This window comes from Thamnophis elegans, chromosome 4, assembly GCF_009769535.1.
Source record: "Thamnophis elegans isolate rThaEle1 chromosome 4, rThaEle1.pri, whole genome shotgun sequence".
NCBI lineage: Eukaryota > Metazoa > Chordata > Lepidosauria > Squamata > Colubridae > Thamnophis > Thamnophis elegans.
Genome location: NC_045544.1, coordinates 117,404,544 through 117,547,643, shown reverse-complemented (window position 1 = coordinate 117,547,643; position 143,100 = coordinate 117,404,544). Strand labels below are relative to the sequence as shown.

At 43.2% G+C, this 143,100-nt stretch overlaps 5 protein-coding genes and 1 non-coding gene across 7 annotated transcripts; 4 read left to right on the top strand and 2 right to left on the bottom strand.

Moving 5' to 3' along the window:
- Positions 1-50,758: 50,758 nt before the first annotated feature.
- On the top strand, positions 50,759-82,820 carry STX1A (syntaxin 1A). 2 transcript variants are annotated; one of them, XM_032216538.1, is made up of 9 exons: positions 50,759-50,794; positions 53,106-53,205; positions 67,164-67,238; positions 69,320-69,393; positions 70,402-70,510; positions 72,646-72,719; positions 73,652-73,789; positions 80,230-80,340; positions 82,589-82,820. In XM_032216538.1, the coding sequence occupies exons 1-9, from the start codon at positions 50,774-50,776 to the stop codon at positions 82,664-82,666; spliced, it is 780 nt and encodes a 259-aa protein (XP_032072429.1). In that variant the 5' UTR covers positions 50,759-50,773; the 3' UTR covers positions 82,667-82,820. The 2 variants fall into 2 exon arrangements, with proteins under 2 accessions (XP_032072429.1, XP_032072428.1); XM_032216537.1 differs by lacking the exon at positions 82,589-82,820 and having other exon boundaries at positions 50,774-50,794; positions 73,652-73,788; positions 80,275-80,317.
- Positions 82,821-87,014: 4,194 nt separating this feature from the next.
- On the bottom strand, positions 87,015-100,579 carry BUD23 (BUD23 rRNA methyltransferase and ribosome maturation factor). The gene is made up of 12 exons (XM_032215961.1): positions 100,216-100,579; positions 97,510-97,547; positions 96,216-96,311; positions 94,815-94,897; positions 94,623-94,719; positions 94,437-94,533; positions 93,567-93,617; positions 91,687-91,772; positions 91,026-91,071; positions 90,297-90,355; positions 88,638-88,727; positions 87,015-87,386 (listed from the first exon to the last, which is right to left on the bottom strand). Exons 1-12 carry the CDS (start codon positions 100,261-100,263, stop codon positions 87,332-87,334), a joined length of 846 nt encoding a protein of 281 aa, XP_032071852.1. The 5' UTR covers positions 100,264-100,579; the 3' UTR covers positions 87,015-87,331.
- On the bottom strand, positions 89,934-90,073 carry LOC116508571. The gene has a single exon (XR_004255385.1).
- Positions 100,580-100,763: 184 nt separating the features above from the next.
- On the top strand, positions 100,764-108,118 carry TBL2 (transducin beta like 2). The gene is made up of 7 exons (XM_032215960.1): positions 100,764-101,020; positions 104,156-104,280; positions 105,147-105,331; positions 105,835-105,986; positions 106,158-106,284; positions 106,420-106,572; positions 107,568-108,118. The coding sequence occupies exons 1-7, from the start codon at positions 100,870-100,872 to the stop codon at positions 108,022-108,024; spliced, it is 1,350 nt and encodes a 449-aa protein (XP_032071851.1). The 5' UTR covers positions 100,764-100,869; the 3' UTR covers positions 108,025-108,118.
- Positions 108,119-113,290: 5,172 nt separating this feature from the next.
- BCL7B (BAF chromatin remodeling complex subunit BCL7B) lies at positions 113,291-123,053 on the top strand. The gene is made up of 6 exons (XM_032216917.1): positions 113,291-113,466; positions 116,003-116,078; positions 116,968-117,067; positions 118,906-119,076; positions 119,282-119,361; positions 122,072-123,053. The coding sequence occupies exons 1-6, from the start codon at positions 113,375-113,377 to the stop codon at positions 122,162-122,164; spliced, it is 612 nt and encodes a 203-aa protein (XP_032072808.1). The 5' UTR covers positions 113,291-113,374; the 3' UTR covers positions 122,165-123,053.
- A 2,027-nt stretch (positions 123,054-125,080) lies between these two features.
- MKS1 (MKS transition zone complex subunit 1) lies at positions 125,081-141,162 on the top strand. Its single transcript, XM_032216792.1, has 18 exons — positions 125,081-125,217; positions 127,464-127,582; positions 128,124-128,191; positions 129,984-130,139; positions 130,744-130,841; positions 130,974-131,102; positions 131,592-131,696; positions 131,814-131,922; positions 132,013-132,069; positions 133,531-133,573; positions 134,007-134,069; positions 135,059-135,129; positions 136,254-136,323; positions 137,734-137,841; positions 138,822-138,955; positions 139,091-139,173; positions 139,492-139,589; positions 140,733-141,162. Exons 1-18 carry the CDS (start codon positions 125,138-125,140, stop codon positions 140,858-140,860), a joined length of 1,719 nt encoding a protein of 572 aa, XP_032072683.1. The 5' UTR covers positions 125,081-125,137; the 3' UTR covers positions 140,861-141,162.
- The last annotated feature ends 1,938 nt before the right edge of the window (positions 141,163-143,100 follow it).

Genomic DNA, 143,100 nt, shown 5'->3' with positions numbered 1-143,100 from the left:
TCGTTGCTTCGCTGAAAATCTACTATCTTCTGTGCATCATCATCGTTATCTGGATTCCATGCAGTTACATCCGGTGGATTCTGTACAGCATCCCATAAACCTTCCCTATGCAGGAGTAGACTGCATTTCATAGACCAGGAAACATAGTTTGTTCAATCCAACCGGGTTATCATCGATAGGCTTGTTGATGGGTCGCTCGCCATCTTCTCCAGGATAGTAACAATCACTAATGAAAACAGCTGCCTGTATACGGTATTGCGTATCAACACCAACTCTCCTTTAGCTACGTCTGGCACACTCTGGGCCCCTAACCAGTGTTAGGTAAGCTCCCTGTTGGGAGAGCGAGTATGTTCAGCGAAGCGTTGTGAGAGTTGTGTTGAAGAACACACAAACCAGGATACAGAGACACTGCAGTTTAAATAGGCTTTTACTTTTATGGAAATAGAGGTATCAGAGTCCATCAAACAGTCCAAGTCATACACGGATAAGACAGTCAGTCATCAATGTCTTTCAGTTAAGGGATAATCCAAATAACATAGTCCAGTATCATATAATCAGTTCGGTACTCAAAGTTTGCTAACAGTTGCAAAACTTACAAAGCTCACGGCACTTTCTAACAGCCAACTTCCAATTCAGATCAGATCAGTCCAGCATCTAACAAAACAGAGAGCTAACAGTCCTTCTGGCTCCCTCTTATGGCCGATTGAGGAAAACAGCAACCAATCACATTTTACAGTATGATTTAAAGAAACAGGTATAGCATTGCTATATGATTTATATATTGCTAACCCAACTGTTAGAATTATATTCCTAACAGGTTGACTGGAAAATAAACAGATAAGCACTAGTTTGTTTAATGGTTAAGGCCTCAGTTAGAAACTGGAAGACCGTGAGTTCTAATCCTGCCTTAGGTACAACATGAACTGGGGGACTTTGGGCCAGTTGGTCTCTCTCAGTACTAGGAAGGAGTCAATGGGAAACCAACTTCCAAAAAGTCTTGCCAGAACACTGCATGGATTTGTCTAGGTCTAGGCTAGGGATGGCTATCCTTTTTCACATTGCGTGCCAAAATCGAGGGGAGCGCAGGAGGTTGTGCACTGGCGTGCCCACACCCATAATTCTTTTTTTTTGCCAAAAGTTTTTATATTTTTAACATACATATAATATAATCCAAAATATACCATTACATCTTAACAAACATTTTTTTTATTATTATTAATTTTTTTTTATTTTTTATTTTTTTGTTACATAAACAACACATACCCACATCAGTGTGAAAAGAAAAAATCAAAACACAAAAAAGACAAAAAACAGAAAACTAAGGCAGGGAAAACAAAAAAACAAAAGAAAAAAAGAAAAAACACAAGTATATATTATAAAAAAGTATATCAGCTGGTTACAACATGTTTTGTGCATCTCTTCCATTAATTCATATTAATTCAAATATCTTAACTCAAATGTTTACCATATTGACATCATCATACCTCCACTTTTAGTTGACTACAGTTGTTTAAACATCCTTCATCCTTAACTATGCCAAAGATCCATAACCACATGCTAGCATTTCATTTACTTGTTTATAAAATCCTCCATTAACATCAAATCCTCATATCCTATTTTAGCTAAACATCCATAATATTTAATACCAAAAATTCCATCCTCCATGTATATAGTTTACTATCATTCTCCTTTCTTTATGTGATTATATCATATATCATACCATTTTCCCCATATTAGTTAAGATTTAACTGTATATAGTTTTATTTTATTTTTTAATAGTGATAATTATTGTGATTAATAACCTTTATATATGGTCCAAAAATATTTCTAACCTTCCCTTCTCATATCCAATTATTATTTATCATATCAACTCCACATTATATACATTACTATCCTTATCAATTATTATTCAACTATGTCTATTACAAATAAAATTAATTAGGTTTAGCTAATTTTGAATTGTATTCTTCCATCTATCAGCCTGTGTCTCTCCAATAACAAAACCTCCTTAATCCTGTTGCCATTCGTGGATCAAGTTCTCCAAACGTCTTTAGGTTTAGGTTTAGGTTTATTATTTATAGGCCGCCCTTTTCCCTGAGGGGACTCAGGGCGGCTTACAATTTATAGGGAGGGGAATACAAAACATGAGCAAGTCCAAACAAGAAGATCTTTGCACCTTTTTGCTTAAGGTGCCTCTCATATAATGTTGCCGTCCTCCGCTTATTCCCCTTTTCAGCTTGTCTTTAATTCTCAGTGGTGGTATCAAAAGTTTTGCAAATGATATTTCATAAAGTATAAATTCTTTAATGCTTCTCATTCCTCCTACGCTCTGTCTTTCGAAGTAAATCTTCTGTGTGGCTGCCCCCCCTTCAAACATTCCATCTTTTTCTTCCTCAGAGGTAAACCAGATGCCCGGAATGTCAGCAAATTGAAAATCTTCATCTCTGACATCCTTCGTTTGTATTTCAGGAACATTCAAACATTCAACATTCTCATTTTTTTCTTCATATTTTGTTGTTAGAAACAGCAAATAATCCAGCTTCCTCTCAAATCTGTCGTATGTGTCAGATAACTTTTGTAGTGCGGAAAAAATCATTTGAAATGAATCATTTGAAACTTGAACAGACGCCATCTTTGTACGCAGTTAGTATTTTCCCTTTAGAAACTTTAAGGTATTTGCAAGTAAAAACAAGCTGGGAGCTGTATAATTTTATCTGATCTTAGACCAACCCAGCCAAGCAATAAAAGTGTCAAGTTGTAGGGAGCGAAATTATAGTAAATTAGTTTACAGCCCACTTACAGAGAGTCAGAGGAGATGTTGGAGTAATCTTTCCTTTGTCCATGTAAGTAGCATTTAAAACATTTAAAAAATAGAGTAACCACCGTCCATAAACCATTAAAGAGATCGAAATCGCCGCTAGATTCTTCTGTTCTTTGGTTTCAATTAGCTTAAATTTTTATGCAGACCGTCTCTGAGTAATAAAATCACCTTACCAGCTGGAAACACTCACGCCATTCTTAGGGGCAACCTGCAGTTTCGGTTAGCTTACAGCTAATCCAGAAGTCACTGCAAAGGAGGTTAAATTCCAAGCCCCCAGGGACTTTGCGAATGCCTCTGGGGTCACTGGATCTCCTCCTACCTTTCACTGTCTCTCCGGGACAGCTTGGGTCCGAAATGAACCCTCCAATTTCCTTCGGAATAGGAGAATTTCAGGAATAGCCTGAAAATCCTTCTTCTCACTGCTAAGCCCCGTCTTCTTCCAACAAACATTTTTTGAATATTCAATAATGTATCAATTCCTCTTGCCATCAAGCCTCGTCAATTTTTGTTTGTTCTTCTGCTTTCCATACACCATATTATAGTCTATTTCATCTTCAACCCTTCTCCTTCCACTCTCTCCTCCCTATTTCCTTTCTTCCCTCTGCCATCTCTCTCTTCTCTACTTCCCCTTCCTCTCTCCCTCTCCTCTCCCCTCTTTCCACACCTTCCCTCTCTTGCCCTCCCTTCTACTTCCCTCTCTCCTGTCTCCTCTCTCTCTTTTCCCTCTTTATCACCCTCCCAGTTTCAATTTTACGTGGTATATTTCTGCCTTTTAGCAAACCCCATGTAATATCAGTGGCATTAATAATTATATTAAAAAAAACTAATTTCCCTTTTAAAAGTATACCTTTATACAAATTCCATTTGTTTCCTCTCCCCCCCACCTCCCCCCCCACCTCCTCAACCTCTTTTTTGGCCGAAGTGCAAAACGGATTCAAATTTTCAGCTATCCTCATAATACTGTTACATGAGTAAGCGCCCATATTTTTGGTCTCATGTTGTAACTTTAAATATATACTGTTAGGCATATTTCCAAATTCCCCCTCCATTTTTTTCTCTCCTCTGGGTACTTTTCCAACTAATATTTTTCTTATTTGTAACCTGGTATAATCATTTCACATTCCACTACTAATACATATCAGCTGGCTTACTATCTTTATTCACCTTAATTAATTTACCTTTAATTCCTTTTTACTTGCAATTCTTTCTATACCATACATATTACATTTCAGTGTTACAGTTAATTAAAGTTCACAATAGTGTACGCCTCACAAACATTCTCCAACTCCCCCCCCCTCTAATTTTTATTATCTATGCATATTTCCCTTCTTCTCACCTACCAAATTTTTATTTTCTCTTATCCTTTCCATTTATTTTTAAAGAATCTTATATCCCAAATCTCTGAACAACTTCTTCCTTCTCTTTCTACTATTTATATATCCTTTCTCCCCTATATTTTTGTAACTTTTTGCTATACCATTCGTCGTACCCTCTTCTATGTGTATATTCTATGCATGTGACACACACCCCCGCACAGGCGCATGTGACTGCCCCGTTTTTAGCTCTTGATGGACCCGTTTTTCACCCTCCCCAGGCCACCCATAAGTTTGGGAAGTGACTCCCCCTTTGCCCGTAGGGCTGTTTTTCGCCCTCCGGAACCTTCAGGAGGGAGCCTCCGGAGGGTGAAAAACAGCTGAAGATGAAGACTGGCTAGTACATGCATGCACGCTGGAGCTGACAGGGCAACATCTTGTGTGCCCTAACAAATGGTTCCGCGTGCCACCTGTGGCACATGTGCCATAGGTTCGCCATCACGGATCTAGGCAATCAGCAGGAGTCAATGCTGACTTTAAAGCAGGGGTCACCAAACCTTTATACCTCAGGGACCACTAAATTCATAATTTTAAATCCCGCGGACCACTAATATAATCTGCCTAATGACCGGTTGGATGGGTGTGGCTAACTCGATGTCACTCATATCAAGGGGCACCTCACCAGCCTCTATCACCCCTCCCCTCCCAGCCACTCCTCGCCTGCTCGCCTGGGCTCCTTAGAGCCCCAACAGGAAGCAGTTATTGGAGCTAAGCAGCCAACAGAAGAGTTGGCAAAACACCTGGCTCAGTTCAAATTGGATCTGACCGAGAAGGAGGCTCAGCAGAAGCACCTCACTGAGGACTACGAGCATAGGCTTTCCAAGCAGAGGGAAGACCTGCAGGAGTGCAAGGCCAGGTACTGCCGCCTGGAGGCTCAGTGGCTGAGATGGTCAGCCAGTTCCAGGCCATGATGCAGTCCCACTGGAACAAGGCTCTCCGGCTCTTCGCCACCAGCGGCACTTCCCTCCAGCCTTCATCCAAAGCCCTGCATCAGGAGGCTGAAGCAGACCCCAAGTCAGAATTTCTGTCCCCCTCCGACTCGCACAAAAAGACCCCGAAAGGGGAGACTCTCTGCAGCAGCACAAGTGTTCGTTGCATGTATCCAGCCTAGGGGCCATAGTTTGAGGACCCCTGATTTAGTGCAATATAAAAAAATGCCAATATTTTTTCTGTGGACCACCAAAAATTTCTCAAGGACCACCAGTGGTCGACAGACCACCAGTTGGTGACCACTGCTTTAAAGCACCCACATATACCCACAAGAGGGCATGACAGGTTATACAAAAACTATTGGATAGTGTAAAAAATAAGAGGCAGAGTTTTTCTCCTTCCATTACAACGTTAGTACTCATTGAAGCCGTTAGAACAAGATTCTGGGAGATTGAGCACTGATTGAAAGAAAAATGTACTTACAAAATGTACATTTGCTGTAATCATCATCGAGATAGATGAGCTAATACAGGGAGTCCTCGACTTACCACCACATTTGAGCCCAAAATTTCTGTTTCTAAGTGAAACATTTAAGTGAGTTTTTGCCACATTTCATGACCTTTCTTGCCACAGTTGTTAAATGAATCACTGCAATTGTTAAGTTAGTGACACGGTTGTTTAGTGAATCTGGCTTCCCCATTGACTTTTCATGTGAGAGGGTTGCAAAAGGTGATCACATGACCTTGGGATACTGCAGCCGTCATAAATATGAGTCAGTTGCCAAGCGCCTGAATTTTGATCACGTGACTCTGGAGATGCTACAATGGTCATAAGTGTGGAAAAAAGTTCATATGTCACATTTTTCAGTGCCATTGTAATTTTGAATGGTCTTCACAACTTCAATTTAACTGTTGTAAGTCAAGGACTACCTGTAGAGCCATTCTTCACATTTTTGTTACTATCCCACCATTCTTGTAAGGTGGTTTACAGGGGTGGGGAGTCTCTTTCTATTTATTTATCAACAAAAACCCTGTGAAATAAGTTGGTTGGATGGATGGATGGATGGATGGATGGATGGATGGAGAGAGAGAGAGAGAGAGAGAGAGAGAGAGAGAGAGAGAGAGAACAGCTGATTTTCCCCAATACATTAGAGTTACTGCTTCAATCCATTTATTGGGTTAGTATAGTATCTTGAATAAAAACTGAATCATAGACACACAATTGAAACATTGTAAAACTAATTCAGGGATGGCCCCCAAGTCACTATAAATAAACTCAGGTCTCCAAGTATAAGCCCAATACCTTAAGCACTATGCTACATTGGTGGTGGGGGAAATCCTGCTTTTAATATTTATTTATTTATTTATTAGACTTATATACTGCTTCATAGGGCTTTCAGCCCTCTCTAAGCGGTTTACAAATTTTTTAGCAAATTGAGTCAGCAACTTGCCCCCACAATTTCACCCACCTCGGAAGGATGGAAGGCTGAGTCGACCTTGAGCCGGTGAGATTTGAACCGCTGAACTGCAGATCACAGTCAGCTAAAGTGGCCTGCAGTACTGCACCCTAACCACTGCGCCACCTCTTCTCTAATATGAATGCAATGCCTGCTTGTGAGATATTAAACAGTCCTACTTTTTCTACATTTTAAATTATAAATTATTCAGCGCTGAAGGATGGTAACTTTCATTTGCCTGTCTCTGTGAGGGAAGATTAAAGTATTAGTGAATTTCAGTTTATGAAAAGAAGATGACTGGGGAGGAATATAGTTGGGAAGTTCACAAATTTATGAAGTTTCTATAGAAAAAATAGAACCTGTTTTCCTTTGTGTCTTTAATGGGAAGGTCTCCAGTGCAATGTATTGATGGTAGCTTTCTCATGAAAGGCCCAGAGCTTAGAGACAACAGATTTAAATGACATATAGATGACTCCAAATTTAATCCATGTCACCTCCAATTAAAAACCAGGAATTGATTATCAGAATAGCCTGCCAATTGGAAGAAACTGTGCCTGGGTTCATAGAGTGTGATAATTTTGATTTAGTTATGATTTGTTCAATGAATCATGGTCTGGGTTACTTAGTATGGTGCTCACTCCACAATCTATGCAATTAAAGCTGTTAAAAACATAACAGCAAAGCATAAGCACAAAGGCTAGAAAGAGGAGACGGTGAGTTTCAGTGCCTCCTTAGCATGTAAGTCAACTGGGTGATGTTCCTCATAGTGGTTCCTCATGTAAGTCAACTGGGTGATGTTCCTCCTCAGTGCCTCATAGGGTTGTTGTGGGAAAATAGGAGAGGGAAGGAGTATTGTGTGTATTCTCTGCCTAGAGTTATTTGAATGAGAATATATATATATATGTTATATTTATGCTGATAAATAAATAAAGGGAGACTAGTATAGATCTATTTCAAGCTATTTAGCTCTCACCAGCTAGCCACACCCTTGTTGGGAATCGAACCTGTGCTATATATATATATATATTTAGTGTCACAACCCCCGGTATGCCCCAATTATGGGAGGAAGCTAATTGCTTCCATTATCTGTCAATCGGCTCATCACAAGAGTCTATCACGACAGAAATCCAATATTTTTACTGTTGCCTTTGTTATATTTGTGTGGTATTTGTGCTGATAAATAAATAAAGGGAGACTAGTATAGATCTATTTCAAGCTATTTAGCTCTCATCAGCTAGCCATACCCTTCCTGGGATTCGAACCTGGGCTATATTACATCTTAGGCAGACGTCTTAGCCATTAAGCCACAAATAGATACCTTCTTCCCTGGCTTCAGCTGATAATGAGGAGAGCCTGTAGCTTAATGGCTAAGACTTCTGCCTAAGATGTAATATAGCCCAGGTTCGAATCCCAGGAAGGGTATGGCTAGCTGATGAGAGCTAAATAGCTTGAAATAGATCTATACTAGTCTCCCTTTATTTATTTATCAGCACAAATACCACACACACACACACACACACACACACATATACATACATACATGCATACATACATATGAATATATACATATGAATATATCTATCTCTATCCCTATCCCTATCCCTATACATGTATATACATATGTTTGTTTTCATAGATTTTCACGGATGTAGGTATGCTAGTCTTGTTGTATTTGGGTCTTTTCCTGTGTAAGATTGAGATTGTCTTGACAACGTTTCAGTAAGGTCTCACTCGCCATCTTCAGGCTGGTGTTTTCGGCTTAAAATGTGGTCGGAGCTGTCTTCTTTCTATAAATCTTGGTGGGGGTGTGTGGAGTGCTGGCTTTGTTTCAGTAAGTGGATTGATTGGCTGTGTGGTTGTATCATGATTGGTAGATTGGTAGAACAACTCTATGAGGAAAACATCACCCAGTTGGCTTACATGGCTAAGGAGGGAGTGAAACTCACAGTCTCCTCTTTCTAGCCATTGTGCTTTATGTTATATATATATAAAAATAAGCAAGCGTCCATAGCCATAGCAATTAAAAATGTGACAGGGGTTCCGAAATCAGAATAACCTCTCATCTGGAAACAGAGCCAACTCTTAAAGCCTTCCAGAACACTTAAGAGAATGGATTCCATCCAAAGCTCCGCAATGGCCTCCCATAAAGTCTGCTTTACAAATCCCATTGATTGGGCACCCCAAGTCAGTTGTACACAACCTATAGCCCATCACAAATCATCATTTCATTAATATTTAATTCTGTATAAAAATAGATAATCTCTGTGAGCTAAAGAATTTAAACTCTGTGTATGCCATAATGTAACATCTGAATCTGTCTCCTTCAGGAAAATTAAGGGAAGGTAACTGTCTATATCATTTTGATAGATCTTTTGGGGGGTCTTTTCCCCAGAGTTTTCACATTGCTTTAATAGTGGGACTAGAATGGTTGCCTCTGGGAAGCATTTTGCTTCCATTCCATTCTTTAAGTCCTCCCCAGGGACCTAGAACAGTGATTCTCAATCTTTTCCTCACCACAGAACCCCTTTAAATACCTTTTGTGGTTAGGGAACATGGCCATGGAACCCCCAAGACTTAATTCAAGATATGCTGGACCCCCTGCAACAACATTGCACCCTCCCCCATGGGTCTGCAGCCCACAGGTTGAGAACCATTAAGCAGAAAGTCAACATTGCAGATTCTTGTACTAAACTAACCATTGATATCATGACGAAGCTAGTACTACTCAAATGTTTCAAATCAAACCTTTTTAGGTGCACATCCTCCTGCATGGATTGGGAAACAGCCACCTTGAGCAAGATATAATGGCCAGTAATCATAGATGGCCATAGATAAAGGCCAGTACCCATAAAGGCCATAGATGGAATGAGGCCCTGATTTTAGGAGAAAATGGCTACATATGAAAAAAAAGGATTTACCATATTTTTCAGAATATAAGACACACTTCCCCCCCTAAAAGAGGGTGAAAATTTGGGTGCCTCTTATACACCAAATGTAGCCCCGTCCACCTGTTCCCACCCTTTGGCCTCTGCCTCCCATAAATTTGCCTCCTTCAGCAAACAGCAAACGACCAGTTTCAGCTTCAGCACAGCCTGATTAGCACAAGCAGCTGATTGCTGGTTGGATCCATCAGCTGTTTCAGGCTGCAGGAATTGCTATGGGCTGTTTGCTGTAATGAGGCAAATTGCTGGGAGGCAGATTTTGTTTCTTTTGCTAATCAGGATAAACTAAAACTGAAACAGGCTGTTTGCTGCAAGGAGGCAAATTGCTGGGAAGCAGAGGCAGATTTTTTTCTTGTGCTAATCGGGCTAAAGTGAAACAGGTTGTTTGCTGCAAGGAGACATTGTTGGGAAGCAGAGGCATATCCCCCCCCCACGCCCTGCTCCTCCCCAAAAGCTAGGTGGGTCTTATACTTCAGAGCGTCTTATACTCCGAAAAATACAGTATTGTTTAAATGCCCCCACCCTAGGACAAAATGTCTTTAATGGAGAGAGTAGTAAGTGTTGGATAACCATTTGTCTGAAGTGGTGTAGGATTTCCTGCCTAAGGGTTGGACTAGTAGACCTCCAAGGCCCCTTCCCAATCTCTTATTCTATTCTAGGCAGATCTTTTGTCATTATTAGCTGCAGAGGATGTAGGATCAGTGGTTAGTCGGGATCTCTCTGTTAGTCAGAGAGATATGGAAAATAGGCCTCCACATCTCTCTGACTAACGGATGCTGTGGATTAAAAACACATATCATGACCTATCTGGAAACTTATGGTTGTCCACTTTTGGAAGCAGGATGCTAAATAAAATGGATAATGAAAGTTTGAAAGGAAAAACAAATATAGAAATCATTGCAGCTGGAAGGAAGTACCTCGTCTGCTTAAATTGAAGTCAGGTTTCTCTCTCAAAGAGAGAGGCCTCTTATGGCGACCTTGTTAACAAGCAAACCCTTCCAGTGCCTAACAGAAAAATGGGGAAACTGGCATCTATTTAAAATTCAGGGAAGACTGCGTATTGTCACTTCATCCTCAAAAGAAGAGGACTCTTACTCTTAATTAATATTCCACTTTTAAGAAATTAAATCTCTCAATCTCCCAGTGTGTTGAGAGCACTGAAACCTTAACAGATTGGGATTCTCTCCCTTCATTTCCAGCTCCACCCTTTCTTATATTAACTAGCTATTCCTCAAATTGACTAATTGAATACCTTCTGATTTGAGCTTAGTACTGTATTTTTCGGAGTATAAGATGCACCGGAGTATAAGATGCACCGGAGTATAAGATGCACCAAGAGGCAAATTAAAAAAAAAGGTTTTGCACTCTTCAGATCACCCCAAAATGGACCCATTTTTCGTCCAAAAAAAAAGGCATGCATAGCCTTTAGGAGGCTTGTAGAGTGCTCCTGGGGGCTGGGGGGGGGGCAAAATCGAGGAACAAATGTCAAAAAAGGGCATGCATAGCCTTTAGGATGCTTATAGAGTGCTCCTGGAGGCTGGGATGGGGGGGGGGACAAGGAAAAAAATGGCCCGTTTTTCGTTCATTTCTGCCCTTCCCAGCCCCCAGCAACACTCTTGAAGCCTCCTAAGGCTATGCACGGCCATTTTGGTGATGGGGCAGGGTTTTGGTAGGCAAAAAATGCTGCATTCAGTGTATAAGACACACCCAGATTTTCACCCTCCTTTTTGAGGGAAAAAGGTGCGTCTTATACTCTGAAAAATATGGTAGTTATTTATTTATTATTTCAATTGATGCATTCATGTAGAAATGGCTACTTAAGAGCTGGGAATCATTATTTAAGCCCTGGGTTAACACCTGTCTTGCCATGGCAGATCCTGCATTGTCATTCTTACATTGTGTTGTCTTCATCTCAGATCGCCAACTTTATTGAATGACCCATCTTTGATCAAAATGGCCCTGTAGCCATTTTCCCTTCAGTGTAGATAATTATTACTGTAATTTATTCCCCATTTCTGTTTGGAAATCACAAAATGTTTCAATTTGCAGTTGAAATTTGCAGAAAAAGAAGTACAAATAAGAGCAAGGCCTTGTGAAAGTTGTCTCTATATCCCTGTGGCAGCAAGCTTTAAATGTTCACATCACTGGTTTTATTTCTAGTGTAGTCACAAGGAGCCAAAAACAACTTGATGGCACATAATCAATATACTTTTTCTCTACATTTTATTTGCTTCCCTCCTTTTCTTTTGTTTTAATATATCAGCATTGTGTAGGATGCTTACCTTTGGATTTGCACAAAAGAATGAAGTGTATCCTTTACTCAGGCATAATTTGGAACATCTTATTTTGGGATTAATGTGTGGAAGACAAAAACACTGAAAGATGGGGGAGGGGGTAGTGACTCAGTGAGGTAAAGAATACAGGTAGTCCTCAACTTACAACAGTTCATTGAGTGACCATTAAAAATTACAACAGTACTGAAAAATGTGACTTATGACCGTTTTTCACAGTTAGGACCTTTGTAGCATGCCCATGATCATGTGATCAAAATTTAGATGCTTGAAATTGACCAAAGGTCATGTGATTACCTTTTGCGAGTTTCTGATAAGCAAGTCAATGGGGAAACCAGATTCACTTAACAACTGAGGCAAGAAAGTTCATAAAATGGGGCAAAACTCACTTAACAAATGTTTCACTTAACAAAAGAAATTTTGGGCTCCATTGTGGTTGTAAATCAAAGACTACCTGTGTAAGGCAGCGTTCTCCATATCCTCTAAAGCAGCGATGGTGAACCTTTTTTCCAGGGCGCTACTCAGGAGAGTCCAAGCAAGGGTTAAATACAGCCAAACTGCCCAGAGCTGAATTGAAACTTTAAGCCACGCCTCTGGTGTTGATTATCCTCAGATTTTTCAATTCAGCTAGCCCAGCGAACATGCTTAAAGTTTCTCTTCAGTTAATTACTAGCTTGGACTCTCTTGAGCATTTATTGTGAGTATTATTTAGTTTAGGGTGTGAACAGGGTGAGTGAGTGTATTTAAAATTCTTTAATTCGTTCCTGGCTCACTCTTCCTTCCTCCGGCTTCCTGTTTAGCTCCCAGGCGCCGCTCAGAACGCAGGCAGCTGCTGGGGCAAGCGCGTGGGTCAGAGTTCCGACCCCAGCACTGTTGCGACCCTCGCTGGGGAGGGGGAAGCCCCGCTGAGGCTCCTGTGGTTGGCGTCCATGCCTTGAGTGGCCGACATGCAGGTGCGGAGCCTCAGAGCTCCGGATTGTTTGGCGGCAACTTTTAAAGTGATTAGTTTCTTTCCGGCCGCCTGTTTATAGTTTCGGTTTCTGCTTTAAACCTCATGCCGCAGCTGCCTGCAGCCTGATTCACAGCAGGAGCCGCGAGGAGCCACTCTTTGTCTGGCCTGGCTGGCAATTTGGTTGTGTCCTTTCATCTGAACGGCTAGGATTGGGGCCGCTGGTCACAAGCCTCATTCCTGCAGCGCTGGGAGCTGTTAACGTTCGCGCTTTATTCTAACTGCTGAATATTGCTGCTGCAACCCCCCCACGTCTCTTCAGAGTGTATTTTGGTTTGCAGGGCTGTTGCAGGGTGGTGAGTGGAGGTAGCCCCTGATTATATTTGGCCCACAGTTTACTAATGGCTGAGCAGGCTCCCGAGGATTCCACCCAGGCAGGGGGTTCCTCCAGCGTTTTCTTCAAGCAGGCTGGTGTGGCTGCCAGGGGCTCCAAACCATACTCCAGGCCAGCCCCTAAGCAGGGATCAGGGCCAGACAAGGATGCATTGCGTCGCCAAAAGGCCCTTGAAAAGCAATTCTCCAAGGCCCAGCACCAAACGCAGTCCTCCCAATCTGTGTCTCCTGAGGAGCCCGCCATGGAGGTTCCTCCGGCCCAGCCAAGGCCTGTTTCAGACAGCAAGGATGAGGGCTGGGAGTTTTCCCCCACAGTTTCCATGTCTAGGGCAGTATCCCCAGGGGCCTTGATGGTAGATCAAGCTGATCTTTTCGCTTGCCCTTCAGACCTAGAAGAAGGCCCTGCCCTGGGCCCCTTGGCCCCTCAACTTCCGCCTTCAAGGCCTAAGCCCAGGGCTCGGCCCATGGAGGATCTTGGGCTGACCTTTCAGTGGAAATGTAGGAAGTTATCGGGCCATTTCCCAGGGCATCGAAACGGGCATATTGCACAAGGGCAAACGCACCCGCAAGACTAAGCACCTAGAGCCCCAGCCGGTTCCCGTGGTTGCTTCTCCTCCACATCCTTTGCATTCCCCCCATTCCTCTTCAGGTTCTGAGGCTTCGGACTGGGAGGAGGGGGATGACATTCTGCCTGTTCAGGAGGCCGAATTCTCGGGGGAGGAAGGTGCAGCATTTCAAAAGCCCTCTTCTTCGGGGCTATTTAATGATGCAAATATCAAAACCATTTTGGACAAGGCCAAGCTGGCCACCCATATGGGGTCCACTCCACCTGTTCAAGCTCCTGCTGAACTGGATGACTTGTCTGGGTATTTGTTTGAGGAACCGGTCTCGGTCCAGGAGATCATTCCTATTCCCAAGATGTTTCTTAATTTGGTTCAGAAACAATGGGCCCAGCCTGCTACCATGGCTACCCCCTCTAGCAATGATAAGAAGCTGTACACTGTGGATGCCAGCCTGGAGGATTTACTTAAACTGCCACCTTTCGATCCTCCGGTAGCGGCCCTCACCTCAACATCAGTTCTTCCGCCTGATTTGTTAGAAGGTCTTAAGGCTGAGGATAAGAAATCTGAGAATGCCTGTCATAAGACGCACCAGGCGGCCTCATGGGAAATTAAGACGCCTGCCTCGGCCTCCTTTCTTTCCAGGGCCACTCTCCTCTGGTTGAGGCGGTTAATGGCGAGGGTTCCAGTTAAGGATACCAAGTTAAGGCAGGAGATTAATAAAATCATGGCTGCCACCGAGTATACTGCTGATGCCACCCTCAGTGCGGCTAAGTTTGCTTCTCGGGCCCTGGCTTCGAATGTTACCACCAGGCGTCTCTTGTGGTTGAGGCATTGGAACGTGGACATGCGTTCCAAGTGGAAGTTAGTTTCTGCCCCTTTCAAAGGGGTCAAGCTTTTCAGGGAGATCTTGGATCCAGTCCTAGTGGAAAATAAGGACAAAAAGAAGGTGATGCCGTCGGTTTCTAAGAAATCTAAGAAGGGCTTTTACTCCTACAGGAGGCAGTCCTTTCGGAACTTGGAACCTTCTTCCAGTTCTGCTCAGTCACATCACCCATTCAATCAGCAGGTGGACAGATCCCAGGACCGTCAGTCCTTTTGGGACAGAGGTCGCCAACCGTATTACTCCAGACGACCCTTTCGGTGGGGATCTGGCTCCCGCCCTTTCAGAAAGTATACATAACTGTCGGGAGTCAGTTCCCATAGGAGGGCGGCTCCAATTGTTTCACACCCAGTGGGAGCAGGTCACGTCGGACTAATGGGTATTGCAAACGATCCAACTGGGTCTCACCCTAGAATTCCTCTCTCTTCCTCCCCGTCATTTCATCAGGTGTCCCGTTCCCTCGTGCCCAGTCAAAAGATACCTCATGGAACAGAAAATAAGGCATCTCAGGGAGATCAGGGCCTTAGAGCTAGTACCTCCTGGTCAGGAGGGGACAGGGTTCTATTCCATCCTGTTTCTGGTCCCCCAAAACTCCGGAGGGTGGAGGGGGATCCTAGATTTAAAGCGATTAAATTATCATGTCACCTATCGGAAGTTCAAGATGCAGTCCTTCCAGTCGATCCTGGGCTGCATCAGGCCAGGAGACATCTTAACCTCCATAGACCTAAAAGAGGCCTACCTCCATGTACCCATCCGCAAAGCCCACCACAGATACCTGAGGTTCACTTATGTCGTTCAGCACTACCAGTACCGGGCCATGCCGTTCGGCCTGTCATCAGTCCCCTGGACATTCACCAAGGTCCTCACAGCAGTGGTGGCGTTCCTCAGGTCGCGACCAGTAAGGCTGCACTGCTATTTAGACGATGTGCTCATCCAGTCATCATCCCCCCAGCAGGTGGTCAAGGATCTGCAGTACACCATGCAGGTTCTCCGGAGTCACGGCTTTTCCATTAACTTGGAAAAGAGCCAACGACCAGGCTTCAGCATCTAGGGACTGTCATCGACACCGTCGCCTGCCAGGTCTTCCTATCACCAGAGAGGGTGCAGGGCCTCAGGGAGATGGCCATGCAGGTATGGCGGTCTCCTTGTGCCAAGATAGTTCTGCTATCACAGCTCCTGGGCAAGATGATTTCGTGCCTATCCATCGTTCCGTGGCCACGTCTTCACTCTCGTCCCCTCCAGTGGCTCCTGCTGCCCTATCAAAGGGCCAACGAGAGCAGCTCACCGAGGCTCGTTCCGTCTCCGTGACGGTGCGTCGCTCGCTCAGATGGTGGTTGTCTCCTGCCCTGAAGAAGGGGTCTCTGATCAAGGAGCCGAGCCGGCTCACCATCACGACGGATTCCAGTCTGTACTTCCGCAACCAGATAGCTCAAGGCAGATGGTCCTCAGCCGAGGCAGCGCACAGCATCAACTGGTTGGAGCTGAGGGTGGTCCGGTTGGCCCTGCTTCGATTTCAGATGGGCATTCAGGGTCATCACATGCGGGTGCTGACAGACAATGTCGCGACGAAGGTGCACATCAACAGCCAGGGAGGCACGCGGTCCAGGTCCTTGGTGTTGGAAGCCAACGACCTAGGTCGGTGGGCGGAGCTCCCTCTGCTGTCCATACAGGTAGAGCACATCTATGGCACAGTGAACACCCAGGCGGACTGGCTGAGCAGGGCGACTGTCGATCACTCGGTGTGGTGCCTGCCCCTGCAACTGTTCCACTGCATAATTCAGAGGTTTGGTCACCCCCAGGTGGATCTGTTCGCAACAGCGGCCAACTCTCATCTTCCCAGGTTCTTCACCAGGTTCCACGACCCGAGGGCCAAGGGGGTAAACACTCTTCACTGCCCTTGGCCGAAGGAACTGCTCTACACCTTTCCCCCGTTACCTCTTCTTCCCAGAGTCATCAGGAAGATCCTGGCAGAGGCAGCGGAGATCCTTCTGGTAGCTCCCTTTTGGCCCAGGAGGACCTGGTTTGCCCAGGAGGACCTGGTGAGTCTGTCCATCCGAGACCCGTGGCGGATTCCTCCACACGAGGTTTCTCTCTGCCAGGGGGCCCTTCTTCATCCAGAGCCCCAGTGGCTACAACTAGCTGTTTGGCATTTGAGAGGGATCTCCTAAGCATGGACAACCTTTCCACTAAGTTGATCAGCACCATTCAGGCATCACATTGTCCTTCCACGACTCGGATTTATGATGCCACCTGGAGGGCTTTTGTTACCTGGTGTTCTTCCAGAGATGCTTCATCTTCTTCAGCTTCGATTCCTGTCATCCTGGACTTTCTGCAAGATGGCCTTGATAAGGGTTTGGTGCCTAACACTCTTCGTCATCAGGTAGCCGCGGTCTCCACCATCCTGGCCCCTGAGGGGCACCCCTCTCTCAGCCGTCACCCCACCATTTGCAGTTTTCTCAGGGGGGTGACTAACCTGAGTCCCCCCGATGGTTCACAGATACCTTACGTGGGACCTTAATGTGGTTTTGCGGGCTCGGGTAGAGCCGCCGTTTGAGCCTCTCCGTTCAGCCAGCTTGAAACATCTGACCTTTAAGACCGTGTTTTTCATTGCCATCACCTCAGCTAGATGTATCTCTGAGCTGGCTGCCTTGTCTGTCCGTGAGGACTTGTGCTTGATTCACCAGGACAGGGTGGTCCTTTGGCTGGACCCTTCTTTCATGCCTAAAATTAATTCCTGGCTCCACAGGGCCCAGGAGGTCATCCTTCCTGACTTCTGTCCACATCCGAGACATCCTTGCGAGGAGCGCTGGCACTAGCTGGATGTTCGCAGGACGCTATGCAGATACATCAAGCATACGGCCAGTTTTCGACGTTCTAAGTCATTGTTTGTATCCTTCCAGCCGTCGTCTCAGGGCAGGAAGATTTCCTCGTCTATCATTGGCGGATGGCTCAGGGCCTGCATCGCTCTCGCTCATGTTCTGCAGTCTCGACCAGTACCCAGTCGCATCACGGCGCATTCGACCAGAAGTTCTGCCACCACCGTGGCCTGGGCAACGCGGGCTCCTATTGAGGAGATTTGCAGAGCGGCCACATGGACTTCCTTATCTCCGTTTGTGCGGAATTACAAGTTAGACAAGTTTGCTTCAGTGGAAGGGGTCTTTGGGAGGCGTGTGCTGCAGGGTATTCATTCCAGCGGAGAGACCCTGTCTGCTTCTGCTTCCCGCGGAAGTGACATTTAGTGACATTTAGCGTGGGTATGTCCCTTGCTTGGACTCTCCTGAGCAGTGCCCTGGAAAAGGACCATTGACTTACCTGAAGGGTCGTTTTCAGGGCGCTGCGAAGAAGAGTGCACCCCGCCCTGGTGTCTGGCTCCGCTGTTATTGAGTTTGTTTCCTTGGATGTCCCAGTTTGACTTGTTCCGGTTGTGTTTCTTGTTGATCCTATGTTGGACTTCTCAGCACGCAATGGTTCCACGTCTTCATTGAAAAATCTGAGGATAATCAGTACCAGAGGCGTGGCTTAAAGTTTCAATTCATCTCTGGGCAGTTTGGCTGTATTTAACCCTTGCTTGGACTCTTCTTCGCAGCGCCCTGAAAACGACCCTTCAGGTAAGTCAATGGTCCTTTTGGCTCGCGTGCCATAAGTGGGGGAAGCGCAGGGGGGTCGTGCGCAGGCATGCTGTACACATAATGCAATGTGTGACCCCCCAGTGCGCATGCGTGCAGTACAGGCACCCCCCCATTTTTTGCATCCCTTTTTCACCCTCCCCAGACTCCAGAGGCTTTATAGGAGCCTGGGGAGGATGAAAAAAGTCTCCCCGCCCCTTCCCGAGGGCCCTGCGGAGGCTTCAGGGACCTTCAGGAGTCTTGTCTGAAGCCTTCGGAGCACTTAAAACAGCACTCCGAGCAAACTGGAAGTCCCTTCCCGAACTTCCAGTTTGCCCATAGGGCCGGTTTTTTGGGCTCCGGAAGCTTCAGGGAAGCTCATGAAGCCTCCGGAGAGTCTCCGGGGGGCGGGGCTCTTTTCGCCATTACCTGGCTCCTAGAAAGTCTCTGGAGCCTGGAGAGTGCAAAAAATTGCTTTAAAAAAGGGTGAACTCAGCTGGTCAGCGCGCACATGTGCACTGGCCAGCTGACAGGGCAGTGCCTTGCATGCCCTGATAAATGGCTCTGTGTACCACCTGTGGCACGCATGCCATAGGTTCGCCATCCTGGCCCTAAAGCATGGGTGTCAAACTTGAAGCATCATGTCATCACGTGGCATTTTGTGATGTTTTTCCCATTCGTGGAGGTGGGGTGTGTGTGGCCTGTGCATGACACATCCGGTCCTCAGGCTGCCAGTTTGACACTCCTGCCCTAAAACCTAGATATTTATCTATGCCCTCCTTGGCTAGCTTTTTCTGCAGTGACAGGCAGCTTCCCATTTTCACTTAAGTGAGACTTAAAACTTACCTTTGAAGGTATTTGGTGGACAAAGGTATATCATATTTTTTGGAGTATAAGATGCACCTTCCCCCCCCCCAAGAGCATGGAAATGTTGGTGCATTGTATACACCGAATACAGCCATTCTTAGCCTCCTGAAGCCCCCAGCAGCCCTCTGCAGGTTTCCGCAGGGCTGGGGCAAGGCAGAAATGGGGGCGTTTTTGTCTTGCCCCAGCCCTGCTGAAGCCTGCAGAAGGCTGCTGGGGGCTGAGGGAAGGCAAAAACTTTTTTTTCTTACTTACCTCTTCGAAATCTTGGTGCATCTTATACACCGATGCGTCTTATAGTCCGAAAAATACGGTAGCTAACATTTTCAGTGGTTGAATGGATTTGTGCTATGTCAAACTAGTCTTGCAATGAGTCGATTTTCTGTTGCCCTTGATGGTTTTGCCCAAGGCTGCAATAATCTAACAGTAAAATGATGAGACTAAGAAATGATCTCATTGTAATTCTTGTCTGGAACTTTTGTTTTAAACCTTCTACTCCTTTTCTGCAGCGATACTGTGATTGGCAGGTTTCTCTCCCCCACCCCTCCCCATATACAGTAAAAGTAGAGGTCTTAACTAATCATGTTGCCTATCAGATGGTTCTCATAAATAGTCAGAACAACATTATTAGCTAGTGACTTAGAACAGATTTAAAAGAAGCAGGCCAATACGTGTGTGGAGTAACAGGCTACTGACCAATATAGTATTCCTACTGAATCAATGATGGCAAATAGCATTTTAACTTAATGCTTTGGAAAGGCCCAAATATTTATTTTCATTCCATTCCATAGCTATAGTGTTTGCTTCAGTAGTGGGGTTCAAAATTTTTACTACCAGTTCTGTGGACGTGGCTTGGTGGGTGTGGCTTGGCTTGGTGGGCTTGGCAGGAGAAGGATACTGTAAAATCTCCATTCCCTCCCCACTCCAGGGGAAGGTTACTGCAAAATCCTCATTTCCTCCCAATCAGCTGGGACTCAGGAGGCAGAGAAAAAATGGGGGTGGGGCCAGTCAGGGGTGGTGTTCCCCAGTTCTCTGAACTATTCAAACTTTTCACTACCGGTTCTCCAGAACTGGTCAGAACCAGAATACCACCTCTGGTTTGCTTGCTTGGTTTTGTGATCAAGCTGTAGTTGGTAGGATGTGCACAGAGCAAAGATGCTTTTTAACTTTGGTTTTTTTAGCATGTTGCATGAGTACATTTAAATTGCATCAACAGCAGCTAAAAATCATATTATGAACATCCAATCCCTTGAGATTCCAATCTTTAAGGCAGTGGAATATAAAAGAGCTGTCAGTACTTCTGTTTCTAATAAACAGAAGATTTGGCTTTATTTTCAGGACTTCCAAGAGCCTCTTCGTTAGATGAAAGCTTTCCACCATCTCCTCTGGTCTATTACCTGTAGGGAGGATGATAGGACAATTTTGGTTCATCTCAGGGCTTCTGGGCTCTCTTTGTGCTGCGTATGAGCGTAATGGAATGCTTGAAAGGGTGGGCTGAAATCAATACCGGTCTGCGCATTCAGCTGTTTGAATTCTAGAAGTGGAGAGAAGGATTAGATAGATAGATAGATAGATAGATAGATAGATAGATAGATAGATAGATAGATAGATAGATTGATTGATTCAGGAAAAAAATGATGGCAGACTAGCCAAACAAAAGAACTTCCCATAATGTATATAATAGATTTGAGGAACCTTTGCATGTTGGGCTCTATGTGCTTTGAAAGTGATACAGAAAATATATTCCAGATGTTGCACGAGCATAGGCTCTGTGCTAGTCATTCAGGCAACCCTTCTTTTTTGCACATTTTTCTGCAAGCCTGAAAAAAGTGGGGCTACCTTAAGAGTCACATTTGACTCTTCAAACTCCACTCTTTTTAAAAGAGTAGTCAGAGCTTCCATAGCTGTTACGCACAACGGTAGAATGAAATCTCCATGTTCAGAAATAATGCTGGTGGGAATCCAAAACAGAAAAGCATTCAGTCGTATCTGTTTCTAGCTACTTAGAGACATTTATTTGGTTGGTCATGATAAGAATAGATATTAACATAAGCTTAATCCATTTTGTATGACCCAACTGCTAAGTTTTTCTATGTTAACATCAGCAGCTAGCCTATTGGCTCCAGGGAGTTCACTAAAACAGTATGCAGGTGGTCCTCAATTTGTGACCAATATTGAGCCCAAAATTTCGGTTGCTAAGCAAGGCAGTTGTTAAGTGAGCCATTTTATGACCTTTTTTGCCATGTTTATTAAACAAACCACTGCAGTTGTTAAGTGAATCGTGCAGTTAAGTGAATTTAAGAGCCGAGGTGGCGCAGTGGTTAGGGTGCAGTACTGCAGCCACTTCAGCTGACTGCTAGTTCTGCAGCTCGGCGGTTCAAATCTCACCGGCTCAGGGTTGACTCAGCTTCCATCCTTCCGTGGTGGGTAAAATGAGGACCCAGATTGTGGGGGCAATATGCCGACTCTGTAAACCGCTTAGAGAGGGCTGAAAGCCCTATGAAGCGGTATATAAGTCTAACTGCTATTGCTAATTTGGCTTCCCCCGTTGAATTTGCTTACAATCTTTGCTCCCCAGGAAGGTTGCAAATGAGAATCCCAAGACTCTGGGACAATGCAACTCTCATAAATACATGCTGGTTGCCAAGCGCCCTAATTATGATCACATACTTGGGAGATATTGCAGTGATCATAAGTGTGAGAAGTGGTCCTAAAACACTTTTTTTCAGTGCCATTTTAACTTTGAATGGTCATTAAATGAATGCCCCAAAGGTGCTTTTTCAGGAGGCAACGGGACTTCTCTGTTTTTTTCAAAATGTTTCTTCAAAAACAAAAGAAAGAAAAAGAAAAAAAAACCCAAGAAAGTCCAGCTGCCTCCTGAAAAAGCACATTTGAGACAACCATGACCTGGATGACTGAGAATCTCTACAGACCATTAAATGAATCGTTGAGAGTCAAGGACTACCTACAAAAGCAATTCTCTTATCTTCTATCCTTAGCACACATGGAATACTGCATTTGTCCAACAAAACTCTATTGTTTAATATCATGACTGCTACATATGAACTTTTGATATAAAGGCTGCTGCCCTTTAATACAATGGAATTAATACAATGGTGCGGTTGGAAGTAGTAAAGTACTTTATTTGTGGAAGGTAGTTTTGAAAATCCCATTCAAAACGATGGCATCCTATGACCTCTCACAGTACGCTCTGTGACGTGCTAACCACCTCTTGAAAAACAGATGCTTCACCTTTGTTCCATATTTAATGGGACCAGGGTGGCTTGTTTAAAAGCTGGCTAACTGGGCTAATTAGTCAGGTCTGCCTTCCCCTTTGGCGCACTATTCTTAGCCTGGCTGAGTCGCTGTTGCTGCCAAAAGAAGCAGCTGTACCTTCTTAGCTGCAAGCACAAGGTATTATATCCCCCGCCCCCCCCCCAGTTCTTCTCCCAAATCAATGCAGCTGAAGAACCTGACATGCAAATTGCATGAAAAGTGAGATAAATGAGGCACTCCTGTAGCAACCCTCTTTTCGCACCAGTTCAGGTTGGTTGCTGATAATTCCAGAAAAAATTATGACTGCTATTTGACTTGTTAAAAAGTGTGAGGTTACTTTCTATTTTTCAAAATGTGATTCCAAACCGGCACTAGTTGTTTATTCTCAAAATTCAAGTCTGTTCATTTACTTTTTACAGAACATCTGGACTGCAACATTGACATATGGTTGCACCCCTAATTTTTAATTGTTCTCCAGTATTTTTACTTAACTTTGGTTTCAGAGCTTATATACTGTAATTATACATTGACTTCATAGCATATCGCCTCTTCATAATCATCAAATCCGTAAACTTCACAATCTATAGCATCAGCCAATCTGCTAAAATATTATTATTTTAGAATCCTATATCTTTAAGTTTCCTGTTACCAAGTCTTACCCAAATTATTAATTCTCCTGTGCGCTGCTTGGAGAGTCCAAGCAAGGGTTAAATTCAGTCTATTTGCCCAAGGACTGAGTTAATTTTCTTAACCATGCCTCCTCTCCTCATTGAGGTCAGTTTAAAAACTCAGTCCAGCCCAGTTCGGACGCGTGTTTGAGGAGTTCTCAGTTCTTGTGTGAATAGACTGAAAACCCTCCTTTACTCAGAATAGATTTTTTTTTTTTGTCTTTAGTGTTTAGTCAGGTACTTATCTTTCGTTCCTTTGTTTCAAAAATTGCTGGTGAGGAAATTTAGGGGCTTTTAAGCTCCGTATCGCTCAGAGAGCTTGCGATCCCCGGGGCGCTTGTCCAGTGCTGGTTCCCCCTCTCCCCGGGGGGAAAGCAGGAGGCTTACTGCTTCCCCAACTGTCTTTTCCACCTTAATTGCCGGTTGGGGTCCTCGGCGGATGCTCCGTTTCACGCCCAACAGTTCCCTCATGACCGGAAAAGTGTGGTGGCCAATGTGGGAGGTGTTTTTTCCACGTGCCTTTTTCCCTGGCTGTTTCTATTTGCTGCGCTTTCCTCCCAGCCAGCAGATAGCCGCGAGGGAGTGCTTGGCCTTAGCTCGGGCCTCTGGCAAGGCCTCCTCCCTCCAGCGGGCGGCCTAGGAGAGCTTTACCCCTTCCCCCCAGGTCATACTCCTGTCCATCGGACCACATCTCGGGAGTGGACAACGTGACAGTGGACTGGCTGAGCCGGACGACCATCGACACTGCAGAATGGTGTCTTCATCCATCTGTAAAGTACCCTAATGATGCCTGCTTCATAATAAGCGACCTGATATTGTAATACAAAAAACAGTGATTTATTAACAGCTTCATTAGGCATTCTTCATTAGGCATTTCTTATTCACAGCCATCTTTTTGCTTTCTTTATCTGCTTTTAAACTTTGCCCGTGTTTCTTCCCTCCCTTCAGTCTTTGTCAATAAATCACATTATCCAATAGCTTCATTCATCTCAACCCAGCTACTGTAATCTGAGATCTGGCTCCGCCGACACTCTGCATTGAATGTCAACACAGAGAGTTGACATCCATCTCCCCTCACTTTTCAAAGGCAATCTGTGCAAGCAAAACCAATTTGAGTACCAGTATGGGATTCAAGGCTATGACCTCCCCCCAGGCTTGTTTGGAGTTTTTTCATGGAATCTCTCTATAAGGCGATCAGCCTGGATATTTCTACTCTTTACCCAAGATGCCTATGACAAGGGATAGCCCCTCCACTTAATTAAGTACTGGAGTTGCCTCCTGTGCCACCTCGAATCAAGGATGTGTTGCACCTCATAATGGCTTTAGCCCCCTATGACCAAAGGGCCTGGGGGCTTCCGGGGCAGTGGTCTCAGAGTGGATCCAAGCACGGGTTTTAAGAGGCTATTATGGAATACTTTCCTAGCAGTCGGGGCAATTTCAGTTGCACTGAGACTGGGTTGATGATCTTTACTATGGGGAATGGTCCCAGGTTCTTGCTAGGGAGCCTTAACCTCAAATATTTTATGGAGAGGTAAACCTTCTCTCCCACCAGGAATGGTCATTGTGGAGCTGGGTGTTTATCTGCCTGTTCCTTATAGGTTTGTGCTGCTTTAGCTAGCGCTTTTTTGACATTCTCCTAGGCTGCTTTTAGCATTGACATCCAGTCAGTCAAGCTGACTGAGGAAGGGGGTTCCCTTGGATACTCAGGCATTGGGACAGTCCGTGCCGCTCACTACTTTGAACAGTGTTAGTCCTGTGCTGCTGTGAACAGCATTATTGTATGCAACCTCAGCGAAGGTCAGAAGGTTTGCCCAATTGGACTGCTGATAGTTCACATAGCACTTCAGGTACTGCTCTACCATAGCATTCAGTCTCTCTGCCCCCTCCCATTGGTGCTCAGGTAAAAAACTGAGCTAAGGCCCTGAGATGACCCAATGGACCGCAGGAACTCCCTCCAGAACTTAGCAGTGAACTGGACCCCTCTGTCTGAGTAATTCTTCGAGGTACTCCATGCAGATGGTAGATGTGCTTCAGGAATAGTTTGGCCAGCTTGTGAGCTGAGGGTAGTCCGCTGCAGGGTATGAAGTGTGCCTGTTTGGAGAACAGGTCTATTACAGTCCAAATCACCGTGTTTTCCCCACTTTTTGGCAACTCTACTATAAAGTCCATTGCAATCTCCTTCCATGACCTCGTTGGTTCTGCTACTGGCTGCAGCAATCTGGGAGGTTTTCCTGGTCGCCTCTTCATTGTGGCGCAGCTGGTGCAACTTTTCACGTAACTGTCCACATCTTTCTTTATTTTGGGCCACCAGAACTGCCTCCGGGCTAAGTGCAATGTCTTTAGGAATCCAAAGTGGCCTGCCAGTTTGGCGTCGTGGTTCGTCTAGAGAATTAGGGTGCGTAGGGATTCTGGGACATAGAGTTTCGTTCCCTTCCATGCAAGGTCATCTCTTTTTGTCAAGATGTGTTGGTTGTTTTGGAATCAAGGGTCTGCTATCAGTTCAGTTTTGAGTCTCATGGTTAGGTCGCTTGCTGGTTGGTCGTGCCGGTCACGGCATTGTCCTCTGGTAGTCATTTGGGCAGCTATTTGGGTAGAGGGAATGATGCCACCCACCACCTGCTCCCGTTCGCATTTGTACTGGGGCATGTGGGAAAGGGCGTCAGCTAGAAAATTCCTCTGCCCTGGAATGTGCTTTAATACAAAGTTGAAGTGGTTGAAATATTGAGCCCATGGGACTTGATTGTGTGATAGTTTCTGTGGGGTCCTAAGAGCCTCCAGATTATTACGGTCAGTTCAGACTTCAAGCGGTTTCTGGCCCCCTTCCAACAGGTGTCTCCAGGTTAGCAGTGCGAAAGCCTTCTTTTCCCATGCGGCCCATCATCTCTCTATGTCTGTGAACTTGCAGGAGGTGTAGGCGCAGGGTTGTAGGTTTCCCTTGTTGTTTCTTTGGAGTAGCACTGCTCCCACTGCCATGTCGCTGGCATCTGCTTGGATCATGAAGGGTTGCTCGGGGTCAGGATGCTTCAGCACCGATTCCTTTGCAAACATTTCTTTAGTGTCATGAATGCCTTTTGGCAGGTTAGGTCCACCTGTAGAGGTTGTCTTGGGTGAGGTTTTGTTCCTGGGCTCCCTGTCTTCAGGAGGTCTGTCAGGAGTTTGGCGATCTTCACAAAGGAGGGGATGAATTGCCTATAGAAGTTTGTGAACCCTAGGAAGCTTTGTAGCTGTCTGCGGGTGCGAGGGGTTTGCCAGCTTAGGATGGCTTGCACTTTGGCTGGGTCCATCTCTATTCCCTCATTTGACACTCGGTAGTCTAGGTAGTCTAGTCGCTCATGGTGGAATTCACATTTTGATAGCTTGACCAGGGATATGTGGTTGTCCATGGTCTCAATGTAGATGAGGATGTCATTCAGGTAGACAAGGACCACCTTGTAGAGGTGCTCATGCAGCACCTCGTTTATTAACTGCATGAATACTGCTGGGGCTTCCTGTAGTCCAAAAGGCATCACTTTGTATTGGAAGCTCCCTAGGGGCAGTAAAATGCTGTTTTCCACTCATCTTCTTCCCTAATCCATATTCAGTAGTATGCCTCTCTGAGATCTAATTTGGTGAAGACTTTTTCCTTGGCCAAGTGAGATAGCATATTATTCATGAGGGGGAGGGGGTATAGGTTGTGTACGCACACGGCATTTATCCCTCAAAAGTCTACACATAGTCTCATAGTTCCGTCTTTTTTCTCTTTGAAGAGGACTGGCACTACAACCCGTGGCTTGAACCCTCGTGCTAGGTTTTTGTCTATGTATTTGTGCATTTCTTGCATTTCCTGGGGCGTCATGACATATAGCTTGGGTTTGGGTAGTTTTGCCCTGGGGATGATTTCGATGGCACAATCTGCCTCATGGGAGGGGGGGCAAAATGTTGCATTCTGTCTCGCTGAATACTTCTGCAAGGTCCTGATATTTCCCTGGGATCTATTCTGTCTCTGGGGTTTCATTGGCTGTGTCTCCCAGATGTTCTTGTGTGCTCTTTTGGGGGGGGTTCCCTGCTTGAGTGGTGTTTCTGCTTGCTGACAGAAAAGGGATTGGGGCCCCTTTTCTATCCTAAGCCTGCGGGTACCCTTTGCCACCACATGGTTGGTCTCCACTTGTCTAGCCTGGAGAGTCCCAGTATGACTGCATCTGTCATTTTGGGGGCCATTATGAATCAAATTACTTCCCAGTGATCCACTAGCTCTAGTCTCACTGGTTCGGTCAGGTGGGTGGCATAGGCTCCCCCCATTAGGGACCCATTGACCTGTTCGAACCAGATTGGGTGGGCCAGTCTTTTCTCCATAGTGAGGGGGGAGGAGTATCCAGAATGGGTTGACCTTATCCTCTCGTGATTGGTTTGAGTCAGATAAGCTCTTTGGGCTCCGCCCCCTGGAAGTGAGCCTGCCCAGTTTTCTGACTCAAAACCATCGTGAGAAGTTGCTCATTCGAGAGCTCCAGGAATTTACTAGGATCTAAAGGAAAATTCATTTGGACCCGTCGAGTTTTGCCTCCCTGCTTCACTCCTCCTGCAGAATTGGGACTGCCACTAGCCCCCCTGGGGCGGCAGGCTGCCCTGGACACTGAGGACATCCGAAGACTCTCAGTGAGGAGCTTGGCCGGGGCAGCAGAAGGAAGGGCAAAAGCCTCTAGCAGGCAGCCCTAACCAGGAGGACGGGCAGAAGCCTCTAGCAGGCAGCCCTAACCAGGAGGACGGGCAGAAGCCTCTAGCAGGCAGCCCTAACAGCTGAGGCTTGTAAGAGCTGGAGATTTGACTCACCCCAATCAAGGGAAAGGTTGCACCTCTCCAGACCTCCAGTAATTTTCAAAGGATTAAAGAAAATAAACTTGGACCCGGCGAACCCTGCCTCCCTTCATCGCACACAGCCTCCTCCTGCAACGACCGGATTGCCACAAGCCCTCTGGGGCGGCACGCTGCCCTGGCCATTGAGTGAGGTGGAGTCACTCTGTGAGGACCGTTGCCGGGCAAGCAGGAGAACCGGGCACACATGCCTCCCAGAGGCAGCCCTTGATGAGAGGCTTCTCAGGAGCAGAAGCGCTCCTCCGCTCCCCTCAGCCACGAGGGTTTTTAAAAAAGGAAAACCTGTGCTGGCAGCTATCACCAGCGGACAAGGTGAGAGCCGGAAAGGCTCTAAAACAGCTGCGGGAGATGAGCGGCAGCCGCATGGCAAGCCTGCAAAGGCAAAAGCCATTCCCATGTGCTCCAGCAAACAGGAGCCTTTTGAATTTGGAGCCGGGGGCCATCTTGAAGCCACGTGGTCCAAGATGGCGGCCCCCAGCAGCTCAGGAGGCCGGCAGGACAACAACCACCACTTGAGGAGACCTACAAAGGTGAGAGACGATCGCAGAGGCATTAGCCAAGAGCGAGGGAGGCAGCAAAGGGCCAGAAGGAGGCCTATCAAGGAGTTAAAGAGGCAGGTGGTGGATCAACCCCCCCCTCCCAAGCCTACTTCCTTGTTGAATCACAAAGGCAGCTGCACAAGGCTTGCAGGAAGAACCCCCCCCCCCCTACCTTTCTGGCTGCCAAGTAACAGGAGAAGGCTTCCTCCATAAGAACATTCTCCTTTAATGACCGGCATCCGTAGCAAGCTGTGTTTGTCATGGCTATTTCTTGATTCCCCCTTAAGAAAACTCTCCTTTAATTAGGAGACAGAGCGGGAGGGGCGAGAGGCTGACCGGCATCCGCAGCAAGCTGTGTTTGTCATGGCTATTTCTTGAGTCCCCCTTAAGAAAACTCTCCTTTAATTAGGAGACAGCGGGAGGGGCGAGAGGCTGACCGGCATCCGTAGCAAGCTGTGTTTGTCAGGGCTATTTCTTGATTCCCCCTTAAGAAAGCTCTCCTTTAATTAGGAGACAGAACGGGAGGGGCGAGAGGCCTACTGGCCCCAGTAGCAAAAACTGTGTTTTGTTTTGTTAATCCCAAGCCGGCAGCCCCCTGCAGCCTGGAAAAACGCAGGGGGGGGGGAGAATATTCAGCCCAGCTGCTAAAGTGCAGCTCCCAATGGAGCCCCCAATCAGGTTACTGAAGACCTTCCAAGGGTGGGGGTGACTAGGCAAACGGCTAATGCAATACAATACAATACTATGCAATACAATAGCAGAATGGGAAGGAACCTGCAGGCTTTCTAGCTCAATCCCCTGCCCAGGCAGGATATCCTATACCATCTCAGACAAATGGCTTCCTATGGTTGATTAGGCTGACTCTGTAAACCACCTAGAGAGGGCTGAAAGCCCTATGAAGCGGTATATAAATCTAACTGCTATTGCTATTGTCATTGCCACCCAACAGCTTCTTAAAAACTGTTGGGGCTCTCACAATGTCTGGAGGCAGGTTGTTCCACTGATTAATTGTTCTAACTGTCATGAAATTTCTCCTCAGCTCTAAGTTGCTTCTCTCCTTGTTTAGTTTCCACCCATTGCTTCTTGTTCTGCACTCAAGTGCCTTAGAGGATAGTCAAGCAGCCTCTTCTCTGTGGCAACCCCAGAGATATTGGAACACTGCTATCACGTCTCCCCTAGTCCTTCCTTCCAGTAGACTAGACCTACCCAGTTCCTGCAACCGTTCTTCATAGGCTTTAGTCTCCAGTACCCTGATCCCCTGTTGCCTTCTCTGCACTCTCCTTAAGAGTCTCCACATCTCTTTTACATCAGGGGGACCAAACTGAGTGCAGAATTCCAAGTGTGGCCTCCCAAGACCTTAAAAAGTGGGATTAACACTTCACGGGAGCTTGATTCTATTCCTCTGTTTATGATGCCAAAAACTGTGTTGCTCTTCTGGCAGCTGTTGCACACTGCTGACTCACATTAAAGGGGTTGTCCACTAGGACTCCCAAGATCCCCTTCACAGTTACTACTGTGGAGCAAGGTATCCTGTACCTGTGCACTTCACCTTCATTGCCTAAAGGTAGAACCTTACTTCCTTGAATCCCATTTTCCTAGGTAGTGCCCAATGTTCAAGGGTATCAAGATCCTTCTGTAGCTTTAGCCTGTATTCTGAAGTGTTGGCTATTCCGGCCAGCCGGGGGTCATCTGCTAACCTGATGACCCCCCCCCCCATCAGCCGTTAACAAACAGAGAGCTAACAGTCATTCCGACTCCTTCTTATGACCGCTTGAGATAACAGCAGTTCTTAAAGAAACAGTACTACTATCATGGCATATATTTTGCTATCCCAAATGTTAGCTTACACACCTAACACCCTCATTCAAATCACTGATGAAGATGTTGAAGAGTACTGGGCTCAACACTGAACCTTGGGAGACTCCCTGCACTCTTCCCTCCATGAAGAGGCAGTTCCACTGAGGAGTACAGGTGGGTGCACCAGTTACCAAGGCACCTGCGGGGACTAGGTCTAACCCACATTCTTCTACTTTATCTAATAGTAGGTTATGGTCTACCTTATCAGGACTTGCTGAAGTCCAAGTTAACTATATCAATGGCATTCCTATGGTCCACTAGGGTTGTCACCGTAATCTAATATGGCCAGTCTGGTATGAGGTGTTTTTGACAAACCCATGTTGGCCTTGGGCTCTTGAGACGGTTTTTCTTCCTTTCTGAAGGGGGGGAATCACATCAGCAATTCTATAGTGGTTCTCCAGTACTCCAGGATCTCTGATAGATATAGTTTCAGTTGTTTGGAGAATTTGTCCGCCAGCTCCTTCAGACCCCTGGGTGTAACCCACCCGGTCCTGGGAATTGGACCTTGCCTAAGATAGACAGGCTACCATTTCTTCCCTATCTCATCTTGGGTTCCTAATCTGAATTTTGGATGCTGTTCTTGATAGGTTGGATTGTTTTTCCCTTCGGGTAAAGACAGATGCCAAGCACGAGTTAAATAGTTCGGCTTACCCCTGCTGCTTGTCACCTTCGGGCCACTTCTCCCAGCAAGGGACCAATCTTTTCCTTAATCTTTCTTGGTTTTATCAGGCGGGCAGATGCCCCCTTTGGTATTTTATTCTATTTCATTATTATTATTGTGGTTGTGGTTCTTGTTGTTATTATTATCAATTTACCTTTGTGGCAGGCCTTTATTGTGAGCCTTAGCTCCCCTCACTCCATCTCTACACACACTCTAGTGGCCGCCCATTAAACTCCGTCTGTGTTTACATTCTGAATATCTCTGCGCTAATCCTAGCCATAGAATCATAGCACCCTTATGGCCGGGGGGGAAAAAAGGGTCAGACAGGCTGGTCCCCATGCCAGAACCCACCACAAACTCAGAATGGGATGCCCGACTATGAGAGATCGCAGAAGCACCTCAGATAGCCTATGAATTTAGACAACATTCGCTGAGGGCAGAACATACAGCAGGGGTGGGTTCATCAGAGCCGGCTGGCTCAACCGGACCAAGGGGACAACTTGGAGCGGAAGCTGCAGCCAGTTGACCGCTTGGCGGTGGAGCGGAGCATCCTGAGGAAAGACCTCTTCTCCCCCAGGGTGATAAGGACTATCCAGGCCGCCCACAGGCCCTCCACAGAGCGCATCTATGGCTCCACGTGGCGGGCCTTTGACTCTTGGTGCAACTCCCGGGGGTTCAACCCCATCCAGGCCACGGTGCCTCAGGTTCTGGACTTCCTCCAGGCGGGCCTGGATAGAGGGGTAGCTCCTAACACAATTAGGAGACAGGTCTCAGCCATCTCATCAGTTCTCCTGTGTGGCAGAAATCAGAGCCTGACACACCACCCCATGGTCAGGCAATTCCTTAAGGGGGCCTCCAACCTCAGACCACCCACGGTACACAGGTACCCTTCCTGGGATTTACACAGGGTATTGGACGCTCTAACGGGCGCCCCATTTGAGCCATTACAAACAGTTTCCCTTAAGTTCCTGACCCTGAAGGTGGCTTTCCTGGTGGCCATCACTTCCGCCAGGCGGATATCCGAACTGCAGGCGCTGTCCACCAGGGAGGATCTCTGTGTCTTCCACCAAGATAGGGTGGTGTTACGGCTGGATCCATCCTTCATTCCCAAGGTGTGCTCCTGCTTCCATCGAGCCCAGGAACTGATTTTGCCCATCTTCTGTCCAGACCCTTCTCACCCATTGGAGAGGAAATGGCACACTCTGGACGTTAGGAGGGCTCTGAGGGTTTACCTCAGGAGAACCAGACCAAACAGGAAATCCGAAGCCCTGTTTGTCTCCTTCCAACCAGGATCCCTGGGTAATAAGGTAACTTCCACCACTATCGGCAGGTGGCCGCGAACCTGCATTGCCACTGCTTACCAATCGCAGGGGTTACAGACACCAAATCATATCACAGCCCACTCCACACGGAGTGCAGCCACATCCATGGCCTGGGCCACACAAGCATCCCTGGCCGAAATCTGCAGGGCAGCCACGTGGGCTTCCCCCTCTCCCTTTGTTAGGAACTATAAGTTGGACTCCTTTGCCTCGGCAGAGGCCTCGTTCGGCCGCAGGGTGTTGCAGGCGGTTCACAGGGCTGGACCCGTGCCTCAACAGGCCTGAGTGGGGGACATATGGCCTCAGGGATCTCCCTCCCTAGGGACGTGCAGGCTTTGGTACGTCCCATTCTGGATACTCCTCCCCCCTCACTATGGAGAAAGGGCGTTGGTACTTACCTGATACGCCTCTTCTCATAGTGGGGGGAGGAGTATCCAGTCCCTCCCTGACTATGTTTGTACAACTAAGTGTTATGTTCTTTGTTTATATTGTTATTTAATTATTGATGTTGAAGACAATAAAAGCCAAAAAAAAAAAACCCTGAATCAAGAGTCTGGAGCGAATGAGGCAACGAGTCGGAGAGAGCTCTTCGTCATAAAACTGGGCAGGCTCACTTCCAGGGGGCGGAGCCCAAAGAGCTTATCTGACTCAAACCAATCACGAGAGGATAAGGTCAACCCATTCTGGATACTCCTCCCCCCACTATGAGAAGAGGCGTATCAGGTAAGTACCAACGCCCTTTTGCTCTGATTCCCAGTTTCAGGACTGTGGTCAGGTTGATCAAGCATCTAGTGCAGCCTGAGTCTATTAGGGCTTGAAAATCCCCCTGGCTTCCTGTCTTTGGGGCTGTGAAGCATATTGGAAAATGGAAAGGGCGAATTGGTCCTCTCACCATTGGGTTGTTTTCACCGTCGTCGTCACTGTTGTAGAATTCTGGTGACTGGTCATTGTTGCCTTGGGTCCCCCCCCCCTCATCTGGTTGGGGAGGGACCTCTGCAGCCTGGAAAGCCTTCCGGGATGCGTGGGTAGCCTGTTTGTGGCCGCGTTCTCGTCGTGCCCTGGATAGTAGCTCTGGCCTCGGCATCGGGATTGGGGTGGAGTACACGGATGCCATATGGCTCATCCCCTCACATCTGTAGCATTTCAGCGGACTTCAAGGGAGGGCTGGTCTCAGGGCCTGCTGTGGTGCAGTGGTTACCCGTCGGCTGGGTAGTTTCAGGTCAGGTTGACCTCTCTCTTTTGCGTCTGGTTGCTTTCTCATGTCATTGGCATGCAGCCCGCTGTTGACTTTTATTGCTACTTGGAACCACTCAGAGAGTCAGTTTGGAATGTTGCGGTAGGCAGTTACTTGGGCAATCTGCTGGTCCACACACTAACAGATGCTCTGGTAAAGGGGATAGCCTTCCAATGACTCTCCTAAATTCGCGGATGTGCTCTTTGATGGGGCAGCCCCTTTGCTTAATGTCACTGAGCTCATCTTCTGCATACAGGTCCTCCACCACCTACTCAAATCTGGTCTCTAGCAGTCGTAGGAAGTTATATACGCCTTACATTTGGGAGGCTCTCCTCTTATGGAGGGCTTCTAGCCATTCCCTTGCTTCCCCCTCTAGTCCCTCTGCGATAGTATTCACTATGGCTCTGTGGGATGAGTAGAGGTGTCCATAGCATTCCAAGTGGACCTCAGCTGAGTCAAGGAATAGGGCTAACTGGTCTGAGTTCCCATCAAACTTTGCTCTGAATTGGGGCAGTTCAATCAGCAGTGCCCTTCCCTTCTCCTGTCAGCCTCTGTATGCTTGTGTTTGGTATGTTTGAAGATACTCCTCAGGTCTAGTTCGGAGGGAGGATGGAGATTGTCTGCCCTGGACAGCCTGCCTGATACGTGGGAGAGGCGCTGGCTTCATCTTCCTTCTAATGGGTGGAGAAGTGGGGCTGTGTTCTCATGTGTTTCTCGTCACTTCAAGAGGATCCATTGCTCCTCCCCTCTCTTTTGGCATGCATAATGGCCTTTCTTCATGGAGGGTGACCCAGTCAAATTCCTCCCTCCATTGCTCTATGGAACTTCCCAAGGGCTCCATTGGGGACTTTGGGAGCCTGGCCTGATTCCAGTCCAGCATCCCCTCCACTCTTCCCAGCTCGCTTAGGGCCTTTCCCTTTTTCTGGGCATAGGGGTGGGGTAGGGGCTCAGCTTTAGCTGTTTTTAGGGGTTGATTACTTATCTCTTCTTGCTTCGCTCATCTCGGCTTTGATGTCTGATGTCTGCTATCCAGTTCTGTTCAGATAGCTGGCCTTTTGCGATGGTCTTCTGAATTCCCCCTTGGCACCTCCGATATTTAAAAGGAAAAGATAGCTGTCTGTAAAGTACCCTAACAATGCCTGCTTCATAATAAATGACCCGATATTGTAATACAAAAAGCAGTGATTTATTACCAGCTTCATTAGGCATTCTTCATTAGGCATTTCTTATTCTCAGCCATCTTTTTTGCTTTTTTTATCTGCTTTTAAACTTTGCCCATGTTTCTTCCCTCCTGTCAGCCTTTGTCAATAAATCACGTTATCCAATAGCTTCATTCATCTCAACCCAGCTACTGTAATCTGAGATCTGGCTCCGCCGATGCTCTCCATGGAATGTCAACACAGAGAGTTGACACTGTTGACCTTCCATCATCTGATAGTCAAGTTCGACCTACCGGTGATCAATCTGTTCACCAGTCCTGCCAACACCCAGCTCCCAAGGTTCTTCTTAAGGTATACCACTCCGCAAGCAGAAGGGATAGATGCTCTGCATTGCCAATGGCCCAAGGGTCTCCTGTATGCTTTCCCGCCACTGCCTCTCATCCTGCAGTTGGTTCGCAAGATCTTGTTGGAGGAAGCGGATGTTCTCTTGATAGCACCTCACTGGCCCAGGAAATCCTGGTATGCGGACCTGGTAGGTCTTTCCATTTGCAGACCATGGAAAATACCTCGGGAGCTTCTCTCCCTTAGCCAGGGGGCCAAAGTACATCCGGATCCCAGCTGGCTCCAGTTGGCCGCCTGGCACTTGAGGGGGAACTCCTGAGGAAAAACAATCTTTCAGACAAAGTAATCCGTACCATCCAGGCATCCTGTCATCCGTCCGCGACTCGGATTTATGATACCACTTGGGATGCCTTCACTACCTGGTGTCGGACTCATGGCTTCAACGCCGTCTCAGCGACCATTCAGCAGTTTCTGGAATTCTTGCAGGAGGGTTTAGATAAGGGATTATCTCCCAATACCCTTCGTCGCCAAGTCACAGCTCTGTCTACCATCTTAACCAGACATTCATTGGTGTCACTAGGACAGCATCCTCAGGTGCAGAGCTTTCTCAAGGGCATGGCCAATCTCCATCCACCCACAATTCACAGGTTTCCCATATGGGACTTACCGCTTGTCTTGCGGGCCCTGACCAAGACTCTGTTTGAGCCCATACGTTCCATCGGACTTTGACATCTCACTCTAAAAATGGTCTTTCTCGTAGCCATTACATTGGCTAGGAGGGTGTCAGGAGCTGACAGCTCTATGGGTCCGACAAGACCTATGTATCTTTCACGCTGACCGGCTCATCCTCTGGTTGGATCCAGCATTTTTACCTAAAATTAACTCTTTGTTTCATAGGACTCAAGAAGTGATTCTTCCCAACTTTTGTCCTCGTCCTTGTCATCCCCAGGAACGCACCTGGCACAAACTGGACGTGCGAAGGACGATTTGCAGATACATCAAGAGGATGGAGGAGTTTCATCGCTCCGAAACACTCTTTGTTTCTTTTCAGCCTGGATCCATGGGACGCAAACTGTCTCTGTCGACCATTAGCCGGTGGTTGAGGGCCTGCATCAAGCTGGCTTACCAGCACCAGGGAAGGACAATACCACCTAGATACCGCCCACTCCGCGAGGAACACCGCAACTACAGCTGTGTGCGCACCGCAGGCTCCAGGGGAGGAAATTTGTACGCTGGCCACCTGGTCGTCCCCAACTCTGTTTATTAGACACTATCGCATTGACTCTTACACTGCAGCCAAGACTTCCTTCGGGAGGAGAGTTTTGCAAGGGGTAGTTGCAGCTCCAAACACCCTGGATGATTCTTCTTCCTTCCCTGTGACTGTATAGCTTGCGTGTGTCCCTTGCTTGGACTCTCCAAGCAGCACACAGGAGAATGACCATTGGCTTAGCTGAACGGTCGTTCTCTGGGTGCTGCGGGAGAGTCCAACCCCACCCTGGGGCTCCTTCCTTTCTCTGGATCGCCTCAGGCTGTGTGGATCAATTCTTCTGTTGGCAGAACACACGACGTGGACAGGTCCAACAGACTACCGCCTTCGTTTTTAAACTGAACTCAACCAGGAGAGGAGGCGTGGTTAAAAAAATTAACTCAGTCCTTGAGCGAATAGACTGAATTTAACCCTTGCTTGAACTCTCCCGCAGTGCCCAGAGAATGACCGTTCAGGTAAGCCAACGGTAATTTATGTGGCTCACATAGGGGAGAGTGATTGATTTATAGGTTTTTTTAGTTGCCTCACTGTCACTTTTAGTGACTAATGACTTAGGGAAAAAAATAATAGAATTGGAAAGGATCTTGGAAATTTTCTAGTCCGCGGGTGTCAAACATGATCATGTCACATAATGTATCGTGATGTATCGTGACTTTTTTTGCCTTTGCGGAACTGGGGTGGGCATGGCCTGCGCGTGATGCATTCAACCTGTGGGCCGCCAGTCCTACCCACTGCTCAAGCAGGAGACCCTATAGCCATGATGGTGAATCTATGGCATATGTGCCAGAGGTGGCACGCAGAGCCCTCTCTATGGGCACATGCACCAGCACCAGCTGCTCTTCTGGTTTCCGACGGGCATGCTGATCTTTGTGTATGCTGGAAACCAGAAGAACAGCTGCACGCATGTGGTCTTTGGATTTCTGGAGCTCCGGCATGTGCAAAGACCAGCTGGCCAGCACGCATGTGAGTACCGGAAATCCAAAGACCAGGGTTTTCAAACTCAAGGCCTATGGGTTGGATTCGGCCACAGGGTGCTTAGATCTGGCCCACAGGGCTGCCCTGGAAACAGCAAAGGACCAGCCCCCCAGGGCCTCTGCCAGTGAAAATGGAGCTTAGCCCTCCCAAGCTCCATTTTCACTGGCAGAGAGTTGTTGGAGGCCGTCCCACCTGAAAATGGAGATTGGGAGCCTGTTTTCGCAGGCAGAGCACTCACCACAGGAATCCCTGATACAAGTAACTTCAAGCTGGCCATGTTCCCCTGGCCACGCCCCCCCTTCAAGATCAAACACAACTCTGATTTAGCCTTCAATGAAATTGAGTTTGACACCCCTGATATAAACTCCCAATCAGTGAAATAGGCAGCCTCGTGACATGGTGAATTCTTCTTCACTAGAGAACTTCAGACAGAGGCTGTGTATCATAAATGGTTTAATGAAGTGCTTCCCAAATTGAGTGAGTTGCCCAAAATAGGGTAAAAGTGTTTTTTTTTCCTTTGCCTATCAGCACACAAACACATTATCCATTACAAAGGGGACATTTAAATTTGTAGGTTTTCAGAAATCCATCAAGCAGTGGTGTCCAAAATGCCTGTCTGCCTTACGCAGAGTTTATTTGGCTTTTATACAGTTTTAACAAGCAGAATAGAGCACAGAAAGCAACAGTCTTGTTTTTGGTTTACTCTCTCATTTTTCCCTTGTGAATCCAGAAGGTTGAATCTCATCTAACTCCCTGATACAGCCTGTCTCTGCTCGGTGAGATCATGGGCTAAAAGATAAGTGGCTACTTGAGATCATGGCTGTAATGCACACGTCTGTACGTAACCTTTCCTCTTTTTCCACATCTGGTTCTGCTAATTAGGTGAGCTTGTAGGCATCCGAGATAACCAGCTACTGAGATCATGGTAGCTTCCTACGCATGTCTTTTACGTAGCCTTACCTCTATTCCTTCATAAATTGACTTAAAGATTGCCATGTGCACTAAATATATTCTAAAATCTCTCAAATTGTTCCTATTAAGACAAAAATCAATAAAATTACCAATGATAATTTGCTGAAATGACATAAAGATCATTCAATGCTACTGTTTTTATAATACAGGTAGTCCTTAAGTAATGATCATCTGTTCAGTGACCATTTGAAGGTGCTGAAAGGACTTAAAACTAGTCCTCAAACTTTGATAAAGACTTTCTGATAAGCAATTTTGGATAATGAAGAAAAAAGTTTGGGAAGCATTGATCTAGTTGTGGATCCTGCATTGAACAGAGAATTGCCTAAGTGTATGGCATATTCCAACTTTATGGTTCTATGATATAAATTACCAAATCACCTATTAATGATAAATTGAAATTAGATTTATATGGGTTATGAGACAGTTGGAATTCTGAAAACATCTTGTGCTCTCAGACTTGAGGATTTGCCCATGTACAAAACGACTGGCCTGATCATCCTAAAAAAATGCACACAGGGCAGAGAATTCCAGGACATATGTGCCAGCACACAGTGCAGACCCAGTTATCAGGCATAGTTGTGGAAATGACCAGGCTGAGCCTAAGGTAGGGGTCAAACATATTGTAAGTCATAAATCCTTGCGCACCTGCAAGAGATCTAAGTCCAGCCCGTCTTGAATGCCTTCTTAGTTCCCGCTCATTTCCCTTGACAGTTAGTATCTCAGATTTTTGTAGCAAGCTTAAGCTTGCAATAAATCTTTATACTCATATTAACTGCCTGACTCTCCTGATTTCCCCAGTGCTTGACAATAAATAGCATATCTGCAGAATGCCATCTTCTACAATGTCCACATAAAAATTCAAGAAACCAACTGTTTCCCACAAATGATGGATTTCTGCCTGACATATGTTGATATGATTACATTTCCCATTTATAAACTTGTAACAAGTTCACAATTAACATAGTGTAGATTTATGGACTTGCAATATATAGATGTGTACTGTAAGTTCAAAGAGCTGCATGAATTAGAAGTAATATCCCAGAAGGGGACAACACTACAGATGGTCAGTTGTCTCTGTCTTCAAGCTTTTATAGGACTTGTTCAGGTAGTTCCTTAGGAAACCTGATTGATTTCACTGCATTAACCATAGTACAGTATACACATTTTGGCAGATAACAAGCAATTATTCTGTCATATTTAACCTGACAAATGCATCACAGTGTGCTATATCAAGAGTTGCTTTATATCCCACCAGCCAGACTGCATTAAGCTTTAAATCATTTGGGGAACTCTCTGCTTGATAGCAAGGAAAAAAAAAAACATTTATATATATATGTAAAATGATTGCATACCATCTTGTTAAATGTGGGTAATGAAACGTCTGCAAGAGAATAAGCAAGCTCAGAGAGCACCAAGGACACCCCACCTCCCAACATCTTAATCAAGGAATGACTCCTTAATGGAACTGTTAGTTTCTCTGTATTACAGACTGTTTGGCTGAGTTAGAGAGGCTTTTTAAGGAAATAGATGGCTGTGTTTTTATAGGTAGTCCTTGACTTACAACAGCTCATTAGTGGCCATGCAAAGTTAACAGCAGCATGGAAAAAAGTGACTTACGATCATTTTTCATTTTTATGACCGTTGCAGCTTTCTCAGGTAGCTTGATCAAAATTCAGACAGTTGGCAACTGACTCATATTTATGGAGGTTGCAGTGTCCCTGTGGCATGGCTGTTAGGTAAGCTCCCTGTTGGGAGAGCGAGTACGTTCAGAGAAGCGTTGTGAGAGTGGTGTTGGAGAACACACAAACCAGCATACAGAGACACTGCAGTTTAAATAGGCTTTTACTTTCATGGAAATAGAGGTATCAGAGTCCATCAAACAGTCCAAGTTATACATGGATAAGACAGTCAGTCATCAATGTCTTTCAGTTAAGGGATAATCCAAGTAACATATAATCAGTTCAGAACTCAAAGTTTGCTAGCAGTTGCAAAACTTACAATAGCTCACGGCACTCAGATCAGATCAGCCCAGCATCTAACAAACAGAGAGCTAACAGTCATTCTGGCTCCCTCTTATGGCCGATTGAGGAAAATAGCAACCAATCACATTTTACAGTATGATTTAAAGAAACAGGTACAACATTGTTACATGATTTATATATTGCCAACCCAACCGTTAGATTTTATTCCTATCAATGGTGACCTTCTGATAAGCAAAGTCAACGAAGAAGCCAGATTCACTTAGCAACTGTGTTACTAATTTAACAACTGTAGTGATTCACTTAACAAAGGCGGCAAGAAAAGTGGTAAAATGGGGCAAAGTTGACTTTAACTGTCTCACTTAGCAACAGACATTTTGGATTCAATTATGGTTGTAAGTTGAGGACTACCTGCATTTATGGGCTTCTAGCATCCTGAATCTTTGGCAAATAAGATAGGATACAAGCCCTTATTTTTTTTTCAGGGTAGCCAATCTCCTCTATAACGGGTGTCAAACTCGATTTCATTGAAGGCCACATCAAGGTTGTGTTTGATCTCCTGGGGTGGGATGGGTGTGGCCAGGATGGGTGTGGCCAGCTTGACGTCACTCGGGTTGGGGTCCCCTGGTCCTTCGCTGTTTCCAGGGCAGCCCCATGGGCCAGATCTAAGCACCCCTGCTCTATAAGTATCCCCAGTCCTTAATAGAAGCAGGGCATTATTTCTGAACTGTGGCTTTGAGGGAATGCAGGCAAGGAGAAGTATTGAATTGCTTCTGTTCAAAGTCCAAGATCAGCAAAAGGAAATATCTGTAAGCTGAGGAGCCTATAATTGCCAGACTAATATGTTACTAGTTCAGGAACAAGAATTTTTTTAAAAATAAATGTTCAGATGGCAGGAATGAGTGATTGATGATCATTATAATAGTGTATAATAATAACAAACCACCCGCTATTTGCATAGTGACAGAGTTCAAAGGGTTGTGCTTTAATTGTCTTGCTGCAATCTGCACACCAATCTGGTGTGGCTATAAATATTATTTCTCATGTCTCTACTGTATGTGACAACCCAAGAGAGAGTATTCTTGATACTGGTGTCCTACCGATGGGATTCCTTCCCTGTTCAATTAAAGCTGCCGTTTAACCTTTCTGGCACTGAAGTTGAAAATGTGGTTATTTAACTCTGGTGTTTGGTCAAACTGCTACTGCTATGCATTTTTAGCCTAGTTTGTAGTGTTTTTTCAGTTGAGAGTTTCTTTGTTTTTTTTAAATCAACTTTTAAAACATAGCACTAGAGGCTTTCAAACAGTTTTAACTACATTTCTATCTGGTTATTTTAAATTAATTGTACCCTCTTTAGGGTTTGCTTTTAATGATGGTGGGAAAGTTAAGTAGAAATTTTAAATTTTGGTTGTTCATTCCTCCTTTAAGTCAGATGACCCTGTAGGTCATCTAGTCCAACCCCTCCACCCAAGCAGGAGACACTACACCATTTCTAACAGATGACTGTCCAGTCACTTCTTGAAAGCTTCCAGTGGTGAAGCTTCCACAACTTCTGAAGACAACTTGTATTGTATGTATTTGTATTTGTATTGTATTTTATTATTTGTATGCCGCCCTTCTCCGGGAGGACTCAGGGCGGTGAACAATTCAAGGGGGAAAAAAAGGGGAACATAAAAGACAAAATACAAGTAATAAAAGTAGACAACAGTCGCACAACCATACATGTCGAGAGGGGAGGGAACTCATCACCCCCAGGCCTGCCGGCAAAGCCAAGTTTTGATGGCTTTTCGGAAGGCCTGGAGAGAGGTGAGGGTCCGAATCCCTGCGGGGAGTTCATTCCAGAGGGCCGGAGCTGCCACAGAGAAGGCCCTCCCCCGGGTAATAGCCAGGTGGCATTGGCTGGTAGATGGCACCCAGAGGAGGCCAACCCTGTGAGATCTAATGGGTCTGTGGGAGGTAATTTGCAGCAGGCGGTCTCTCAAGTACTTCTGTTCTATTGGTTGATGGTTCTCATTGTCAGAAAATTTCTCCTTATTTCTGGATTGAATCTCTCCTTGATCAGTTTCCATCTTGGTGACTATGTAAACTAGCCTCTGTAGTTATGGGGAGCAGCATTTTCAGAAGGGGTTTTCAATTGCTGTCTTCCTAGGGCTGAGAGAAAATGACTGCTCCGAAATCATCCAACTGGTTTTGTGCCTAAGGCAGGACTAGAACTCATGATCTCCTAATCTAGATTGTACCAAAATGGCATGCATGAATGCATGAATGAATGCATGCACGAATGAATGAAATAATTACTTAATTGACTGGAAAGCAATAGCACTTATATACAGCTTCATGGTGCTTCACAGCCCTCTCTAAGCAGTTTACACAGTCAGCATATTGCGCCCAACAATCTGGATTCTCATTTTACCGCTCAGAAGGATAGAATGCTGCTCAGCAGCTTCTGTGCTTGATTAGCTTCCTATCTTGTCTATAGAACAGGAGAGATTCATCTTTGCAGCCCTGAGTAGTTTAATGGAAAAATAGGATGAAACTATAAAACAATGTAAGGAAAACAATGTAAGGAAAGCTCCCCGTTGGGAGAGCGAGTACGTTCAGAGAAGTGTTGTGAGAGTGTTGTTGGAGAACACACAAACCAGCATACAGAGATATTGCAGTTTAAATAGGCTTTTACTTTAGTGGAAATAGAGGTATCAGAGTCCATCAAACAGTCCAAGTCATACTCGGATAAGACAGTCAGTCATCAGTGTCTTTCAGTTAAGGGATAATCCAAATAACATAGTCCATAATCATACAAACAGCCTGGTACTCAAAGTTTGCTAACAGTTCCAAAACTTACAATAGCTCACGGCACTTTCTAACAGCCAGCTTCCAAAACACTCAGATCAGATCAGCCCAGCATCTAACAAACAGAGAGCTAACAGTCATTCTGGCCCCATCTTATGGCCGATTGAGGAAAACAGCAACCAATCACATTTTACAGTATTATTTAAAGAAACAGGTACAACATTGTTACATGATTTATATATTGCCAACCCAACCATTAGATTATATTCCTAGCATGTTGCATATAGCTCTCAAAGGGTCACCACCTCCAATATGCACTACATAAATATAAGTAAGCAAGTAAATAAATAAATAAATAAATAAATAAATAAATAAATAAATAAATACAAAATTATGCCTATACCCACATATATTATATGACACAGAGAAACAACACAGCCCAGTTTGGACATAGACATGTACTTGGCAAGAAGAACAAACCTTGCGAGTTTACCAGATGGATGGCATAGGGATCAAAGCTGTTACAGAATCTGGTAATCCTGCTAGAAAACCTGCTAGAAATACTTTGAAACCTCCTCCCAAATGGGAGAAAGAGAAACAGACCATAAAGTGGGTGTGTGGGGTCTCTGAGAATGCTTTGAGTTCTAAGCACAGAGCACTATCCTGAATATTAGGAAGCAAGGTTCCTATAATCCTCTCAGCTGTCCTTACCACTCTCTGTATGGACTTTCTATCTGAGGCACTGCTGCCATCAAACCAAATAGTGATGCACTTTGTTAAAACACTCTCAATTGTGTCTCTGTAAAAAAAATGGCCAGGATAGAAGGAGAAAGTTGTGGTCTCCTCATCTGACACAAAAAAAATGCAAATATTGGTTTGCACACCACTAAGGATGATGTGTAGAGAGACGAGTTCAGATTGTTAGTTATCTGCACCCGCAGATTCTTACTACTTAATTAACCTTAACACATATTACCTAGTTTGGATAATGAAATGTGCAAGTGAGCAACTAAGCTCAGAGCGTACCAAAACCCTCTCATTTCAACCCTGAGCTACAAATATTTTCCTCTTTTGGTAGACGTTAACATTTCTGTATGGACTATGCATTTGACCTGACATATGTTAATTCAGACAGTAAACCAGATTGGCAGTCATCCTGATACACAAATCAGCTGTGTTTTCTACTTCGAGGTAGGTGGTAGTTTGTACAGCAAGCATTTCTGATGCACATCATGCTCACCGATGGGTGATTTATTTTTGAGACAGACAGTGATATGGTCATTATCATGTTACAACAGCAGCTCTCGGGTACCTTCAAAACCATCAACAGCCTTGATCTCAGCAGCCTCCTGTGTGCAGAGATCCTAGCCTGGCCTTTGGGCTCTTTGCAGCTTGCCACAGAGGATAATTGGAAGAGTCACTGGACTAAACAAGCCCGATCTTCTTCCAGCCTCTATTGACTGGCTTTTGATTACCAGCTGGCCAGGTGCCAGAGTGGTGTTTAAATTTAAATCTTGCCCAAATAACTACAGTCTTATTGTCAAAACTCCATCATCAGAGTGAATTTGAATTTAATGTTAGAAGAATGGTTCCTTCCTTATGATTTTTTAACTAGGTCTGCAGTTCCTATTGAGTCTTTCTGCTTTGCTCCAGTTTCAAAATAAACACTAAGAACTTGTGGCTTCTAAGAATGAGCTTGTGATGATTGCCTGGAGCAAAACGATTAAAAGGGGCTTCGGTGCCAATAGACGCATATTTTAACAGGGAATCAAAATGAGATGACATGACACCTGGCTGGTACCTCTTGGCAACCAGGCTTCCCTACCCTTTGTTCCCTGGGTGTCTAATGGGAGGGACCTGTCAGCTGCGGTTTGCAAAAAGAGCCAGGGGGCTGAAACAATGGTGGGTAAAAATGGCACAATGGAGGAGGTGGAACTGAGGGGGCGGGAGTTGGGAAGAGAAGAGCTGAGCACAGGTGCATTTCCAACTCTGGTGGTGAAAAAGGGTTGGTTGATGCACAGACAAAAGCCCACAAACCTCTCTAATATACCTAATGCCAAGCCAGATTGCTTAGCTGTTGCTCCTTTTGTGTTTGGAAGCTCTCCAGAATCTAGGTGGCACTGTGTCAGATTTATTTATGTACCCTGCTTTTCATTGTATAAACCTTCAAGCACAGAAAGCCCGTAAGTTTGGCTCATTGAGCAAATGGAGGGGCCTACCAAGTCATTTGGTGGAGGGAATGTCCCTCGATCACAAAAGAGGAAGATTTCAGAACTTGGTGCACCATGAAAGGCTCGGTGGAGAAGGCCAAGTGCGGATGGCATTTGCAGAAAACACAGTTAATAGAGAAGGAAAGAGAGACTGGTTCCTAGCTTTCTGAGAGCATCATAGACATTTCTTTTTTAAAAAATTTATTTGGTTGGGGAGTGGGAGAGCAGATGGCTTATGTGGGAAATCCCATCCTTGATTATGTGCCCAACTTTTGCCTGCTTTGTTTAGACTTTAGAATGCTTGAGAAGACTTTCCTGGACTGCTGAAGTCATCATTTGTATCTTCTTTTGTAAATTTTATTCCTTTCGTGCTCATCAGATCCTACCCAGGTCAGGGCTTCCTCAACCTCGTCAACTTTAAAATGTGTGGACTTCAACTCTCAGAATGCCTCAGCAAGAAAGTTGGGTGAGAATTTTGGGAGTTAAAGTCCGTACACCTTAAAGTTCAGGTTGAGAAACACTGACCTAGAATGTGCTCAGAGGAGCAGCTGAGTGGGACTTGATGGTTTAAAGAAAATGCAAGGACAGAAACAAAAAGATTTCCCATCCTAATACAAATCACAGAATGCTTGTTTTAGAATCAGTGGTAGACATCACCTGTGGAACCCACCCCAGTTTACTATGGTCACTGACCAATGCTTGGCTTCCTATTCTCAATAAAGAACCAAAGCAACAGTATAAAATGCAAATTAAATAACCCTTAATAAGGAGGCGAATCATTACTTTGACTGCAGAAGATCGTTCTTCTTAAATGGCAACCCGGCTCTATAATCAACTGGACAGTGTGTTCTTCCCTGTGCCAAATTCCAGTCTTGTTTTCACTGATGCTGTGGGGACCCTGGAGCATTGTTCCTGAGCAAGGAAGGGCACCCTCTGCTCCCAGCTGCACCCACTCCTTCTGAGGGAGAGGTTGCCATGACGACTGTCAGCTGTGATTTGGGGCTACCAGAATGGGATGTGGCCCCGACCTGGAATGCTCCCTCCTCAAGAAGCAAGAGAGGGGAGGGCTGCAGAGGAGGACGACTCTGGAGATTTGAGGCAATGCGCCCACGCACGGTTTGCCATTTCCCTGCAAGGAATGTGATTGCTTGAGATGTAAGTGCAAACGCCCCAGCTAAGTTCCTGTGCTGCCACGCAGGGCTGTAGGAGTCTCAGGCACATGGCAGCACCTTCTCACCAGGAAGAGAGGCAGCCTACGCCATGTCCTTTCTTCCTGACTGCACTGTGCATCCTCGAAGAAAGCTTTGTTTAGAATCGTGCTTCCCGAATCTCACATTTTGAGGACTGATTTAGTCCTGGGCAGACTGTTATTCTTGACTATTACCCATTTTAAACAGAGGAGGAGACAGATGTCTGGAAATCAGAGCATTTCTCTGCCAAGACCGTTTCCATTCTCCAGCCCTCAGGTTCAGTCTTACAACAGCCCACACCTCTTCTCCTCACAGCTATTGTGAAGAGAGATAGGGCTGTTGTTCATATCCCAACATGTCAGTGGTCCATATGGCACCAAAGTAAGCGTTCCTATGTTGCTTCCAAAGGATCTTTACCTCTTTCTGGATCCAAATATGGATTGTGAGTACTCACCAGTGCTGACCACTGCTCCCTCCAGTTGGCCAATTGGATAATAATAAAATCGAATTCTTTATTGGCCAAGTGTGATTGGACACACAAGGAATTTGTCTTTGGTGCATGTGCTCTCAGTATACATAAAAGAAAAGATACATTCGTCAAGAATCATAAGGTACAACATTTAATGATAGTCATAGGGTACAAAGAAGCAATCAAATCATACAGGGCGGGGCATAACCTTTTCCTAGGGGGTCACAGCAAGATCGACAGCAGTTTACAACTTCCGCGACACCTCATTTTAAAGCCCATAAAAAACTGAATTGAATGAGCTATTAAATGTTAAATTTGCTTTAAGAATGGCTGGAAAATTCGATTCGGAAGAACAAAGGATCATTGACAGAATAAAATGCATTGCCTTTCGAGAGGCTCGCGATGCTGGAGCGACGTTTATCAATCGAAAATGGATTGCAAACAAATTGAAACGTCATCCGGATTGGGTTACTGATAATTGGAACAAAACAGCCCAAGAATGTTTCACAAAATTTGGAGAAGGGCGTCCTCTGCAACTGTCCCAAGAAAGCAAAGCCATCATTGCAACTGGCAGTCGCAAACAACGAAAAGGAAACCGAAAAGTGGCCCAAGAAATCCTTCAAATTCGTGGAAAACGAGTTGATCAAAGGACAATCGGCCGATATCGAGAACGAGAAGGTTTGAAGCCATTCCACGTCATTTGCAAACCATTGAAAACTCAAACACACGTTCAAGATCGGCTTTGGTTGTGCGATTGGTTGTCTGAATGGACCGAGGAAGATTTTCTTCATTTGGCGCCATCTGACGAATTCTTCGTTTATGCCATTCGAAAACCGAATTTCCAGAACGATCGAATTTGGGCTAAAGACGTCGACGACATCGCCAAACATGAACGATATCGACAAATCGTTCGCAATCCGACTTGCATCGGGATTTTCGTCATTTTCACAGCCAAGAAACTGCATTGGGTTTTGAAGGATAAAGGGGAATCCTGGGATGGCAGTTATTTCCGTGAGAAAATTTTATTGGAGAATGTCATTCCATTTCTCAGTGATCCAGACAATGTCTTGGTGGTTGGTGAGGCTGTCTTTCTTCATGACAAAGCTCCTTGCATGCGTGCAAATGCGACTCAGCAATTGTTAAAGGAAAACAATGTCGAATTTTGGGGCAATGACGTCTGGCCGGGAAATTCGCCAGATCTCAATCCGGCAGAGAACATTGGGGCCATAATTAAGGATGAAGTGGAAGCTCTGATGATTCAGGAGCAAGGTCAAAATCGATATTCGGTTGAAACTTTGAGAATGAATTTGGAAACTGTGTTGAAAAATCTGGAAAATCGAACGGAACTGTTTGAAGATTTGTTGTGTTCTTATCCACCTCGTTTGAATGCTGTTCGAAGGGCTAATGGTGGTCATACTGACTATTAAATCGTGTCAATAAACTCAGTTTTTGATGGGCTTTCGAATGGTGTATGAATTATTTGTGTTGTTATTACAAGTGTTGCTGTGACCCCCTAGGAAAAGGTTATGCCCCGCCCTGTACTAGGAAAGAATCAATATAAATCGTAAGGATACAAGCAACAAAGGTACAGTCATATAGTCATAAGTGGGAGGAGTTGGGTGATAGGGATGATGAGAAGATTAATAGTAATAGTAATGCAGACTTAGTAAATAGTTTGATAGTTGAGGGAATTATTTGTTTAGCAGAGTGATGGTGTTCAGGAAAAAACTGTTCTTGTGTCTAGTTGTTGTGATATGCAGTGCTCCTTAGCGTCCTTTTGAGGGTAGGAGTTGAAACCGTTTACATCCAAGATGTGAGGGGTCTGTAAATATTTTCACAGCCCTCTTTTTGTCTTGTGTAGTGTACAGGTCCTCAATGGAAGGCAGGTTGGCAGTAATTGTTTTTTCTGCAGTTCTAATTATCCGTTGAAGTCTATGTTCGTCTTGTTTGGTTCCAGAGCCAAACCAGACAGTTATGGAGGTGCAGATGACAGACTCAATAATTCCTCTGTAGAACTGAATCTGCAGCTCCTTGGGCAGTTTGAGCTTTCTGAGTTGGCACAGAAAGAACATTCTTTATTGTGATTTTTTGATGACGTTTTTAATGTTAGGTGTCTGTTGAAACCTTCTGAAATAGCTTGAAACTTTTTGTGATATATGTAAATTCAGTAGTAGTCCAGTTCAAGCTGGTTTCCCAGGGGACCAGGGGAGAGCAACAGTGGTAACTTTGAAGACAGGTTGTAAATAGCTGTTTTAAAGTCACTTCAAGGTTTACCTGTAAACATCAGATTTCATGACCAACTAGGAAAATATAATGCAGCCATGGGACAAGGGAGTCTTACTGTACTGCTGTTCCTATAGTAATTAACTTTGTTCCCCCACATTTTAACATCCTTGCTGAATAGCCAAGCACAGGTTTTCTGGTTCAACTGCCTCAAAAGTCATATTGAAAAACTTGTGCTTTGTGTTGCTGGAGCTCCTTGGAATTTGGAGGAAGCTGGTTTTTCAGGTTTAAGATCTCTTGCCAATCTCCATCACTCAGTTCTTAGGACCCTGCCACCCCACATCTGACCAGCTGCCTTAAAGCTTCGGTGCCTTCACAAGTGGGCTGCAGGGTCAGCTGACAACTTTTTATTTGTTGTCTCACAGCAAACATATGTGGTAAAAGTAAAGGCAGCGACAGCAATGGAGACTCAGGGCGAGGAAGTCAACAAGGAGCCTTTTTTTGTACTTCCTCATAGCTCAAGACCTAAAATAAACACCTGTTCTGACCCCCCTTCCGTCCTGTGATTAATGCCGACACAGGCTTACTATTAGCCACGCTTTATTCACAGCCCAGACACGACTCACAGGGAAGACGTTGGCAGCAACCCAGACTCCCACAGATAAGAGATACAATACAAACAAGAGTTTCTCCAGCTTGTTATGAACAGTTGTGTCCTGCAAAAGGTCTCCTCCCAAAGTCTCTTCTTATATACTCTCTTGGGAGGAGCCAAGTCACAACCACCTGGGCTTGATTATCTCTTATGAGTCTGTCTCCGTAACTGCTGCCTCCATTTCTCTGCCCTTCTTTGCCTGGCATCAGGGACAAACTCCCTTTGATCTTCCCCACTGCTCCATGCCTCAGGTGCCTCCTGGTGGCCAACCAGCCTCTCTGGTCCCTGCTCGGAGTCTGAACCCTGCCCAGGGTCCTCCACATCTTCCATAGCAGACTCATAGGGTCCCTCGCTATCGGAGTCCATTGGCAGCTCCAACGGCTCCTGCTGTCAGATTCTGAGAGGGCAAAGGTACTCCAGATCCAGTATGACATCCTTGCTGTGACTACTACTCCTTAAAGAAGTTTCCTGCTAACACAAGATCAGAGTTGCTTGAACCAAATGGGGCTTGGACGTCACTTGTGGCTACTGTGATGACAAAAGTATACTCTTATTACTTCTTGCTCCTGGCTGAATTAGGCCTGGTACAATTTTGATCAAAGTTAAGCAAGGAAATTTGTTCCTAATACTTTTTTCTTCTTCCCATGTTTCAGTCCTTCTCTTCATGGTTATTGCCTTAGGGGAGAATAAACACAGCCCAAGGCACAGATATAGAAAGAACATAGGGGTAGGCACTTAAGAGCTGGATGGTGTCCCCATATAGTGCAGAAATGTAATAGTACTTCTACTTTTAGCTCACTTTGAAGAAAGGATGATTTATTAGCACTAGAACAACTCAGAAATGAATGAGTTGGAAGAACAGGAATCAATGCATAGCCGGCTTTGTCCTTGAGGGAAATCAAAGGTACTATCCAACTGATGTCGGCTCCGGCCTTATGGTTCAGAATTTAGGTCTTTGCATTATTTGAGGCAGCCCTTTGAGATTCCAGATATTGAAATTATGTTTCTTACATTGCAGGCCAAGGACAGTGATGATGACGATGAAGTTGCTGTTGGCGTGGATCGGGATCGTTTTATGGATGAGTTTTTTGAGCAGGTGATAAATCCTTATTTATTATTTATTATTTAGTGTATGGCATATCATACATGGACTTGCAATACATATGAACATTTCACCTAGATTAAAACGCAATAAAACATGAGTGTTTAAAAGATCTATAAGAACAGCAGTGGTGCAGTGGTTAGAGTGCAGTACTGGAGGCTACTTCGGCACTTTGGCCGATCGAATCTCATCAGGCTCAAGGTTGACTCAGCCTTCCATCCTTCTGAGTTGGGTAAAATGAGGATCCAGATTCTTGGGGGCAATATGCTGACTCTGTAAACCACTTGGAGAGGGCTGTAAAAGCACTGTGAAGCTATATATAAGTCTAAGTGATATTGCTATATTCAGATACCAATGTCTAGGCCAGCTAACCTTTGAAGCGCAGTATTGTTTAGCAAAAGCACTTAGACTTATATACCGCTCCATAGAGCTTTACATCCCTCTCTAAGCAGAGTCAGCATATTGCCCACAACAATCTGAATCCTCATTTTACTAACCTCAGAAGGATGGATGGCTGAGTCAGGATTGAGCCCGTCAGGATTGAGCTCCTGGCTGTGGTCAGAGTCAGCCTGCAATACTGCATTCTAACCACTGTGCCACCATGGCTCTTCTATATGAAAGCTTATGTGGAAAAAAAAAATCAGATATTGGATTGGTATATGCCCTCAGCTTACAGCCAGTCACAATGTGATCTTATTTCTTATATACACATGTATAAAGATTAATAAATATAAGGATATTCTCTAGATGGAGGGCGCATAAGACTGGACACTCAACAGTTGGAAAACAATTAACCAAACAATTTTTAAGCATTTTTCTTAGAAACACTTAACAACCTATAACCCGATGAGTCATTATTTCAGAAATATTTTCTTCTCCAATTTATGGGTGCTTTAGAATAGATGGTGGCAGAGCTTCGAATGTTTTTCAAAAGCTTTTAAAAATTCAGGGAGCTAGTCAGAGATGTATCTGCCTTGAAAACAGTTCAATGAAACATCAAAAGTTGACCTCAAGAAATGTTTTAGGACATTTTGCATTATGTCACAACTTGCTTCATAAAATGTTTTGTAAGATTTACTAAATTTCAATTCTAGGAGAGTCATGAGTCCTAGATTTTGGATGCATTCTCTTAAGCCAGCTCATTTGAGATACAGTATTTTGGTTAGCAATAGCAGTTAGACTTATATACCGCTTCATAGGGCTTTCAGCCCTCTCTAAGCAGTTTACAGAGTCAGCATATCGCCCCCACAGTCTGGGTCCTCATTTCACCCACCTCGGAAGGATGAAAGGCCGAGTCAACCTTGAGCCGGTGAGATTTGAACCGCTGAACTGCAGATAACAGTCAGCTGAAGTGGCCTGCAGTACTGCATCCTAACCACTGCGCTACCTCGGCTCCTTCTGGTTGAAATAGTGTTGGCATATAGTGCATCATTTCACCCAAATGAGAGTTTTAGTAATATATAAATAGATAATGCTATTGTGAAAAATATTTTGAATGTATTTACAATAGGATGAAAAAACAATACAGCAGAGATGTACAAGACTGTATAGTTCAGTGATGGCTAACCTTTGGGTTATTGTGTGCTGAACGTGCCCATAATACAATGCATGTGCAACATCCCCTGCGCACCCTGCCCCCTTGCGCATGCACATGCAACCACCACATTCCCCTGCACATGCACACGTGACCTGTGCGCCCCCCCTCACATGCACATGTGACCCCCTTGTGCCCCGTTTTGGGCCTAGTAGGCTTCCCTGCAGCCTCCTGGGAACAAAAACAAGCCGCAGAGGGGGAGGCCTCCCACGCTCCCCTGCCCATGCGTGCATGCCCCCCCTCACCCCATGCATGTGCATCTCCTGCATGCTCCCATGCATATGTGGCAGAGACCCAAAAATCAGCTGGCTAGCAGGAGGCGCGCGCGCATGTGTGGTGGAGCTGAGCTGAGGCAACAGCTCGCATGCCCCCAGAGAGGGCTCTGCGTGCCACAGGTTCGCCATCACTCGGCTAAGGGAAAGAACAATAGGGTTAATTTAACAATGGGATTGTGATCATGTAATAGGCAGTTTGTTGATAGCATTGGTAAAATGAGGACCCAGATTGTTAGGGGCAAGATGCCAACTCTATAAACCATTTAGAGAGGGTCGTGAACCACTCTGAAGTGGTATATAAGTCTTAACTGCTGTTGCTATTTGACTGATTGATTTTTAATATGTCAATCCCAAAATGTGTAGCATTCATTATAGCCGGCTTCAGGATTCAGAGTTTTAATTCTGCAATCATACCAGGCTTTTCCCCCTCCCTCAGGTGGAAGAAATTCGTGGGTTCATAGAGAAGATCTCAGAAAATGTGGAAGAGGTGAAGAGAAAGCACAGTGCCATCCTCGCTGCCCCAAACCCTGACGAGAGTGAGTAAGATTGCCTTGCGTTTCTTTCACGACTGGACCAAGCAAAGCAGTAGGATTTTGCTAGGGACAGAGAGTTTGTCTCGTGGTTGCAGTTAGAATGAAGGCCTTCACTGCATTGTCTCATTCATGTAAACCAGATAGAAATTGGAAACTTAGGGCCAGGATGGAGCATGACCATGGGATTCCATGGGAGTTCAAGAAGAAGGGACCTGAAGCTCGTCTCAGGCTGTGCATTTCTCATCAGTGTTTATGCTTGTCAAAGACTTTGTCTTGAAATGCTTCCAGATTTGGTTTGTTTCATTATGCAGCTTCCCTGCCTCGTTAGTGGAATTTGACAGGGAGATCCAGATTATGTTACCAAACACTTTTATGCCTCTCCGCCACCTCCATCTATCTGTTTTGTACAACAGACAAATCCACCGTGGAGGGAAAGTTCCAAAGGCTGCAGGATGCCTTTCAGCTGATAGTGTTAGGTGTTAGCCATGTAGAAGCAGCTTTGCTTTTTAGATTAGCCAGCTGGAAATTCTTTGTTGTTGTTGTTTTTGTTGTTGTTGTTGTTGTTTTTGGGAGGGCTGCCCCCCACATGGATCTCTGCTACTATGCAACCCCTATTGTGGCTAGCTTCGTATTTTCCCTGCTCTGTTCCAAACAATGGAACGTTCTCTCCCGTGGAAAGTGTGAGTGCTGCGTAAATATTAATTAACTCCCTTGCCTGATTCGTGTGAGCACATTAGAACAAAGCGCTCTGTAATTAGCTATGTCTTAATTTAGACAGCAGAACCTAGCACTTGTCTGTCCATCTCACAGTGGGAAGCTTTAGGCATGACCAGAGGTGGGTGGCCTGGGTGCAAAAAAAAATATGATTGTGTGGAACCCAATAGATTGCTTCATGGCTGAACCAGCTGGTCATATGAGCTAAACATTTCAAGGGAGAATGATATGATTAAGGGACAACAGTGAAATCACATGTAGTTTAGGAGTTCCATCTCAAAATCTGTCACAAGCAGTGGTGAAATTCAATTTTTTTATTACCAGTTCTGTGGGTGTGGCTTGGTGGGCATGGCAGGGGAAGGATACTGCAAAATCTCCATTCCCACCGCACTCTGGGGCCAGCCAGAGGTGGTATTTGCCGGTTCTCTGAACTACTCAGATTTTCCGCTACCGGTTCCCCAGAAGCGGTCAGAACCTGCTGGATTTCATCCCTGGTCACAAGGCTGGAAAGTAGTGGGTCTATGCAGAATGCAGCTCAAACGTGATCAAAAAAATAAAATGAAATTGTCCTCCGGAGACTGAGCCAAATAACCTTTTTTCCCCTTCCCATCAAATTTCAAAGCTAATTGACTTCTTGGCAACTTTGGATTGTCTTGACAATTCTAGACAGCTTGCAAACAAAAAGAAAACAATACATGTAAAAAAGGTCACAGCCAACTGGAAGAACAGTTCACCAGCTATGAACCAATGGTAACTAAAGGAGGCTTGATAGTCCTTTGAGGTAGCCCAGACATGAAGCAAGCCATTCCCACATACCATTCCTGAGCTTCACTATCACTCTCTCCCAAAGCCTAGGACAGGGATGGCTTTTCCTTTTTGGTGTCGAGTGCCCAAAGTGTGTGTGCGCACGAAACCCCAAAATGCAATGTGAGCACCACCACCCTTGTGCAGGCACCCCATGCCCCCTATGCCCATGCACGGCAGAGACCCAAAAATGGCCGGAGGTGCGTGCGCATGCGTGGTGGAGCTGGGCTGGGGTGACGGCTGGCGTACCCACAGAGAGGACTCTGCGTGCCCTCTTGCCATCATGGGCCTAGGAGAACTACTGGGTCCCTAACAATGTCCTAAATGTCAGAAGAGTGGAATGAATCTCTGGGGGATATCATTCCAGAAGACAGGTCCAGCCTGGGCTTCTGTAAGATGACACTGTTTAATTAATGGGACCCAGGGCACAATCACTGCGTGATCATATCCAATTGTCATCAGAAAAGGTAGTTGCTGTTTTCCTATAATGGAGCGAGGATAACGGAGTTATAGGCAAGAATCAAGCAAGGGAGTTATAGTAAATATCTTTCTATCACTCCTTCCAGAGGGAGGGCTTAAAACTGTTGTGACACTGCTTCCTGTAGAATAGTAGGCCCTTCATTCCATGTTTTCTCAAGTCTTCTTCCATTAAGTTCCCTTCTGGCTTTTCAGTTTGACACTGGAGAAAGGGATGGTGCTATCCCCTCCCACATGAAGCAGTGTCTTCTGAGCTCCACTTTCAGAGTGAGTAGAATGGAAACACGCACTTTAGAATGCCTTCTCTCCATTCTAGAAAATGGGCATTCATGGCAAATCCAATGGATAGTTTGGAAAAAGAGGCACTGAATGTTGGCTTCCTGTTTCTATACTATTACTTCTCAACTTTGACAATTTTAAGATATGTGGACTTCAACTCTCAGGATTTTCCCAGCCACCAAGTCACAAAAGCTCTGTGTGGCTTTAGGTCAATCATTCTATCTGAACCAACATACTTCATAGGATTATGGTGGCACAGTGGTTACTGCCAGGAGTTCAATCCTGACCAGCTCAAGGTTGACTCAGCCTTCCATCCTTTGTGGATATGTCCATGATTACCTTTACAATAAAATAGAAGTTTACCACTGCTTTCTTTCACAAATTTTTCTTTCCAATTTTCTGGTCTAGCCTACAACCCCGGTCTTTCCTAGGCATCTTCTATCCATGTAGGAAACAGGTCCAATCCAGTTAAAGTTAAGGTTAAGGTTAAGTAGAGCCGGGGCGGCGCAGTGGGTAGAGTGCAGTACTACAGGCCACTTCAGCTGACTGTTATCTGCAGTTCAGTGGTTCAAATCTCACCGGCTCAGGGTTGACTCAGCCTTCCATCCTTCCGAGGTGGGTGAAATGAGGACCCAGACTGTGGAGGCAATATGCTGACTCTATAAACCGCTTAGAGAGGGCTGAAAGCCCTATGAAGCGGTATATAAGTCTAACTGCTATTGCTATTGCTATAACTGCTAAGGTCACCTAAGGTCAGCCAGCTGGGCAGATTTCTACAAAGAAAAAACAAAACCATGAATGCTAAAAACAATAGTTCGACTTCCTTAGCAGTGTCTGCGTCTGTAATAATGCTCATTAAAATTCTCTAGCAAATGTTGCAAGCCCTGTTAATTTTTAGAGTCACACTGATATGAAAAGCACTGGAAAGTGCTTTTCTGGTTAGTAGCTGGTTGACCAGACCAGCATATCTTTTTCTGCCTTGAAAGATGGCATTCATATAGTCTGTCACAGCTCACCAAGTTGTGCCATTCCTTGTTCGTTCAATTCCTTGTTTTCTTGCTTCCTCTGACAACTCTTTTCTCTTTTTGTGTCTGCTGTAGGCATTCTTTAATTAGGACTGTGTGGGACGGGCTCTCGGGATTCAGCGGGCAAGTGCTTCCAGAAAGGATAGTTGGATTTAGATAGCTTCTTCCAGGCAGAGCCCTCATTTCCTCCTACCTCAGTTGCCTACGTGCCTGTTGCATTCCCCAGACAGATGCCACCAGTCTCTCTGGGTCTGCCCACTTGGTAGCTGGATGCTTTGCTTCCCCTTCTGCCTTTCATGCTCCACTTTCAGTCAAGCCTTTTGCTACCCTCTGCCCTCACCATAAACCCAATTTTCGGCTGCTCAGTTGTTTAAATTAGATTTGCCTGGTTCTCCCCACTTTACTGTATTCGCAAGCCTGAAATTCAGGGATGGGTGATTCATCCCATTGCTACACCACTCTGCTGACAAATAATCCAAGCACAGTTTGTGCATCTGCATCTGTTGGCAATAGGAGGCTTGGATTGCTCTCATTAAAAAGGAATATGCTAAATTGCCTCCTTCCAAAAATCCCGTGGCTTGATTCAGAAGTGACAGTTGAAAAATAAATGAACAGTCCTTACTGTAGAATGACACCTGACTCCAAACTCTAAGATTGAGTATAAAGTCTCGCAAAGCCATTTTGTAGCAGGTGTGCGAATTGTGCATGTGATGTGTTTTGCAGTGCAAGTTGACTTGGGAAGCAAGTCTCATCTTTGGTGGGATTTATTCTTGGATCAATTTACTTGGGGTTGTGTGGATAAACACTGGAATGTCTAGCAGGCCAATCATCCCATTTCAGTGGAAGGCCATTCTTTTAGCAACAGGTTTTGGTGTCACCCAACCCTTCACTGAGTCAGCCAAAAGGGACCACCACAAGGACATCTAGATGGTTCTTCATAATACTCTGCTGGTGTGATGTTGAGTTTGATCAGGGTTTTTAAACTAGGGAAAATAATGGAAAGCGTTTCCTCTGATTGATTGTCTATGGAGATTCTCAAGTCATCCAGGTCATGGTTGTCCCAAAGGTGCTTTTTCAAAAGGCAACCGGATTTTGTTTTTCCTTGAAGAGGTTTCGCTTCCCATTCAAGAAACATATTCAGTTGTGACTCAGCATCACTGACTCAGTTATGACTTCAGTCAGAATTAAAGAAGCTTCTTGGATGAGAAGCGAAGTGCCTTCAAGGAAAAACGAAGTCCGGTTGACTTTTGAAAAAGCATCTTTGGGTTTCCTCTGATTCTTCGGTCCTTTGGCTTCCTATTGGTCTCCGAACGCGCTTCAAGGTGCTAGTTATTACTTTTAAAGCCCTACATGGCTTAGGACCTGGATATCTGAGAGACCACCTCCTGCCACATACCTCCCAATGGCTGATAAGAACTCACAGGTTGGGCCTTCTCCGGGTGCCGTTGACCGGACAATGCCGGCTAGCGGCCCCTCTGGGGAGGGCCTTCTCTGTAGCTGCTCCGGCCCTGTGGAACGATCTACCTGTAGAGATCCAGACCCTTCCCACTCTCTCGGCCTTCCGAAAAGCCACTAAAACCTGGCTATTCCGGCAGGCCTGGGGCTGTTGACTCCACGAACAAGGTCCAGCCCCACCTAGATGGAATGTATGATGTGTTGTTTTAAATTGTTTATCTTTCTATTTTTAACTTTTTAACTTTTATCTTGTTTCTGTAAGCCGCCCGGAGTCCTACGGGATTGGGCGGCATACAAATTTATTAAATTACTAATTACTAAATTACTTTATATCAGGGGTCTCCAACCTTGGCCACTTGAAGACTTGTGGACTTCAACTCCCAGAATTCCTCAGCCAGCTTTGCTGGCTGAGGAATTCTGAGAATTGAAGTCCACTAGTCTTCAAGTGGCTAAGGTTGGAGATCCCGGCTTCATATCATAGTGGAATACACTGGCTGTTTCAGTGTAGTCCAGGATTCTCCACTCATCACATTTAAGGAACATTTGAAAATTATTTATCGCAGCTTTCTTTTGATCTTACCCACTGTTGGTGTGAAAGAATTGCAGCTTTACAATTTTTAGGTAGCATAATCAGTGGCTGCAGAGTTCTGAAAGGAAAAGAATCAAGATGTGCCAGATTAGGAGGGAGTGGTCTAATGAACTAATTACACTATCTGCTTGCAGGATACAGTGGCAGCATCTCTACAGTCCAACCTCTTTTTCAGGGTACTGTTTGAATGAGAACCCACTGCCTGAAGTCAGTGTTTGGGCAACAGTTTTTACTTTTAAGAACATTTTCTGTTCAAGGTTTAACTGAAATCTACTTCTCTGCAACTCCTTTTTCAAAATAACTGGGCTCTACCTAATGCTTATTAGCTCAGAGTTCTCATCATTTTTGCTTCTCCTAAACATGCACAGTACTTTACAATAGAATAGAATGGAATTAAATAGAATAGAATAGAATAGAATAGAATTCTTTATTGGCCAAGTGTGATTGGACACACAGGGAATTTGTCTTTGGTGCATATGCTCTCACTGTACATAAAAAGACAAGATACATCAAGAATCATAAGGTACAACACTTAAGGATAGCCATAGAAATAAGCAATTAGGAAACAATCAATATCAATATAAATCGTAAGGATGCAAGCAACAAAGTTACAGTCCTGCAGTCATAATTGGGAGGAGATGGATGATAGGAACGATGAGAAGACTAATAATAATAGTAATGCAGCCTTAGTGAATAGTTTGACAGAGGTGAGGGAATTATTTGTTTGGAAGAGTGATGACATTGGAGGAAAGACTGTTCTTGTGTCTAGTTGTCTTGGAGTGCAGTGCTCTATAGCGTCGTTTTGAGGGTGGGAGTTGACACAATTTATGTCCAGGATGTGAGGGGTCTGTAAATATTTTCACAGCCTTCTTTTTGACTCGTGCAGTGTACAGGTCCTGAATGGAGGGTAGGTTGGCAGTAATAGGTTTTTTTGTTTTTTGTTTTTGTTTTTTGCGGTTCTAATTATCTTCTGAAGTCTGTCTCTGTCTTGTTGGGTTGCAATTCTAGTTATGGTAATAAAAAAAAGGTAAAGGAGTGTCTGCAGTTTTTACTCCTCTAGTTGTTCTTGACTCTAGGGCAGGGGTGTCAAACTCAAGGCCCGCAGGCCAGATGTGGCCTGTGGGGCGCTTATATCCGCCATCTAGGACTGCCCTGGAAACAGTGAAGGACCGGCCCGCAGTGTCTCTGCCAGCGAAAATTGAGCTCCGTTTTCAGCTGCGACAGCCTCCTGCAACCCTTTGCCAGCCAAAATGGAGCTGAGGAAGGCCACGCGGGGTCCTCCCTAGCTGCATTTTTGCTGGCAGAGCACTCGGGTCTCCACATGAGTGAAAGCGAGCTGGCTACGTCGAGCTGATCCCGGCCCCCTGAGGTCAAACATAACCCTAATGCGGACCTCAATGAAAATGAGTTTGACCCCAGCTCTAGGTGGGTTTCAAGGCCATTGAGCTAGAGCTGCCCAAAGACATTTCCTCAGTCATGTGGCTAGCAGGACATCACAGAGCACTGTTACCATCCCACCAAAGTGGTACCTGCTTGCATTTGTGTGCTTTCAATCTGATAGGTTGGCAGGAGAGGGGGAAGACAGGAGCTCACCCCTTTACTTGGCTCTCAGGTGTTGAACCTGGGCTGCTGGTTTTCCAGGTGACAAGCCCAGCATCTTAACCCCTGAGCCACCGTTCCACCCTCTTAGTTGTGGGACATGATCTAATTGCTCAGCTTTTTAAGTAAGTCTTACTTTTTAAATCTATCCCTACAGAATTTTACTAATAATGGCTAGAAAGAACCGTATCTCCTTTTCTCTCTTCCACTCCCTACCCCACCCCCCCATATCCCAAAGATTTCTCTCTATGCCAATTGCTTCATGGGCCATCTGTATTTGCACAGCTGGAGCTGGATCAGTGCTTGGAACAGGCAGGCAGCCTTCATCTTCATGTTGCTATGCCATCCACTTCCTCAAATGATATCCGGCTTCTCTGTGCCTCCAAGATGTCGCTAATGAGCTTTGGGTCACATATAAAGGATGGAAACATTGATTTCCCAGACTGAGTTGGTGTGGCTTATTAGCCATTGTAAACACCTACACTGTGCAAGACAGAAATTGCTCCCTGGGGATGTGTTTGCCTTTGAAAATCCAGAAGATTTTTATTAGATAGGAAACAGCTACTTCAAAAGCAGAATAGCAGAAGATACGGGGGGAAGGGGACGGTTGAAGAAAGCATAGAGTCTTTAATTTTACAAATAGCAAAGATTTGCTTGTGCAGAGGTAAAATATTGCATTTCTTATGCAGCTTCCTCTTTACTGCTCCCAAAATATAGACGTTTCATCATATATCGCACTGATTATTTGACTGGAAAGCAAGAGATAAATTGTAACAAAGAAGAACATATTTTAAAAGGAAATATAACAAAGGCAATGTAAGAAGGAAAAATCCATACAAGATCCTTATTAATTGTCGCCTTTTATTCTCCCAATTTATTACACAGAATTTAGATGGCACCAGCTTCCTACATTCCAGTATTTTTCTGGACTGTTCCCCCCATTTATTTATATATCTGATCTGTATTGCATAATGTATAGTGTGAATCCATATCTGCACAACATGTAGGTAGCACAGCTTTTTCTGTTTGTACCTAATGATGGATTAACATATCAAATGAAGCCTTAAGAGTCAATTAAATGTTGCTGTAGGCCACATCTGAAGCTGTGGTTTGTTATTGGCTTGTTACCCAAGTGCCAAAAAGGGTGCATGTGCACGCCAGAAAATGAACTTCCGATTTCTGTGCAACACCCAGCTAGCTAGTCTTCTGGTTACTGGTGCGCATATGTGCATGATAATCAGCTGGCCAGCAGGCATGCTCACACTAGAAAACGGAAGACCAGCTCTTCCAGTTTCCAGCACTGCCGCATGCACGAAGGCCAGTTGACCATTGTGCCAAAAACCAGGAAGAGGAATGGGTGACAATATGCGTGCCAGCCAGGCAACATGGCTCCATAGGTTCTCCATCATGGCCCTAGTATGACAGATGCATGATTTGTTTGTGGCTTCTGGTCTTATTTCTAGTTTGATTTTGTCCTATGCCCAGACTTGAAACCAATCCAGTATTGTGGGTATTGCGTGCTTGTATGAGTGGTGGGTTTCAAATTTTTTTTAGAACCTCTTCTGTAGCTGTGGCCTGCTTTGTGGGAGTGGCTTGCCGGCCATGTGACTGGGTGGGAGTAGCTTGGCAGTCATGTGACTGGGTGGGCGTGACCAACTTGTAAAATGTGGGGAAACTCACTTAACAATGCTCTTGCTTAGCAACCAAAATGTTGGCTCAGAAACTCTGGCATTTGAAGCACGCAAGTCTTAAAGCTATCAAGTTACAAGACCCTTGCACCCCTAACCCTTTAGGAAAAAAAACCCCTCAGAGGTGTTCAAACGTGACAGCTTTAAGACTTGTGGACTTCAACTCCCAGAATTCCTGCTCTAGTTATGTTGGCTCAGGAACTCTGGCATTGAAGTGTGCAAGTTTTAAAGCTGTCAAGTTACAAGACAAGTTACAAGAAAAAAACCCCCAGGGATGTTCAAACTTGACAGCTTTAAGGTTTAGATAGGACTCTTAGAGGTGGGCAGGGCAATTAATGAGCCAGCCAATCAGTGAGCGGCGAGCAGGGCAAGCATGGTGCAGACGGGCGGGGAGAGGGAGCTGGAGCCAATTCTAAACGGCATGGTAGATTTATGGAACCTCTTCTATAGAAGAGGTTAGAACTGGCAGGAACCCACCCCTGGAACTTATGCATCCATATTCTCTATATTGAAACTATCAGTTCAGAATCATCCTAAATTGCTTACAATTTTTCTTAAGGTGAAGGACAGTATGAGGATGCAACTGAGAAATAAGGCTTTTAGTTTCTTTTTTCCTTGTCCCTCTATGTTCCTACTAGGTTTGCATGGCCTCATTTGATGGAGAAACATCCCATTGAACAGCTCTTTTGCCTTATCTTTTTCATTTTACCATAATAATTCTTATATCACTTCATAATAAATAACCTTGTGAATTGTTCATTTTATTTTTAGTTATTGTCCTGGCAAAAAATAGATATATTTAGCTATTTTCCCTAAGCAGGATGAGGCAGTTTTGGTACCCAGCCTTCCATTTTTAAATAATATCAGCATTCTATTAATATTTGCTACATATTAATAAAACATTTTGTGTACTGTGAACCACATGGAAGGGAATAATGACATTTTGATCTCCATTAAATGGATAGGCGTGATTTGGGAAGAGAACTTTAAAAAGAGATTTAGGTGTGAGGGCTTCTTTCTATTTTTGCAATTTTAAGTAGTCCAAGTGGATTTTAATGAATATTTTGGTTTTGTTTCTTGTTGAAAATTGTGAACTGTTCTGTCAGTGTTTAGTAATTTGCTGCTGAATTTCAACAACATAGTTCAGGGAGTAAGAGCTTCGGGAAACTCAGAAATTAAGGATCAGGTACAGAATAACTTCCTGTATTGTAGACATAGATACCAATAAAAGAGAATATTTGTGGCTCAAGACTGAACTGTGGGATCTTTGATACTCTCTGAGCTTTGATGTTTTCTTGCCGACGTTTTGTTACTCAATTGCAAAAAAATAAAATAAAAATAAAAACACCAACCAAGCTCAGAGAGAACCAAGAACCTTCCCCCCCCCCAAAGAAATAAATGTAAGAAGCAGAAATTCAAAGCTAAGTACTGCATTTTATTACAAACTCACATGTTGTCTTAGATCAGTAATCTGGAGTACCTTTTCCAATTAAAACTATTTATTAAAATGCATAAGCTTTTGCAACTCATGAAAGCTTATGCCTTTATAGTAAAATTTAGTAAAATGGAAAAGGGGCTATCAGTCTCCCGATTTATGCCCCATAGACTAATAACACAGCTTTTCTACACGGTTCATAATTTACCAATTTTTCTGTCATTGCAAGTAAAGGCCATGAATAAGCTTAGCAAATGCATCGCCTCTTTAGAAAGCTGTTCTGGACAAGCTACAAAATCCCTGTGGATAAAGACGTTAAAAAAACTTCAAGCTTGTGGGCTTCAGCCTATCTCAGATGTTTCACTCGAGTTCTTCACATGCTGATGATGATACATCTATGCCCATGATGGCGAACCTGTGGCATGCAGAGCTATATTTGCTGACACACCAGCCGTCAGCTCCGGGGTACATGCGTGCAGTGGCCAACTGATTTTTCACCCTCCCAGAGGGCCCAGGAAGGCAGTTTTTGCCCTCCTCAGGCTTCAGGGAAGCCTCTGGAGGCTGGGGAGGGCATAAAATGTCCTCAATGGGCCAACTGGAAGTTTGGGAACAAACTTCTGGTTGGGCCATTGAGGCCGTTTTTCGCCCTCCTCAGGCTTCAGGAAAGCCTCAGGAGCCTGGGGAAGGGTCATGCGCACATGCGTGGGGTGGTGGTTGTGCATGCATCCATGGGGAGGGTCGTATGCGCAGATGAGCGGGGTGGATTTAATTGGTATAGGTGCGCGCAATTTTGGCACGCCATAAGAAAAGGGTTCGCCATCACTGATCTATGCCATGGATTGGGACTGCATTAACTAAAAAATTAGGTAGTTATTCGGTTGTCCCACCTAATCCAGAAAATGGAACGCTGGTCTGTCATGACAAATGATGCAGTACATGATTTGAGTTTGTCCGGAGAAGAGCTGTGTGATTCTGAGAGACGCTGGGCTTTCGCTGTGTTCTCTTTGCATCCTTGAGGCCAATCTCTTCTGCTCTTGCCAGTGTTGCTTGGTTACACTGGCAGCATTTAGAGCTCCAGGTGACAAAAATTATCTCATGGGGGGTGATGAGGGAAACACAGTTGCACCTGCCGCTTTCTGTGCCAAGCCGTATTAGTTGTGATCAACATGAAGGTAGCGACAATCAGCCGGGAGATTGCAGAGAAGGAGCACCAAAAGGACTGTCCGTCTTCTGCAAGGAGGCCTTGGAAGGCCATAGGACTTAGGAAAGAAATGATCTAGGATGCTTTCATAAACATGCTAAACGTTAAGCCCTTGGCAACCAATGTATTTGGTAAGGTCACAAACATTCTAAAACCAGAAGGAGAAGAAGAAATGTATTATGGTATAAAGATGATGGTTTGGTTAACACAGCAATTGAATTGAATTGAATTTATTGCACTTATATGCCGCCCTTTTCCCCAAAGGGGACTCAGGGCGGCTCACAATCCAAGTCAAGGGAAGGGGTACAGATAAGGGATAAAAAAGACGAACAAAACAATACACAATTTAAAAGCACACAACAACCATACCATTCGAGGAGGGGGGCAAAAGCTCTTTAGCCCCAGGCCTGTCGGAACAGCCAGGTTTTAAGGGCTTTGCGGAAGGCCTGGAGGGTGGTGAGGGTTCGAATCTCCACAGGGAGCTCGTTCCAGAGGGTCGGAGCAGCCACAGAGAAGGCTCTCCTCCGGGTAGTCGCCAGCCAGCATTGGCTGGCGGATGGAATTCGGAGGAGGCCTAATCTGTGGGATCTAATCGGTCTATTGGAGGTAATTGGCAGCAGGCGGTCTCTCAAGTACCCAGGTCCAATACCATGAAGGGCTTTATAAGTGACGACTAGCGCCTTGAAGCGTATCCGAAGACCAATAGGCAGCCAGTGCAGCTCGCGGAGGATAGGTGTTACGTGGGTGAACCGAGGTGCACCCACGATCGCTCGCGCGGCTGCATTCTGGACAAGCTGAAGTCTCCGAATGCTCTTCAAGGGCTGCCCCATGTAGAGCAATGGATTGATCCTCACGGCATGCTGATTCATAAACTGTCACACGGATGGTTTGATTTAATCTAATGTTAGGTGAGCCACCTTAAAAGAGAAAAGGTGAATGACAGATAGTGGAGGTTTATATAAACCTATAAAGATCTCTGTGATGAGTCTCATGTAGAAAAAGTGATTCCCCCTCCCCCGCCTCTTAGTTGGAGATGTTATGGATAAAAATGCATAATTTACAGAATTTATACTGCAGGATGTGATGGCCACTGACACTAGATGACAGGTATGTTACATTGATGGGGCTAGACAACACTTCTTTTTTAAAAATAAAGAATGTGAATGAATCTCCAGGAGCTGTGGATTTTAGGTCGTGGTGACATTTGAAGGGGGGTTGGTTGGGAACATTTCGGGAATTGAAGAATTTAGGTAACTTACAAGGGGGAAGTAAGGACACTAAATCTTGCTTAGTTTTAAGCCACCCATTTTGTAAGTTAATATCTTCTTTAGAAAGGAAAACCAGGATCGATTTTGGAGAGGTGTCTCAAAGAGAAAACGGATGCGGTTCATTTTGTCCTCTGTTTGTCTATAATAGCCAAAAAAGATTTCAAATGGAGAGGAGATAAGAAACTCAGCTTCTGCAGGATGTCGGGCCTGGAAGCCATCTTTCACATTGGGCCCTCAGGCCAGCCACATGTAATGCTGTGGGAAATTGGGAGGGCAGATTATATGGAGTGTGTGAGATGTAGTCAAAATATCATTCCTTTCTCAGAGAGTCAAGGATGTCTTGCCCTGCAGGTGAAGTGGTGTGACTGGGAGGCATCACCAGTTGGGACGGTGCCTGATTGGACCATGTGATAAACAGACATGTGGGTGCTGGGCAGGGACTTGAACTTTCTTTTGGGTGGGGAAAACCTGGAAGCTTTCAGATTTGGGTTTTCTCAGATGTGCCAATATGACATCTCTAATAAAATGGAACTTTGAGGAAACTCAGGCCTCAGAGTCTTCTTTCATTAGGGGGTGTTACTTGGAAACCTGACACAGGTTTTTTCCCAGAGCTCTTCATAAACTGTACAACAGACAACGGTAAGGCAAATGTGTTCATTAGACTGTCAGTATTTAAATTTTGATTGCAAGCTCTTTGGTATTTTCCTTGCTTATGTTGCAGTGTAAATGGTATAAACTTTGGTAATATTAGAATAATAAAATTATTTAACACACAGTATCTGTGTTACTGTCGTAGGGCGTGTCAAATTTTTCAGCTTTCTAAGCATTAGGGGTGCTCAAAAGTCTTACAAGCCTTGTGGATTGTAAAGATATTTTGGTTACTTTAATATAACTTAGATGTGCTTGGTAAGTAACTACATGAATATCATAACTTTTTAACATTTTGATTCATTTGTGCCAGGGACAATTCTGTTTATTGACAGATTACTCAAATGTATATGATGCTTACTTATACGAAGGAATCTTACAACGTACAGAGCTTAAAACAGCCATATAAATAATAGACCATTATAACAGAGTCGGTTGCTAAATGACATCTTGTCTGATTGCTCTACGGAAGATGACTCTCTTCACCAGTTCCTGAAAGACAAAAGGATAGATGCCAGTCTAACTTGTGGGGGCATCCAGAGTGAGGGGAGGGGTACCCATGGAAATGTCTGCAATGCCTTTCTTCTCTATTCCGTCGCTCTTGAACCATGTTTTGGGCCATAAGGATGGAACGGCTTGGTGACATTTATTACATTAACCAGTTACAAATAGGTTCCTTCTAAAGCCCAGCGAAATAGAAAAAGCCAAAATATATGCGTATGGATGTGTGTGCATGTGTGTTTCTGTCCATGTCACCAATTTCAGTATTTCCCTTCTAGAAACCAAGGAGGAGCTGGAGGATCTGATGTCTGATATCAAGAAAACGGCCAACAAAGTGCGCTCCAAGCTAAAGAGTTGAGTATCTGCTGTAGGTGTAAGGAGAGAGACAGGCACTCCTGGCATGACTGAAGTTGGGATCGTTTTGGGGCTTCCAAGTCTCTCCCTGATTTGATATAATGGATAATGACATGGCACACACTTGAAGAGGCACCGGCCGGCTGTGCTTGGATCTGCTCACAGAGACATTCCGCCTGAAAGTTACTTCCTTAGTGCGAAGAAATGCCAGGGTCCAAGGGGAGAAACTAAGAAAACATGGAAAGGAAAGGCTGAAATGATGGCAACAGTGGCGATAGGAACTCAGTGGTAATAGGGCAGTGATGGAGAACCTTTTAGGCACTTGAGTGCCCAAAGTAAGTGCATGCACTCAAACTGGAAGGCATGGGCGCAGGCACATGCACCCACTGATCATGCACAGCAAAGACCTGAAAATCAGCTGGCTAGTGGGGGAGGCGCATGGACATGCATGGCAGAGACCCGAAACAGAGCTGGGGCGATGCCACACATGCCCACAGAGAGGGTTCTGCGTGACACCTCTGGCACACGTGCCATAGGTTTGCCACCACTGCGATAGGGACTCAGGAACAGATTAGGGATTGCCACTCCTAAACTGGGAGGGTGGCCCCAACAGATCCCAGAGACGACATCAATGCTGTCTCTCCAGAAGAATGCAGTGCTGGGAGCAGCTAAGATACTGTGCAGAATCCTCGAACTTCCAGGCCTCTGGTAGAGGACCCACAATTGAGGAAGGTACATATCACCCATCAGTGTAAGAAGGGAGCATGTACCTCTTAAATAGATTGACGTGCCTCCTCAGTAGACGTCACAAGCTCACTTCCCAAAACAAGGAGTAATTGATCAACAGTTCATGAAGTCTCAAGTTCGAATATCTTCATTGTAGGAGCTCACTAAATGATTGTGAATTCTTTGTTCTTTGCAGAGCCAATCTATCTGAGAGCTTGACAAAGTTGTTACAGAATTGAAAGCTCTAAGCATACATTCTCTGCTTGTATCACCGCCACATGTATTTTTTGTGTGTGTTTGTGCAAGTGATCCACGAGTAATGATAAAGGATGCTAAAGGGTCCCACATGGGAAAAAAATTCTCACTTTTTTCACTCTGGAGCTTCTAATCTTTTCATGAAAAATTTTAAAGCACTTTCCATTGTACTTGGGGGAAATCTTTGAATCAAGCTGATTGCAAGGAAACTCCCTTCCCTGCAGAGATGGTATTCAGCCTGTTCTCTCCAGTTCGGGCGAACTCCACCCACCCACCCTGACATAATGCGCAAGCATTGCTTGCGCAAAAGGCAGTGTGCATGTGTGCGGACAAGGCGTGTGCACTTACATTTGCTAACCGGTAGGGAAAGTAAGTGAATCCCACCTCTGCTTCCCACCAAGCTATTAGAAGATATATTTTCTTTAAAAAACAGTTATGTATGTGAGTATTAGGGTTCACCTTTGCTGGCCGAGATTTTGATTTTTTTAAAAATAAGGTAAAGGTTCCCCTCGCACATATGTGCTAGTCCTTCCTGACTCTAAGGGGTGGTGCTCATCTCTGTTTCAAAGCCAAAGAGCCAGCGCTGTCCGAAGATGTCTTTGTGGTCATGTGGCCGGCATGACACAACGCCAAACGTGCACGGAGCGCTATTACCTTCCCACCAAAGGTGGTTCCTATTTTTCTACTTGCATTTTTACATGCTTTCGAACTGCTAGGTTGGCAGAAGCTGGGACGGGAGCTCACTCCATTAGGTGGTGCTAGGAATTCGAACCGCCAAATTGCTGACCTTTCTGATCGACAAGCTCAGTGTCTTAGCCACTGAGCCACCCCATTGCTTTTTAAAAAAAATACAAACAAATCACTGCAATCACTCCAATGAAGCCTACAGGTGATAACTTGCCAGGTGCAAGTTTTAAAAAAATGGGTCATTTATAGTTGGTTGGTTCCTTCTCTTCTGGGGAGTTATTTTTAGTCCAGTCTGAAATGGATGTTCAGCAGGCAGAGAAGGAGAGACAGAGACTGAGACCATCTGTTTACCCTGTAATGTGCTTTTTCTTCCCTCTCTCAAAATAGGTTCTACTTTTCTGCTTTTTCTTAGGTATTGAACAGAGTATTGAACAAGAGGAAGGGCTGAACAGATCATCAGCGGACTTGAGAATAAGGAAAACGCAAGTGGGTCCATTTCTAAAAAGCCATGTTGCCTATCAGTTCAGAGGTTTTCATGCACAGAATAACCAGGGTGGTCAAATGGTAGATTACTTTTAAAAATCCTATAGCTTTTGAAAATGGCTCCACCTCCTTCTCAATATCTACAGCAGTGGTTGGCATTTATTGGGGGGGGGGGGGGGCGGTATGCCATTGTATGATATTCATGTTGGCTAGAATGTCTCCCATGACACATAGTCTGTACTGATGCCCAAAACTTAAGACCTGCTGGGAAAGACAGTGTGCTTTACATTCCTATCCTCTTCTAAATGGGCTAAAGGGACTTATCTTTGCAAAGAACAAAGTCACATCCAATCCTCCAGAGATTGTCCAAGCCTGATTTACATCATCATTTGACCTTTCTGAAACCAAGCAAGTGGATGATACTCTGTGGAAGGTAAATAAGGAAATTACAGGGACACCATTGCCTGTTCCATAATCCTATGTTCCATAATCCCCAAATACAGCGTTGATGAGACAGTGAAATATGGGCTATTGAATGTTTTGGGGGATTCAGCTTTTTCTCTCTTTCTTCCATATATTCCAAGAATCTATAAAATAGACCAAGTGGGTCTTCATGTAGATTAGTATTGTCTAGCCATGTGGCTTCAAGAAGCCCATAAACAGGCAGCAGAGCTGTTTATTTGATAATATACATTTATTTGATATAAGGTATACATGAGAGGTCCACCCAGCATTCTCAGTTAGCACTGATTGGTAAGCATCTCATTTCTCACAGGTTTGTTACATCCTCTTTTCAATCCATTGGCCATGATCTCTTCGTCCATAAATTCCATGGGTTCAACATAGTATCAAAGAGCATTTTCAACATAGTATCAAAGAGCATTTTCTTTGTAAATTTATAAATGGAAGAAAATAGGATTTTTACAGAAGCTTGTGGATGTATAAGCCAGCAGCACACATATTTTTCAGAAATATTCTGTTGTAATTTTGCTTTCCCACTCCCGCCCCCAGCATTCCACTTTATCACGGAAGTTTGTGGAGGTGATGTCAGAATATAATACAACCCAGACTGATTACCGGGAGCGCTGTAAAGGGAGAATCCAAAGACAGCTGGAAATCAGTGAGTGCCTTCCTTATTAGCCCTTTTCACTGAGATTATCATGTGTTTGTTCATCCATTTCTTACAGAAAATGGTGCAGTCCTCTGTTTTTCTTGTTTGCCTATTTTCACAATTCATTTTAATTGTGATATCAGTATTTTTCTTGTGGTCAGGTTGTTGTTGAAGCATTCAGAACTACTGTACATATAGTTAAAAGCTTCCTGTTCAAGTTTGAGAAAGAGCATCTATTCAATTTATATTTTCCCATTTTCCACTAAAAGTTCTGTAAAAGCAAATTAATGAAACCCATTTGTGTTCTTTAAGGCAAAGTTCACATTCCTAATTTCTTATTAGCATTTTTTTATAGTAAAAAGCCTATTTTGTTATAAAAGAAAGATCCTAAACAATAATTAAAGGCACATTCCCATAGCCAGAGAATCAGAACAGATTAATTTAGCTGTGATGCAGTTCATACTCAGACAGGACAATATAGTGGATTTTGAACTTATTCAGATTTCTATTGTAACCATTGGCATGAAGGGAGATATTATTGAAATCTTGTCCTGGATTCCTAGTGGGATAAAAGTGGCACAGTGGTTAGAATGTGGTACTGCAGGATACTTCTGCTGACTGCCGGCAGCCAGCAGTTTGGCAGATTGAATCTCACGAGGCTGAAGGTTGACTCAGCTGTCCATCCTTCTGAGGTCGGTAAAATGAGGACCCAGATGGTTGTGGGCAATACGCTGACTCTGTAAACCACTTAGAGAGGACTGTAAAAGCACTGTGAAGTGGTATATAAGTTGTCTCTCCAGTGAATGATACTGTTCCTAAGAGAACTGGTCTATGACTTTAGGGTCCTATTGGAGTCCCAGCTGCTGCTACTTGCAGGGCATGGTTAAGAGGCCCTTGCGCAGATAAACTGGTGCCAGTCCTGATATTACCAGTAGTGAAAAGACCCAGGTCTGGTTTCAATGTACATCACCATTCCTCTACATAGGACTGCTTTGGAGATAAATGTCATCAACCTTTGTGATAATTGATTGACATTTTTTTGCTATTATGTTTTTGTAGAATGACTGTTGTTTAGAGTTATTACTGTGGGCATTTTAATTTCCTAATACATTTTTCCAGGAATCTGGAAAAAATGGGCAACATATGACCTAATAAATAAAATGCTGGATGTGATTGGGAAATACCAATTTAGATAAGTGTTTTTCCAACTTTGCCATTTTAAGATGTGTGGACTTCATTTCCTAGAATTCCTCAACCCACATGCTAAATTGGAAGCCTGATGTAGACCATACAAATCACAAGTACTCTTTGCCCTTTCTCAGTTTCCACTATGCATCCATGGAGTACCTGGGCCAATTGCAGGCTGGAGCAAGCAAAGTTCCTTTCCTTTCCTATTTATCACAACACGCCTAGTGTAAGAGATGAGAGCTGGAAAAGAGGCTATCAAGTGGCCCCCTGCCTCTTCTGTTTGGAGGCTGTCTCTGACAAAATGTACCGAGCTGCAGAAGAACATGTGGTGCCTTAAGGTCTGCTCTGTCCAGGTGGCTTTTTCAACATGAAAGGAGGAGAGAGTAGATAACTATCAAAAAGCAGAAGGGGCAGCAACGTGTATTGGGAAAAAATAGAAGTCTTGAGTGGAAGAGATTAGGAATTAGGGGGGAAAAAGCTGCTTGCAGATATAATGAGTAGGAAGGGAGGATTGTGTAATGAGTATGCTTTCATTATGCCAAGGAATGATGGGGAACAAGGAAATTTGCATCACTATGTCACATTACGGCCCTGCTTTTCTTTAAAAAAAATGAAATTTGAAATTTTGATTCTATATGCACTATCACTTCCTATTAAGGGATACGTACTGCCTAAATCTTGCCAACCAGTTTTGATCAATTTTATAGTATGTCTGTCTGAGCAAGCTGTGTTAACTGAGCTAAGGTTCATATCGATATATTGGTGTGGGCTGTTGGGCTTAGTTCTGAGTTCTCTGCTGAATGTTGGAGAGGTCGGAAAGGGTAACAGAGGCAGGTTATGAGAATCATCTGAAAGGATCCGAGGAAGAAATACGGACAAAGTTTTGGACTATTGGAGGCTGGGAAGGAAAGATAGATTCTATTGTTCAACCAGTAACTTCTTAATATCATTTGCAGCTGGCAGGACCACCACCAGTGAAGAACTGGAGGACATGCTGGAGAGTGGGAATCCAGCTATCTTCTCCTCTGGGGTAAGCAGACTCTCCCTTGGCCTTGGGATTTGGCCAGTCTTTTCTTTGTCCACACTGCTGGGAGTAGACCCAAAGGTGCCATTTCAAAAGGCAGCTGGACAACCTCACCGTTCAAGAAAGAAGAGCAGTGACATCCCTAGGAAGAGACCCAAACATCATCATCTTGCTGGCTAATAAATGAAGAGATGCACAGTTATCCTGAACACAGATGACTAAATGCTAACATAGACGCTCTTCTAAAGGGCCCTGCTACATGTGAGACTCTGAAGAGAGATCCTACTAGCAGTTATAAGAAAAAGGTCATTGATTTCCTGCAACAACTAATGCAGGACAAAGCTATTGACAAACCACAATACTACTGCCTTTACCTTAGGAAAGCTACTCTGTGCATAGGTGGACTCCCCAAAATCCACAAAGAGGGAACTCCACTTGGACTGTTTGTGAGCAGCATCAACTCCATCACCTAAAAACAAAATTCAGTTGCCTTTTGAAAAGGCACAACCATGGGATAACCATGGACCTGGATGACGGAGACTCTCCATAGACTCTACTGTCAGAGAGTTTAGCAGTGCCATGTTTGAGTCCTTACAATAGCAATAGCACTTAGACTGTTATACCACTCCATAATGCTTTATAGCAGTGGTCCCCAACAGGGGTAGTATTCACTTACTTTCCCTACCGGTTCACAAATGTGAGTGTGCATGGTTTTTTCCAAAGAAAGGTTTTTTTTTTTTTCAAAGAAAGTTTTTTTCCAAAGAAAGCCGTAATTTTTTTAGAAACTCAGTTTTTACCAATTTATAAACTTGTTCTAGCCAGCCACAGAAAATCATGAGAATGTGGTCTCCAGAAATATCTACCCAGGTTGGAAAGTCTACCTGGACCATATGCCATTAATGTTCCAATGCTGCCTTTTCGTTTCTTTTTTTTGCTAGATCATCATGGACTCCAACATTACAAAGCAGGCACTGAATGAGATTGAGACACGGCACAGTGAGATCATCAAGCTAGAAAACAGCATCCGTGAGCTTCATGATATGTTCATGGACATGGCCATGTTGGTGGAAAGCCAGGTGAGAGCTGCTGCGGAAGGATGGACTTCTTTACTTATGGCATACCAGGTGGCAACATTTAGTCCTGTGTTGATTAGTCTCCGGTCTGCACTATCCTCTGCTAGAGATACTGCAATGGTACTTTGCACTATAGTTCCTACATTAAATAGAGGGTTGGGATAAATGACTTCGTTAGTTCTATGGCCTGGATTACATAAATAAGATTTCTGTTGATCCAAACTTCCCTATACCACCTTGTTTTGAACATCTTAAGGTTTCATTTCATGACTCGCTTTGTTTACTGTGTTAACTCATTTTTGTTTTCATGTGGTGTATTAAAACATAGACTAACATAACTAAATGCCCCCCAAAAAATCAAAGTTAGAGCTAAACATCTTTTCAATGTTATGCAAAATGCAATTATTTAGCTTTTATCGGACTTGGTTAAGCATGTTGTTCCAATTATGATGGTCCAGTGAGATCAAGTCCACCACATCTGATTTGTTCAACATTTACTGCAGTTTGAGCTTAAAGATTATCCGTAAGAGGGACAAGAGAGAATCCTGACCAAGAGAGAATAAGGAAGAAGCAAAGTGTAGGAATTTGATCCTGCAATTTTTCTTCCATTATTGTGCAAAGCCCTACACAATGTGATCATGCTTTGTATATCATTGTATACTAGTGCTGATAACCCAGCATTGCCCAGGTATTTATTTATAGGAGGAAAATGTCCGGACCAAACATAATTTCTAATGCTGGATTTTCCTCCCTTACCACAGGGAGCCCCCTTGTGGAGTACTGTGAAGCTGTTACCATGGTAACTCCACTGCGCTGTACAGTAGAATCCATTTTAAGGCACAACAGGCTGTATCATAACAGAATTTGAATCCAAAATGTACACTATCACTGTCAAAAGTATTGTGACTTGACACTATGGATATAATTCAGTCCTTTTCATTTCAGAGGCCCAGGCATTCCAGAGTTATGCTGGAACACACACACACACACACACACACACACACACACAAGGGCACACACAGAACCCCCCCCTGCCCCGAGGAGTGTTAGGGGTGTCTTACCCCCACAGTATTTGTTTCCAGAGAGTAAGTCATCTGTGTACCAAGTTTGGTTGAATTTGTGTGCATAATAGCAGGAAGGAATATCTGATAGGGTCTCCTAGCCCAGATAATTCACCCCAGCTCTTCTGTTGTGTAATATCTCAAAAAAATCTCATTAAGAAGAAGCTAATCCAGGAATAGAGACAATACCAAATTGGGCCAGAGGCTCAGAGAATGGAAGACAATGAAACAAAAAACAGTTGCAAACAAGTCTTTTGAAATGTATAAAGTCCTAGGGAGGGGGTCCAAAAAAGTACAATAATGGTATTTGCGGAGGATTGTAAAATTTTCTTCATAAACTCAGAGGTTGAAAAAATGCTTTCTGAATTAGAAAATGCTAATTAAAATAGCTAAATTTAATTAGAACTTAAAATCAACAGCAGCTAAGAAAAGGTAGGAGGCCACGTGAAAAATCTTTGTTCTATACGCAGTTCCTGTGCTGTAAAATAAGTATCTATGTTTCAGACCTTTCTCCAGTTAAAGGGCTGAAACGTAGTTACTCATCTTACAACCCAAGGACTGCCTATCCAAAGACTTTTCAATACAATACAATACAATACAATACAATACAATACAATACAATACAATACAATAGCAGAGTTGGAAGGGACCTTGGAGGTCTTCTAGTCCAACCCCCTGCCTAGGCAGGAAACCCTGTACTGTTTCAGACAAATGGCTATCCAACATCTTCTTAAAGACTTCCAGTGTTGGGGCATTCACAACTTGTGGAGGCAAGTTGTTCTAACTGATTAATTGTTCTAACTATCTGGAAATTTTTCCTCAGTTCTAAGTTGCTTCTCTCCTTGATTAGTTTCACTTGGCCTCTTACCTTTTCTTAGCTGCTGTTGATTTTCTTTAAGGTCTAATTAAATTTAGCTATTTTAATTAGATAAAGTGAAAGTGGTAATCACCTTGCAAAAAGATAGGGCGGTGTCATTTATGATAAATTTGACTCTTATTATTGTGATGCTTTGACAACTTTGCTTTTCCACTTATCCTACCCGTGAGAAACTGTTGTTCTCTTATGACAGTATTGTTATTTCATTTTTCTGAACCATTCCTCCTCCTGAAGGTTTAGAGAAGAACCTAAAGCCAATTTTAGGTAACAAAAGTAGCAATTATTTTAAAAATTACATTAAAACAGGGCTAAATGAAGTTCATTAAAAAAAAAAGGCAAGATAGCCTGTTCCTGGCAGAGTTGTTGTTCTGCAAATGCCTGGGTGGATTGATGTGCTTTTATCTGACCTATACTTATTGAGGACAGAGGTCCATAATTGGGGTGTTGTCGCAGGAAATGCTTTCTCAAAGGTTGGATTGCATTGCAAATGTCTGTCTGTGTTTTTGTTTTAAACATGATCTCCTGGGAAACCTCAGTAATAGAAATGATGTGACATAGTCGATTTCCATATGCCTATCTGTGCAATCCATAGAAAATGAAGCAGAAAGGGGAACTTCGAGCATGGGGCGGTGGGCTACGTTTACAGAAATAGGCAGAGAGGAAAGTGGAGGTACCATCCTTGCCCTTTTAAGGGGTAAAATACACTTGATTCCTGATTGTTTGGCACTGCCTTTCTTCTTACCACTCCTGACCCCCCTCTTTCTATCTCCCACGCTACCATGCATACTCGGATAAAGCTGTTCAGGTATTGGCAGGTAATGCCTATTTTCCCAGAGTTGGGACCATTGCATGTCTATGCTGCATGGCTGCTTCATGATTCTGCATGCCCCTGCAGTATTGTTGGGGAAGGGGAAGGGTGATGGCCAAGTGGCTAGTTTGTCTAGAGCAGATGCTGCAGGAAGGAAGAATAGTTTTGGGTTACAGCATATGTGCTTCATGTAAAAAACTGCAAGACTTGATCTCAGGAATCTGAAAGAGGTGGGCTGGATCCAAGGCCATTGCTTTCAGCTGGACAACATCAGGTTCAAAGACCCAATCTTTCCTTGCATGATGGTCTCCCTCTGGTACTCAGTCTTGCTTGGATTTCTCTTGATAGTTAAACAAACATTGCTAGGCTCATTAAGGTGATCAAGGCCTCACCAAGTTGAGTAATCCTCATCTCCCAGAATAGTCACCCACATGGCCACGGCAGAAAATGTTGAGAATTGGTCCACACATCAGGAGTGGATGTGGGGAAGGCTGCAATTCTAGTATCTTACTCAACCTCAAAGGTTATCAAGGCAGATTGAAAAAGGATCTCAAGTCAGCCAGGCCAAAATCCTGGAAAAACAGAAAGCAGGGGGCCTCCCCTTCAAATGTACTTTTCTGAACAACACCAAAGTCCTAGATACAGTCCCTTGACTTATGGCCACAATTGAACATGGAATCTCAATCATTGAGCCAAGTGGTCATTAGGCGAGACATCACATAACTACTCATGTGACTGATTTACTCAATGACTTAACACGCCCAGATATGATCATTAAACAATTCTGGAAGTCATGAAGCAGATGGAGTCCCAGATAAGGAGTAGAAGGTCCCTGGCAGTGGAAATCCTGCAGAGGGAGGAGAGGCTGTGCTCAGGAGCTGAAAATTCTCCTTGCCAAAATCCAAGCAGGATTTTCAGCTTTTGGGGGAGACACAATCCACATAGCTTGTGCCCTGAGCCTTCCAGGGCCTACCCCACATTCCTGAGGTGCTGCTTACTTTATTGCACTGTCTCTCCATCTCTGCTTGGATTTCAGCTCCCTCTCCTTTCTGTGATCTGGCTGAAAGAGCTGCCTGCCAGAGGATGTCACCTGTGCTCCATGCGCGGGAAAGGATTGCCTTTGTCAGGGTGCAGAAATGGAGCTCAAATCATCAGGATCTGATCTTCACTTCGGCTTCCTGTGGAAGGATCTCATCTGTCCCCCATGTGCAGAAGGAAACTCCTTCCATAAGATGTAGAAATGGAGCTCAAATCACCAGAATCTGAGCGCCATTCGGCATCCCGCCAAAGGAGTTCAGCTCCCCTTGGAAGGCAGCTCATTCAGCCAGCGCCCAGAGATGAGAGGGAGTCATCTTGACATTTGGCAGCAGCTCGCTACCTTCCCTGCCAGCTTTCCCTTTGACTTTCTGGGGAAGCTGGCAGAGAAGATTGCAAGTGGTGATCAAACGATTGCTGAGCACTTGACAGCCAGTCGGAAGATTACCAAGCACCCAGATCGCAATCGCGAGACCATGGGCTGGCGGTGGACATTTTACGAAAAAACTGCTTTACGGGCCATTAAACACCTTTACTGAGGAGCATGTCTTAACTTTGAATATAGTGATTAAATGACTGCTCATGAGTTGAGAACTACTTATAAGTGTTACTTTTACAAGCCTGTCTTGTATGTTTCAATGAGTGCTGCTTTGTGATAAATGTGGGGAGACATTCTCTGCATGCACTTGTGGTTCTTTTCTTCCTGCCTCTTGGTACTGTGTGCTGCCACAGCAGCTGTGCCTTTGTGGTGCTGAGTGCCTTTTATGGAGTAGTATTTTCCTTTCTGTGTGTGTGTGTGTGTTTTATTAGACAATAGAGTAAGACTCTAGAATCTTTGTCTAGGCACTTCCACCCTATAATCATGTGCAGATGAAAACATGGGAAAAGGGAGACCTTCGCCATCCTAGCTTAGGAAAAGCATCTGGGATTCACATTGAAACTATAAATCCTGAATAAATAAAAGAGTCGGAGAGTCTCAAATTCAAATCTGTGCTTCTGCTATCCAGGCGTCTTCAAAGTGAGAACCACATACGATAAAACAACAACAAAAATTTAAAACAATAAAGCCTGAGGTGGACCAAGCAATAATGAATATTAAAATAGTTTTTTTTTTTAATGAATTATTGCTAAAGATTTTTCCTCTGCTGTTGATCCAAACATTTCTATCTTCTAAAGCAGTGATGGCTAATCTTTTTCTCCTCGCATGCCAAAATCTCACTCACGTGTGAGACAGCCTCCCCCCCCCCCCGGTGCGCACGACACCCCTGCGCCCCGTTTTGGGCCTAGTAGGCCTCCCTAAAGTCTCCTGGGACAAAAAATGGGCTACGGGGGTGGGCGCTACACTCCCCCCTGCGCTTCCCCCCTCCTCCCACACATGCATGTGCGACCCCCCCGAATACACTTGCAGCCCCCCGCCTCCCCATGCATGTGCGTGCGTCTCACGCATGCATGGCAGAAACATAAAAATCAGCTGGTCAGCGAGCTGGGCGAGAGCTCGCGTGCCCACAGAGAGGGCTGCATGCACCATAGGTTTGCCATCACGGTTCTGGAGCTTTGTGTGCACCAGCCCATGTGGCATGGCAATGAAGATGTTGGAACAGGAGCAGAGAGTTGTGGATTTGAATCTCTCCTCAAGTACAGAAGTTATCTAGAGGATTTTGGTCTGTTCACTTCTTAGCCCAAACTTTCTGATAAGAGGAGAAAATAGAATGAGGGTGTACTTTATATGACACTTTTGAGTTTCTCTACAAAAGGTGGGTCAAAAATAAAATAAATAAAAAATTTAAAATGAGATAATGATTAACCCGTTTTAAAATACATAACAGAAAAGCTGAAGGCAGAAGAGGGAAAGCAACAGCTTAATGGTCACTTCTGATGCAGTGGCAGGCTGGGTCCAAGTAGAATAACTTGATGGAGCATGTTTTTCGGCTGAATTGAAGAATAGCTCTGATGCTATTTCATTTTGCCATAACCTTTGAGGATAAAAGCTGTTGAGGAACATGTACAGGTAGTCCTCGACTTGCGACCACCGTTGAGCCTAAAATTTCTATTGTTAAGTGAGTTTTGCCCCATTTTATGACATTTCTTGCCCAGGTTGCTAAGTGAACCACTGCAATTGATAAGTTACTAACCTGGCTGTTAAGTGAATCTGGCTCCTCCACTGACTTTGCTAGTCAAAAGGTTGCAAAAGGGGACCACCTGACCCAGGGATGCTAGGTTTAGGTTTATTGGATTTATATGCTACAACGGTCACAAGTATGAACCGGTTGACAAGCATCTGAATTTTGATCACATGATCAGGAGGATCCTGCAAAGGTTGTAACTGCGAAAAATTGTCCTGAGCTACGTTTTTCAGAGCCGTTGTATCTTTGAACGGTCACTGAATGAACTGTTGTAAGTCGGGGACTACCTGTGACATCAAGTATCCCAGTGAGGCCTCAGGATCCTCCCTGCCCCACATCCAGCTCTAAACCCCCAAGTTTCAACCTTGTCATTCTGCTCTCTTTTGTTTCTTCTGTTGACAGGTCTAGCAACTGCCGGGGTGAAGGAGGCTGAAAGCGCCGTTCCCACTCCACGTGGACGTGAGGAAAGAGGTAATAGGGAGAACCTCAGCGTCCCTCAAGCCACGTTTTTTGAAATCTGTGCATCCCCCGTTGTGCAGGGCGAGATGATCGACCGCATTGAATATAATGTGGAACACTCGGTGGACTATGTGGAGAGGGCCGTGTCAGATACCAAAAAAGCTGTAAAGTACCAGAGCAAAGCCCGGAGGGTAAGCACTGGTCGGTGGTCTGTGCAGGAGGAGGGGGGGTATCTTAAGCCATCCTGTGGTGTCCCAGAGATGCAATGGCCGGTGTGGGAAAGTATGGTGGGAAATAAATTTAGACTTGGGCAGAAGCAAGCGTTCTTTTCTCCATATTGTTCAGGTGTGTCAAACTCGATTTCATTGAGGGTCTCATCGGGGTTATGTTTGACCTCAAGGGGTCAGGATGGGCGTGGCCAGCTTGACATCACTCGTGTCGGGGGTGCCTGTGGTGGCCTGAGCACTGTGCCAGCGAAAATGGGCTTCCGAGCTCCGTTTTTGGCTGTGATGGCGGAGGTTGACTGAGGAAACGGAGGTTGGGAGGGCCGCGCACGGCCCTCGTGAGCTCTGTTTCCGGTTGCGATGGCCTCATGAAACCCTCTGCCAGAAAAAACAGAGCTCAGGGGGTCTGGATTCAGCCCTCGCAAGCTGTTTCCGCCAGCAGAAGCACCGGGGGCCTGTCCTTCACTGTTTCCAGGGCAACCCTGTGGGCCAGATCTAAGCATCCTGCAGGCCGGATCTGACCCCCTTGAATTTGACACCCCCAACATTGTTGAACAGCTTTCATTTGCCTTGAAATGCATAGACATAGATTGTGAAACTCACCTGTTCTTCCCTAATCAACAAGCCTTTAGCAGAAGCTCATATGTTAATCCTCCAATTTCTCTCTTGGGTGTTTTCTATTTTATTTAACTGGTCTTAAAAGCTGTCGACCCTTCCCTTCCCATTTGTGGAGCCTTGTTCTCGGTCAACACAAGGGATTGCTGTTGGAAGTGGTCCTCCTTGTGTTGCTTTTCACACACTGCAACTTGGCACCAGCCCTTATTTTTCAACACAGGCAGTTTATTTCTTCACTTTATCATAATGTACATGCTGCCCCGTCCCAAGGACTCTGGGTGGCTCACAATAAGATCAAAAGCAGAACAGTCAGAACAATTAAAATCAATCAAATAAAACCCCATCCTTTAGCCCAGAGATGGGGTACGATGGCTCCTTTATGCCTTGTGCACTTCAACTCCCAAGGATTCCTGAGGCAGCATGGCTGGTTCAGGAATTCTGGGATTTGAAGTCCACAAATCATAAAAGGGCCATTGTTCCCCACCCCTGTTTTAGGCCATAAAACATAAGAGGCTTCCACTCGGTACCCGGCCCAAAGGCCCATTGGAATAGCATAGTCATGGCTGCTTTCTGAAAGGACAGCTGGAAAGGGCCATCCTCACCTTGGGGACTGCCACTAAGGAGTCCTGCTCCCTGTCCTCTTTCCATGGACCTGTCTGAGGAGGGACTAGCCTTGTAGGGGATGGATAGATTATTTCTGTCTCAGACAAGCCTAAAGGTAACAAAAAACTGAACCATAAACCATGAGAAGAGAGCTGCGGTGGCACAGTGGTTAGAATACAGCATTTGTAGGCTAACTCTGCCCAGAGCCAGGAGTTCGATTCCTGACCAGCTCAAGGTTGACTCAGCCTTCCATCCTTCCAGGTTGGTAAAATGAGGACCCAGATTGTTGGGGGCAATAGGCTGAATCTGTAAAGTGCTTAGAGAGGGATGTAAAGCACTTTGAGCACTAAAGTACAAATCTAATTGCTGTTGCTAAGTGCTCTAAACAGACAATAGTCATTATCTTGAACTGGATGGACCCAGAGGTTACCTGCTACAGTCCAGCTCCTGTAAGATTGCTATTCTTCTGCTGTGTCATCATTCATCATCCAGCAGGCAGGGGGCTGAATTTTGGACCAGTATAGCTTCCAAACTGCCTTTTATCTCAGGCCCCTTAGGCTAAATCATCTTAAAGCCAACGGGATTCTTACAATATATTTTAAAGACATTTTCAACGTTGTTGCCATATTCTTCAGCCTAAAGAAAGAATTAAGTCACTGCTTGCACATTTAACAATCAAAAATATATGATAGGAAAGGAAAAAAGAGATGGAGGAGAAAGAAAAAGACTCAGGCTCCATTTCTTTAAGCTAAATAAATCAAATAAAAACAATACCCACCTACCTAAATTCTGGGGTGGGGGGGGGGAAACATAAGAGAAAAGGAACAATGATGAAGGCATGCCACAGATGAGCTGTCTGGAATCAAATCACATCAGGGGGTAGAGCAGTTCCCTGAAACAGCCCTTGCTTCTCTTCTCCCTTTGCTGTAACTTTCTACGCAAGCTCAGGAGCACCTCCCAACTCTGTGTTATTGCTGTTCCTTCCTTTCTCTGGCAGAAGAAGATTATGATTATCATCTGCTGCGTCATTCTGGGAATTGTCATTGCTTCTACTATTGGCGGGATTTTTGGCTAAAAGCCTGCAACCCACCGAGAACATCGCTTATGGGAGTAAGGAGATGAATAGGAGCACCGGAGCCACCTAGCCCACCACCCACTTGGGCCCATCCAAACCCTATAGCCTGGCGGACCAGCACTCTCATCTCTAATGCATGATTATTTGTGTTAACACTATGTGTTAAGTACAGTGTACGTGTTGGGGGAGGGATGGTGCTGGGGGGTGGGTGGGATGGTGGGAAGGCAATGTATGCATGACATGCTCAAGGTTTCGGCAGTTCCACCACCTTTTGACCGCTTCCTGAGGGTCAGGTCTCCTCAAACGGAATCCCCTTCCCCTTCCAGTGAAGTCCTCTTTCTTCTCCCCAAAATAAGAATTTGCTTCGACAGCTATGCACAGTTAATCCAGTCCCTGCCCCAGCGGGGACAAGGTCTGGTCACCAGAACTGTGTCCTCTGCGCGGCTGCTTGTAAGAGGTAGGGGAGCCTCTTTGGCAATAGCTGTTAGCTCCAACCAGGCCAGTCTTCCTCTTTTTCTAGCCATGGCCAAGGACCTCCTTGTAGTGTTGCAGGCCTTTTCATCTAGAGTATTCTGTATTTGTTTTTAATTCTGCAGCTGCCCAGCCAGGAGTAAGAGATGGGTATTGGCCCACTAGGCTTAAATCTGTGTCTTCCACAGTTCTGCCCTGAGCACCATTTCTGTTCAGCGGAAACCTCACCTCTTTTCAATTTCTGAAGAACCAGCACCAGGCGTCTTTTCCCTTGCCTTCCTGTAAGCAAAATGTAATGGATTTCTTTAAAATGTCCTTCAAGGTTTGTTTACTTTTTTTTTTAAAAAAAAAAGCAGAAAGGTGACCTGCAAACATGAAATTAGGACAAAACCTCTAATAATTACTTCTAAACAACCAGCTCAATTGGAGGAGACAAAGGTGAGCTTCACCACATCCAATTAGGTCTTCTGGATGTGTTAACCAAGGGCTGGTGGATGATGAAATGGGAATTTAGCATTGCATATTTTGGAAATGTGTTCCACACAAGTTGCAGCCCCTCCATCACACAACACAACAAATCTTGAGTTTAAAATATTATGAGAAGCAGCTTTATATGGAGGGCCTATTAAAATGTTTGTGACACTAATGTGTCCAAGGCGTTCCATAGCCCTTACCAGACTTTGTGTCCCATTTTTTTAAAAAAATGTTTTATTTCAAAGTTGGCTTTTTGGTCCTTATACTGTTAGAAAATAAAATGGTGGCTGCCAAAAAGCAGGTGAAAGTTATTCAGGCTGGTAACTAAACCTTTTAACAATTGAATTGGAAAGTAAATAGAATTCCCACTCATTTGCCCTCTGGTAAATGGGTACTTTGTGACTGGGACAAGGGCACCTGTGGCATATTGAAAATCCATTTATGCCCACTGGAATAACACAGCTGAGGACCCTGCCTTCAATGAAGGTTGGAACTGCATCAACTTTGTGCCTCGTTCCAGAAGTTACAACTGTTATCATGCCTGCAATACACATGTTGGGTGCTTGAGCTATGCCAGAGCCCGAAACCTCCTTGGCCTTGAATTAGCCTCTTTGTGCTTAAGTCCAACTAGGCTAGTCCAGCTTCTGCCACTGTAAAATTTCACTCTCAGTACCTGAGTATCTGATTCTTCACCTGTCCACTGCATTGTCCAACAGCAAAAGGCTAGTTATTAATCAAGTTCCACATTATTATTTTTTTCCCTGTGGGCTAATTGAGGATTTCATCAGGTGGTTCTTGAGAGAGAAATGTAGACTGCATTTCCTCTTAGAGGAGCTGCCTGGACTTGCTTCTGAGGACAAAACCGGTGGGGTCGGCCATCTTCTCCCTCTTTATATGTCACAAGCTGCCTCCTAGGATTATTCCAAGCTACCCAGAATTTGCCAAACCTTCATCCCACCTCTCTGCTCTCTAGTCTTAACTTAGCTCTTCCAGCTGCTTCACAACACCAGCAGTATCTTTCCTACCATAATACAGTAAAATTCTGGACCAAGAACCCGCTCTCCTCTCCTCGCCCCCTAAGGGAGATTTGCTTCTCATCAGTTTGCCTTAGTCAGAAATGGCTTATTGGGGAACAAGAAAGTCCACTAAGAGTCTGCTCAAGGATAGAGAGCTTACATAATCCTCACTGCAGGACCCAAGTCAAGATGGAGTGACGTAGCACAGATGAGCTTCAAAACCCATGTGTGCAACCTTGCAATTTCAGACCTAAAACACAATTAGGCGAAGTTCACGCTTGAAAGACCAGTTGCAGATATTGGCTCCTCCCTGCCAATAGGGGGTGGTGTTTTTTTTCTTCCATGGTAGTCAGTAAATATTGAAAATAACCCCTCTGTTCGATAGTTACAATCAAGTTTCAATTTTGCTCATGGCAGTTCCCCTGTTCAGCCACTTCCTTTATTCCCCCCCCCCCTTTGGGGTGACCTTAATTAACTTTTCTATGATCAGCAGGGGGCAAAAGCTCGGCTGCAGCATTAGGGAGAGCTACTGCTCCTCCCTCTCTTCACACCTTCCTTTGTTGCATGTCAAAAATAGAGCTGTTACTAGGACGTCTGTGCTGCTTCAGGAATCTCTCCAGATATTGAGAGAACACGTGTCAATCATCTTTAATCTTTTTTTTTTTTAAATAAACCCTCTGAAGTGCCACTGTGGTCTCACCTGTTGCAGTATTCAGCATTCTTGCAGGGGAAGACATTTCATCTACGCTGTCCCAGAGGCCTCCCCAGGAGTTGTAATGTTGCTGTACAATGTGAATTAAGTGCCCTCGTCTCTTGTGGCCCTCCAGCCTCTCTTTCCAGCTTGGGGAATCTGGAACTAATCCTCTATTGCAGTGTTTCCCAACCTTGGCAACTTTACGATGTCCGGACTTCAACTCCCAGAATTCCCCAGCCAGCATTCGCTGGCTGGGGAATTCTGGGAGTTGAACTCCGGACATCGTAAAGTTGCCAAGGTTGGGAAACACTGCTGTATTGCCTCCTTCCTACATTCCAGCTTTTTTTTTTTTTTTGCTCAATTTGTCCTTCAAACGTCTTTCCTTCACCACCTCCAGACTTCAGGAGGGAAACGGCTTTCTTTTATGAATGAACTTTTATGTAGAATAAAGAATATTTATATCAAATATGTCATCCTTTTGAGTCTTCTGTGAGCCGGAACGTTGGGGGGGTGTGTGTGTTAAGCTGTACTTACACGGCTTCTGAGGTGATTTTATTGCAGTGATGGCAAACCTTTTCGGCACCGAGTGCCTAAACTTGAATGCATGTACATGTGGGTGCGCCAGAGTGTTGTAAACCCGAAGACCAGTTGGCTGTCTTCTGGTTTTCGGCATGTGCATGCATGCCAGCCAGCTGGTCTTGCGCCGGAGCACCAGAAAGCCAAAGACCAGCTGGCCAGTGCGCACATGCCTGTTTTTTGGCTGGTTTTCAGGCTGTTTTTGGCACGAATGTGGTTATAATGGTCCTGTGATGGCAAATCTATGGCACACGTAGGTGGCACGCAGTGTCTTCTCTTTGGGCACATGCGCTGTCACCAGCTGCTCTTCTGGTTTCTGGCACGCTCACTGCTCTTCACGGATGCCAGAAAATGCCCCAAAACAATGGCCCCAAATGGCTGGAAAAAAGCCTGAAAAGGCCCCAAAAATGGCCTGGGTTTTGGTCATTTTTCAGGCTGTTTTCAGGCCATTTTCCGGCACTCCAGCGCCCAAAGACCAGCTAGCACACTGTAAACCAGAATAGTTGGCGATGGCGTGCATGCCCAGAGAGAGGGCTCTGCGTGCCATCTCTGGCACACGTGTCATAAGTTCGCCATCATGGTTATATAGAATTTAATTTTAAAAGCGTACATCTCTTGAATTGGCGTATTTATTATAGCTCGTAAGTATTCAGGTTTTCCTACTCCTGGAAATAAGGTGGAAGAAGAACCCCATGTCAAATAACTAATCTACTCAAGATATTTTCTGGTTTCTGATATGGTGCACATACTTTTTTCAAATGTCACTAGCTAGAAAATCTTAAATGGTGCTTTGTTTCTTTACTGATTTGCTTCTGCTCAGCCCAGAGCTCAGATTAAGATGGGGTCCCACCAGAACCTTTTTTAAGGCATGAAAAGTAAGGTGCCTGATGATCACCTAAGCTCAGATTTTTGCTAATTTTCCTAATGTTTTGCTTGATGATGTCCTAAGCCCAGATTTTTGCCTTTGGTTGTGGTCCAGAATAGCTACACGGCACAATGTCAATTTTGTCATTCTTCCAGCTTTTAAATCAGGTATAGAAATCTCAAAATGCATCAGGGAGCTATGGGTGCTCCCCGCCACTTGCAGCGGCTTAAACCAACTAGCAATGACACAGAATCTGTTTCCAAGACCTCATTTAATTGAGAGTTGGGCGTAGTAAAACCAACACAACCTAATATGAAACCGTCAGGAACCAAAGGAGGTTCTGAGAATTGGGTAGCAAAGAAACAGTGAATTGTCTGGGTCCCATATTCTCTGTAAGATGTTCTTTTTAAAGGGGCAGGAGCAAAGAAGGGGCGGTGGCCAGCCTGGAAGTCTTCAGCAGCTTCTGTTCAATTTGCTCCCTCCTCTTCCACCCCACAACAAAACATCCCAGCTCCCCCCCCCCAAAAAAAAACCCTCCAAAGAACTACTTCAGTCCAATTAGCAGGAAGTCAGAAGTGAGGTTTCCGCTTTCGGCCTGTGTATTTTGTGTCTGCTCTCACATTCCTGCAGATGAACCATACAAGAAAACAAAGTAAGAATGGGCAAAATGCAAGGAGACATAGGATTCTTTTCTAGTTTTGCAAAATTTCAAATGCTAGGATGGGAGGGGGGGAGAATCATGTAACTGACAATTATCAACATTTTTTTGGAAAGGCAAGAAGCACAATGGGCATGGAAAGTGGTTGGGGCTATATCACACACAGGAGGAAGCCAGTTTTCCCCCCCTGGAGATTTAAGTACCCTGTTTCCCCACAAAAAAGACCTCCCTGGAGAATAAGCCCAATCGGGCTTTTGAGCTCATGCGCTAAAATAAGTTCTTCCTGAAAATATTGCAATACAGCAGCAGCTATGAGGTGACCATGCTCGCTGCCTCCTGCACCTCAAAAATAACAAGATCTCCCCAAAAATAAAGGCAAGTGCTTATTTCAGGGGTCAAAAGAAAAAAAGACCCTGTTTTATTTTCGGGGAAACACTGTAGCTTAAATCTAATTTAGTAGAATGGTATGCTCTATCCTTTTGGCATGATGTAATAGGTGTGGATTGGTGCACCATGTGAATGACTTGTTGAGGATTTAACTGTCTTTCTTCTGCCCCATGGTGAAGACAATGTCACGGATGTTGTAAAAACAAGGCCTTTGGCCTTTTGTCTCTCTGCCCATTCTGATTTTCATGAGGTAGCTGAGATCCTCATGCTTTGATCCTGATCATGCTCCAATAGATTCTCAGCCTTTTGGCTAAGACCATGTACAGTATTTTTCTTAATTTATTTACTGTTTTAAAACAATGATCAATAAATGAAAAGGAGCAATGTATTACTGCCCTTGAAAATTAAGGGCGGTATCAAGTGTAAACTGTATTTTACATTTTGATGTGGCAAAAATGGTACCTGGGGGAGAGGAAAGGGAAATGCTAACATCCTTTGCAGTAGCAGCTGCTTTTTCCAGTAAAATGGGTACAACAGCCACAGAAAGTCTGACTAAGCCATCTGCTATTAGATGTTGCCAGCACATTTGGCTGCAAAAGAGATTGCAAGGTCAGCCATGTCATGCAAACACTGCTTTCATATCTGTTTCCTGCCTAAAAACGATAGGAAACTACACCAACAATTCTCAGCTATTTTAGTTGGTGGGATCTGCAAAGCCTCCCAAAAAGAGAGGCCAGATCTTACTCTGAGGCCATAGGTTACCACCTGAGCCCATTCTATGGGACATAAAAGAATCTTGATCTGTAGGAAGATGCAGCGTTCAGACTTACCTGCCCTGTCGCCGCCGCCGTTCTTTCTTCTCCAACACCCAGTCTCTAGTCTTCTTCACTGACTTCCCTTTGGCATTTCTAAACCGGATCCTTGAGAGGAAAAAAGATCAAATCACAAATATTATCAGTTGTTACTTTAGTTCAATGCCAAGTAGCCTCAGAAAACAGCAAAACATGGAATAGAGCAAAGAAGCAATACGAAAATAATCACTTTTTCAAAAGCCCTTCAATGGACTTTAAAAGTCCCTTTAAAAGTAGAAAACTCTACAAATGGCTCAAAGTCTTTATCAATTGTCAACTGGGGCTGTAACTAAGAAGCTCCCACTTTTAAGAGAGGCTCATCTAGCCTGCTAAGGGGAAAATCAGAATAAAGCCTCCGCATAGTCCATGTAGAAAGATGTGAGTTCCCTGAAATGATTAGAATTAAAAACAAAACAAAACTTGAGGGTGGAAATGAAGAAACAGCATAGGGCCGTGATGGCGAACCTATGGCACGTGTGCCAGAGGTGGCATGCAGCGCCCTCTCGGTGAGCACGCAAGCTGTCGTCCCAGCTCAGCTCAGGTCCAATGCGCATGCACGGGACACATGCAGGGGGTTGTGCATGCATGCGTGGGGCCCAAAGGGTGTATGTCGGAGTCCGCACACACATTGCATTTTGCAGGTTTGGAGGGGCACACGCATTTGCGCACGCACATGCACTTTGGGCACTCGGTCCGGAAAAGGTTAGCCATCACTGGCATAAGGACTTATTGTATAGTATATTAAAGGTTCCCTTCGCAGGTATGTGCTAGTCGTTCCTGACTCTAGGGGGCGGTGCTCATCTCCGTTTCAAAGCCGAAGAGCCAGCGCTGTCCAAAGATAACTCCGTGGTCATGTGGCTGGCATGACTAAATGCCAAAGGTGCATGGAACGCTTCTACATTCCCACCAAAGGTGGTCCCTATTTTTCTACTTGCATTTTTTACGTGCTTCTGAACTGCTAGGTTGGCAGAAGCTGGGACAAGTAACGGGAGCGCATTCCGTTATGCGGTGCTAGGGATTCGAACTGCCAACCTTTCTTATTGACAAGCTCAGTATCTTAGCCATTGAGCCACCGCGTTCCTGTATAGTATATTACTAGAGTTTAAAAGACCAGTACAACAAATGACAGAGACTATTCCAACCTTACTCAGGAAGGATGTTGGATTTCGTTTTTCTAACTCCCAGCCAGTATTGGGAGAGAACTGGATTAGATGAGGTTGGGCTACACATCCACTAATTCATATTATTGACCAAATCAGAGCATTTCCATTAGCAGTGTGTCAGAGGCAGGAAAACATGGCAATTAGGCTGTTGATTACCATGACAATGATCCTCTTGGCTATTGCTGTTTGTCTCCCCCCACAAGCCATGAAGAGGGGGAACGTAGCCTTTCACAGCTTTCGGGAGGAGGAGACGTTGCTGATTTGCCTATCAAGCCCACATGCCATACAAGATATTCAACTGCAAACAGCACTTGCTTTACACAACTTGCTTATAGGATCTTGCTTCTCCCAGCACCCCGAAAGGCCAACCACTCTTGCTCTTATTCTGCAGTTTGAGCTCTGCGGTCAAGCGGTCAATTCAGTCTGAACCACCCTAAACCCAATGGTCTCCTGCTTCCAGTTCTGGCCTTGGTACCTTTCATTGGTGAACTTGGCCTGTGTGGTCTCTTCTTCGCTGCATTCTGTACCAAGACCCTGCCAAAGCCACAAAATAAAACAATCCACATGAATTTAAATTTAAAGAGAAGCACCAACCACGAAAACTGCAACAAGAAATCAAAGTGTGCCAGGCTTACAAGGTAGCCCAGACAAGTAGTAGCACACGCCAAAATACTAGCTCTAACTTTACTTGAAAGTTTACATTATCAGAATCTTGCAAGTCTGAAGGTATTTCTCTCCCACATCTCATCTTTACAGCCCAAGAGACTAAAGAGTTAGTTTTTCTGAGTTATTTGCCATACCCACATTCCTCCTCTGGACTCAGCTGCCCTTTGCCTGACTGTTGTCTGGCCTCAAGGTCATTCTGACAGCCCATTACACAGGGAGGTACAATTAAGGAGTCTAGGCAGTGAACCTAAAAGCCACAGACCATCTCAATTAGGAGGCCCAATGGCCATGCTTAGCAATCAGATATTGCTTAAATGTTCCAATGTGTCATTCTGGAGCAAAAAAACCATACCTTTTAGTAAACAAAATACTATTTAATTTGACAAGAATTTAAAACATGCCTTTCAAAAGACAAGAATTTGGAAGTGAGATAGTTGCCAGAGGAATTAAAGGCCATCTGTCAAGAATCTTTGTCCTTTGTTGTGGAAAAGAAGTGTTCTAGATTAAAGCAGTTCAATTTTCCCAACAATTTTATTACCTTTGGTAATACATCAGTTATGCCAGCAAAGAGACAGAGAAAGAATCTGTAAAAAGAAAAAGATAAGTAGAATATCAAATACACACACATGGAAAGAAAGGAACTTTTAAAATTACTCCTCAAAAGAGCTACTCTACATCTGTTGGTGCCATCTAGTTCTGACTCTTAGATGCAATCAAAGATCTCCAGAAGAGAAGGCTTTTTCTGCTATCTGAAAAGGATCCAGTCCCTCCTCATCAAATTATTTTCTAAATGAAGTGCCGGGAAGAGAGAAACATGAGATTTATTGCAATGGATTGAACAGCCCTGCAGAACTGCATGAGATGACTTGGAATGTTCTATGTCCTTAAATTTCCCACCAGAGCTGAGATCTGAGCATATCTGCCATGTTAGATTGAAGGATCTCTCATGAAAAGTGTCTCAAGAGGGGATCCTTGCCTAACTGTACACAACATATTAAACCATAATATTATTTGGTACAATTGAATTTTCACAAGAAGTCATCAATTACCCCCAAACTTGAAGCCACGCATGCACTGAACTGATCAGAGAGATTCATATCGGTCGTGATCCAAAAACTTCACACAGTGTGCATTGTGGAGCATCCCCATCTCCCCAAAACCTGAAGTAACAACCTTCCCCCAGATAGCAAAAGACTTACTTTTTGGCTTTGGTACTATTGGGGTAGTCTACCACCATGCCACCCGTGAAACCTGCCTTCATGGCTTGGGTGGTGATGAGCTCCAGCTGCCAAGAGAAAGAAACTCAGTGAATCTACAGACCTCCCTCTTGAGGATGGGAAGGGCTAGGCTCCCTCATCCAATAGAACTTTCTACACATTCCACACCCTCCTCTATCCTTACAAAGCAACTTGCCTTTTTTAAAAATTTGCTTCTGAACTTCTACTGGGCCTAAGCGCAGGGATTGGCAAATTTTCTGTAAAAGGTGAGATTCTACCTGTTCTACATGCTCTAGGCTTTCCAAAGCATGAAGCAAACTCCTGGTCCCCACAAAAACTCATTTTATTAATTTTCTGTGAATTCTGCTCATTTACAGATAGCAAAGTCTTTCAAGGGAGGTTTTACAGTCACAGACCTTATCTGGCGTAAAGAGCTGCCAGGCCGATATTTGCAAACCTTGGCAAGGAGTTTCGAAGAGTCACAGGCCAATTAATCGAACTAATTGTCTCCTGCAAATTTCACTCCCCTATCATTCCTCTTTTATTTCCTCTGGGAGGGGCCATTCATTGTTCACCTGTGGCCTTTCTCCCGTCAACTCCTGTTCTTTAGCTGTTCCCTTCATCTGTGCATGTGCACACTGGGAACAGGCTCCAGCTGTTCATCTGCCTCACTGATGTCTGACTCTGAAGGCAGCTGATAACTGGCATACGGCCCTGGCCCCATCTTTGCCTCCGATGCAGAGCACTCGTCAGAGCTTCCCCAGAGTCCAGGATTGGCCCATGTTCCTCCCCAAACTCCTCACTGTCCGAATCTGCTGCCAGCGCTGCTGGCCGCTGGCAGGCCACAACACTACCCTCCTGCGCTTTCATTTCAGCCCCTGGTATGGCTGGCAGATCTGCAAGCCAAGAAATGTGGCAACCATTGAAAGCCACCAGTCTATCAGCAAGGAGGCTGCCGATAGATGCTGCTGCTCAAGACACTCCACTCCCAGCCCTGCCTCCTGCCCTGGGAGCTCTTGGCTTGGGCTTGGCAACCTGCTTTCTGCCCGCCTATCCAGGGGGATCTACCCACTTTGCAAACTGCATGAAAAAAAGATAACAGATTGTAGTTTGCCAGCCCCTGGATTACAAGCTCAGTTAGAACTATAGGTAGCCCATATGAAGAAATGCCCTCTTTAAAAACTAAATGCAAACCATTTTAAAGCTAAACACAATAGGAACATCTAAAAGGTGCTTTTTTCAAGAGGCAACTGGACTTTCTGGCTTTTCTTTGAAGCTTCTTCTTGAATGAGAAGCAAAATATCTTCAAAGAAAAACCAGAAAGTCCAGTTGCCTCTTGAAAAAGCACCTTTGGGACAACCTTGGCCTGGATGACTGAGAATCTCCACAGACACAATAGGAGCATCTTTTCTTTTCTTTTCCTCTCCTTCCCTAAATTTCCTATAACATTTACAAGTATTGGCAGAATAGGACTCAAGTTTCCTTTTTCCAAGAGCACTTTAGAGATTCCCTGCTCTTTAAAATCAAAGTAATAAACAAAAACAAAAACAAGAAATGGGCCATGGCTTCCTCATGTCTCTCTAAATGCCTTCTGCCTCTTATAAGGCAGAAGCTCACATTTGCACGGTATATGCAGAATATACGTTAAAAGGTGTGAATAAAGTTGAAACAGTGTTAATTCTCTTACATTATTCCAGCAGAAATATGGAAAACACTGACTTGCCTAATTTCATCAAGCAACCAAAATCAGGCTCTTGCTGATCTACCAACACAAAACGCACACAACCTCCTACATAAAGTTACCTTCCTCTACACGCCTTTCTACTCAGTAGGTTCCTCCCACCAGCCCTCAAGGCACAAACCTGCTGAGAGTTTTCCGGGTATAACTGTAGAACAGCACGGGCTCCTCGGGCCTAGAAAACAAAATGTCAGTTATTTATGAGATCTTGCAATCTAGCCATGATCTTATTGAAGGAACTTTTGTCAAAGATTAATGGTTAATCCATATCATCTGTTTTGAATGGCAGTGGAATCAATTCCCCCTAGCTCTACTATCCCAGATCATAGTTTCCTGAAAATTCTAATATCTTCTTCATGCCAAGTTTACTCCACACTAAGCTATGGCAGAATGTTTCCCCACTTTCATCCTTAAAACTCTTTTTCATTCAGCTGTATCTACACAGCGGTGGTGGAGGAGCATTAATTCCCTACATATGGCAGAAGCTTCAGCCTAATGTTTCTCAACCTTGGCACCTTTAACATGAGTGGACTTCAACTCCCAGGTTTCCCCAGCCAGCATTGCTGACTGGAGTATTCTTTGAATTGGGAGCCCCACATTTTAAAGTTGCTGAAGTTGAGAAACATTGCTTTAGCCTCTGAATCTTCTTTTTGGGAAGCCTAACCATTAAGACAACTGCAATTCCTATTTGAATCCAAGATCAATCTTCTTATTGACCTGAACACAGAATGAAGACTAAGTTTTTTCAGAATAGCAAAAGGGAAAGGGGGAAAACAGAACCTGCCTGCTTCATCATGTTTCAAGTCACTACACATACTTCTAAATCATATTGCTCTCCCCCTCTCTTACTTTCTTCCTCTCATCTTGCTTATACTTTATATAACAGCTAATCATCAAGCTGTAAAATATAGATAGGATCTCTTACCTTCCTTGATTAGAAACCTTAAAGAGGGGGTGGGGGGGAGGTATAAATAACAGAAAAACAAAACCTTACCAGAGCAGTATATAGAGTTGAGAAGAACCGATATAGTCGCTTTGGAGGGCTGTGAGTTTTCTTATCAGCATTACAGAGCCACTGAACTGCAGAAATACTATAAGGAAATAATTCAGAGCAGTGAATATGATATTTTCCCTATCTTGTACTAACTGGTTATTGGTGATGGTTGTTACAAATTCTTACCTTATACAGCCATCAAATGTTCCAGGTCGGAAGGGAATCCCCTGGCCCATATCTGCTAGCATCAGGTCTCCCTCCACTTCTCTCTCTATGGCTACATCTAATTAAAATAAAGAAAGCAGGACATGACATTTCCCAGGCATGGAAGTTTAGCTAAGGAGAAAGAGAGAGAGAAAAAAAGAAAAATCTACTCACCAAGCATTGCTGGACTGATGTCCATACCAACCCAACTGTGTCCCTCTTCAGAGATATGATCACCACTTAAACCAGAGCCACAGCTGATGGGAAAAGCACAATTAGGACGAATAAATATCTGCTCTCTTTTACACTAAACAAGATAGAGTGAAGCATTAATTTTTTTAAAACCCTTGGAGATACAGTATATTGTGTTACTCAAAAAATCTTGCTCCGTTTTATGGATCAAAGCAAAGCTACCCCTAAATGCAGAAAGCACCTATTTTAAAATGAAGATGTGGTTAATGGGAGAGGGGAAGAACTGCTTTAATACTTCGGGAATTTACAACTGTTTGAAAGGTGGCTTAAATTTACAAACATCCCACACCCACACCCACTTATAATTCTACTGATCACACTGTTGAATGGGGTAATAGCAACCTATTTCATTGATTCTTTGTCCCAAAAATTGTCAATTTCAGGACATAATGTTAGTATAGGCAAGGCAGAAACTTGGATTTTGTTCTTGATACCACAGTGATAGCCTACTACACAATTTGCATATTTGTTTCCATCTGGAGGGACATCAGACAACATTTATTGGAAGATGAGCTGCAGCTAAGTGGCACAGCACACAGTTTGCTTGGGAGGGAGGCAACCCAACATTATACGTTTCTACTTTTAAATATGGGGAAAAAGTCAGAATGGTGGTCACATGAAAGCCAACATTCTACCTTCAACCTGGCAGAGCTGCTTTCAATGGAATGTAACAATGGACGTAATGGCCATGATTCAACACTGAGCATTTAAAGGTAATTGCTGCTCTCCTAAAGAAGGGCTTTTGATATACAGCCAGTCATGCTTCAAGGAGATTTTTAAAATTTAGATACTAAAGGAAGTCTCAGACCTTATGTCACATCACAAAGCATCCGTAGCCTGCTCTCGAGTTCCCATAGGAAAGGGGGAATGGGAACCCGATGAAACAGCACGGCAGCAAAAGACAGATGCATATTCCAGGCTTATCTCTCTCAAGGCTATATCCCAGGGTTACTTACTGTGGCTGAAGGGGAGTGATCTCTACAACCCACGCCCGTTGGCAAATGTGATTGATGGCACACCCTGGGCAGAAGGGTGAAACGGGGTCATGATTGGGGCCATAAATTACGTGGCGTAAATGTTCACTTGGGAACATGCCGACATGAAGCTCCTAATAAATGACTGGATTTCTTTTGAAGGTTGGCTTGAGGCTCATGATTTAGTCGGAACCCTGACAGAAAGCCAGCTCTCTCAAAACTAATCTAATCTTATATTGATTGTGTGGGAGGACCATTCAAACATGGTATCACTCCCCTAGGAAATAAACTTAAAAGCCCATTCCTATTCTGGTAGATCAATCCCGTGAGAACAACAAAACAAATTTACCCTACATCCAGTAAAAAACATGGCCGATCGTCTGGGAGACCCAACAATTCCACTGCCCTTTCAGACATCTGAGACTGAATCTCAATCATTCGAGAGCTAGAGGATGGAAATTGAATACATGAGTGTCATCAAGAAGCAAACATACATACTGCACTGTTTTCTCTTCGATGCTCAGAGGAAAACGTGTTTCTTTTTAAATCATTCCTGAAATCGCAAGAAGATGCCTATGCACAAACAATAAGCAATCTATTCCAGGAACTCAGGAGAAGAAATGGTGGCACAGTCGTCAGAATGAGTTATTGCAGGCTAACTCTGCCCACTGCCAGCAGTTAGATTATGACTGGCTCAAGGTTAACTCAGCCTTCCATTCTTCCGAGGTTGGTAAAATGAGGACCCACATTTTGGGGGGGCAATAGGCTGACTATAAACCACTTAGAGAGTGTTGTAATGCACTATGAAGCAGTATATACCGGTAAGTCTAAGTGCTATTGCTGCATTAAGAAAGACAAGGTGGGTCAGTCCACTATAAGGATTCTTCAAAGTAGTTTTTGTTCTTTTCCCTTTCAGGTTTCCCCCCTTAAAGAATAGAGAAAAAGAGAGGCTGCTAACAACCACATGAGGCTATCTAAGTTTCTATCCCTATGGTAACTTCCAATAAATGTGCCAGATAGACAAGTGTCTTTCCAACACTCACAATATACTTAGCATCACACTTTTCAGGGAATCATTTCCTCTCCAGCAACATTCAAGAACCTTTCATGTTGGCACTTCTGTTTCCATTCTGCAAAAAAGTCCAATTTCCCTTGACACGTTCACACCAACCTTGTAACGGCAATTTAACTGTAACAAGGGAAGACCTACCTGACTACCGTCTTTGTAATCTTCTGAAATTGTTTTAATCTATTTTGATCTATATTTCAGTAAAAAAGATTTTAAAAATCTCAAGAGCACTCTTACGTTTTAAGTACAATGTATCTAAATCTGAGGAGATCTAAATCTCTGAGAAACCTGACAATGTACTGTTTCAAAAACTCTAAATGTGTTTTGCAACTAATAACCTAATGGCTTAAATAAAATGAAGACATCCGCATATTGCTTAATATACAGCATAGCTTATACATTGTATGCATTAGATATGACGAACTGTAAAACTCAATGGATTTTATTTTAAATTAGTTATTTGGAAATTTTAACTGATGCACTATGTGCTATGCAAATCCTACGGTTGATTTGAGTTTTAAAAATATATACATTTTATAAATAGGCTGCTTCTCACAGCCCAAGATTGTCTTACTTATGTGTGTATTTCCGAGCTTCAGCTTCATCATAGAACTAGGGAGGAAAGGAAAAGAGAAATGAATAAAAGAAAATCACAAAAACAGTTTTGCTGGATTAATTCAAAAGTCTTTCATCCTTCCGCTGGAAAGGTCATTAAAGTGAGATGAAAGCAATTCATCTGTTAGATTAAGTCTTGAAAATAACAAGAAATTTTCCTTTCACTCCTGATTATCCTCCCCATCCCCATTTTTTTCCTGCCAATAACACAATTTGACAATGACAAGAGTTATTTTCTTACTGCTCCTGGGGAACAACTTGGTTTCACTTTAAATTATCAAGAGGTCATAAACAGAGATCATATTTTTCCTTCATCTACTTCCTGGTACATTACAGATGCTGCCTTGAGTCTTATAGGAGCAGAACACCAACAGCTCTATTTGTTCCTAGAAGCAGAAACTGGAAAAACAGTGTGCTTTCAAGAATGGAAAATCTCTCCAGTTATTTCGGATATGTTGCTTCTTCAACATATTTTTGTCCCCAAAAATGACAGTGCATTTCAGAGTTTAGATGAAAGGCTGGATCTGTAACCTGAGTCAAAGCAAGATGGAAATAAGGAATACTGTAACAGTATTAAGAACTCGACTGGATCCATTTTAATTCATCCCCCTTCTTTCCATGGTGACCAATCAGAAGCAGGATAAAAAATACCATAGGCCCATAGGATCTTAAACGAAGAGTTCCCTTCTTCATCAACCTGGAACTATGAAGTAGACTGAATATACAGACTCCATTCTATATTACTACATGATTAAACATAAGAACCATCCTACAGGATCACATTGAATGTCAGAATTCAAACACTGGGACACAATGAAATTATCCATTTCAGTGTTCAGGGATTTAATGTATTACATTTACTTGTTTGTTGGACTAAGAAAGTACCATTCCAGGCTTCTACCAACTGAAACAAGTGTCAGGCCTTTGGTTATGTTTCTTTTAGGATCTTTGGCCTGCCACACTTTCTATTATTTCACTATGCTGTTTCATTAGTGTAGTAATTGGCATGGGGGAATAGAAAGGAGTAGAATGGTGGAATGTGTTGTCATTCTTTCACAGAAGCCCAAGGTCTTTTTTTGTCTCCGCACCTCTGCATCTGACCGGAACTAGATGGGTGGAAATGCCAGTGTGGCTGAAGAAGATTGGACCATGTGATGGATTCATGGGTGTGGGGATAAGATCATGAACTTTCAACTGGGTGAAATCCCAGGAAGTTTTAGAATTGGGATTTCCACAGATGTACCAACATGTCTGTCTTATTAAATTGGAACTTTGATGAAAGTTTTGCCTTGGACTCTAATTTAATTCTGCATGATATTTGGAATGCTGACATTTCCAAGGTGGCGCAGTGGTTAAATGCAGCACTGCAGGCTACTGCTAGATCAGCAGTTCAGCGGTTCAAATCTCACCGGCTCAGGGTTAACTCAGCCTTCCATCCTTCCGAGGTGGGTAAAATGAGGACCCAGATTGTTGGGGGCAATATGCTGACTCTCTGTAAACCGCTTAGAGAGGGCTGAAAGCCCTATGAAGCAGTATATAAGTCTACTGCTATTGCTATTCCACCCATCTAGTTTCGGTCAGATGCAGCGTTCCAAATATCATGCCTTTGATATTAATTAAATTACCGTAGAGTCCAAGGCAAAACTTCCATCAAATTTCCAATTTAATAAGACATACATGTTGGCATACAAAATATTTGCGAGACCAATTGTCGAATACAGTTCATCTGTCTGGTACCTGCACTGCATATCGGACATTAATACAATTGATAGAGTCCAGAAATATTTCACGAGAAGAGTCCTCCACTCCTCTGCTCGCAACAGAATACCTTATGCCACCAGATTTGGGCTTGGACAACTTAGAACTACGCCACCTTCCGTCTGACCTAAGCGTAGTACATAAAATTATCTGCTACAACGTCCTACCTGTCAATGACTTCAACCACAACAATACACGAGCACACAATAAATGCAAACTCAAGGTAAACAGCTCCAAACCCGATTGCAGGAAATACGACTTCAGCAACAGAGTGGTCAACACCTGGAATGCACTACCTGGCTCTGTGGTTTGTTCCCCAAACCCCCACAACTTTAACCTTAGACCAGGAATCCCCAAACTTGGCAACTGTAAGATTTGTGGACTTCAACTCCCAGAATTCTCCAGGCTGGAGAATTTCCACAGATGTACCAACATGTCTGTCTTATTAAATTGGAACTTGGATCTCCAGGCTGGAGAATTCTGGGAGTTGAAGTCCACAGGTCTTACCAGTTGCCAAGTTTGAAGACCTCTGCCTTAGACTGTCTATGGTGGACTTCACCCCATTCCTAAGAGGTCTGTAAGGGGCGTGTAGAAGCGCACCAACGTGCCTACCGCCCCAGTCCTAATGCCCCCACTTATTCGTATCCGTTTCATGTATTCAAAATCATGTTTATATTCATATATGTTATCTAATACATGTTTGACGAAATAAATAAATATAAATAAATAAGGATCCCCAAGGAGCAGACAGTGAGCAAATCAGCAGGTTTCGAAGCAGAGTAGGTAGACTGCCTTTGGGCACTGAGGTGCCCGTGGTTAGTTTCAAAGGCTGGCGAACACGAGCATTTCCACCTCTCCCCTAGGAAACTTCCCTCTCTGCTGCTACAAGGCTTATTCCTTTTCTCACCAGCTCCGGGGGCCCGCGATGCTCAGGCCTCTTTCCGCAGGCTGCCATGCTGCCTGTCTTCGTACGTCACTCTTACGCGACACCGGCGCCGTCAGAGCCTCGGAGCTAGGAAAATTAATCCCCCACACCTTGGTTAGAGACACCAGAGTTGTACTTGAACACACGAATGACTAGCAGCGTTTCTAGTCCTCAAGACATAAGTACTGACGTAGTACTTCTCAGAGTCAGGTAGAGTCATTCTACGAATAAAATAGGAAGTTGAAAACTCATGAAAGCCTTTCCCTAACACAAGAGGTCCACAAACTTGGCAACTTTAAGACTTGTGGACTTCAAGACCCAGAATTCTCCAGCCAGTATAGCTCCAGCATAGCTGGCTGGAGTATTCTGGGAGTTGAAGTCCATAAGTCTTAAGTTGGTAAGTTTGGGGACCGAACATACTGTACATCTAGCTGGCAAAGCGACGCGCATGCGTCTTCAGTGACTCGCGGAGGGGGGCCCAGGCTCAGACGGGGACGCGCACGTAACGGAAGAGACGCTAAAATATACCCGCTGCTGCTTGCAGCGTGCGCGCTCCGGTTGGGCTCGATCCCGCCTCCGCTGAGGTGGCTGAGGGGAGCTGGAGGAGGAGGAGGCGGCTGCCGCTGCTGTTGGAGGATGGGGGAGGCGGTCGTGTCTGCGACGCTGGTGGGCCTCTCGCTGGTCCTCGGCGCCGTCGTTTTGTGGGGGCTGCTGTTCTTTCTGACGCGGTGGACGAAGGCCGCGCCGAGCAAGGAGGACGTGGCAAAACTGAGCGGGACGCCCGAGGGTGAGCGGGGACGAAGTGCTGAAGCCGCGCCGCCAGCTTTCTTCCAGGCGGGGTTTGCGGCCACGTTTCCATCTTGCGCAAGGAATGAGCCGTGGCAGCTCCCGATTTTTTTAAAAAATGCCTTTAATAAGGCGCTGCGCTTTATTGTTTTCCATGATTGGAGTCCCAGAGGTGCTTTTTTCATGAGGCAATTGGACTTTCTGTTTTTTTTTCCTTTTGAAGACCTTTCGCTTCTCATCTGAGAAGCTTCTTCAGTTCTGACAGGATGGTGGGGAATGGAAGGATTTATATTCCTTGCAGAGCGCTGGTCATTTGCCTCTTTTTAGAGGGTCGTTGAAGCACTTGGAGGTTTATCTGGGTCCTTAGGGTTACCTGAATGGCCTTCTGGTTCCTGTAGTCTGCTATTTTTCTCTGGAAATCCATTCCTACTCCCACTCTGGATTTCCAGAGGAAAAATTGCAGATTTACAGGAACCAGGATAACTACTCAGATGACCCTGAGGACTCAGATAAACCTCCAGGGGCTTCAACGACCCTCTAAAAGGATGCAGATTACCAGATGCGAAAAAGGAATATACCATAAATCCTTCCATTCCCTACTATCAGAGTGAAATCCAGAGTGGGAGTAGGAATGGATTTCCAGAGAAAAATTGCAGACTACAGGAAACCAGGAGCACTACTCAGGTAATCCTAAGGACCCAGATAAACCTTCAAGGACCGTCTAAAAGGATGCAAATGACCAGCTGTCTGCAAGGAATATAAATCCTTTCACATTCCCCACTATCCTGTCAGAGCTGAAGAAGCTTCTTGGATGAGAAGCAAAACATCTTCAAAAGAAAAAAAACAAGGAAGTCCAGTTGCCTCCTGAAAAAGCATCTTTGGGACACCCATGACCTGGATGACTGGCCTTGTGCCTAGATCACAGAAGCGTTTCTGACTGACTAGCAAAGGCATCGTTGGATCAGTCTAATAGTTGGAAGTATTCGCCTGCGAGTAGGAAACTTGCTTTCAAATCTTAAAATCAGAAGTACGTTCAGCAGAAGCCTTGGTTGGAGCCGTCATTTTTACCGGGAAAAAAAAGCAGAAATTGGTCTCAGCAGAAAGGTGAAAAAACACACCCTGAAGTATTGCCTTGGATATCAGGATTGAAATGTATATGGGTGCCACTCTCTTCATGTCGCTGTGCCTGTGGCATCACATTGAGGAAATTTCAGATTGCTTAGGTCATGGACAAGGAAACTTCGTCATAGGGTCAGGCAAACTGGTGTGGGCTTTCTGGACTTCCCAGCAGAGTTTTTTTTTTCTAGACCTATAGAATTAAATCTGGAATGTCGTTAATAGAAAAAGTATGTTCAGCAAAAAGCTACAGTCTCAATACAGGTAGTCCTTGACTTATAACAGTTTGTTTAGTGACTAATTACAGTGGCACTGAAAAAAGTGACTTATGATTATTGTTCACACTTAAAGACTGTTGCAGCATCACCAAAATCACATGATCAAAATTCAGACACTTGGCAATTGAGATTTATGACGGGTGCAATATCCCGGGGGTCCTATGATAACCTTTTGCGAACTTTTGACAAGCAAAAATAATGGGGAAGCCAGATTCACTTAATAACTGCAGTGATTCACTTAACAACTATGGCAATAACGGTTGTAAAATGGGGCAAAACTCCATTAAATGCTTCACTTCGCAAAAGAACAGTTGGGTCCAATTGTAGTCGTAAGTCGAGGACTACCTGTATTTCTCAATCTTGTCAATTTTGAGATGACTGCAATTCTAGCCTCAGTGGCCTTTATAACAAGTGCTTAACTAGGGGGAGCTCGCAGTTGCTTTTCCCAATATACTGAGCTAGCAATAAACGTGTTTTTCCTTTCTTTTGTGGCTTAATATGTTGTGTAAATCCAGCTTGTTTGGTTAATTTATGATTCAGTGTGTTGTGCGAATTGGTGGGTAATTTAGTCACCGAATTAAGAGATACTGGAAATGCAGTCATTGAGTTTTGATAATAAAATGGGAGAAGAATGAACACTGTGCCATTTTGAGCTCATTAAAAGATAGCTAGAAAAAATATTAAATGACAAAAAACTGTTCTTACATGCACTGCTGTAGTGGAATGTAGTTGGGAGTCACAGGAGGGAGGGGCTGCCTCCCAGAGAGTAAAGAGGAGGGGAGTTGGGAATGTTTGGTAGCAGGAAGAGGGCTAAGATGGTCCCTTCCTAGAAGTTCACAAAGTGCAGGCAATCCTCAGCTCAACAGCTCATTCAGTGACCATTCAAAATTACAATGGTACTGAAAAGAGACTTCTGACCGTTTTTTCACACTTACATATTGCAGCATCCCCATGGTCATATAATCAAAATTTGGATGCTTGGCAACTGATTCATATTTATGATAGTTGCAGTGCTTCGGGTCATATGAAAAGCTTTTGTGACCTTCTGACAAGCAAAGTCAATGAGGAAGCCACATTCCCTTAACAACCCACTTACTTAATAACTGGCAAGAATGGTTACAAAATTGGGTAAAATGAACTTAACAGATGTCTCACTAAGCAACATAAATTTTGGGCTTAATTGTGGTTGTGAGGACTATCTGTATTTCTATAGTTGTGTCTGGCAAGATTCTACGTATAGGCAAGTAACAATAAAAAAACTACTCAGAACTTCCTCCATGTCTGACCACTGCAACTACAAAAGTATGGGCAGCATAATAATAATGAAGCAAAGTATGATCCCTGAAAGTTTATATGTTTTATATATTAAAAAGTATTATAAGGTACTATAAGACTATACAAAAGGCTAACATGAAATTTTTAACTAAAGGTGATTATTTAGAGGTCTTCATATCACATTTCCCTCATTCCTTTCTTAGGCTTTATGCTCCAAAGACATGTGAATCTTTATGTAAGGGTATTTTTATGTCTTAAACTAAGGACACATACACACTAATTGATACAGAAATAACTTCATTTTAAAGCCTTGGCTTTTAGATTAAAGAGCATTCTGCTGCAGGCTACTTATATTTATTTTTTGTTGTGCTGATCTAATAATTGAAAAAAATGCTATTAGTGATTTAAACAATTAAAATTAATTGGTCCTTAATTTGTTACATTTTTTCTTCAACTGTATTCCTCAGATCAAAATGTAAATGGTGATGCAGCCAGCAAAACAGGCCTGAAAAAGCCCAAACAACAACGAATTCGAAAAGAGAAGCCCCAACAGCATACTTTCACACACCCACTTCTGGCTTCAGCCCTCAAGGTGAGCTCTGGTGGGTAACATATACATGCCGTTATTTCACCTTTTTTTTTCTTGAGCTGATCATAAATGTATCTGCCAACTGGCCTACTTTTATTCTCTGAATTGTTTCCAAAATTTTGGGATGTCAGAATTTGCAACTGTACTACTCAATGGTAACAATAAACATTTCTGGAAAAATTCACCAGGTTGCTTTAAAAAAGGATTGGATTCATATTGTATAGTTTTCATTTTCTAGCACCTGCCTCCTCCACACCCCACACCATGGGGTGTGCTTTGAATGTAATTACTTTATCTGGTTTTCATTTTGAAATCCTGAGCTATTGTGCAGAAATAAACAACTTTGTGATATGAAAAAGCAGTTGCATCCTGCCACAGCTTTACCATTGTATCTTCCTGTTCACTAATGAACTTACAACCATTTGGCTTTACTTGATTATATCTACTTGTCCAAGGCAATAAGTGGGAATCCAACTGTTTACTGGATGATCCATAGCAATTTGTTAAAAGATAGATAGCAGAAGAAAGCAAATAATTTTGAGATTAAAACGAAGAAAACTAAGTTTTCTTTTGCCAATTTCACTAAGTATACCTGACTCCAAAAGAATTTAATTTGACCACTATTTTACAGTTGAATTAGCCTGTTCTGAAGTTGGAATGTTTGTGGTAAAATTGGAAAAGGTGTGTAAAGGTCATAAGGTTTCCTTGACTGGATAGTTATACTCCTCTTTCTTATATCCACAATTTTCAAATAAATCCTGTTTTTAGCATTTTTAACAGCGTTTCACTCCTTAGATAACAGATATCCAGTATACAAGACACCTGGATTTATTAATAGGCCAAAGGATAATTTTCTTTTTATTCTGCAGGGGCACAGTGGAAATGTCACTTGCCTGGACTTTAGCAATAATGGGAAGTATTTGGCATCCTGTTCTGATGACCGTACAGTGCGTATATGGAGTACCAAAGACATTTTGGAGAGAGAGCATCGCTGCATGCGGGTTAATGTGGAACTGGACCATGCTACCCTGGTCCGCTTCTTCCCGGACTCCAGGTAGGATGGAGGTTTGGATAATACCCTTTGCATTACCTGCTTACTTGTAAACTGCCCTAATCCTGAAGGAAAACAGGCAGTGCATTACATTATAGCTAGCTAGCTAGCTAGCTAGCTAGCTAGCTAGCTAGATAGATAGATAGATAGATAGATAGATAGATAGATAGATAGATAGATAGATAGATAGATAGATAGATAGATAGATAAACTGAAAAAGGTTTTGTAGGAAACTTTGTAGGAAGAGCATTGTGGAAAGGACAGGCCGAGGAGTTGTTTCAGTTGCATGATGTAGTGAAAGAGTCTGAAGATTTTGTTACTGTGATTCCTTTTGACAAAAGCAGCAGGAGCAGCAGTAAAATGAAGCTAGTCTGAAGTTGCAAATGTGGAAGCATTTTCACACGCTTCACAAAACATGGTGGGCTTATGTTATATGACTACAAAGCGGAGCAGCTTCCTCCTTGTGATCCTTGTGTTGCTTATATGCCTTTCTTTCCTTCACTCAGAGCTTTCATTGTTTGGTTGGCATATGGAGACACCCTCAGAGTTTTTAAAATGATAAAGAAAGAGGATGGCACTTTTACATACATTGCAATCCCAGAAGAATTTCCAAAGCAGCACAAGGCTCCTATTATCAATATTGGGGTTGCTGATACAGGTATGAAAGCTGGTCTTTTGAACAACCTAGCTTACAACTACAGGGAACAGTTCAGCTTTATTTCCTGAAAAGCAAATTAATTTGCTTGGTTTCCTGAATGATATAAATATATATCTATAGCTGCATCAGCCTGTCAGAATTGTAGCCTTACTGTTTCCCTTTATTCCCCAGGGAAGTATATCATGAGTGCCTCCAGTGATACCACCATCCTGATCTGGGACATGAAGGGGGAAATTCTGGATAGCATCAATACCAACCAGATGAACAACACCTTTGCAACTGTGTCACCATGTGGGAGGTAAGGAAGGGCAGTCACTTGTTTATGTTCTATTATGTCAGAGATGTCTTCTTTGTACTCTAAATAATATTGAAGAATAGAAAAGTGGCAGCTCACAAAGTGGTTCAATTCATTTTGACATTTTCTTTCCTATAGGTTTGTTGGTTCATGTGGATTCACTCCTGATGTAAAGGTGTGGGAAGTGTGTTTCAACAAGAGTGGAGATTTCCGGGAAGTGATCAGAGCCTTTGAACTGAAGGGGCATAAAGCTGGCGTGTATTCCTTCGCTTTTTCCAATGACTCTCGGCGGTGAGAAGCTATCCCTTATTTTTATGGAATAGTAACATTTTTATAATAACTGGTTCACATCTTCCCTTTGAGGCCCTCTGTCTAGTTTTCCTGATACCCTTGGTGTGAGGAAGAGAAGGCCCTTTGGAGTTGCTTCCTTCCTCCTTATAAACCAATGGAGGAATGACCTTTGAAGATTAAGTGGCTATGTTCCCACAACATATTTAGCCAGCTCAAATCAGAGCTCACCAATGGATTCAGACAACTTGCTAAGTTTGATTAATTTGGGGCCAAATTTTTTTGTGGGGGGCTTAAGTTGTTCCAACCCAAGCCATTTAATTCACAATTTTGTATATTCTGTAGACTTAAAAAAAGTTAAATTATGAATTAATGATGTTAAGTACAATTAATGTGGGCCATTCTTTATCAATGTCCTTTGTTAATAGGTTCTCAGTTGGTTTATTTAGTAGGATTTATAGCCTAGCGTTTCTTAAATGTGGCTATATTGCTAGGGCAATTGAGTATGCTGTCCTGCAGGTTTTTTTTTTACAGTTTTTATCTTTTTATAGACTATTATAAGTTTAAGGTTATTTTGTTATTTTGTTTAATGTTTTTAACTTGGTAATGGCTCAGAGTCTCATATATGAGATATGCGGCTGTATACATCAAATAAATCAATCCTCAGGAAACTGAAAAGAGCTACATTCTGTCACCCAGGGCCAGGTGAAGTCTTAAAATATTCCTGAGGGATATTTTGAGTTTTATCAGATCTCTTGAAGGCATCTATATCATACGTACTGAGTATGTCTGTATGCAGAACCATTTTTCAAATTTATGATGTGAATTATATAATCATGGGGAGCTCTGTAGTTAGCTTCTGGACTTTAGAACCAAAGAAAGGAAGATAAACAACAAGAATGATAGACCCTACTATAGACCCAAGCCAATACATTCATCTAACTACAGTATTAACTTGAAATTGCTAAATAATACGTGCCATTCTGTCACCCTAACAGGATGGCAACAGTTTCAAAGGATGGCACTTGGAAGTTCTGGGACACAGATGTTGAATACAAGAAGCAACAGGATCCTTACCTATTGCTGACAGGCAGTTGCAAGGTAACAGAGCCCTGCCGCATTGCTCTGGCTCCTGATGCGCGGGCAGTGGCCATTTCTAGCAGCACCAGCATTTTTGTTTATAACACCCAACGAGGAGAGGAGGAAGAGTGCTTTGAAGGTGCTCATGGAGAGCACATAACAGACTTAGCCTTTGACGTGAACAGTCGCTTCCTGATTTCCTGTGGGGACCGAGCTATCCGTGTCTTCCACAACACAACTGGGTATAGGGCTGTGGTGGAAGAAATGAAGACGCTGCTGAAAAAGGCCTCTAATGAGTCTACTAAGCAGAGACTGCAGCAACAAATAACAGATGCACAGAGTGCGTTGGATAGTATCTATGGCAAGAAGAAGTGAATTGCTCCAAGAAGCATGTTTTCTGTGCAAATTTGGGGCTAGTTTTTTTTAAAAAAATATGCAGAATGAGAACTAATAAAACAATTTTTGCACAGCTGTTGCTTCCTGGGATTCCTAAAGACTATTTAGAACAGGGGTAGTCAACCTTTTTATACCTACCGCCCACTTTTGTATCTCTGTTAGTAGTAAAATTTTCTAACTGTCCACTGGTTCCACAGTAATGGTGATTTATAAAGTAGGGAAGTAATTTTACTTTATAAAATTTATAAAGCTGAGTTACAGCAAACCCCTACCGCCCACCATGCAAGCTGGAATGCCCACCAGTGGGCAGTAGGGACCAGGTTGACTACCACTGATTTAGAACAAGGAAGACAAGATAGTTTGTCCTGTTCTAATTGTCAATTGGTGCTTAGGGCTGAGTCACATAGAAGTGGCTTTCATCACCCATGCATCTGGACATTCTGAGAAGTCTTAGTGTTATTATTTCAAAGGGCAAAAGAAGTTGAAAAGATGTCTTCACAAAAGAATTTGAAAATACACAGTGAATTTTGAAAGGAGTTAATGTCTAACTCTTCTTACTAGGTAGGTGCAAAATATTACAGCTCAGACCATCCTAAATTTGAAACGCGCTGCTTTGAGTTCAAAACAGATGTTTTAAGCTCAAATGTTTTATACGGAAACATTTTAATCCAGATGTTTTGCACTACCTTATCTATGCATCATCCCTTTTAATTAGAATTTTGTAGGAACATAATAGGAAAAAAATCCTAGCTAAATGTTATCTGCATTATCTGCTTATTGGCTCTTCACTCAGTTCAGTTTTGAGAGTTGTTGTGAATTCTCTGATACATACTTTCCTGAAAAGGATGGGTTTGGTTAGTGGTATATTTATAGCTTTCTCATCTTTAGATTACAAACAAGAATAAACAAGAAATACAGGTAGTCCTCAATTTATGACCAGTCACTTAACAACTGTTCAAATTATGATGGGCCCAGAACAGCTCATTTCCCACCCATAATGCACTTCTAGCTGTTGTAAAAAGTGTTCCCCTTCACAGTCACATGACTGCCTTCCAGGTACTTGGCAACTGCTATCATTTACAGGGCGGGGCATAACCTTTTCCTAGGGGGTCACAGCAACACTTGTAATAACAACACAAATAATTCATACACCATTCGAAAGCCCATCAAAAACTGAGTTTATTGACACGATTTAATAGTCAGTATGACCACCATTAGCCCTTCGAACAGCATTCAAACGAGGTGGATAAGAACACAACAAATCTTCAAACAGTTCCGTTCGATTTTCCAGATTTTTCAACACAGTTTCCAAATTCATTCCCAAAGTTTCAACCGAATATCGATTTTGACCTTGCTCCTGAATCATCAGAGCTTCCACTTCATCCTTAATTATGGCCCCAATGTTCTCTGCCGGATTGAGATCTGGCGAATTTCCCGGCCAGACGTCATTGCCCCAAAATTCGACATTGTTTTCCTTTAACAATTGCTGAGTCGCATTTGCACGCATGCAAGGAGCTTTGTCATGAAGAAAGACAGCCTCACCAACCACCAAGACATTGTCTGGATCACTGAGAAATGGAATGACATTCTCCAATAAAATTTTCTCACGGAAATAACTGCCATCCCAGGATTCCCCTTTATCCTTCAAAACCCAATGCAGTTTCTTGGCTGTGAAAATGACGAAAATCCCGATGCAAGTCGGATTGCGAACGATTTGTCGATATCGTTCATGTTTGGCGATGTCGTCGACGTCTTTAGCCCAAATTCGATCGTTCTGGAAATTCGGTTTTCGAATGGCATAAACGAAGAATTCGTCAGATGGCGCCAAATGAAGAAAATCTTCCTCGGTCCATTCAGACAACCAATCGCACAACCAAAGCCGATCTTGAACGTGTGTTTGAGTTTTCAATGGTTTGCAAATGACGTGGAATGGCTTCAAACCTTCTCGTTCTCGATATCGGCCGATTGTCCTTTGATCAACTTGTTTTCCACGAATTTGAAGGATTTCTTGGGCCACTTTTCGGTTTCCTTTTCGTTGTTTGCGACTGCCAGTTGCAATGATGGCTTTGCTTTCTTGGGACAGTTGCAGAGGACGCCCTTCTCCAAATTTTGTGAAACATTCTTGGGCTGTTTTGTTCCAATTATCAGTAACCCAATCCGGATGACGTTTCAATTTGTTTGCAATCCATTTTCGATTGATAAACGTCGCTCCAGCATCGCGAGCCTCTCGAAAGGCAATGCATTTTATTCTGTCAATGATCTTTTGTTCTTCCGAATCGAATTTTCCAGCCATTCTTAAAGCAAATTTAACATTTAATAGCTCATTCAATTCAGTTTTTTATGGGCTTTAAAATGAGGTGTCGCGGAAGTTGTAAACTGCTGTCGATCTTGCTGTGACCCCCTAGGAAAAGGTTATGCCCCGCCCTGTACAACTAATTGCAGCATTATATGATCATATGAGCATGATTTATGACTTTTTGCCAGTTTTGGCAAAAACTCCCCATTTCAACCAATGGGTTTACACTTACGACTTGCAGTGTTCCCTTAATGACCACCATAAACAAATATTGTAAAATAGAATCAAATCACATGGTTGCCCCAACTTATTACCATAACAATTTACTACTGGAACCAGGCCCAATTGTTGTAAGTCAAACACCATCTATACAATCAAATTCAATATATAACACAAAGAATTAAAAATTATTCACATTCTGTATTTGATCATACAGAGTTGAAACAACTTGGATGAAATTCACTGTCAAAACCATGTCCAAAGTAAAGTGAAGTTATCAGAGAATGCATTCTAAACCAGGAGTGTCAAACTGGCAGCCCGCGGGCTGGATGTGTCATGTGTAGGCCATACCCATCCCAGCTCCATGAATAGGAAAAATGTCATGTGATGGCAATATGATGCCACAAGTTTGACACCTGTGTTCTAAACTAAAGACCTTTCTGGAATTTTAATTTGAAGGGTTCTATGGGCAAAACGAATAGATACAAATTGTAAATCATGTCAAGAATTCAAAATTAAAACGATTCAATCATCTCAATTATCAAATTATTCAAAATAATTCACACTTATTGGGGATAAGTGTAGATAGGGCTAATTTCCAGGCTTTTCAGAGGCTTTTATTTTTGAGTAGATGTAGACAGCACTGAGCTGACCTTCAACGATCTCAAAAAGCTACATAGTGTTGGGCTTAAATGGTACCTTTCCACTTCAAAAAAAGGATAGGAGGCCAGACAGAGAAATTGAAAAAAGAAGAAAGCAATGGCAAGACACTATTCCCATTAAAACTACAATGATGTATCCATAAAGTCACCAAAAGTTAAGCTCAATTTGAAGGTGTCTCTACCTCTACCTTTCAAATTTAGGACTATACTAGAAAGCTAATATGTTCACTAAGCTCAGGTTTGCTTGAGAAAACTTGATTAGATTACCACATCTGTAAGGAATGGTCTTAAAACTGCTGTTGGCTTACAACAGGGGTATCAAATTGGCAGCCCACGGGCCGGATGCATCACATGCAGGCCACAACCACCCTGACTCCGCAAGGGCAAAAAAGCGTCATAATGTCATGTGACGCGATCAAGTGTCACACCCGTGGCTTACAATATAAGAAATATCTTCCTAGCTTAAATTCCCTCTGGCAGGTTTACTTCCTAAGAGTCTCCATTCACCATACTGAATTATTAGGTTGAGGACCTAAACATAACCAGGGTACAATGTGCATTTTGCTTCTTTTCTCATAATGATTCTAAGGGATAACTACAAATCCAGAATGTGCCACAACAGAAATAATATACTATATAATGCATATTCATGCATATTGGTAGTAAAGCTGCCTTAACTGTTGACTTCTAATTTGCAGATATTGGCTGTTATCTCAAACCATCCATAAACTAGAGTATTTAGATATATTAGGATTAAAATTCCCACATTTTCATATTACGTGGGTGTAACCACCATATATCTAGAGTGCTTTAGATGGAGGGGACTGTACAACAAGCTTGCCAGATTTAATACACTTGGTATATGAGCCTCATACTGCTCCAATAATTAGAAGTAAACCAGCTGCCTTTATGGTTGGATACATACATTACAGTGTATTTGTTTTTGGTTGACTGTTTTGGCTTAATGTTATATGTAAGCCAGAAGACTATAGTTTATTTCATGAACCTTACTTTTAATATTTAAGACTTACTATTAAGCAAATAGTTAAGTAAACCTATTTACCTATAAGTAAATGTCTATTTAAACCTATAAGTAAATAAGTATATACTTATAAGTATATAAGTAAATAAGTATAAACCTATAAGTAAATGTCTGCAAATTATGTTTTCTCATTATGTAGCAGTCTCTGAAAAGTTCTCTGATATGTGAACTATGTAAACCAAGTCCCCTTCATAATTTAGGAATGTGGAACCTTCTACTGAGTCATAGCACTGGTCTACATAGCCCAACTTTCTGGATACAGCAAGTGAATCAACAAATACTTTTCACTAGGCTAAATAGTTTGGGTAATACATGACTCAATGTGAGAAGCCAACTGTCCCTTTAGCATGTGATGTCATAATACAACACAAACAGCAATAGAAATCTAAAAGGCAGTTTTACCTTTGAAAAGCTAAACTACATTTATCTTGATAAACACTTGGATGGGAGACCCTCAGGAAATCCCATAATTAGGCTAGTTTGGGAAAAGATGTAAAAGCTACCAAATACAGAAGATATCGCAGCGAAGGCTCAAAGGAAACATTTATCTGCCGTAAAAGAAAGCCTTTCTCCATTTGTACCTACGATTTGAAGTCAGGTCTTAAGAATCCAAAGCAGACCCTCTATTACAGTTTTTTTCTGTTACTTTCCCTTATATCAGAGGTGTTCAAACTTGGCAACTTTAAGATTTGTGGACTTCAGCTCCCAGAATTCTCCAGCCAGCTCTGGGAGTTCAAGTCCACAAGTCTTAAAGATGCAAAGTTTGGGGAACCCCTGCCTTATATAAATGAGATCCACTCGCTTTTTGAAACTGTATAATTGTATTTTCCCCAGAGCATATCTAAAATAAATCAATATCATTGCAAAACTAGTTCTTCTGAAGCCATACAAAACTCCCGTCCTGTTATAAAAGACAATCCAGAACTCGCTTCGCACCTCCCCTATGCACGGGGCACATGAAACCGCCTCGCGCATGCGCTTAAGGAGCCCGTACTCTTCCTCAGGCGGGGCGCTGACGCGTTACGCACGGAGGTAGAGGGGCGGCACGCGCATGCGCGTGTAGGCACAGCTGCTGCTGCGGGATCTGGGGCTGCTGGGGCCACAGGCGCCATGTCGGGCCGCTCAGTGCGGGCAGAGACCCGCAGCCGCGCCAAGGATGACATCAAAAAAGTCATGGCGGCGATCGAGCGCGTTCGCAAATGGTGAGGGACGGGAGGGAGGGGTCGTGGGGGGAGGGGTCTGATAAGGGGTCAACCAATCCCCGCCGAATGCGGCCTTGGTGACAGCTAAGCAGCCAACTGGTGGCAGGCGTTTATTTTGGTGGGTGGGGCTTTTGCGAAACGGCCAATCATCTTGTAACAACTGAAGTGGCCGGGTGCGGGGAGCTGTGCGATTTGTAGTGCAGGCAATGGGACCTGTCACATAGTTTAGATTGACGTGACGCTACACCAGTCGAATCCAGGGGAGCTTAAAAAAAAAGAAAGTAAGGAGCCGGGTTGCTATAGGGATTGGCGGGCCTACCTGCAACCGCTTGCCTCATCCAGCTGCTTGGAGGTGGATGCAGACAGGAGGGAGATTTTTGCTTGTTTGCCTGTGTGCCGCGCAAGTTTTGTATGCATAAGCAGGAAGGGGAAAAGGATTTGAGCCCAACTCGATTTTTAAAAAACCTGTAATTTTGTGACGTTAGCAATCTGCGCAATAACCTTGTAAGGTAGTCCAGTAGTAGCATCTCCATATTTCAGACTAGTGAGAATTGAGAATATAGGGGCTCATTAGCCAAGAAAGAAAAACTCCATCTTTTAGAGTCAAGTCTACCACAGAATATGAGATAAGACCCACTATTGAATGTCTTCCTGCCCTGTCTTGGCAGATAGGAATGTCTGACTAATTTGTGTTATGATTCATAAGTCCTATAGCCAATGGATGATTATTTGGGCCAACACATTATTTTCCTTGTTGGAGCTCAGAGTTCTGATAAGGAAAATTCATAATGCGGCTGATATGTCTTTGGGGTCAGTATATGGGAGTTTCCTGGGTTTGGCTCAGACTATATAAGGGAGCACTTGAAATGAACTTTGTCTGATTCACTTCATTGGCAAATAGGTGCAGATACATTTTTTTTAAAAATTGGGTCATACAGATACATGACTCTACAATTGTACCAAAGTGGGATAGAGAAATTAATTTATAACTTGGTTACTGTTTGAAAACAATGAATGGCTTAATTGGGGGGAGGGGAGAGAATAAATTCAGATTCCTGTGGTTTGGCATCAGATGTTTTGGCTGCAAGAAAAAGTGGCTGGGAATGAGCAGTTTATTGTCCAGTTAATGAATATTATGCTTTCCAGTTCCCAAGATTCAGATTCAGATTAATAGAGTTGGAAGGGACCTTGTACGTCATCTAGTCCACCCCTCCGCCCAAGTAGGAGACACCATTTCTAACAGGGCAGTACAGTCTCTTTTTGAAAGTCTCCAGTGATGAAACTCCCACCACTAAAAGAATGGAGCATTCTATAAAGAAGTGAACATTGGTAAAATAGCACCAAAATAGTAAAATAGTTTCTCTTCTAAGTCAGCAGCAAAAGAAAAAGGAGCCAAGCCTGTTAGAACCAGCCTTACTTGAAAAAAATGCTTAAATTGTTTCACACAACATGCTAGACCATAAAACATGGTTTAAAACCAGTAATGGCTAGGTCAGGATTAAATAAATTTCATTCTGTCTTAACATAGTGTGAATGTCATCACAGCAAGGTGTAACATGGTTGATATATTTTGCTTTAGGAAGTAGTTTGAAACCATTTATATGGACTGAATTGTTTTTTTATGTTATGTGAATACAATCACTAGCTACTATTACAAAACTTTAAACATTACTGATGCATAAGTTAAGTTCAACATCTTTGAAACATATTGAACAATGGTAGAGAAGCAATAGTAACAGGATTGCCAAGTATCAAAGGTTATTACTGTAGAAGTTCAGTTTCTTATAGTGCTGGTATTTAAAGCTGTAAACAACTTGAGATTCTGAGAATATAACTTTTTCAGCTTATCTGTGTACTTGAGAACTCTTGTGGTTCCCCCCAATAGCTAAAGTAAGTTTGATAGCTATAGGAAACCTGCAAAAAGATCAGTCTTGCATTTATTGTGAATCTTTTAGTACAGACCAACAGATTATATTAAATGGATTGAAGATACTATTTTGTTTTCAACTATTATTTTTTTCCCTATGGTATTTTTAATGCTGTGTTTTACGGTTCTGGCCTGAGCAAACTCTGACAGTCTTGGGTATATCCCTAACAGGCCTTCCAAAAGCTACCACCACATTATAATTATTAATGAATTAAAAAAATATTAGTCTGAGAAGTTGTTTTATTATCCATATGTAACAACATACATTAAATTAAAATTGTTTCATTTGTGACATGACCCTGCCTTTTTTTTATTATATGGCCCTTTGAACGCCACTCAAAGGCTGAGTATAAAGTTTGGATTCCAAAGTGTTATTTACTCCTGAGTGCAATTCTGAACACAGAGTGCTCCAATTTACCTTCCCCCACAAAGGGTGAGAAGGCATACTAGGTTGTATAATTTCACCTTGGTCTCAGTACAGCTTAAGAAAAAAGCAGAAATCCAATAAAACTGAAATAACTTCACTGTTCACTTAAACCAATCCTGTAAATTGTAGCTGGGGAAGAAGGTTTCTTGACTGTATCTAATCTCATTCATGCTTTGATGCAGGGAGAAGAAATGGGTAACAGTGGGAGACACATCTCTGCGGATATTCAAGTGGGTGCCTGTGGCTGATAGCAAAGAGGTGAGGGATGAGAGCTTCAAGGAACAGAGCCTGCTGGAGGGGGAGGGGCTTGGGCTATTCTCCAACAGGAAGTAAGAACTGGAACACCCCACAGAATGAGCAATATGCTACTTTTTACTTTCCCTTCTACAAACAAAAATACAATCCTTTGGGTAGTCTGACAGGTGTCAGTTCATTTTCAGTAGACTTCCTGCCTCTCTGAAGGAAATTAAAATGAAACATAAATCCCTTCTGCTATGGTATATTTGCAAGGACCATCCTTTCCCAGCTACCTCTATCTGACCCACCAGAGTGGGGAGGCAGAGTATGTTATGGGTCCCCTTTCTTAAGGAAGTTCATATGAAGAAGGGCCTCCTTTGTTGTGGCTCCCTCCCTGTGGAACACCATCCCTGTGGAGATAAGATTGGCCTCCAAATTGATAGTGTTTTGAAAAGCCCTGAAGACATGGTTTTGCCAATGGGCCTGCGGACCCCAAGTGATATAGTGGTTTGTTTGATTGTTATCGGTAGGGAGACAGAAGTTTATTGGTTTTGTATTTAGAGATCTTTATATCTGTAAGTCAGTGGTGGAATTACCCAGAGTGAGTTGAGCAGCCATACGCAGTACATTTTCTAGATAAATGACAACATGGATGTGGGATGAGGAAGGGAGAGCATTATTTAAAGCCTTCTTAATTGATGATAGCAAAACTGTAGCTTTCATGCTTAATTCTTCAAAGACATATCACATTCCAGATAAGGAGGCCTTGCTTTCCTCATGGAGAGTCCTTTGGGTCTATTGGTGGCCTCTGAAGCCCTATCTGCTCCAACTGCTAATTGTAGAGGGTGCATGTATGTGGTAGAGATATTTCTTTTGCACGCTAGCTCATTGCCTTCTTTCTCATTTCAAGAAAGAGAAGTCCAAATCCAGTGGTACTGCTGCTGTCCCAGAACCAAATGGCTATCCAGCTGAAACTGCAGCCAACTCTTCCCTTCTCCTGGAATTCCAAGGTGATTAGACTTCAGGTCTTTCTTGCATATTGATAAAGCAGACAAGACATGGCTCTGCAAGCACTGGCAAAGAGGTCCTTTAAGTGCCTGAGGCATCATTACATAACAGGATCAAGAAAGCAGCATCCCTGTTTCAATCATGGCAAGTCATTGCTAATCAAAGTGGCTAATACTGGGCTAGATGGATCTATCTTTCAAACCGTGTTACGACAATACAGTATTCCGGCATTTAGGCAGGAAAAACCAAATGCACAGATATAGAATAGGTGGTAACCTGGTTTAACTGTGTGAGAAATCTTGGTGGTCCTAGTGGACCATCATTTAAGTATAAGCCAACAGTGTTTTGCAGTCCTACAAGAAATGATAGCGCTGCTCTATACTGCATTAGTGAAGCCACATTTGGAATACTCTGTCCAGTTCTGGGCATAATGATACAAAAAAGATACTGAGAGCCTAGAAAGAGTTCAGAAAGAGAAGGGCAACAAAGATGATAAAGAGTCTGAAGGCTGTATGAGGAACAACTAAGGGATCGAAGTATGTCTATCCCAGGGGTCAGCAAAGTGCGGCTCTGGAACCGCATGTGGCTCTTTCCTCCCTCTGCTGCGGCTCGTCACCGTTTGGCGCCACAATTTTGAGAGGAGCTTCCGGTGGGGAGGGGGGGAGAAGCTCAGTGCACTAGGGGAAGACTCTATGGCAAGGGGAGGGTTTTCCAGTTGTCTCCACAATTGATAGGGCTTTCGGTTATGACAGGTAGATGAAAAAGTACCCCGTGCTAGGAGGAGACTGTATGGTGGGGGAACTGAACTTCTGGTCAGCTCCAGAATTGAACAGGGGGCTTCCGGTTAGGACCTTTGTGGCTCCTGGTATTTTCTTTTCTGTGGGCAACGGGTCCAAATGGCTCTTTGAGTGTTTAAGTTTGCCGACCCTCTGCTCTATCCTAACAAAGAGAAAGATTAAGGATGATGTAATAGCTGTCTTGTGATACTTGAGGGGCAGTCACCAGGAGAAAGACATCAACTTATTTTCCGAAGCAGGTGAGGCCAAGACCAGAAGCAATGGCTGGAAGCTTATCAAAGAGAGATCCAACTTGGAACTAAGGAGAAGTTTCCTGATAGTAAAAACAATCAGTGGAACAGCTTGCCTTCTGGAGTTGGGGTACTTCATAGTTGGAAGTCTTTAAGAAAAAATTGGATAGCCATTTGCATTGAACAGGGGGTTGGAATGGAAGACCTCCAAGGTCCCTTCCAACCTTGTATTTCTATATGCTCACATACTATTGCAAATAATGTCAAGAAAATATTTTGGAGATTTGTGTAACAAATTAGTTGTAGAACCAGAGATCGAAAATTGCTACTCTAATGTAATTTCCCTCTTTCTCCCTAGTTTGAAATTTAGACTGGCTTTGTTTGTCATCAATAGATGTATAGAAAAAACTGAATTTCTGCCTCCAGCTATTGGAAATACTGTTCACTTATTTCAGCAAACTGGAGAGGATCCCTTCAGTCCATAAGTCTTAGAAACTTGAATTTGATTTTAACACAAAACCTCAAGATTCTCATGAAATGGGATTTTGTGTTCAATAGTCTTTATCGCCTTTTAAAGAACTGTAGTAGACCTAAAACCATCCCTTGGTCCTGGCCGTCTCTGTTCAAATATTACACTGACTAGGGAAGGGGATTATAAGTTTTACTTACCCATGGTGTAAAGTAGTATGTCTTAGGGAACAACTCTTTGAAAAATCTGAGTTTTGTTTCAGTTATTATCTTGCAGATATACCTGCAGTGCTACTTCTGATTCCAGTTCACTGAAAAGTCTTTTTTCCTGTCTGGTTTTCCCAGATGAGAACAGCAATCAGAGCTCCCTTTCAGACACCTATCAGCTAAAGGCAGACAGTAGTGCTGCCTCCAGTCCCAGTCCGCAGCAAAGTGAATCCATGAGCCCTAGCCACACTTCTGACTTCCGCACTGATGATTCACAGCCACCCACGCTGGGACAGGAGCCCTTGGAAGGTGAGTCGTTTGGCTAAGGAGTTGTGGCACCACAAAACCCATTCCCATGCATGGCCACTGTGGGAGAACTAAGACAGGCCTGGCATATTATGTAGAATTCCTGGTAAGGGGCTTCCATAGTAAAGGCATACTATCCTTGCTATTTTCAACTTCTGCAGAGTAAACCTTGAAGTGTCATTGACCCTTTTTTCCTGTTAACTTTCAGAACCTGCTCTCCCTCCATCAGAAGTAGCTGATGAGCCTCCAACCCTCACAAAAGAAGAGCCAGTAAAACTCAAGGCTCAGGTAAGGCCTACGGAATAGGCAACAGCTTCCTAAGGCAGATTCAGAGACACACTCGTTAGCAGCATGCAGTATTAATATTCAGACATTTCTGTCTGGACATTCAGCTACAAAATTCCTAGCCAGGCCATGAATTTTAATTGGAAAGTTGATTAGCTACGGTTGTTTTCCATGTGTTACAATCTAAAATAAAATCTCTGTCATGTCCAGCTTGATTCCTAGCATCTTGATGGATACAGCCATCTATCTCTCTTAGTAATCTGTCATTGCCTTTTTCTAAGATGTTTTCACTACTTCTCAGGACAGCCTAGTCTCCCAGGTATTCCCTGGACTTCTTCCATCCACGTACTAAGCAGGTCCAGCCCTGCATAGCTCTCCAGGTCAAATGCAGTCCTTCAGATGTTCCACTTCTGAGATGTAGCTTAATCAAGAGTGGCTAAATAACACCCTTCTGCAGCCTGTGCTTTTTGGGGGATAAGCAAGGAGTGGGGAGAAAGAAAAGTCCCTTAAAAATGACTTTGCAGATCTGGCAGGCAATTATTCTACTGAAACCACTAAGGCAGGGGTCCCCAGCCCCCATGCCAAGGGCCCACTACCAGGCTGAGGCCCATTCAGAACTGGGCCATGGCAGCAAGGAAGCACATGTGTGCACACAGCTCCACTTGTGCACACAGCAGGCTGGTGAGTATGGAACCATTCCTTCCCCCTCCTCCCCCCACTCTGCCACTCAACAAAACCGGAAAGTTTGGAGACTGCTACACTATGGGTTTCCTCCGACACAGCAACAACAACAAATTAAAAAAAAAACACTGGCAACTGATGATGTAATTGCAAATCAATATCCTAGTAGCTTCTAAGGCTGAAGCCTTCAAAATATACTGGATAGGATTTTTTAAAAAAATCTTTTGTTGAACTGAGCTTTTTTTTTTTTAGCAAAAAACTAAAGGATTTGAAGGCCCTGCTTTGGTTCATCTATAATAGCTCCACAATAGCTCCTGTTTGGGAGATCCAAAAGGCAAGGAAACATAAGATTTTCAGAAGGGCAAATATCCCTACATTATGACAGGTACCATGTATTGAAGCACTAGACGACAGTCACATCTTGGCCACATATTACACTTTGTATTCTTTGGTTACTATAAACATGTAGCCTTAAAATAGAAAAGAAACCATGTTTAGCAAAGAGACTGACAGATCCTGTGGTACAAAAACAATAATAGAGTCATACACACATTCTTGATAGTCCTATTCAAATAAGAAAACACTTATTTGCTTCCATTCTCAAAAGGGATACAGACCCTTACACAGCTCCATAACCCTGACTCTATGAAACCCCACACCATTCCTGGGTTGGTGATCCTCCTCTTAGCGAAAGTCAGATTATAAAATAAGTAATGGCCATTTGAATATGGAACCTTTCAGGGATTTGTATTTCTCAGTGTTTGCTCCCTGCATAGATAGAGGACCTGTCACTCAACAAACCGTAAATGCTGAAATTGAAGCAAGACCAACATTGATTCCGTATTTCTCAATCCTTTCTGCGATGGACGAGGAACTGATTCTTGGAGTATCTGCAATACTGCAGCTGGACAATCTTAGTGCAGGACAGTCCCAAACCCAAAATATGCATAGTAATCTCAAATATCCAAAAAAAAATCATCATTTTGAACCTCAGAGGCCTTGTGTCTTTTTACTACCCTGAAAAAAGAGAGACTTACTTAGATTATCGTGGTTTTAGTAACTGCTTTACACAGTAGGTGGCAGCATCAAACCAACTTTGGCTGATCTCAGAAAAATTAAGCGGATAGTTGAGGATCAGGAAATCCCAGAATATAAATTAATCTAGGAAGTTGAAGCATCCCAGAAGAAGATGGTGGCCAACAACTTTTGTAATACTGGCAAGAATGCAAGGTACAAAGTTCATGTTTAGTCAGAAGAGGGTATTCAAAGCACATGAATAATGTTCATAATGTCCACATTTAGTTCAGAAAATCTAATTATGTACTTCTGGACGAACCTCATTTGGGAAAGGGGTATGGTCACATCATTGGAAGTACTTCCACATTCATGTCAGCATTGTAAAACAGGTTTTGTTCACTTTCTACACAGGTAATCAGGTTACATCCCTATTGGAACAGAATTTTTGTTGTTAGGTGAAGCATTCATTAGGCAAAACTTTAATTAACCTTGGCACTTCCAAGTAATCCTGGCTCTGGTCATTAGGCCAAGACTCACCATTGCTAGGTCAGAATCCAGTGTTTCTCCTGCCCTGCAATACTTATCTATGCTTCAATTCACCTTGCCCACCTACCTCCTCTCCTATCTCTGGCCTTTTGGCTGTCCAGTCCTCCCCCACTGTTCTCTACTGCCCCCAGATGACCTTTGCTATCCTCCTGCTGTTGCTGACAAGGTGGCAAAGGTCATCTGGGATAATGGGGCAGCAGAGGCAGGAGAGTGGAGGACAGCCAAAAGGGCAAAGATGAGGGAAAACAGACAGGTGGAAGGAACTGTAATGGACCTTGATGTCATAATTGTGCGCAGGCTGCCAACCATTCAAATTTTGATCGTACGACTGGGGTATTGCTGAAATCTCAAGGACCATTTAACTAGCATTCATTCAGCACCACTATAACTGAACAGTCGCTGAACAAATGGTCATAACCAAGGATTAACCTGTATTGACAACCCAGCTAACCTTTTTTCTTTCTTTCAGGTGAACGGAGGAGAGGAAGATTCTGGGGCACCTCCACTTAAGAGATTTTGTGCAGATCAGAACTCCATATGTCATGCAACCTCTGAGAGCTAGTCAGTCTGCTTCATCCTGTGATGCAGTTGTCTTCAAAACTCCACCTGCCCCTCCCTCTCAAAATACCAATCTGTTTGAAAGTTGGTATTCTTCTCCACCTCCGTGTTTCTCTCCTGTGCAGTGTCCTCCAAGAATCAACCTGCTCTTTCCATAACCTCTCCAGATGAAACTTTGCTCATCCTGTGTTAAGATTTGTCCCTTTTGTGCAATCTCCTCTCAGCCACATCCTCTTGACTTGCACGCTTAAGGAATGAGGTGGTTGCAACCTCTCTTGTATACTTTTTATTTATCCTCTTTGTGGGCTTTGGGGACTGCAGTTAAGGAAGTTCCTGTAAGAAAGGAGTTATCTGCACTTAACAGGTAGCTCACAAATCCTTTCCTGTCCTTTCTCCTCCAGACAGTGAAGGATTCTCTCTGGAAGTGAGTCAGGACCTGGTGGAAGTCTGCCTGGGATGTTGTGCAATAGTTGTGGGGTTAAGCCATTAATGCTGGAGGGAGCAAAAACTTTCCCCTCCAGGGAAGGATAATGGTGCTGCAGCTAAGAAGGTGTTCTAGGAAGTGAAGGCTGGGCTGCAACTAGGTGGCTAAAGGGCTCTCCTTTGCAGTCTGGCAAACGTGGACCTCAGAGTGAAGAATAACTTCCCAGGTACCAAAAGGGCATTGTCTCTGAGCAGCCCTTCTCAGGGGTGGAATAGCCACCTAGCACAGCTAGCACCAATCGCCCGGCCCTCTCTAGTCTCTGCGGACCTGTCCTCCCCATCACAATCTGCATGTGGAACTGACTTCATGATCAGGGCCCTGCTGCCATGAAAAGTGCTGGCCACGCAGGGAAGAAAGATATTTTAGCACTGAAGAGAATATTTTTAAAATTAAACTATTTGAAATAGTATATGTGTGAGAAAGTGTATTTGGGGGCAGTGGGGAAGATATTCACAACAAGAAACAGGATGGCTGGCATAGAAGTCCTCTTCCCTATTTGCATGGGAATCATGACACAAACCTAGCTTGACAGCATCCTTTTTTATGCATTTCCCATGATTTTGCCTTCTTCTAAGTCCTACTCCATTCATGAAACAGGATTAAATGGTGCTTAGTTGCGCTGACAAAAAACTTTTTTTTCACCATTGTTCCTATACCATAAAGTGATAAATGATTAGGTTTTCTCACCCATTACCTTGTATATTGGGACGGTAGTGAATGGGGAAGAATATACTGTAGTATGAACAGGATTGGGGTTGATTAGCAAGGGGAACAATACATTTCATGTAGGTCTAATTTTCTGCCATCTCCCAAATACATTTATTTCAACTTAGAATTGAAGAAAGCTTGAAGAGTTTTGTTAGGGAGGGTTTCATGGAATATTTTCCTGGAACTGAGTTTGTCGATCAGAAAGGTCGGCAGTTCGATGGTTCAAATCCCTAGTACAAGTCTCTTGTGTGAGCAGGGGGTTGGACTAGATGATTTCCAAGATCCCTTCCAACTCTGTTACTGTTACTGAGAGCACAAGTCAGTCCATAACTTCAAGGATTGCCACTGCCACATCTAAAGCTAGAAGAATGTGAGGCAAATGTAACCTACAGACCTTAATGCAATTAAGTCAAGAAAATGTCCCATTTAAATTAACAATGTTTGAAAGTACTGAATACTACTAAGTTTGGGGGGGGGATGTGGACAGCGCTACAGCATTGAAAGATCATGGTCTTCAAAGAAATTCCTCTCCAGAGTACTTGCCAGATAAATGTGATGTTCAGAACCCAAGCCCAGCCATCATATAGCAGCTTTTGCTTTTAAAGGACAAAAGGCATAATTTATGTTAAGATGATAGTAAGGCTACTTGAGACAATTAAAAGGCCCTCTTCTGACTATTAGTAGGTACAAAAGGTTGGTTTCTGAACTGAATTATCTTGCTCAAGGATGGCATTCTGAGGAACTGAAATGCCATCTCCGCTCTTTTTAGGATACTGCCATTATCAAGTGATGGAATGTAACTCTTGGTTTTTGCTTAGAGCCTGGCCAGATTGTCCCATCTATATGTCTAAATAGTTTTTGCTGACAGCCTATGACCAGTTGCTAGATAAATGCCCTTATGCTTCTGATGCAGATAGTGCTATTTTAAAGATAATCTGGCAGACTTGGCCTCTGGATCTCTCTTCAGAGATCTAAAAGTATTACTGCGATGTATGATGGAAAATGGCTTTCACAAGTTGCCTCCATTGCATTTGATGAAGACCAAGGAAGAAGAGAGGATTGACACATTCTCCAAAGCATCCACTCCCAGATGGCAGGGCAAGAATTGGAACATTGTTAAAGAATGACCATGAGATATTTTCTTCCAGAACAGTTAATCAATGGAATAGCTTGCCTCCCAATGTTGTGAATGGTCCATCATTGGAGGCTTTCAAAAATAGACTGGAGAAACATTTGACCTGGATGTATATGGTCTTCCACCTTGAGCAGAGGTTTGGACTAGAAGACCTCTGAAGTTCCTTTCAGCCCTATGATTCTATGTTGCACATTATACAAACCAAAACTTAAAATGGTCTCTTCTATGCCTAGAGGGTCTGTAAAAATGATTCTATGATAAATATCCCAAAAGCTCTTTTTGGAGTTTTTTTCCCCCCTTTGAAAACGTTTCCCTTCTCATCCAAAAAGTTTCTTTGGTTCTAACTGACTGATAGAGGATTTCAAAGGGGGAAAAAAATCTCAAAAAAGTCTAGTTGCTTTTTGGAGAAAACCCCTTGGGACAACCATGATCTGGATGATTGAGAACATCTACAGGCGTGTGACAAACGCGTCTTGCAAAACCGCTTCCCTTAATTCTCCCGCGGAGACCCCTGGCTTTTCTCACGGAGCCACTGACGCTTTAGGGGGCTCTTCTTTTCCTATATTTACGTTCAGCGCCATCTTGTCGTTTCCATGGAAAAAGCGGCCTAGTCGAGACGCCGCTGCCTTCCTCTCCCCGTCCCGGGAGCGATGGCGGAGGCGGCTTGGAACGAAGACACGGGTGGGGCTGTCTACCGAACCCGAGACCCCATCCGTAACCTGCGCCTCAGGTTGGTTTTCCCTTCCCTTCTCTGTCGTGAAATGCCCCGAACTCTTCCCGCGTCTCAAAGTTGCCGCTGCCGCCAGTCCGTTACTCCAGTCGCCCTTTTGATTTGCAGCTCGCCTATCGGTGAAACAAGCCAGTCTGGAAAACATCCCGTGGCATCAATATATTGGTTTCCAACAGAGGAAACCAATATATTTTACTCTGTTTTCTAACAGGAAATTGAGCTCTCCCTCTCAAAATTACACCTCAAATGCCCCCTAAACGCGCACAGGCGGCAAATCTCTAATAAGGACTGCCCTCCCCGAGGGAAAAATCGCGGAGTAGCCACTCTAAAGTCCTATATTATTGAAAGGAGTGTGACCGTTTAAAGCTCAATGTACTATATAATAAACCCGATGGGATTTATAATCCACCTCAGGAATGCAGAAAGTGTTTCCCCCCCCCCTAAGTTGGCAATAGCTTGCGTGTATTGGGGTGCGTGTTAAAAGTTGAGTTAAATAAAAGACTAAAATGCAAACTGAGATCTGAGGGCTTGATAACAATGTGCCAAATAAGCAGTCGACAACCACAACATCAACTGACAGTAACAGGAATAAGAATAAAATAAATGCACAATACAAGATGCACAAGTAACTGAGGGTTAGTGTTCCTAATATAATATACCAAAAAGAAATAATTTCAAACATGCTGCAAAATAATTGCAAACATAGTTGCAATGATATAGAAACAGTATGTAGCATTGGGATATAAATAAATATGAATAAAAGTATGAGAAATTACATGCATTTCTATTATAGTTACTCTTATTCAGAGATCTATAATCAGTTTCTCTTAGGGAAATCATTTAATTTTAGATATGTCCGGCAGTACTAATTAATATAATCAAGGAGTCCAACAGTTACTGGATGCAAAATATAAAATAATTTTTTAAACAAAGCAAAATTAATGCTAGAATATGTCTACTATGTGCTGCAAAAACCTAGACAACTGCTAAAAAGCAGTAAATGTTAAGAGTGACTGGTATTCCTTAGCTTGCATATAGTTTTTAGACCTTTACAGTTCTGATTTGATAGCTCTAACTAAAATTAACAAAAGTCTGGCTTTATTGCACTTCTGTGTATAGAGAATCCATAATATCTTGTTTTTAGTCACAACTACTACCAGTAGATACAATCAACAGTGCAGTATTGATGTTACTGTAAAATCAAAGATAATTAAAAAAATCAATCTGAAAATCAGGAAAAGTATATTTAAAGTACAAGTGCTCAGATGGTTAAAAGATAACTCACCCCTTAAAATTACTATCACACCTATATAAAGAATTACAAAAACCCATGCGTATCCAGTCCTGGAAAAATAATAATTTAAGAGGAAAATTGAAACATTTACTTATTGTCACCAATAACGTCTCAGATAATAGAAATAGATATGGTGATATATTTAGTACTGCTGGAAATGTAATAATTCATATTTGGATTATTCAACCATTCTGGAAGATGCCTCACAATAGAATGAAACAGATTTTAAATTCTGATTTTTCTTTTCTTGCAATTGTTTTTACTGTAGAGCACCACATATCTTTTTACAAAGTACACTGAAGTAACATTGTTGGAAGTACCGGTATGCCGCCAATGTCAAAACTTATTTCATATTTTTTAAAAATATATCTATTGACTTCAGCTTGGAAAACATTTATGAATTATAAATCTGCACATAGACTTTGGCTGCAACTGAAGTTTGAATTTCTCTTAAGATCTTAAAATGCTGAGTTCTTTTTAAGTGCCTATAAAGTTAAGGGCAGATTATCTCAGATTAGCTAGAAATTTTTATCTTACTATTTTGACTGAAAAATCTTATTGTAGTTGCCATTGTTAATTTCTAACTTCACCCTATTGATAATTTTAAATCGATTGTTTTGTGATTATCTCCATGTATTCTCTTAATTTAATGTTACTGGTGAAATGTTAGAGGGATGTTTTTCTTAACATTTTATCATTTTTATGGTTTGTAAATCCATTTTTGTGTTGCTCTAGTTACACATCCATATTCTATTCTTAAATATATTTTAAAAGAAAGTAAAAATTTTTTAAAATTCAGATACTTCCCAACTGATAATGTTTAATAGGGACAGAAGTCTTAAGTAGAACAGTTATTTGGAGTAATCTTCCTCTGCTTTCATTTTGCCCCCAAGCAACTGGCTCTGAATGTCACATTCCAGATGTCCAAAAACAATATATTTCTTTCTTGCAGGGTTAAACTTCAGCGGGTTACTTCCACTAGCCTTCTATTACAGCAGCTAAAGCAGTCTTTCTTCCAATCAGGCCAGCAGTTCATTGGCTTGTCAACTTTTGAGCCTTACAACTCAGCAGGTGAGTGCTCTTGGCTGGACTTTAAGAACAATTATTTCTGGAAGTCTGGTCAGGTGTTAAGACTGTTAAAAGTGCAAAGTCTGAGCAGTATAAAACCAAATAATTGAAATATTCACTTTGTACAATATGACCATGGAACCAAGATAAGTTTCTGTACAATTTTGTTTCATTTTTAAATTCACTTTTATTTTGGTGGTCAGGAGATATTATTTACCTTAACAAAACTAATGACCTTGGTCAATGAGATTGTCTGATCTCCCCACAGCAATTTTCTCATTTCCTGCATTGCTTTTCTTGTTAAATCGCCAAATTTAATGCCCCATGATTTGTGCAATGATTTAGTGTGGCTAACTCCTAAGTTTTTCTTGTCTTTGGCTTTGCTTCTGAATATAAAGACATTCAAAGCAATAAAATAATCATTAGACCTGCCCAGATGTTACGTATATATGTAATCAAGAAAGAAAATAAATTCTGGGAGAGTTGGAGCGTCTTAAGCCATTATTCTTGCCAAGCACACTTTGGAGGCTTGTCTATGTTTCAGGTGGACATTGTCCTGAAGAGGAGAAAGAGGAGGCTGTTATTGGCTGGCAAGAAAAACTATTCAGTCAAGTGAGTAGATGGGATGATTGTCCCACTAATGATTCTAGCAGTTTTCACTGCTTCTGGCAGTGAATTTATTCTTACGTAAGCCAGATATCTGGCTGACCAGTGATCTCCTTCATCCAAGCATAATGTTCTAGCCTCTTGTGCAGACTGATCATGTGCTGTTCTTGCAAATGTATCGTGTGCTGTTCTGCAAATTTCACATGGATATCTCATGGAATGTGTAAAAGTACAAACTTCACTCCCAAAGACTTCTGGATTGAAAAATATGAAACTATAAATCATCTGAATTTCAACAGTGGGCCTACATTTTTTTTCTCAGTCACTCAGGTAAAGATGTTTTATTTCAAATGTTCTTAAGCACCAACCCCTATTGTGAACATTTGGGAGTTTGGGATGCTTCTACAATATTTGAAGAGCCTATACTGCTTTTAAAACAATTATTTCATGTTCAGAAGGAATTTTGTATATCTTTCACACTCAAAATGATTCGGAGGACCTTTGACCACCATCTCTCAGCTGTGACCAGGGGGGCATTTGCCCAGGTTCGCCTGGTGCGCCAGTTGCGGCCCTACCTGAATCGGGAGGCCCTCACAACAGTCACTCGAGCCCTTGTGATCTCTAGGCTGGAATACTGTAACGTGCTCTACATGGGGCTGCCCTTGAAGAGCATCCGGAGACTTCAGCTAGTCCAGAATGCGGCCGCGCGAGTGATCGTGGGCGCACCACGGTTCGCCCACATAACACCGATCCTCCGTGAGCTGCACTGGCTACCTGTCGATCTCCGGGTGCACTTCAAGGTCCTACTCACCACCTATAAAGCGCTCCATGGTAGTGGATCTGGCTATTTGAGAGACCGCCTTCTGCCAATTATCTCCCTGCGTCCCATCAGATCGCATAGAGTTGGCCTCCTCCGTATTCCATCCGCCAGTCAGTGCCGACTGGCGACTACTCGGAGGAGAGCCTTCTCTGTTGCGGCTCCGACACTATGGAACAATCTCCCCGTGGAGATTCGTACCCTCACCACCGTCCAGGCCTTCCGCACAGCCCTCAAGAACTGGCTAGCCCGTCAGGCCTGGGGATAAGTCTATTTTCGCCCCTCCCGAATGTTGAGTGAATGTTGAGTTTTATTGTTTAATTTACCTTTGTTCACATTTCTTTTTGTACTGTCCTACACTCCCTTTCCTTTGTGATTGTAAGCCGCCCTGAGTCCCCTCAGGGAAAAGGGCGGCCTATAAATGTCCAATAAATACAAATACAAATACAAAAAATAATTCAAAAGAAAACTTTTTGATTATCACTTTAGATATCACAGGTATTTTTCTTGCCTAGTTGAACTCCCTTGAATAGGGAGTCAGTTTAACAGTACTGTACATCATGCTCACAAGGGCTTTTGCCTTTTTACGTTAAATGAAGAAGACAGGCTTCTTTTGTACACTTTCTCCTTCAGGTTTTTAGAGACTAATGACTCAGTCTAATAGGTAGAAATGTTTCGGACTACTTTTGACCTATTTTGTTGAGTTGTAGCCTTGGTGGGACATTCTGTCCAAACTATGTCCCTTTGCTTCTCCCCCATTCTTCACCTTCAGCGGGCCTATTCAGACATAAGAAATTCAGTTGGATATGAGTCCTGCAGAAGTTAGTGGCTTGTTTTTGTGATTTGCTCATCTAACAAGTCCAACTATTTGTTTTTTGCTGGACCTCTGCTTTGCTGATACTGCAGTTCCATGGGTTGAAGATTTTGTAGGGAGGACTTTGTTACACAAGCAACAATGGTTTTTTTCCCTACTTTATTTAGTTTGAGGTTGATCTTTACCAGAATCAGTCTGCCTGCCAGAGCCCACTTGACCGACAATACTACCAGGATATCCTAAAATTGGAAGAGTCCGGGGGTCGAAAGAATAAGCGGATCTTCACATACACAGACCATGACCGCTTCACCAGCCTAGAAGAGGTACCAGCTTTTAACAGAGATGGCGTTGGATACTGGAATGCCTGACCCAGAATCCATTCTTTATGTCAATATGAATGATAGGAAGAGCGGAATTGTTCCTACTAGAAAATATGAAGTAATGTAAAAAAAATATGCTTATAATCATTAAGTAATAATTAATGACATTGTTAATTACAAATATAATTCCTGCCTTAGGGAGTAAAGTCCAGACAGAAAGTAGCATCTTGGTAATCTTGGCAGATTCCTCCAAAGCTAAGACAGGCTTAGATCATTGTTATGTTTGGATGGAAGATCACCAGGAAAGTCCAGAGTGGTTGGTTAGAGTTGGAAGTTGGGAAATATATTGAAAGATTGCAATACCAAATCACTTTCATATTACTGCCAAGAAAGCATGTAATTAGCAGGTGTTCAATTCTGGAGCAGTGTTTCTCAACCTTGGAAACTTTAAAGTGCTTTCCCTTGATGGGCTGTCACTGGAGCCTTTGCTGTCTGCTTTGTACCAAAAATACTGCAAAAAGATATTTCCCTGGGTTTTGAATGGAACCTCTTAGCTCACATTTTTCTTTTTTAAATGAGTATAACAACCTCTCTTCTTACATTCCAGCATGGTCAGAAAATGACCACTTCTGATAAGGAAGTGCCTTCGTATTTGGCAGAAATGATGGCTAATGTGAGGAGGAGGAGACAAGAACGGAGGCCAGTGTAAGTGCAGCCACGGACATTGCTTTTGCTGTACAAATCTCTTGGTCTGGGGGATGATTTTGATCCAACCTGCCAAAGCAGAAGGAAACCTGCTTCACTATAAGCAACAGTCTCCTTTGACCCTCTTGGCAGAGAAGGAAACAGCCTGAAATCCCGAATTATCACCTGGCAGCCCTCAGAAGAATTCATCAAGAACAACCATGTCCTTAATACTCCTGTGCAGACCATGTATATTATGGGGGACCTAGGACCCCAAGGCAAGTAAGTTTCTGTGCACCCAAGCTTTGCAGCCCCATTGTTTTTTTCTCAGCACCCCCCCCAATGTTCCAAAAAGTGTTTGAAGTTGAACAAAAGTCATTAGCACTCCTTGATACAGAACCAAAGGTGATAGCTGCATGAGAGCAGTGTCCCGCATGGCTCAAGGTTGACTCAGCCTTCCATCCTTACGAAGTGGGTAAAATGAGGACCCAGATTGTTGGGGGCAATATGCTGACTCTGAAGCCGCTTAGAGAGGCGGCTATAAAGCACTATGAAGCGGTATATACGTCTAAGTGCTAGTGCTAAAGTGGCACAGAAGCTCTCCAATATTTCAAGACCATCTTCTATGTTTTAGGGTTTCCCTTTGGTCTTGGATCTGGGGTTTGCATAACATTGCTCTATAATATGTTCAGAAACACCTGGATTTATCTTGTACTGCCAGTATTTAAGCCCTGAGAAGCAGGTCATGTTTTAATAATGATTTCTACGTAGGCTTGGTTGCAAGGAGTACGAGTATGTTCTCTGCATGATCAAGGTAGATGGCAATGGAGTCATCACAGTCAAGCCAGATTTTACAGGCACAAAAGGGCCTTACAGGTGAGCAGCATTTAGAGCTCTTTGATCTTCAAAAATGAGTTGGAGTCAAGGGGCAATTGCATATCAATTGTACAGATCTTTTCTCTGAGTTGGGCTGTGTTGTTTGGCTCCCTGAAGGATTGAGCTGGAAGGAGAGAAGCGGGAAATGTGGAAATTCACTCTGGAGAATGCATCGGCCACAGTGGAAGAGAAGGAGCAAGCACGGGAACAGCGTGTCTTCAAGGATGTAAGAACTCTTATCTTTCGCTCCTAAGTGGGGTCTAAATTTGTAAAAGGGTATATGTCTTATTTTCTGACTGTATGTTTCATTCCTTAGTTGTACAGCCGACATAAAGAGTATCTCAGTGGACTTGTTGGATCTGACTTTGAGATGGTAAGTGACTTCTTTTTGCGCTAGACGTGTCTGCTTTACTTTGTAGCTGTTAACTCTAATCTTAACTTGTTTAAAACAGAACCTCAGAACCTCACAGTCTGGTTCTATTTTTAGTGGAGAGTGTCAGGTTGGTGGAATTTGGAGTTCTGCTTTGTAATGCATTACCATAACATTCATGATTAGTTACCATTATTTGAAACAAAATTTTGATATGATTTGAGCTGATAGGTAAAGTTCCTGCAATTTGCAGGTTGTATTATAATAGTGATTTTCCTGGAGAGAGAAAAATTGTACTGCTGTTTTCTTCTTAGTCCTTTGCTCACCATGCAGATTTCTCATACTAGTTATTGTTTAATTGAGAAACCACTACTGAAAATTAAATTGTGCTTATGCATGCCTTAAGTATTATAAGGAAGCTAGCACTGTTGATGTTGGCTAGTCCTTGGATGGAGAACCGCATTCCTGAGTCATTGACAGACTGAGAAAAAAAATATTCTGGGGTACAAAGGCAAGCCACTTCTGTAACATCGTTAAAAATTACATAGATAAGCCATCAGGAACCAAGCTCAACCAAGGATATTTTTAATCTTTGAATCTGAAGCACACTGACAATAGAATCTCAAGTCCTGAATTTGTCCTGACCCACCACCTCTGTCATCTATTCATCACATAACCTTTGAGATGTCTCCTGTTTCATTGACCATCAAAAAACCCTTCCATCCCTGTGTTCATAAAATCAAGTAATAGAAGAGGTAAAAATGAGAACTTCCTTCCACAAAATGGTTAGCTGCTATGTGTAAATTACTCTTTGTGCAATAAAGTCATCAAGATGCGTATTAACAGGCACCAAGTTAGAAATGACCATGAGTTCTAATTCTACTTTTGGCATGAAAGCCGGCTGGGTGACTTGGACCAATCAACCTAACAGGATTCTTCCTGTGGTGAAATTAGGAGGAAGAAGGTATGTTAGATCTGCTCACCGCCTTGAGTTATTTATAAAAATAATAAAGGTGAGATATAATTAAATAAATTAATGTCTCTGGCTTGGGGTTTTGCACCCGATGTTCCCCTTCTAATATATATAGAGCCAAGGTGGCGCAGTGGTTAAATGCAGCACTGCAGGCTACTGCTAGATCAGCAGGTCAGCGGTTCAAATCTCACCGGCTCAGGGTTGACTCAGCCTTCCATCCTTCCGAGGTGGGTAAAATGAGGACCCAGATTGTTGGGGGCAATATGCTGACTCTCTGTAAACCGCTTAGAGAGGCCTGAAAGGCCTATGAAGCGGTATATAAGTCTACTGCTATTGCTATTGCTAAATATATAGTTGCTTTATATCAGATCAACCCTTTGATTCCTCCAGTCTAGATTAATTAAGTCTGATGAGCCAGCAGCTCTTGGGCACTGGAAAACTTTTCAACTGCAATTTTTCTGCTGGGTAACATTCATTCTTTCCTCTTGCAGACTGCTCCTGGTATTTTCCGACTCTTTGTTAATGGTGAAATAGGTAAGATAGCTGTTTATTCCACATTCAACCCAAGATTGATCCCCAGGCACCTAAATCAATACTAAGGGTCAAACTGTAATTGGAAGCCTACGCCTGCCCTATGAAATTGAGTAGAGGAAATTGTGATCCTGCTAACTGATTTGTACCTCTCATCGTTCTGTAATTAATTTTGTGGTTTCCCTAATATTGCTTTAGGTACCTTTTTGCTATTCAGAAAAATGACTAACTTTTCAGTTAGTAAGCGATCTAGAGCTGTGATTGTAACTAAAATATCCTACAAGTTTGATTAGCCAACTCATTCAGGTTTTGTTATAAACTCAAAATCTCTTTAGCAAGGTGTGTGCATCTTCATTGGATTGGACAGCTTGGTTAAGAATAAGAGAAAAGGTCCAGAGAATAAGGCTTTATTACCATGTTTCCTTTTCTTTCCTAGTTTCCGCCCAGGGTTACGAATACAACAATCTGTACATACATTTCTTCTTGGAACTGCCCAGCTGTGAGTAGTACAAATTGGGCCCTTAGGATTGGGAGAAAGATGTGATATGGCATCTACCACATAAAGTAGAAATGTGTATCCTCCTAGAGAGTTGCTTCTAGCAAAGAAATAATTGAAACTATACAGGAATTCATAAGTCTTCCCACAGTAAATCAAGCATATCCTTGAACCTACCCTCTTGTTATTTGAGGTTGTGCATTTCCCAAAGCTATTTTTCTCTAAAATCCAGTCTTAAAATACTGATGGACAATCTCATGATGAGAGCCAGAAAAAAATCATGTCTCCCTTCTCTATCTCATCACTTATCTACCTGTTGCATCGCACACTTCAAGATCACAAGCATAACAGAAATATGGCTAATAAAATAAGCTAGCATTACTTTTATAACGCTGGAGTCATTTTAATCCTAAGTGTGCATGATTCAAGGTGAAGAAAAGAAAAAGGATCAAATAATTTAAAGCTATGTACAGTATTTTTCCATATTGTTCCATATTAGTATATCTGAGAGAAATTCTAATGGTTTTTTGGGGAGGGGGGGGGAGACATACAGGTAGTCCTTGCATAATGAGCAGTTGCTTAACGACCAAAGTTACAAAAATCCCCTGGAAAGGTACTTAGGACTCGATTGCAGAGTTCCAACTGCAGCATGTACACACACACACACACACACACACACACACCTAATTTCATTTGGGAACTAGGCTACTGGCTCACATTTATGGCCATTTTTAGCATGCCCATGATTTTTAGCATTTTTGCTGTGGATTCATTTAATCACCCTTGCATTTGCTTAATGATCATCACATAAAATTGGGCCTGGTCAATATGGTGGACCCTAATTCCAGGCTCAATTACAGTCATTATGTCAGGAACTACCTGGTATGCAATGAACAGGTGTCTGGTTTTTTGGAGCAGAGGTTTTGTGCTTTAGCTACTCATTAATCTTGCTGTCTTCTCTGCAGTACTAAAAGCTTCTATTTTCTTTCTAGATTGGTCGTGTCCCCCATCTCAACTACTCTCTGGAATAACACAGACTTGCACTAGCAAAGTACATGGCAAAGTATGTTTAAGATGGTTCCTTTGTGAGGGAGGGGAACTATTTGCAGAGGCACAGTGTTTAATGCCAGTTTTTGGGGTTTGAGGCACATTTTTCTTTCCTACTTTGAGGAATAGCAACCTTACATGACTCAGGAATGCAGTTCTTGCTGTGCATTTTAGTTTTCTGATACTCCTAATATTTCAAAGCCAAGTTTTAGTAGAACCTTCTTCAACTTACTCCTTTAATTCTTAAATGTATTATGCTGCCAAATTATTGAGATTTCTTAATGATTTCCATTAAATTTCATTGAACCTCAGTTGGCCCATAAATTCTCACAGATTCAACTGGAATGCCCAGGGGATAAGAATTATGAGACTTTTTAGTCTAGGATGGTCACTAGAATCACAATTGTAAAATGGGCAACTATAGAAAATGATGTAATTTTTAAAAAGATAAAAATTAAATCTGGAGAACAGATTGGAGAAGATCTTCAGCATGTAGACAAATATTTGTGGGGAGGGGGGGAACCTCCCTTGCTTTAGGGTCTATGTGAATTCTTCAGTGTTGGCACAAAGTCAGTAGAGTTGATTCTATTGGTCTAAAGATTAGACTTCTCGAGCATCAGGGAACACATGCCTCTGTCATTTGGAGACAGTTGCATAGCTGTTGCAGTTATACACCTGCGAATCCTAAGCTTACCCATCAATCTTTTTACAGCATATATATGTAGCAACCCCTAGGCACAGTTGCAGGCAACTCTGAATCAAGCTTAAGAGCTATCGTGGCTCAGTGTTTAAAATGCAGTACTGCAGGCTACTTCTGCTGACTGCCAGCTGCCAGCAGTTTGGCAGTTCAAGTCTCACTGGATCAAGGTTGACTCAGCCTTCCATCCTTCCGGGGTGGGTAAAATGAGGACCCAGATTGTTGGGGGCAATAGGCAGACTCTGTAAACCGCTTAGAGAGGCCTGTAAAGCACTGTAAAACAGTATATAAGACTAAGAGCTATTGCTATTGCAGCATATCTCTCTTGAGGGGATATTTGTTGGTTTTCTTATCCCACACACAAATACACAAACCTACACACATGGTTGTTCTGTTCCCTGCTACTCCATGTAAAAACTGATGCTACTATTTTTCATTCCTAGGATAGGGTGGCTTTTTTTTCCTTCCCATTTACCCTGGAGATGTTCTTCACCCAAGAGGATGACTTGGAAGGTGAGTCATGCCATTGTGTATGAGAAAGAAGTTCAGAAGTGGTTCTGCTCTAATGGATTTCAGGTACCGTATTTTTCAGAACATAAGACGCACTCTTTTCCCTCAAAAAAAAGGCTGAAAAATCTGGGTGCGTCTTATACACTGACTACAGCATTTTTTGCCTCCCAAAACCCTGCCCCCTTCACCAAAATGGCCGTGCAGAGCCTGTAGAAGGCTTTCAGAGAGCTCCTGGGAGCTGGAGAGGGCAGAAATGAGTGAAAACCAGGCCGTTGTTTGCTCAATTTTGCCTTCCCCCCCAGCCCCCAGGAGTATTCTGTAAGCCTCCTAAAGGCTATGTGTGCAATTTTTTTGACAAAAAACGGGGCCGTTTTTTGCTCGTTTTGGGGAGCCCCCACCCCCCCAGGAACACTCTGCAAACCTAAAGGCTATTCATGCCTTTTGGGGGAGGGGGGGAACAGGCTTGTTTTTGCAAAAACCGGGCCATTTTGGGAGGTTTGCAGAGTGCAAAAACTTTTTTAAAAAAATTTGCCTCTTTAAAACCTTGGTGTCTTATACTCCAGTGCATCTTATACTCCGACAAAATACGGTATTTTGTCCATTGGGGGGAATTGATTGGCCTGTCACGTTGGAGACAGAGGGATTTCATTTTATGTGATGTAATTTTCTGGAACATTCTCTACGTTATGAAGCCTTTGGGAGGTATACCACTATTATTACTACCCTTAAGATTGTTAGAGACAAACACAAAATTCTATTTAAAAATTGAATACATGTTAAAATTTAATTACAGCTAAATGTAATTAATATGATCATTCTCCACTTATATATTCACTCACCCTCTCCCAATATTAAAAATTACAAATTAGTTACAAATTTTGGAGATTTCTCAGAACTGAAGCCATGGTTTCAGGGGACTATAGGCAGCCTTGACACCTCCCATTGTACACTTCTGCTCTAGAAAAAACATTGTACAGTTGTATGGGCGAGGCCTGCAGAAGAACAGGAAGTGTTGCCTAGCTTGTATTCATTTCAATGAAGACTTGCAACTGTGTCAGAGGATTGTGCCTCTGAGCAATGGTTTATTCTGATTGTAGTGGAAAACTATTGCACTAGATGACTTGCAACACAAGTGTCAAACTCGCCATGTCACATTGCTGACATGTGACATTTGGCAACATTTCCCCCCCTTCACAGAGCTGGGGTGGGGGTGGGGTGATCTGTGCGTGACACATCTGGCTCACGGGCTGCCAACTTGACATCCTGACCTACAAGGTCTTTTCCAACTCTGTTAATCTGTTAAAAACCATCCCCTTGATCAGCAGAATTGCCCTACTGTTTATCCTGGAATAAAACATGACATTGATGTGAAACTGGCTGGTGTCTTATTCACTATCTTCCTTCCTCTTATAGGCTCCCTCCCTGAGTGGCCTGTCCTATACTTTGAGGTTCTTTCCTTGGATTTCTGGCATAGGTACCGTATTGAAGGCTATGGCTTTGTAGTGCTGCCAGCAACGCCAGGTAAAAGACAGTGCTAGAACTGAACTTGCATTGGTGCAACTCCTGGAGCAAATTTATTGATATTAATTTAGTTACTTGATTTACCTCATATAACCACTTTTATGGGACCCTTGAGTGATTTACATGGAAAAAAAATCAAAATACATTTTTATTTTTTTACTTGCCTCAAGTAGTGTATGTTCATCATACATTTTAGTACTAGATGCTCTTCTGATAACTGTAATTTGAGAAAACTTTCTTATTTCCTTAACTGCTGGAATTCTGGGAACTCCTTTTAAGATGGCACACTCTTAGCACTTAAGATGGCAAGCTTATAATAGATACTCTCTTTATCATGCCTTTCTGTCATTCTCCTAGCAGACTCACATTCCTACTGATTGGTGAAATTTTCTGGGTGGTTTGGGGCATTTATCCTTTGCTTAACATGCAACAATTTTGTGGGGGAAAGGTAGATGATTTAAGGTTTGGAAAGGATTGTCTTCCTTCCATTCAAATGGGATAGTATATCCTTGATAGAAGATTAATGCACCAAGTGATGTGAACATCGCCTGTCTTCACTGCCAAATGATGGGCAAATTTGTTGAGTTTGTACATTGTGCTAAGCTGTAATGTGGTTGTTTGGGTTTGTCTTAGTATGATACAAACATAGTATTGTGTTATATAAACCATGATTTATAGTCCATAAGCCACCCACAGTCACTCTGTGTCTGAGATGTCACCTAATCCAGCAAATGTATAAATAAATGCACTATGGCATCTTGTACGTGCCATGAAAATCCAGCTTCTCTTATTTATTGTTGAGTATCTCTAAATTTTCCTTTGCTTGAAGTACACAGTTCCCAGGTCTTGTATTTCACTGGAACTTTTATATCATGATCTCAGTGGCTAACATTGGTTGTGTGCATGCATGTTCTGAGTAGCCTTTTGATTTTTCTCCCCCCATATCTCTGGCATCAATCCCGTTCAACCCGATGATTCAGGAGTTCACACTTTGTCTGTTTCTACATGGCGTCCTGTGGAGTTGGGCACCATTTCAGAACTACGGAGGTTTTTCATTGGAGGATCTCCAGAGCTTGAGGATATAACCTACACCAAAGTGCCAAGTACTTTCACAGTGAGTGCCTGCCTCCCTATGCCCACCCATATTTTCTGCAAAGAATTTTGGTTCAGAACTTGGCACATTTATGGAGAATGAAGGATGAAAACTCAGATAAGACTTCCTCTAAACTGATGCTTATCTTCTGTGCAGGGTGATCGTCTCAGCCGTTTAGGTTTTCGTTCTGAAACAACAGGGAGCGTCACTTTCCGGCTGAACTGCCTGCAGCAGTCCAAGTAAGATTTCCTCTTCAGTAGAGAGAGAATTTCTGGACATTGAGAACATGCATAGGGAAGAGAATCTTTTCTTCTGTATTTAAAGAAATTTCAGCAAAAAGCGGCTTCCATTATCAGCTTGGTTATCTGCCTTTAGATTCAAATGCCTAATTTCGATATTCACATTGATACAGATGCAAACATAAGGAAGCACATACATAGTGCTTGCTTAGTGATCACTTATTTGAAGTTGCAACAACACTGAACAATAGTACTTATGACTGGTTCTCAAAGTTTAAAAATTTCAAAATTATATGTTTAAAACTTTTTTCTTGGCAGAGCTTTTCTGGAGTCCAGCTCCATGAAGAAACGCATGCAGAGTGTTCTGGATCGACTAGGAAACTTCAGTCAGCAAAGTTCCCTTTATAATGTTTTAGGTAAGGCTTTTGACACAGGAACAGGTATGATTTTTTTTTTGCGCAAAGCAGAACTATTTTGGATCTTGGTCTTTACAATTTCCCTATCAGGAAAGATTGCAATATTTGAGCTTTTTTAGTCTAAAAAGAAGGCTGATGAAAGGGGACATGACTGAAACGTCACACAACTATGCATAATGCAGTTAAAGTGGACAAAAAGCTATTTTTCCCTTCCCAAACTTCTATAACCAGAGGTCACCCAATTAAATTGACTCCTGGGTAGACTAAAGGAAATATTAATACATAATTAAATTTTGGAATTTGCTACTGTGAGATATGTTGTTGGCTATCAACTAAGGTGACTTCAGAAACAGTTTGGATCATTTCATGGGAATCCAAGGGGCTAATGATTATTAGCCTTGATCACAGTGTAATTGCTTTAAAGGCCATCTGCTGGGAAACTAGTGGACTTTCTTGTGTCCTGAGTTGGCCACTGTGATAAGAGACTGATGTACCAGGGGTCCAATCCAGCAGGGCACCATTTTTATTCTTAGGATTCTCAATGGCCATTTTATGCATTTTAATTCTAAATTGTTTCATCATTTAATTCAATGTATGATAGTTTCTTTAAAAGCTCAGATTCACAGGTGGTTATTCATTTTATTAAATATGAACATATCTTCTAATTGAATATTGTTTTAAATTATCTTGAACATTAGAATCATTTAAAGAGGATTGTATTTTTACCCATTTAATGAAAAACATATGATATCTGTTTCTTACTTGCAAAACTCAGATTTACAGAGGAATACTATTTTTTATATTTTTTTAAAGTTAAAATAACTTTGTAGCCCCCAGGTCTTTAAAAAAATATAGAATAAAATATTTGTTATTCTGGATGGTGTGTCAGAATAAGGCAGTAAGGGAAAGTCAAAATCATTGTTTTGCTTTTGCACAGTACATTTTCTTTCTCTCTTCCACAGAGGTACTAAAAGACATACTTTCTAGCCTGCATATTATATTCAACTCCTTGCATGCTTTCAATATTTCAGCATGGAATGTTGGTTAAAAGGTCTAGAAGGAAGGAATGGTCAGGCAGGGGAACTAGGTGACTGCACAGGTTGAACCTCCACTTAACTACCATGTCTGTTCTCTTTGTTGCAGAGGCATTCCAACGGGCTCGTCACCGAATGCAGCAAGCCCGAGAAAGCCTTCCTCAAGATTTGATTCGCACTTCAGCCTCTGAAGCTTACAATGATGAAAGCATCATCAAGCAGCCTGCTGTCTTCTAAGATGTTCTCCACCAGTGTTTCTCAGCCACTTGAAGACACATGAATTTCAACTCTCAGAATTCCCTGCCAGCTCTACGCCTTTGGTTCTCACCTCTGCTTTTGCAACTTATGGCAAAGTCCTACACCTCAGTTTGAATCTGGAGATGGGCCATGTCGTGTTGGACATACAGGATGTAACAGAAACCTCAGTTTTTCTCTCTTCACACAAGAGCATGAAATTACAAAAACTTTTTATGCCTTAGGAAGGCAACCATGTTGTACAGTATTTTATTTTGTGCACATAAATGTGTTTTTTACTCAAATGTGTGTATCTTTATATATTCACAGGGATATATTTATACCTATACACACACATGCATGCGCACACAAACACACACAAACACATATTGTATCTGTACTCTGTTTATAACAAAGGACAAGGAACATTTAAAACAATGATATTTCAATATTACTGTTTATTTCTTACTTAAAACACAGAAAGTCACCCTACACAACTTTCTCTTCCAGAAAGCTAGAGAACAAGGATGCTACTGGTACATTGCATCTTCGTCTCCACCCTGTGTCTTCTATGCAAAACCAAAATTGCCTTGACTTGAAGCAAAGAGTGCAGAGTAGCTGGGAGCTGTGGGCTCAATTCCAGGTGGTGCTGCCACCTGTGAATCTCCTAACGACTCATGCAGGGATTGGGGCTGTAAAATTCCTCCTAGCAGCTTCCTAGGATTCTTGTAGGAAGGAAACTGTTCAAAGTTGCTTTCCTGATTTGTTGCTAATCCCCTTAGTGTTTGGACTATCTTCCCTTTTTTTTAGATTCAAATTTTTAATTCGTTTATCAAAATATAAAATACAGAAATACAAAGAAAAATGAAAATAAGGGGAAAATAAAGGAGGGAAAGGGGGGAAAAAGATTGATTTATGACTCTTTGGCACAGTAGAATAAGGTAATAATGTACAAGCTCAACTTTTTACTTTTACATAACATTGTCAACTTCGAAACGGGTGGGGCCTGTCACAGCCATTTTCTCCATTCTCAGCTTGACAAACTTTGTGGGGGAGGAGGGAGCTTTGGAATGTCAGAACAAACATCAACAACTTACTATCTTGTGGGAACCAAGGTCATCCTAGCAAGTGCTGGCCAGAGACTGGAAGAGTCAGAACACGTAACCAGTGACGAGGGTGGGAGCTGTCTAATCTTTAATTATCTTGAAAGCGTGGGAAATAGCCAGAGCTCGTTTGTTCTTCAACTGTGCTGAAACGATGTTCTCAAAGCAGTTCTTTAAGAAAGCTAAAAGTCTCAGAGTTGCTGAATTGGTTGGATTCATTACTCAGAATCTCGACACCTATCTAATCCAGTGTTTCTCAACCTTGGCGACTTTAAGTCCCGTGGACTTCAACTCCCAGAATTCCCCCAGCCAGCTCTGCTGGCTGGGGGATTCTGGGAGTTGAAGTCCACAGGACTTAAAATCGCCAAGGTTGAGAAACACTGATCTAATCAACAAAGCCCAAAATCAAAGTTTAATTTTTTTCCCACCTTGACCACAAAGCCCAACACTGGTTACCAAGTAGAAACAAAGTTAATTGTATTCTTTTCTCTAAATCAAAGTAGTCAATTTAGCTATTGGCTAACGCCATCAACTTTTCTAGCCATTTGTTCAATGTGGGAATCAAAGTATCCTATTTTTGTGCATAAAGTATTCTTGCTGTCAGCATATATAACATCAAAGTTGTTTTTTTTTCCCAAGTTCTTTATCCATGAAGCCCAAAAGAAAAGTCTCTGGTTTTATCTTTATATTCACTTTAAGAATCTTCTATATTAAGATGTGAATCCTGTTCCAATTTCTTTGCTGGACTCTCTTTCTTGACTCAGTTCATATGAATGAGCCAAAGGCTCCCAGGTTTCCGGTGATGTCACAGAGCTCTGTGAAGGTTGCTGTTCCATTAACCAAGGTCAACTGGAACTTGTCTCTGGGACACACTGTTCCTGGCCCATCTCAGTCATCAGCCACTCTTTAGGACTTCTCTGTCTTTGGGAATGATCAATGCAAGATCTGAAAATTCAACCCAGGACAAAGTGAGCTGGATGGGGGATCCCTGTAAGAAACTTGCTAGGTGGGAGGGGTGGGTGGGTTTATACTATTTCTCTGCCCTGTCATTTGCCAATTCTGAAACTTTATTCTTTGAGGTTTTGCAACATATTCAGGCTGGTGCTTGGCTTTCTTTATACCCCATGGTACAGCCTAATT

Coding starts and splice junctions, on each gene's coding strand:
- STX1A (XM_032216538.1), top strand. CDS start 50,774: ATGGATGAGTTTTTTGAGCAG. Junction 70,511..72,645: donor CCAAAGACAGCTGGAAATCA/GTGAGTGCCTTC, acceptor TATCATTTGCAG/CTGGCAGGACCACCACCAGT. Junction 73,790..80,229: donor CCATGTTGGTGGAAAGCCAG/GTGAGAGCTGCT, acceptor CCCGTTGTGCAG/GGCGAGATGATCGACCGCAT.
- BUD23 (XM_032215961.1), bottom strand. CDS start 100,263: ATGGCAGCCTGCGGAAAGAGGCCTGAGCATCGCGGGCCCCCGGAGCTG. Junction 94,534..94,622: donor ACATTTGATGGCTGTATAAG/GTAAGAATTTGT, acceptor ATTTCCTTATAG/TATTTCTGCAGTTCAGTGGC. Junction 88,728..90,296: donor GCCAAGTTCACCAATGAAAG/GTACCAAGGCCA, acceptor TTTCCTCTCAAG/GATCCGGTTTAGAAATGCCA.
- TBL2 (XM_032215960.1), top strand. CDS start 100,870: ATGGGGGAGGCGGTCGTGTCTGCGACGCTGGTGGGCCTCTCGCTGGTC. Junction 101,021..104,155: donor ACTGAGCGGGACGCCCGAGG/GTGAGCGGGGAC, acceptor TGTATTCCTCAG/ATCAAAATGTAAATGGTGAT. Junction 105,332..105,834: donor CGCTTCTTCCCGGACTCCAG/GTAGGATGGAGG, acceptor TCCTTCACTCAG/AGCTTTCATTGTTTGGTTGG.
- BCL7B (XM_032216917.1), top strand. CDS start 113,375: ATGTCGGGCCGCTCAGTGCGGGCAGAGACCCGCAGCCGCGCCAAGGAT. Junction 116,079..116,967: donor CTGTGGCTGATAGCAAAGAG/GTGAGGGATGAG, acceptor TCTCATTTCAAG/AAAGAGAAGTCCAAATCCAG. Junction 119,362..122,071: donor CAGTAAAACTCAAGGCTCAG/GTAAGGCCTACG, acceptor TCTTTCTTTCAG/GTGAACGGAGGAGAGGAAGA.
- MKS1 (XM_032216792.1), top strand. CDS start 125,138: ATGGCGGAGGCGGCTTGGAACGAAGACACGGGTGGGGCTGTCTACCGA. Junction 130,140..130,743: donor GCTTCACCAGCCTAGAAGAG/GTACCAGCTTTT, acceptor CTTACATTCCAG/CATGGTCAGAAAATGACCAC. Junction 137,842..138,821: donor AGTGCTGCCAGCAACGCCAG/GTAAAAGACAGT, acceptor CCGATGATTCAG/GAGTTCACACTTTGTCTGTT.